This window comes from Tachyglossus aculeatus, chromosome Y4 (genome assembly GCF_015852505.1).
Source record: "Tachyglossus aculeatus isolate mTacAcu1 chromosome Y4, mTacAcu1.pri, whole genome shotgun sequence".
Taxonomy (NCBI): domain Eukaryota; kingdom Metazoa; phylum Chordata; class Mammalia; order Monotremata; family Tachyglossidae; genus Tachyglossus; species Tachyglossus aculeatus.
The window spans coordinates 2,738,516-2,866,580 of record NC_052096.1 but is presented as its reverse complement, the minus strand read 5'-3'; the positions used below and the strand labels follow the sequence as shown (position 1 = coordinate 2,866,580).

The following is a 128,065-nucleotide window of genomic DNA, read 5'->3' as shown; positions in this document are numbered from 1 at the left end:
ACGGGGCCGGCGGTTCCGGGTGGGCGGAGCCTAATGTCTGATGGGCGTGGTCTGTTGCTATGGGACGTGGTCAGCATCTCCGGGTGGGCGTGGTCTATCGTCTGAGGGGCGTGGCCAGTGTCTCCGGGTGGGCGTGGCCTAGCGCCGAAGGGGCGTGGCCTGAGGCTCCGGGAGGGCGGGGCGAGCTTTGTAACGTTGCCGCGCGCGTTCCCGCCGTTCCCATCCCTATTCCCAACGTTCCCAACGTTCCCAACGTTCCCAACGCCCTCCCCCCCCGCCTCCACCTGTCCGCCCCCTGGGATGAGAAGGAAGGGGGCCTTCCCCCACTGAGCCCCCTTTTTCCTCTCCCCCTCCCCAGCCCCCCCCCGCCCTACCCCCTTCCCCTCCCCACAGCACCTGTATAGATGTTTGTACGGATTTTATTACTCTATTTATTTTACTTGTACTTTCATTCATTCATTCAACCGTTACTTATGGAGCGCTTACCGTGTGCAGAGCACTGTACTAAGCGCTTGGGAAGTACAAGTTGGCAACATAGAGAGACGGTCCCTACCCAACAGATTTACAATTCAGTACAGATTTACTACTCTATTTATTTTGTCAATGATGGGCGTGGCTCAGTGGAAAGAGCACGGGCTTTGGAGTCAGAGGTTGTGGGTTCAAATCCCTGCCCTGCCGCTTATCAGCTGTGTGAGCCTGGGCAAGTCACTTAACTTCTCTGTGCCTCAGTTACCTCATCTGTAAAATGGGGGTTAAAACTGTGAGCCCCTTGGGGGACAACCTGATCCATTTGTATCCTCCCCAGCGCTTAGAACAGTGCTTTGCACATAGTAAGCACTTAATAAATGCCATTATTGTTGTTATTATTATTATCTAGCTTTACCTCTATTTATTCTGACGACTTGGCACCTGACCACGTGTTTCATTTTGTTGTCTGTCTCCCCCTTCTAGACTGTGAGCCCGTTGTTGGGTAGGGACCGTCTCTATATGCTGCCAACTTGTATTTCCCAAGCGCTTAGTACAGTGCTCTGCACACAGTAAAGCGCTCAATAAATACGACTGAATGAATGAATGAATGAATGAGAGGGAGTTGGGGTGGGGGCTCCTCAGCCTCGAGGGGCTCTCTGCGACCCCAACCCCATCCAACACCCCCCTCCACCACCACCAGCGGATGCTCCAGACCAGACCTCGCTCCCTGCCCCTTCCCACCAGACTTCGGTTTTTAAAAATAATAATCGCCTCTCTTTATTACTGTATCACACCTTCCGAGCGCTTAATACTGTGCTCGGCACACAGTAAACGCTCAATAAGTACGATTGGATAAATACGATTGAATGAATAAAAAACAACATTTTATTTTCTTTTTACAAACAGCCTCGGCGAAAAATAATTTTCCTCCCCCTGACACGGGAGATGAGCAAAAGCTGGGGGCCCAGCGGATCGAATCTATTTACCCGACTGCACCAAGCGCTTAGGACCGTGCTCTGCACCGAATAAGCGCTCAATAAATACTACCGATTGATCCTGTCCCGGTTCTGTCCCGCAGCCGGGCGGATCTCTCCTCCTCTTCCTCCTTCCTGGGCTTCCCTGGACCCGTCTCTTAGCAATAGGCCTCGGTTGCCCTGGCAACCGGCAAACTCCCCAAAGACCTCAAAAGCCCTCTTAGGTCCTAAGCCTTCTCATCAGGCAACTGGTCCCCTCCTCCTTCCTAAAAGCAGGGGCGGAATGGAGGTAGGCAGGGGGCGAGGGCTGGGTACTCGAGGCCCCGGAGAGGGGAGGAAGTCATCCTTCCATACAGCCAGACCCAGAGGTAGGCTTTCGGGGAGACGGGAGAAACAGAGGCCGGGAAAGAGACTCAGAGATCACCCAGATCACCCAGAGACCTGGAAATGGAGACTCTGACACCACTGGGAGGGCGAACTTCAGAATCGGAGGGCAAACACAACGGGCGGATTCGTTCAGGGCCTCGGCCAACGGGGGCACCGGGACCCACAGAAGGAAAAACAAAAACAAAAAAACCCTAGAGAGACAAGGCCCAGGGAGAGACCGAGGGAGACGGGGAAATGCACCCCCACCTCCTTGGGGACTTGCACAGATACGGGCCCACACCCAAAAGATGTTGATACACCCAAGCACGAAGACATAAAGAGACTCACGTAAGGTATGATTACAACCCCCTCATCTTCATCCACACACCGACGCTCCCCTCTCTCAAACAAAGACAAGTCATCGTCGCGCATTCACTGACATGCAAAAACAAGAAAACATGCTCAAGCGATGCAGGAAGGGAGGGGACCTGGGTTGGGGCAGTGGTGTCTGCCGTCCCCCAGATTTCCTCCTCTTTCTTCCTCACCCCTCGGCCATACCCCTCACCCACCTTCTACCCCCTCTTTTTATTTATATCAAAGTCTGTCTCCCCCTCTAGACTGTCAGTTCGTGGTGGGCAGGGCACCGGTCTACCAACTCCGTTGTACTGGACTCTCCCAAGCGCTCAGTCCAGTGGTCTGCGCCAATCAGCGCTCGATCAATACGACGGATGGACCGATCGATTGTCGGCGTGACCCCCGGTTTCATCTGCCCAGCTCAGTTCTGGTCTGGGATCCGCTGGAGTAGTCGAGCAGAGGGAAAGGAGGCCTTCCCTTTGTCCAGCTGTCATCCACGGGGCTCTCCCTCCCGGACCCTGAGCCCTTTCTGTCGCTCCCTCCCCTCCAGACGGGCCCAGATCCACCAGCCGCAGGCCCCGAAGTGAGGAGGGGGGGGGCAAGGAGGGCGGAAATGTGTCTGTTGTTACATTGTCCTCTCCCAAGTGCTTAGTACAGTGCTCTGCACACAGTAAGTGCTCAGTAGATATGACTGCATGAATGAAGGGGAGGGGAGAGAGGGAGGAGAGAGAAGAGTGCGGGGAGAGAGAGGAGAGGGAAGGGAAGAAGGTGGAGAGGGAAGAAAGGGAAAAGAAGAGAGGGAGGAGAGGGGAGAGAAGAGAGGGGAGAGAAGAGAGGGAAGAGGGAAGATAGGGAGGAGAGAAGAGGGAGGAGAGATAGGAGAGATAGGAGAGGGAAGGGAAGAGGGAGGAGGAGGAGAGGGAAGAGAAGAGGGAAGGGAAGGAAGAGGAGAGTGAAGAAAGGGAAGAGAAGAGAGGTAGGAGAGGGGAGAGAAGAGAGGGAAGAGGGGAGATAGGGAGGAGAGAAGAGAGAGGAGAGATAGGAGAGAGAGGTGCAGGAAGGGAAGAGGGAGGAGGAGGAGAGGGAAGAGAGGGAAGGGAAGGAGGAGGAGAGGGAAGAAAGGGAAGAGGAGGGAGGAGAAGGGAGAGAAGAGAGGGAAGAGAGGGAGGAGAGAAGAGAGGGAGGAGAGGGAAGGGAAGAGGGAGAAGGAGACGGAGGAGAGAAGAGAGGGAAGGGAAGGAGGAGGAGAGGGAAGAAGGGAGAGAAGAGAGGAGAGGGGAGAGGGAGGAATGGAAGAGGGCGAGGGGAGAAGGGGGAGGGAAGAGGGGAGGAGGGAGGAGATTCACCACCACCACCACCACCACCACCCCCACCCCCACCCCACCCCCCGCCGCCCTCCCGGTGTCGGGCGTCCGGGCTCACTGTCGGACCAGCCGGACGGAGCGCGAGTTGAGCAGGTCCTCGGGGTCGGGGAAGACGGAGTCCAGGCGGAAGCCGTGGCCCAGGGCGACCTGCAGCACCTCCTCCAGGAAGGCCGCCCTGCCGGTGACCTCCCTGCCGTCGGGCTGGGTCCGCAGCGGGCCCAGCCCCAGCCGCCGGTACTCGGCGGCGGGCAGGGCCTCGGGCCTGGGGGCCCACTCCAGGCGGAGGTGGGGGGCCCCGGGGGCGGCGGCCTGGTCCCCTCCTCCTCCTCCTCCTCCTCCTCCTCCTCCTCCTCCTCCTCCCCCGCCTCCCCCGAAGCGGGCCCGGAGCTCGGCCAGGCAGAGCGGGTCGGTGCAGAAGAGGTTGGCGGTGTAGACGTGCAGCAGCTCGGCGCCCAGGTCGTAGTGGTGCGGGCCGCGGCGGGCCGAGAAGTGGACCAGGCGCGGGGCGGCCTGCAGGTCGAACAGGCACAGGGCGGCCGCGCCCTCCCGGGCCCCGGGGCCGTCCAGCTCGGCCAGGGCGTCCAGCAGCGGCCCGATCCGGTAGAAGTCCGCCTCGGCCCGCAGCAGGGCCGTCTCCCCGTAGCCCCGGGGCAGGGCGAGCCGGCCCAGCCGCAGGAAGTTCAGCACGTAGCGGAAGGCCTGCCCGTCGCGGTCGATGAAGAAGCCGCCCCGGGGGGCGGGCGGGGCCGGACCCCCGCCCCGGCCCCGGAACATCAACCCCAGCATCGAGTCCGGGAACCGGGTCAGCGTCTCCAGGGTCGTGGCGTACACCGTGCCCCCCACGTTCAGGGTCACCGGGCCCCCGAACGACGGCACCCACTCCCCCTCCTCCTCCTCCTCCTCCCGGTCCCCGCCGCCCCGGGGTCCCGGTCCCGAGGCCGACGGCGGGGGAGGGGCCCCGGGGTCGGGGGGCTCCGGCATCTGGGCCGTGGCGGGGGGCGGCGAGGGGCCCGAGCTTGGAGGCGGTCGGGACAACGAGGGACGATCACACGACTTGGGGGCCGGGGGAGGCCGCTGCTCCTGGAGGGAGTCGGTTCAAGGAGGATCGACCGCACGATTTGGGGCCGGGGGAGGCGAAAAAACACCTTTTTTGGGGGGGAGAGAGGGCTGCCCTTGGAGGGAGTCGGTTCAAGGAGGACCGACCGCACGATTTGGGGCCGGGGGAGGCGAAAAAACACCTCTTTTGGGGGGAGAGAGCTGCCCTTGGAGGGAGTCGGTTCAAGGAGGATCGACCACACGATTTGGGGCGGGGGAAAACGAAAAAACACCTCTTTTGGGAGGGGGGGAGAGGGCTGCTCTTGGGGGGAGTCGGTTCAAGGAGGATCGATCAGCCGATTTGGGGCCGGGGGAGGCGAAAAGACACCTCTTTTTGCGGGGGAGAGGGCTGCCCTTGGAGGGAGTCGGTTCAAGGAGGACCGATCAGACGATTTGGGGCCGGGGGAGGCGAATAAACACCTTTTTTGGGGGGGAGAGGGCTGCTCTTGGGGGGAGTCGGTTCAAGGAGGACCGATCAGACGATCTGGGGCCCGGGGAGGCGAAAAAACACTCTTTTGAGGGGGGGAGGGCTGCTCTTGGGGGGAGTCGGTTCAAGGAGGACCGATCAGACGATGTGGGGCGGGGGGAGGCGAAAAAACACCTTTTTTCGCGGGGGGAGAGGGCTGCCCTTGGAGGGAGTCGGTTCAAGGAGGACCGACCACACGATTTGGGGCCGGGGGAGGCGAAAAAACACTTTTTTTTGGGGGGGGGGGAGAGGGCTGCTCTTGGGGGGAGTCGGTTCAAGGAGGACCGATCAGACGATTTGGGGTTGGGGGAAGCGAAAAAACACCTTTTGGGGGTGGGGAGAGGGCTGCTCTTGGGGGGAGTCGGTTCAAGGAGGACCGATCAGACGATTTGGGGTGGGGGGAAGCGAAAAAACACCTTTTGGGGGTGGGGAGAGGGCTGCTCTTGGAGGGAGTCGGTTCAAGGAGGACCGATCAGACGATTTGGGACCGGGGGAGGCGAAAAAACATCCTTTTTTGAGGGGGAGCGGGCTGTTCTTGGAGGGAGTCGGTTCAAGGAGGATTGATCAGACGATCTGGGGCCGGGGGAGGCGAAAAAACACCTTTTGGGGGGGAGCGGGGACAGCTTTGAAGCTCCGGACGTGTGGATTTCGGGGTTCTCGGCCCCCGGCCGGTCCTGCCGGTCGAAGCGGCCACTGTCCTCCGGGCTGCCGGTGACCGCTGGCGGCGGGGTCGGGAGGAGACTTTCCGGGCTCGGACCCCCTCTCTCTCTCCCTCTCTCTCCGTGTCCCCTTTGTTTGGCTTTTTTGAGGGAGTCGAAGGCAGCGACCGGTTTTCGGAAGGCTGCTCGGGGCTGCGGGGTCGGAGCCTGCGGTTTCCGAGGTTCCCCAGCCCCCCGGCCAGGTTTCGGGGGTCCTCGGGTCCTCGGGCTCTCGGGTCCTCGGAAGTCGCCGCTATCCGTCTCCGGGAAGTGTCGGCCCGCCCCGGAGCTGGACTTTTAAGAGCCCGCCCCGCCCCCCGCCCCGCCCCCTCCCCGGCGGGGGGCCGGGACCCCGGGCCCCCCACGGGGGAGGGGATGGGGAGAGGAGGGAGGAGATGGGGGGGGCGCCTGGGTCCTCTGGGGGAGGGGATGGGGAGAGGAGGGGTGCCCGGGTCCTCTGGGGGAGGGGAGGGGGAGAAGAGGGGTTCCCGGGTCCTCTGGGGGAGGGGATGGGGAGAGGAGGGGTTCCCGGGTCCCCTGGGGGAGGGGAGGGGGAGAGGAGGGGTTCCCGAGTCCCCTGGGGGAGGGGATGGGGAGAGGAGGGGTTCCCGAGTCCCCTGGGGGAGGGGGTGGGGAGAGGAGGGGTTCCCGAGTCCCCTGGGGGAGGGGATGGGGAGAGGAGGGGTTCCCGAGTCCCCTGAGGGAGGGGATGGGGAGAGGAGGGGTCCCTGGGTCCCCTTGGGGAGGGGATGAGTGGGGTGCCTGGGTCCCCTGGGGGAGAGGAGGGGCCCCTGGGTCCCCTGGGGGAGAGGATGGGGAGAAGAGGGGTTCTTGGGTCCTCTGGGGGAGGAGATGGGGGGGCGCCTGGGTCCTCTGGGGGAGGAGATGGGGGGGCGCCTGGGTCCTCTGGGGGAGGGGATGGGGAGAGGAGGGGTTCCCGAGGCCCCTGAGGGAGGGGATGGGGAGAGGAGGGGCGCCTGGGTCTCCTGGGTGAGTGGATAGGGAGGGGAGGGGTGTCTGGATCCCATGGAGGGGGAGAGGGGCGAGGGGATCGAGCGTCTGAGTCCCCGGGGAGAGGGGCAAGGTGCCTGGGTCCCTCGGGGACGGGGGTGGAGAGAAGGGGCCGGAGGCCTGGGTCCCTGAGAGGAAGGTGCGGGAGAAGACGGCCAGGTGGATGGAGTGGGGGTGAGAGGTGTGGGCCCGGACACCTGAGTCCAGGGAAGTGGGCTGGCGGTCAGGGGCCTGGGGGGGGGGGGGGGGGTCTGGCTGGTAGGTGTGGACGCCGGGCGCTGCTGTTGAGTCAGCCCACCAGCCACTCGGGACACTCCCAAATGCCAATTAGCAGGGACGCCCCGGGACCCAGGCGTCCCCCGTCCCCCCCCCCGGGAGGTTTGGGGGTGAGGGCTTCTTTGTTCTCTCAGGCAGGCCGGGGAATTCCAGCGGGGGCGGGGGGCACCCTGGGAGCCGCTGAGACAGTGGATTCCTGGGATTCCGGGAGCGGGGGCCGGGCCGGACGAGGGAGACGAGGAAAACGTGCATCCCGGGCCGGGTGTGGGCTCGGGGCACCCCAGTTCCAGCTGCCTCCCCCAGTGCCCCACCTGCCCACCGGGCGGGTTTGCACCTGGATAGACCTGCCGGGCCGCAATCCTGCCACCCGGGCTCCACCCCAGAGCCGTCCGCGTGCCCGGCCTGGCAGCCCGACAGCATCCCCAAGACCTCGGGGATCCCCTGGGCCTTGGGGACGCAGCCCTCCCATCCCCCATGTCCACTCTCTGTCACTGGCCAGGAGTCAGCGCGGCCTAGTGCGTGGAGCCGCCGGGCCTGGGAGTCGGAAGGGCCCCGGTTCTCATCCCGTCTCCGCCACTCGTCCGCTTCGCGACCTTGGGCAAGTCGCTTCGCTTCTCTGCGCCTCAACTACGTCATCTGTGAAACGGGGAGGGGACCGGGACCAACCTCGGACCTACCCCGGTGCTTAGGACAGGGCTTGACCCGTAGTAAGCGCTTCCCGAATACCATCGTCGTCATCGCTGTCCACCAGAGATTGGTTGGGAGCACCAGGGGGTTCCCCCGTCTCAGGGGAAAGTGGAGGTTGGAGGCCGGGGGGAACAGATCCTTGGGTTCGCTTCCCTTTTGAGCCTCCCTTGGGTTCTCAAACTCCCCTTTCTCCTCCCACCTCTGCCAGCCTGGAAGCAGGGTTCTTTTACGAGCCAGTATCATCATCAATCGTATTTATTGAGCGCTTACTGTGTGCAGAGCACTGTACTAAGCGCTTGGGAAGTACAAATTGGCAACATAGAGAGACAGTCCCTACCCAACATTGGGCTCCCAGTCTAAAAGGGGGAGACAGAGAACAAAACCAAACATACCGACAAAATATGGTGGCAGGAGGTCCCAAACTCCCCTCTCCCACTCAGCCCCCAACGCGTCCTCACCTGCCTTGCTTCTGGACTGGGCCTCAGTGAACCCTGATGTCACGGCCAAACAGGAATTTGGGATTCAATCACCTCGCCCCCTCCTACCTGACCTTACTCATCTCCTACTCCAGCCCACATACTTGGCTCCTCTAACGCCAACCTACTCCCTCTACCTCCATCTCATCTATCTTGCCAACTTGTACTTCCCAAGCGCTTAGTACAGTGCTCTGCACACAGTAAGCGCTCAATAATTACGATTGATGATGATGATGACGATGATGACCTTTCGCCCGTGTCCTCCCTCTAATCGTAATAATAATTGTGGCATTTGTTAAGTGCCTTCTATGTTCCAGGCACTGTACTAAGCACTGGGATAGATAATAATGATGATGATGGTATTTGTTAAGCGCTTACTATGTGCAAAGCACTGTTCTAAGCACTGGGGAGGATATAAGGTGATCAGGTTGTCCCACGTGGGGCTCACGGTCTTAATCCCCATTTTACGGATGAGGTAGCTGAGGCACAGAGAAGTGAAATGACTTGCCCCAAGTCACACAGCTGACAATTGACGGAGCCGGTATTTGAACCCATGACCTCTGACTCCCAAGCCCGGGCTCTTTCCATTGAGCCACGCCCAAGGTAATTGAGTTGGACAAGTCCCTGTCCCCACAGGGCTCACGGTCTCAAACCCCATTTTACAGATGAGGTAACTGAGGCCCAGAGCAGCAAAGCGTCTCGCCCAAGGTCCCACAGGAGACACGAGGTGGGACCGGAATTAGAATCCACGTCTTCCGACTCCCATGCCCGTGCTCTTTCCAACTAGGCCACGCTACTTCTCTGAGTATAATAAAATCATAATTATCAATGTCAGCTTCTTGTGGGCAGGGATCACATCTCCCAACCCTGTTGTACCTTCCCAAGCAATTAGTAGGGTGCCTATTACTGAATTAATTATGGCATTTATTAAGCGCTTACTATGTGCAAAGCGCTGGGGAGGTTACAAGATGATAAGGTTTTAGACTGTGAGCCCGTTGTTGGGTAGGGACTGTCTCTGTATGTTGCCGATTTGTACTTCCCAAGCGCTTAGTACAGTGCTCTGCACACAGCAAGCGCTCAATAAATACGATTGAATGAATGAATAAGGTTGTCCCAGGGGGGCTCATAGTCTTAATCCCCATTTTACAGATGAGGTAACTGAGGCAAAGGGAAGTTAAGTGACTTATCTATAATAAGCACTTAGTCATTACTATTAATTGACTGATTGGTATGGGGCCTGAGCCTCTCCGGGTCCAGAGGGAGTCCAAGTCACTGATGAGCACCAAGAGGGGTGGGAGAGACCCCCGCCCACCGACCCCTGCCAGTCTTCTCCGAGTTGGGGTGGGGTAGCGTGGAGCTGCAAGGGACACTTCAGTGCCCCAAGGGCTTTGGGATTCCCATTCCCGGCAAGTACCGGGGCGCTCCAGTCCAATCATGGCTCTGTCACCGATTCCCAGAAAAGGCGTACACGAGAAAAAGTGTGGCCTAGTGGAAATAATAGTATTATTGTGGCATTTTCCAAGCGCGTACTATGTTCCAAGCACTGTACTAAGTACTGGGGTGGATACAAGCAAATCAGGTTGGGCACAGTCCCTGTCCTCTGTAGGGCTCACGGTCTCAATCCCCATTTTCCACAAGAGGTAACAGAGGCCCAGAGAAGTGAAGTGACTTGCCCAGGGTCATATGTGGCAGGGCCGGAATTAGAACCCATGACTCAGTGAGTCCCAGGCCCGTGTGGTATCCACTACACCATGCTGCTTCTCCTAAAGAGTCCTGGCTTGGGAGTCAGAAGACCTGGGTTCTCATCCTACCTCCGCCTCTTGTCTGCTGTGTGACCTCACGCAAGTCACTTTGCCGCTCTGTGCTCAGTTACCTCATCTGTAAAATGGGGTCAGGGCTGTAAGCCTTCTGGGGGACAGGGACTGTCTTTTTTTATGGTATTTGTTAAGCGCTTACTGGGTCCAACACTGTTCTAATCACAAGGGTAGGTATAAATTAATCAGGTTGGACACGGTCCCAATCCCACATGGGGGTCACAGTCTAAGTAGCGGAAAGAACAGGGATTGAATCCCCATTTCAGTGTCGAGGAAACCGAAGCCCAAGGCTACACAGCAAACAATTGGCAGAGACGGAATTAGAATCCAGGTCTTTCTGACACCCAAGCCCATGCTTTCTCCACTAGGCCACACTGCTTCTCCATCCTGACTAGCTTGTATCTACCCGGGCACTTAGTACAGTGCCTGGCGCATAGTAAGCGCTTAAACACAAAAAAACCCCCCAAAACCAGAGCCGATGTACCAGCCAGGGGCCACTATAAAGATAATAATAATTAATAATAATAATGATGGCATTTATTAAGCGCTTACTGTGTGCAAAGCACTGTTCTAAACTCTGGGAAGGTTACAAGATGATCAGGTTGTCCCACGGGGGGCTCACAGTCTTAATCCCCATTTTGCAGAGGAGGTAACTGAGGCCCAGAGAAGTGAAGTGACTTGCCCAAAGTCCCACAGCTGACAATTGGCAGAGCAGCGATTTGAACCCATGACCTCTGACTCCAAAGCCCGGGCTCTTTCCGCTGAGCCATGCTGCTTCTCTATATTGTAATAATAATTGCTGTATATGTATGTATTGTCTATAATCTCAATAATTGTAATAATGGTACTTGTTAATCGCTTACCATGTGCCAAGCATTGCCTTAAGCACTGGGTTAGATCCAAGTTAATCAGGTTGGATGCGGTTCCCGTCCCTCTCGGGGCTCACAGTCTCAATCCCCATTTTACAGATGAGGGAACTGAGGCCCAGAGAAGTTAAATGACTGGCCTAAGGTGACACAGCAGACATGTGACAGAGCCGGGGGTCAGGACCCGGGTGTTTCTGACTCTCGGGCCTGGGCGCCACCCATTAGGCCCCGCGGCTTCTCTCTCGCAGGCCCTAAGGAGGGTGACGCATTCCCCGCTCCCCTCCTCCTCGGGGATCCACAACCACAGACGCTGCCAGAGATTTTATTCAGGGTGTGTGTTTTGAGGGGGGGCCTGTTGGAGGGCGGGGGGAGTTGGGGAGGCAGGGAAAAGAACAAACTGAGGAGGGGTTCACAGGGTTTTGAGGTCTTGGCTGCGGCGGCTCAGTTTGTCGGGATCGTCGGAGGCCATGAGGGAGAAGTCTCGGAAGATGTCCAGGTACGTCTCGTCTCCTGCCTGGCCCAGGGCCACGTCAGCTTCTCTCATCTTGGCCAGGCGCAGGCTAGGGCACGGGGGTCGGCCCTTAGACCCCCGCCCCTCCGCCCCCCCATCCCTGCACCCTCTCCCCAGTCTCCACCGTCCCCCAGGCCCCCTTCCCTCCACCCCAGAGGGGGTGGGTTCTCACAGGGTGACGATGTCAGCGTTGGCCGCCTCCATGGCGATGGTCAGGGGGTCCTTTCCGTCCGCGTCCTGGATCCCCAGCCCCGCTCCCCGCTTCAGGAACAGGCAGGCCAATCTGGGGAGGAGAGGTTATGGTTCTATTGGACTGTCCCAAGCCCTCAGTACAGTGCTCTGCACACAGTAAGCACTCGATAAGTGCCATTGAAAGAATGGGGTGAATGCCGATGAATGAAGGAATGGGGTGAGGTGGACGCTGTAGGTTGGGACCCTCAAGGACCCAGGGGTCCTAACTGCTCCTCCCTCCCTTCCTCCCACCTCCCTGCCCATGTCCCCACATCCCCCTTCAAGGCCCTACTGGGAGCTCACCTCCTCCAGGAGGCCTTCCCAGACTGAGCCCCTTCCTTCCTCTCCCCCTCGTCCCCCTGTCCATCCCCCCCATCTTACCTCCTTCCCTTCCCCACGGCACCTGTATATTTGTATATATGTTTGTACATATTTATTACTCTATTTATTTATTTATTTTACTTGTACATATCTATTCTATTTATTTTATTTTGTTAGTATGTTTGGTTTTGTTCTCTGTCTCCCCCTTTTAGACTGTGAGCCCACTGTTGGGTAGGGACTGTCTCTGTATGTTGCCAATTTGTACTTCCCAAGCGCTTAGTACAGTGCTCTGCACACAGTAAGCGCTCAGTAAATACGATTGACGACGATGATGATGATGATCCCCCTGCCAGGCTGTACCCCGTGAAGCCCCGGATGGTAGCGTGGTGGAGGGGGCCTCGCCCGGCGCTGTCCGTCTGGTTGACATTGGCTCCGTTCTGGAGAAGGAACTCACAGGCCAGCAGGGAATTCTGGAAAGACAGGAGGGATGTGTGGGGAGAGGGGACAGGGTCAGGCGGAGGGTGGGGAGAAGGTGGGTGGAGAGGGGGCCCTACCGCTTCCGTGGCCTGGATCAGGGGGGTGGCGTTGGCCTGGGCCGCGTTGACCCAGTTGACGTCGGCGCCGTGGGCCAGCGCGTCGGCCATGGTGGGGAGGGATGGGGGCGCGCCGGCCGCCTGGAACAGGAGAGCCCCGGGGTGCAGGGAGCCCAATTCCTCCTGAGTGGAGCCTGTGGGGACGCGGGGAGAGACGTGAGCCCACGGGAAAACGGGAAGTCCAGTTTTCTACAAAAACGTGAAGTCCAAGATTCCCCCCTCCTCAAGAACCTCCAGTCGTTGCCCATCTACCTCCGCATCAGACAGAAACTCCTCACCATTGGTTTTAAAGCAGCCCACCACCTTGCCCACTCCCACCTCACCTCACTGCTCTCCTACTCCAACTCAGCCTGCCCACTTTGCCAACCTTCTCACTGTACCTCCACCTCATCATCATCATCATGGCATTTGTTAAGCGCTTACTACGTGCAAAGCGCTGTTCTAAGCACTGGGGGGGGGGGTTACAATGTGATCAAGTTGTCCCACGTAGGGCTCACGGTCTTAATCTGTAACTGAGGCTCAGAGAAGTTAAGTGACTTGCCCAAGGTTACACAGCAGACTTGTGGTGGAGTCAGGATTCAAACCCAGACCTCTGACTCCAAAGCCCGGGCTCTTCCCACTGAGCCACGCTGCTTCTCTAATATCTCGCCGCCAATCTCTCGCCCGCATCCTGGCCCCATCCTGGGATGCTCTCCCTCCTCATGTCCGACTGACCAAGACTCCCCCCACCCCGGCTTCAAAGTCTTCTTGAAGGCCCATCTCCTCTAAGAGGCCTTCCCTGACTAAGCCCTCCTTTCCACTTCTTCCCCTCCCTTCTGTATTGCCCCGACTCGTTCCCTTTATTCATCCCCACTCCCAGCCCCACAGCATTTATGGCTGCATCTGTCATTTATTTATTCCTGTTCAGGTCTGTCTCCCTCACTAGACTGTCAGCTCGCTGTGGGCAAGGAATGTGTCTGTTTATTGTTTTATCATCCTCTCCCAAGCACTTTGTCCAGTGCTGTGCACACATTAAGCACTCAATAAATATGATTGACTGACAGACTTCCCCCCATTCCTAACGGTCCTATCCTCCTTCCCTAGCTCCAACTCACCGGTCCTGAGCCCCCGGCTCCCCGGGCGGGGTTGGAGGGAGGGTTTTGGGGGTGGGGGAGGTCGACCCCGGAGGGGACGGCCAAAAGTCCGCTCCCCGCCCCGGCCCGTTGCCCTCCAGCGGCCCTCAACCTCCGGCAGCTTGGTCAGAAATTTCTTCTCCACATACTTGGCACGGATCCACGCTTCTTTCTCTTGCCTGGAGAAGAAGTGAATGTGGGAGGGGGTGGAGGGAAATAAAGGCAAGCCAGGGAAAAGAGGAGAGGCGGGGTGGGGGGCATGACTCGCTCCCTTTATTCATCACCCCACTCCCAGCCCCACAGTACATACTTGTCTGTGAGCCCCATGATGGGACAAGGACCGTGTCCAACCTGATTTGCTTGGATCTGCCCTAGCGCTTAGTAATAATAATAATAATGGCATTTATTAAGCACTTACTATGTGCAAAGCACTGTTCTAAGCACTGGGGAGGTTACAAGGTGATCAGGTTGTCCCACGTGGGGCTCACAGTCTTCATCCCCGTTTTACAGCTGAGGGGATGGAGGCCCAGAGAAGTGAAGTGACTTGCCCAAAGTCACACCGGATTTGAACCCATGACCTCTGACTCCAAAGCCCGTGCTCCTTCCACTGAGTCACGCTGCATCTCTTAGTACAGTGCCTGACGCATAGTAAAAGCTTAACATACAGTGCAATTATTATTTACTATTATTATTCTTATCATTTCTCACCGGGAACAGGTGGGCCCGGGCTTTTTGACAGTCATATCTTCCACCCGAGCCTCGTAAATTCGGTTGATGGCCGCGTTACCCAGTTCGCACATCAGCTGGCAAGGGGAGAGCAGAGGCAGAGATGGAGGTAAATTGGGGAATAGAGGGGGGATTATTTTTTGGGTTTTTTTTTTAGTTTGCCCCCCCCCCCCCCCCAAGTCCTTGAGACCTGTCCAGGTCCCTATGTGGCTCCCCTCTACCTCCCTCTCTCCACGGAGTCCTGGCCTCCATGCCCTCTCAGCGACCCCTCTCCCTCCGGGCGCTCCTCTGCCCCCTGATTCCCCTCTGCCCATGCCCCGGGCACCTTCACCAGCTCCGGCTCCCAGGAATCCAGCGTCAGTGACCGCACTTTGGAGAAATGCACCCCCAGACTCCTATGGGGAGGGGAGAGGCGGGAGGGGAGATTAAGCCGGTGCGGGCAAGCACTTTGTACAGTGCTCTTCACACAGTAAGCACTCAATAAATACGATTGACTGACCTTTGTTACTATAGCACACTATCTAAACTCCCCTTCACTATCCAATATTTTCCTTCCTTTCCCTTTTTCCCTACACACTCACCCCCAAGGGACAGGAACCAGGTCTAATTCTCACCTGCGTATTCTATCCCAGTGTCTAATAAAGTGCTCTTCACACAATAAATACTTAATAAAGACTACCACTACTGCAACCTGACACCCAAGCCAGCCACTCTCTCCGTCCGTGCCCATGTAGAGAGATCCATTACGTGTCTTCCAACTCTGTTGTATCAACCTCTCCCAGGAGGAGGAACAGGAGGAGGAGGAGGACCAGGACCAGGTCCAGGAGGAGGAGGAGGGGGTGGAGGAATAGTAGTAGGAGGAAGAGGAGGAGGGGGTGGAGGAATAGTAGGAGGAGGAGGAGGAGGAGCAGGAAGAAAAAAAAAGCAGCAGGAAGAGGAGGAAGAGTAGCAGCAGGAGGAGGAGAGGATGTTGAGGAGGAACAGGGGGAGGAGGAGGAGCAGGAGAAGGAGGAAGAGGTGTGACGTGGATGCCCAAGCACTCGATGTAGTGGGCGCTGGCCCACTTGGAGGAGGAGGAGGAGGGAAAGGAGGAAGAGGAGGAGGTTTGACATGTGGATGCCAGGGCACTCGACGCAGAGGGTGATGCCCAGGCCGTTGCTGGCCCACTGGGAGCAGGAGGAGGAGGAGGGGGAGGAGGGGGAGGAGGGGGAGGCGTGACCTGTGGATGCCGGAGCACTCAATGCAGAGGGTGATGCCCAGGTTGATGCTGGCCCACTCGGGCGCGGGCTCCCGGCAGTCACAGCACTGGGCGTTCCCGTCGAGCCGCAGCACCTGGTCCATCACCTTCTGGTCCGAGCTGCCGCTCTGCCCGCCTGCTCGCCCGCAGCCCAGCGTGGCCGAACTGGCCAGGGGGGCCGATGGGCCCGACGCACCCTGGGGGCGGGCGGGAGGGGGGGGGACACGGAGGGGGACACGGGGGATGGACAGGAGGAAGGGGGGGGGGCCGATGGGGAGCGGCCCCGCAAGCCAACAGCCCCTGCTCCCGCTTCTTCCCATACCTAGCCATCCTGACTCGGCTTCTCGCCGGGGTTTCTTCTCTTCCTTTTCTTTCTTTCTCTCTCTTTTTCTTTCTACCTCTCTCTCTTTATTTTATTTCTCTCCCACTCTCCTTCTATCTCTCCATCTCTCTCCTCTCTTTCTCTTCTCATCTCACTCTTTCTCCCTTTCTTTCTCTTTCCAACTCTCTCTCTTTCCATCTTTTTCTCTTCACCTTTCTTTCTCTTTCTATCACTCTTTCTACCTCTTTTTCTTTCCATCTCTCACTTTTTCTCTCTTTCTATCTCTATATCTTTCTTTTTCTCTTTCCATCTCTTTCTCTTTCCACTTCTCTCTCCTTCCCTATCTCTTGCTTTCCCTCTTTCTATCTTTCCATCTTTCTCTGGCTTTCTCTCCATCTCTCCCTCTTTCTATCTCTTTCTCTCTTTCCATCTTTCTCTATCTTTGTTTCCATCACTCTTTCTATCTCTTTCCATCTCACTATCTCTTTCTCCTTCCATCTCTCTACCTCTCGAGACCTCTTTCCATCTCTTTCTCTAGCTTGCTTTCTCTATCTCTTTCTCCTTCTCTGTCTCTTTCCATTTCTTTCTCTCTCTCTTTTCCTTTCTCTTTTTCCTTCTCCCTTTTGCTTTATTTCTCTTCCCATCTCTTTCTCTCGATCTCTCTTTCCAACTCTTTCTCTCTCCTCTCTATTTTTCTTTTGCTTTCTCTCTATCTCTCCAACTCTCTCTCCATTTTTTCTCTCCATCTCTTTCTTTTGCTTTCCCTCACTCTCCATCTTTTTCTCTCTAGCTCTTTCTTTTGCCTTCCATCTCTCTCCATCTCCTTCTCTAATCTCTTTCCCTCTGTCTCTCTCTTCACCTAGCTCTCTCTTTCACTGTCTCTCCTCTCTTTCAACCTATCTCCCTCTGACTCCCTATGTCTCTAACTCTCTTTCTACCTCTCTACTTCTCTCTCTCTGGTTCCCGTCTACTCTCCTGCCCACCCACGGCCTCCCCTGACCTCACCGGTCCCCCTTCCCCGGGTTTCCTTCCCCTTCCCTTTCCCGTTCCCCTTCCCTTTCCTCCCCTCCCCTCCGGTGGTCATTGGCTTCAAAGCTCTCCATCACTTTGCCCCCTCCTGCCTCGCCTCTCTTCTCCAAGCCCTAATGAAAGCTCACCTCCTCCAGGAGGCCTTCCCAGACTGAGCCCCCCCCTTTTCCTCTGCTCCTTCTCCCCTCCCCATCGCCCCGATCCCCTCCCTCTGCTCTATCCCCCTCCCCACCCCACAGCACTTGTGTATATATGTATATGGTCATGGGTTCTAATCCCTGCTCAGCCACTTGTCAGTTGTGTGACTTTGGGCAAGTCACTTAACTTCTCTGGGCCTCAGTTCCCTCATCTGTAAAATGGGGATTAAGACTGCGAGCCCCACATGGGACAACCTGTTCACCTTGTAACCACCCCAGCGCTTACAACAGTGCTTTGCACATAGTAAGCACTTAGTAAATGTCATTATTATTATTATTATATACATATTTACTATTCTATTTATTTTATTAATGATGTGTATGGATCTATAATTCTGTTCATTTATACTGATGCTATTGATGCCTGTCCACTTGTTTTGTTCTATTGTGTCTCCCCCCTTCTAGACTGTGAGCCCGTTGCTGGGCAGGGATTGTCTCTACCTGTCGCCGAATTGCCCTTTCCAAGGGCATAGTCTAGTGCTCTGCACATAGTAAGCGCTCAGTAAATACGACTGAATGAATGAATGGTCAGTACCTGCTCCTGGGACTCCGGGGGCTGCTGGTTGAAGGCGGAGGCGATGCTGTTCTGCACGGCCACTACCCACAGCTGCAGAAGACGCTCTGAATCCGCCTGCAGAAGGCAGGATCTGGGCCGGGGACACGGAGGAGGAGGAGGAGGAGGAGGAGGAAGAAGAAGAAGAGGAGGGAGACGGGCAGAAAATGAGACAGAGACCCACCCGGAGGGACCGAGAGACTCAGAGAGACGCAGAGGGCAGAGATGGGAGGGGACAGAGGAGGGAGAAAAGGAGAAGGGGAAGAAAAGGGGAGAGGAGAGAAAGAGAAGGGGAAGAACAAGGGGAGAGAGAAGAGGGGAAGAGAAAGGGGAGAGGGAGGAAATGGGGAGGAGAGAGAATGGGAAGCAAAGAAGAGAGGATGGGAAGAAAAGGAGAGAACGAATGGGAAGAAAGGGGAGAGAGAAGGGGGAGAAGAAGGGAGAGGAGAGAGAAAAAAGAATGTGAAGGAAGGGGGAGACTAGAGAAAGGATGGGAAGTAAGAGGGGAGCGAGAAGCGGGGGAATGGGCAAGGGAGAGAATGGGAAGAGAAGGGGAGAGAGAAGGGAGAGAAAAGGGCAGAAGAAAAAGAAAGAAGAGGGTGAAGAAGAGAGAGAAAAAGAATGAAAAAAGAGGAGAGGAAAGACAAGTGGAAGAATAGGGGAGAGGAGAAAGAAGGGGAGGGAAAGGGGAGAGGAGGGAGAGAAAGGGAAGGGAAAGAAAAAAGGAGAGGGGGGAAAAAGAGAAGGGGAAGAGAGGGGAGAGAAGAGAAAGAGAAGGGGGAGAATAGACGACAGAGAAGTGGAAGAAAAAGTGGAGAGGAGAGAAAGCCAAGGAGAAGAAAAGGGGAGAGGAGAGAGATCGAGAAAGAGAAGGGGAAGAAGAAGGGGAGAGGGCAAAAGAGATCGGGCCCACCCTGCCCCCACCCGACCCCCGCCCGACCCCATCTTCTCACTTGTTCGGAGAGACAACTTCAAAGCAAAACCTTCTGTCGGATTCGGGGCAGGGTTTCACGGTGCACAGACGGAGATCTTCTACCACCACCGTCAAAGGGTCCTGGGGCGGAGGGGAGGGGGGCGCTCAGAGACCCCCCCCTCCAGACCCCAGCCCATCCCCGTCAGGACCCCGGATGGCCTGCGCCTCCCACCCCCGCTCCCCGGCTGGGGGGTCTCACCTTAAACCTCTTCTGATACACTAACTGGTTTCTCTGGATGCTGAACCAGCGCCTGGGGAGGGGGCAGAGGGCAAAGCGAGCTCTCCCCCACCTCAAAACCCGGACCCCTTAGGGAGCGTGGCCAATGCCAAAGAGGAAGGGGCTAATTTTTAAGGGGATACGTGAGGGAATAAGTGGGTGTACTGGGGGAGGGAAATTTTTAAAGACACGTGCCCCCTAAGGGGTAGGGGCCTAACTTAAGGGGAAGGGGCCCATCTTAAGGGGGAGGGGGCTCCTCTTCAAATTGAGGGGCACTGGAAGGGAATGGGTGGGACTCCCCCGGCCCTGACCGGCTCCAGGTCTTGAAGGCGTTGCTGGCCCGTTTGAAGAGGTGGCCTTCCATGATGGGGCCTGCAGGACCCTCTCGGAGTCCGGTGTCTGGCTCTTCCTCTCCCATGTCCTGTCGACCAGAGCGGGGGTCCGTCAATCGGTGGGATTTATTGACCGTTACTGATCGATACTGGGCGCAGAGCGCTGGACCGAGAGTTCGGGAGGGTACACTAGACTCAGACGCCATTCCTGCCCTCAAGGGGCTGACAGCCTAGCCCTATTACTAATAATAATGACGATGGCATTAATTAAGTGCTTACTATGCACCAAGCCCTGTTCTAAGCGCTGGGGAGGTTACAAGGTGATCAGGTTGTCCCACCGGGGGCTCACAGTCTTCATCCCCGTTTTCCAGATGAGGTAACTGAGGCACAGAGAAGTGAAGTGACTTGCCCAAAGTCATACAGCTGACAATTGGCGGAGCCGGGATTTGAACCCATGACCTCTGACTCCAAAGCCCGGGCTCTTTCCACTGAGCCACGCTGCCTCTCTAAGCACCTTCCTCTTGCTTGCCCTTTCTCCCATCCAGGACTCTAGCTTTTCAATCAATCAGGAGTATTTATCGAGCGCTTACTGTGTGCAGAGCACTGTACTAAGCGATTGGGAGAGTACAGCAGTCGGCAAATGTGGCCTAGGAGCAACATGACCAAGTGGATTGAGGGCAGGTCTGAGAGTCAGAAGGACCCGGGTTCCAACCCTGGCTCTGCCACTTGTCTGCTGTGTGACCCTGGGTAAGTCAAATCACTTCTCTGTACCTCAGTTTCCTCATCTGTAAAATGGGGATTAAGACAGTGAGCCCCATGTAGTACAAGGACTGTGTCCGACCCAATCACCTTATAGCTATCCCAGCACATAGTACAGTGCCTAGCACATAGTAAGGGCTTAACAAATACCAGTTATTACTATTAATATATTATAGAGAAGCATCGTGGCTCAGTGGAAAGAGCACGGGCTTTGGAGTCAGAGGTCATGGGTTCGAATCCCGACCCCGCCACATGTCTGCTGTGTGACCTTGGGCAAGTCACTTAACTTCTGTGGGCCTCAGTTCCCTCATCTGTAAAATGGGGATGAAGACTGTGAGCCTCATGTGGTACAACCCGCTTGCCTTGTATCCTCCCCAGCGCTTAGAACGGTGCTTTGCACATAGTAAGCGCTTAACAAATGCCATTATTATTATTATTATTATTATTATATGGAATAATATAAAATGTCATATATAATGATATAAATAATAATAATAATAATAATAATAATAATAATAATAATAATAATAATAATCCTTGCCTCCAAGGACCTGACAGTCAATAAGGAGACCTCCACATCCCGGTATCTTTCCTTCCTGCTCTTCCCACCCTTCCAGGTGTCTCTAATCTCCCTTCTGTTTCCTCCCACCCCCCCAACCACCACGGTCCCCCCCTCCAGGGATCCTCCGCTCCCCCGGCCTGGCTCACTTTCTGCTTCAGCAGCACATGTCTCTGCTCCAGGTCCCGCTTCTCCCGGGCGGATTCCAGCACCATCTGGTGCAGCTGTGGGGGGGAGAGGGTGAGGGTGGTGGGGTGACTGGTTTCCACTGCTGCCACAGCCATCACTGGCCTCCTCCCCCCAGTCCCCATCCTTTTTGGCTTCCCTCCCCGCCCCAGGTGTTACCCCGTCTCCTCATCCATGCTGGCCCGTTTCGGCCTTCCCTTCTCCCTTGCCCGGCTCTCCTGCCCAGCCCCCAGCCCTTCTCTCGGGTCTGGATCCCAACCCGGTCCCCAGGCCCGGCCCCTCTGCTCCATCCCCTGGCCCAGCCCCCATATTGATGCTTAGGTCCAACCCAGCCCCAAGGCCTGGCCTCCCCACTCAGGCCCCAGGCCAGCCCTCACCTGAGAAGCCAGGTCTCTTCGATATTCCTGCAACTGGCCCAGTCCTTCATGGCCCTGCTGGTAGTGGGCAGCCTGGTGTTCCAGTAAATTCAGCATCTAGCGGGCAGGGAGTTGCGGACACAGTGGATGCGGCTACCTCTCTCTTCCTGTCACTCCCTCTGTCTCTCTCGGCCTCTACCGTGCCCTACTTTCCACTCTCCTGTTCCCGCTGGTGATGGCCGCTTCCCACCCACACCCACCGGGCCCCTTCTCCCTTTTCCCCATCCCGCTCCCCCATCACTCCAAGGGTCCCGCCGCCCCCAGGGAACTTGGCCCCTTCAAACTCACAAACTCCAAGACGTCAAACTTCCTCTTGTCCTGGATCACGTTGATCTGGAATCAGAGACGTCCTCCAGTTCCACACCCACAGTGGACACTGGGAACACCGGGAGCACTAATGGGATGTGGGGGCTCCATAATCCCTCCTCCAGGCTGATGGGGCCTCACACCCTCTCCCTCTCCCCAGTTCCAGGGGCTCCGCCCTTGGGACATGCTTACAGTTTGGACCCAAGACCCCGCGCATTTGGGAGACCCTCCTAGGATGTAGCCCCAAGACCTAGCCTTTGTTTTGACCCCTCCCCTTTATGTAGACCCACCCACGATTTGGTCTCAAGCCCCCCCCCCCCCGCCCTTTCGTTTGGTCCCCTCCCATGATCTAACTTCAAAACCTCCTCCTTTATTCATTCATTCATTCATTCAATCGTATTTATTGAGTGCTTACTCCGTGCAGAGCACTGTACTACGCGCTTGGGAAGTACAAGTCGGCAACATATAGAGACGGTCCCCACCCAACATCGGGCTCACAGTCTAGAAGACATAGCCCCCTCCCACGATCTGGCAGATAATTCGGCCGATAATTGCTCTCTCCCACTTCAAAGTCTTATTGAAGGCACATCTCCTCCAAGAAGCCTTCCCTGACTAAACTCTCACCTCCTCTTCTCCCACTCCCTTCTCTGCCGCTCTTACTTGCTCCTTCATTCATCCTCCCTCCCATCCCCACAGCACATATGTATCTATCGATCTGTAATTTATCTATCTGTACATGTACATCTATCTATCCATGCTGTATAGAAGCAGCATGGCTCAGGGGAAAGAACACGGGCTTTGGAGTCAGAGGTCATGGGTTCGAATCCCGGCTCCACCACATGTCTGCTGTGTGACCTTGGGCAAGTCACTTAACTTCTCTGAGCCTCAGTTACCTCATCTGTAAAATGAGGATTAAGACTGTGAGCCCCATGTGGGACAACCTGATCACCTTGTATCCCCCCAGTGCTTAGAACTGTGCTTTGCACATAGTAAGTGCTTAACAAATGCCATCATTATGATCTATCTGTAATTTATTGATTGATTGATTTATATTAATAATAATAATAATAATGACATTTATTAAGCGCCAAGGTGATCAGGTTGTCCCACGGGGGTCTCACAGTCTTAATCCCCGTTTTACAGATGAGGGAACTGAGGCCCAGAGAAGTGAAGTGACTTGCCCAAAGTCACACAGCTGACAATTGCCAGAGCCAGGATTGGAACCCATGACCTCTGACTCCAAAGCCCGGGCTCCTTCCACTGAGCCACGCTGCTTCTCAATTAATTTTAATTAATGTCTGTCCCCTCCGAGACTGTGAGCTTGTAGGAGGCAGAAATGTGTCTGTTTGCTGTCATATTGTAGTTTCCCAAGAGCTTAGTATAGGGCTTTGCATACTTGGGCAAGTCACTTCACTTCTCTGAGCCTCAGTTACCTCATCTGTAAAATGGGGATTTAGACTGTGAGCCCCGTGTGGGACAACCTGATCTCCTTGTATCCCCCCCAGCGCTTAGAACAGTGCTTTGCACATAGTAAGCGCTTAACAAATGCCATTATTACTTGTTAATGTGTTTTGTTTTGTTGTCTGTCTCCCCCTTCTAGACTGTGAGCCCGCTGTTGGGTAGGGACCGTCTCTGTATGTTGCCAACTTGGACTTCCCAAGCGCTTAGTACAGTGCTCTGCACACAGTAAGCGCTCAATAAATATAATGATAATAACAATAATGGCATTTATTAAGCGCTTACTATGTGCAAAGCACTGTTCGAAGCACTGGGGAGGTTACAAGGCGATCAGTTTGTCCTACAGGGGGCTCACAGTCTTCATCCCCATTTTACAGATGAGGTAACTGAGGCCCAGAGAAGTTGAGTGACTTGCCCAAAGTCACACAGCTGACAACTGGCAGAGCCGGGATTTGAACCCATGACCTCTGACTCCAAAGCCCGGGCTCTTTCCACTGCGCCATGCTGCTTCTCAATAAATACGATTGATTGATTGACTGACTGACTGAATGAATGAATGAATCTGACTCCAAGCCCCGCCCCTCGGCGTAGCCCCGCCCCCTCCCGTCACGTGCGAGTCGGCACGCGCCCCCCCACTCCCCGCGCGTGCGCGTGCGCGGAGGCGGCGTTGCCATGCCGACTCCCTCTCGCGCGCTGGGGGTCGTGTGCGCAGGCGCGGGGCGGCACCTGGAGCACGTAGTCCAGCGCGCGCTGGCGGAAGGTGTGACGGGCGGAGCGCAGGGCGGCGGCGGCCTCGTCGGCCTCGTGCGGGCGACGCCGGGGCACCTCGGCGTGGTGGGTGACGGCCGTGTCCAGACCCTCGCTGGCCCGTTCGAACTCCCTGCGGGCCTCGCGGAAGCGCCGGACCTCCCTGACGCCGGGGCGGGCCGAGACACGGGGGGGCCACAGGGAGGCTCGGGGACCAAGGCCCTCGACCGGGCCCCGGCCCCCCCAACCTCGACCTCATGCCGTCCACATTCAGACCCGCCCCTTCATCCTTTCCAGGTGAGGCCCCGCCCCTCGGCCGGGCCCCGCCCCCCGTGACTTCCCGACGAAGCCACGCCCTTTGCGTGGCTCCGCCACTCATCTAAGCCCCGCCCCTTCTGACAAAGGCCACCCCATCCGTGACCCCGCCCCTCATCTAAGCCCCGCCCCTTCCGACAAGGCCACTCCTTCCGTGGTCCCGCCCCCGCTAAGCCCCGCCCCTTCTGACAAAGCCACTCCTTCCGTGGCCCCGCCCCTCAGCTAAGCCCCACCCCTTCTGTCAAAGCCACTCCTTTCCGTGACCCCGCCCCCTTCCTGGAGAAGCCACGCCCCTTCAGGGCGAAGACCCACCCCCTCCATGTTCCGCCATGTTCATTCGTTCAATCGTATGCCCTTTCATGATGAAGCCACTCCCCCCTTTGGGGGCTCTGCCCCCCCCGACTAATCCCCCCCCAACGAAGCCCCGCCCCTTCCAGATTCAGCCCTGCCCTTTCCCGATGATGCCACGCCCTTCCTTGCCCCGTCCAACCCAAGCCCCGCCCCATCTTGATGAAGCCACGCCCATCGACCAATCACTGCCCCTCAGCGAAGCCCCGCCCCTCCATGGCCCCGCCCCTTCGGGGGTCTCTGCCCCGGCTAAGCCCCGCCCCTCAGCGAAGCCCCGCCCCTTTCCAGGTTCAGTCCTGCCCTTTCCTGACAAAGCCACGCCCTCCGTGGCCCCGCCCTAGACCAAGCCCCGCCCCCTTATTGACGAAGCCCCGCCCCTTTCCGGTTCATCCCTGCCCTTTCCTGACGAAGCCACGCTGTTCCAGGGCCCCGCCCTCACCGAAGCCACGCCTCCTTGACTAAGCCATGTTCCTCGACCAATCACCACCCCTTCCAGGTTCAGCCCTGTCCTATCCTGGCGAAGCCACGCCCTCGACCAGGCCACGCCCACTTCCTGACGAAGCCCCGCCCCTCGACCAATCACGGTCCCTCAACGGAGCCCCGCCCCTACCAGGTTCAGCCCCACCCTTCCCTGATGAAACCACGCCCCCTTCCATGGCCCCGCCCCTCGGTCAAGCCACGCCCTCCGTCGAAGCCACGCCCATTAGGGCTCCGCCCCTCGACTAAGCCCCGCCCTCCGTGGCTCCACCCCTCAAACCAAGCCCCGCCCCTTCCTGGTTCACCCCTGCCCATTCATTCATTCATTCATTCATTCAGTCGTATTTATTGAGTGCTTACTGCGTGCAGAGCACTGGACTAAGCGCTTGGGAAGTCCAAGTTGGCAACATAGAGAGGCGGTCCCTACCCAACAGCGGGCTCACAGTATAGAAGGGGGAGGCAGACAACAAAACAAAACACATAAACCAAGTAAAATAAATATAATAAACATGTACAAGTAAAATAACTAGAGTAATAAATATGTACAAACATATATGCAGGTGCTGTGGGGAGGGGAAGGAGGTAAGGCGGGGGGGGGATTCATTCATTCACTCATTCAATCGTATTTATTGAGCGCTTACTGTGTGCAGTGCCCCTCCATGGCCCCGCCCCATCATCATAATAATAATGATAGTATTTGTTAAGCGCTTACTATGTGCAAAGCACTGTTCTAAGCGCTGGGGAGGTTACAAGGTGATCAGGTTGTCCCAGGGGGGGCTCACAGTTTTAATCCCCATTTTACAGATGAGGGAACTGAGGCCCGGAGAAGTGACTTGCCCAGAGTGACACGGCTGACAGGTGGCAGAGCCGGGATTCGAACGCATGATCTCTGACTCCAAAGCCCGGGCTCTTTCCACCGAGCCACGCTTCTCCGTCATGGCAAAGCTCTGCCCCTACCAGGTTCAGCCCCGGCCCTTTCCTGAAGAAGCCACGGCCCTCCTCCCATAGCCCCTGCCCTTCTCCCTCCCTTCCGGACTCACTCCTTCACCAGGTTCTGGATCTGCTGCTTGAGGGCCTGGGTTGTGTTTTCCAGGAGGTCCTGCCGGGGTGGGGGGCGAGAGTCAGAACCCCTCCCCATTGAAGCCCCTTCCCCCCTCGCTCCCTCCCGTCCCCTCACCATGTGGCTGTCAATCATCTGGCTGAGGCTGCTGGTGAATTTCTCCAGGCATTCCTGGAGGGGGGCGGGGAGCAAAGTCAGTAACAGCAATAATAACAGTCATGGCATTTGTTATTAGTAGTCACAATAATGATAATGATGGCATTTCACTCATTCAGTCGTATTTATCGAGCGTTTACTGTGTGCAGAGCACTGGACTAAGCGCTTGGGAAGTACAAGTTGGCATTTGTTAAGCACTTACTATGTGCCGTGCACTGTTCTAAGCACTGGGGCGGTTACAAGGTGATAATAATAATAATAATAACAGCATTTATTCAGCGCTTACTATGTGCAAAGCACCGTTCTAAGCGCTGGGGAGGTTGCAAGGTGATCAGGTTGTCCCACGGGGGTGCTCACAGTCTTAATCCCCATTTTACAGATGAGGGAACTGAGGCCCAGAGAAGTGAAGTGACTTGCCCAAAGTCACACAGCTGACAATTGGCGGAGCCGGGATTTGAACCCATGACCTCTGACTCCAAAACCCGCGCTCTTTCCACTGAGACTTCCCAAGCGCTTAGTACAGTGCTCTGCACACAGTAAGCGCTCAATAAATACGATTGATTGATTGAGACACGCTGCTTCTCCTGGTGATCAGGTTGTACTTCCCAACTTGTACTTCCCAAGCGCTTAGTACAGGGCTCTGCACACAGTAAGCGCTCAATAAATACGATTGACTGAGTGATTGATCAGGTTGCCCCACAGGGAAGTACAAGTTGACAACATATAAAGACGGTCCGTACCCAACAATGGGCCCGCAGTCTAGAAACGGGCTCACAGTCTGGGGCCCGGAGGGGGCGAGACCTGCCGCAGATAATAATAATGATGATGATGGCATTTGTTAAGCGCTTACTATGTGCCATGCACTGTTCTAAGCACTGGGGCAGATACAAGGTGATCAGGTTGTCCCACATGGGGCTCACAGTCTTCATCCCCATTTTACAGATGAGGTCACTGAGGCACAGAGAAGTGAAGTGACTTGTCCAAGATCACACAGCTGACAATTAGTAGTAGTAGTAGTACTAATAATAGTAATTGTGGTATTTGTTGAGCTCTTACTATGCACCATTCTAAGTGCTGGGGGAGAGACAAGGTAGTGAGGTTGGACACAGTCCCTGTCCCACATCATCATCATCATCAATCGTATTTATTGAGCGCTTATTGTGTGCAGAGCACTGTACTAAGCGCTTGGGAAGTCCAAGTTGGCAACATATAGAGACAGTCCCTACCCAGCAGTGGGCTCACAGTCTTAATCCCCATTTTACATATGCGGTAACTGAGGCGCAGAGAAGTGAAGTGACTTAACCAAGGTCACACAGCAGACACGTGGCAGAGCCGGGGATTAAAACCCACGACAGAAACTCCTCACCTCACCCCTCCTAGCTCGCCTTGCTCCTCTCCCACTACAATCCAGCCCACACACTTCGCTCCTTAATGCTGACCTTCTCGCTGTACCTCGGTCTCATCTACCTCACCGCCGACCTCTCGACCGTGTCAATCAATCAATCGTATCTATTGAGCGCTTACTGTGTGCAGAGCACTGTACTAAGCGCTTGGGAAGTCCAAGTTGGCAACATATAGAGACAGTCCCTACCCAGCAGTGGGCTCACAGTCTAAAAGGGGGGAGACAGAGAACAAAACCAAACGTACTAACAAAATAAAATAAATATAATAGATATGTACAAGTAAAATAAATAAATAAATAGAGTAATATGTACAAACGTATACATATATCTATATCTATATCTATATCTATCTATATATATATATATATATACAGGTGCTGTGTCCTGCCTCTGGCCTGGAACGCCCTCCCTCCTCATATCCGACAGATGATGATCTGCCCCCCTTCAAACCCTTATCGAAGGCGCACCTCCTCCAAGAGGCCTTCCCTGACTACGCCTTCTTCCCTCTTCCCCCACTCCCTTCTGCGTCACCCTGACTTGCTCCCTTTATTCACCGCCCCCTCCCAACCCCATAGCACTGATGTACGTCACTGCAATTTTATTTATATTAATGTCTGTCTCCCTTTCTGGACTGTAAACTCACTGTGGACAGGACGTATATTGGTACAGATTTATTACTCTATTTTACTTGTACATATTTGCTATTTTATTTTATTTTGTTAATATGTTTCGTTGTTTGTCTCCCTCGTCTAGACTGCGAGCCCGCTGTTGGGTGGGGACCGTCTGTATATGTTGCCAACTTGTACTTCCCAAGCGCTTAGTACAGTGCTCTGCACACAGTGAGTGCTCAATAAATACGATTGAATGAATGAATGTGTCTGTTCTGTTCTTGCACTGTACTATCCCAAGTCCTTAGTCCAGTGTTCTGCGTGCAGTAAGTGCTCAGTAAATACTACTGATTGACTGACTGACAGTGCTAAGCCCTGGGGTCCGACATCATCATCATCATCATCATCATCAATCGTACTTATTGAGTGCTTACTATGTGCAGAGCACTGTACTAAGCGCTTGGGAAGTACAAATTGGCAATATATAGAGACAGTCCCTACCCAACAGTGGGCTCACAGTCAAAAAGGGGGAGACAGAGAACAAAACCAAACATACTAACAAAATAAAATAAATAGAATAGATATGTACAAATAAAATAAATAAATAAATAAATAAATAGAGTAATAAATATATACATATATACAGGTGCTGTGGGGAAGGGAAGGAGGTAAGATGGGGGGGATGGAGAGGGGGACGAGGGGGAGAGGAAGGAAGGGGCTCAGTCTGGGAAGGCCTCCTGGACATGGGGCTCACAGTCTAAGTAGGAGGGCGAACAGGCATCGAATCACCATTTGACGGTTCGGGAAACTGAGGCACAAAGAAGTGAAGCGACTCGCGCAGGGTCACACAGCAGGTAAGTGGCGGAGCTGGGGTGAGAACCCAGGGTCCTTGGACTCCAGAGCCCGGGCCCTTTCCACTAGGCCACACTGCGGTCAGCCCTCCCTCCCCGTCATTGTCCCCACCGCCACTCACAGCCAGCATGGGCTCCTGCGGTCCCAGGCGTCCGAGATCCCGGAGCCCGCCCACGAAGGCCTTGCCGGCGTTGCAGTAGTGCCGGCCGCTGTCCACCAACCCCGAGCCGAGCTTGAGGAGCTGGGAACCACCGAGGGAGAGGGACGGACACGCGGATGAGTCGGAGAGGACACGCGGCGGGAAGGGGCAAGGCGGGCCTGCGGGGCTGCTGCCCTTCCCCTGCCCCTTCCCCCGGGCCCCAGCTCCCAAATCCTAGCCTGGGCCCAGACCACCGCCCTGCCCCTCTGAACCCCAGGAACCCCTCCCACCCCTAAGACCCCTCTCCCCCCCACTGCCCACCCGTGACCCTTCTGTAGCTCCACTCCCAAGGGTGTCTCCCCCATCCCCACCTTCTCCAAACGGGTCTCCAGATCAGACACTTCGCTTTCCACCACCTCGATGGAGGCCCTGATGGGAGGAAGGAGGGGCGGGGGGGTCACAAGGGTCCGAGTCTGAAGCCTGAGCGGGGAGGGGGCCGCGGGCAGAGAAAGGTTATGAAGGAGTAGCTCCCCCCAACTTGGGGGAGCCCACTGTGAGCCCACTGTTGGGTAGGGACCGTCTCTATATGTTGCCAACTTGTACTTCCTAAGTGCTTACTACAGTGCTTTGTGTACAGTAAGTGCTCAATAAATACGATTGGTGATGATGATGATGATAAGCTGTAGGAGAGAAGTGGAAGGCGACTGGGCCTGGAAGTCGGAGGACCTGGGTTCGGATCCCAGATCTGCCACTTGCCCGCTGGGAGGCCTTGGACAAGTCACTTCACTTCTCTGGACCTCTGTTTCTTCCTCTGCAAAATGGGGGTTCAATACCTCTCTTCCTCCTCTTTAGCCTGGGAGTCCCATGTAGGGCAGGGACAAGGGCCTGATGATCTTGTCTCAACCACTCAATTGTATTTATTGAGCGTGTGCAGAGGTGCTAAGCGCTTGGGAGAGGACAACACAACAACAGAACAGACCCTCTCCCCGCCCACATCGAGCATACAGTCTCGAGGACAAGCTTAAAGTCTAGAGTCGCTTCCCTGGTGCTCAGTACAGTGCTTGGCACATAGCAAGCCCTTAGCCAAATTCCTCCATTCCCATTATTATTTGGGGGAGAATAATAATAATTGTGGGATTTGTTAAGCATTTACTAAATGCCAAGCGCTGTGCTATGCGCTGGAGTTGATCAGACCCCATCTGGGGCTCACCGTCTAAACAGGAGGGACAAAAGGAATCAAATCCTGGCTTTGCAGATGAGGGAACTGAGGCCCAGAGACATGAAGTGACTTGCCCGGGGTCACACAGCAGGTAAGTGGCCGAGTCAGGATTAGAACCCAGGTCCTTCTGATTCCCAGGCCCAGGCTCTTTCCACTAGCCCACGTGCTGCAGTAACAGTAATCATGGTATTTGTTAAGTGCTTTCTGTATTCCAGGCACTGTACTGAGAGCTGGGGTGGATACAAGCAAACCAGGCTTCTAGACTGTGAGCCCACTGTTGGTAAGGGACCATCTCTATATGTTCCCAACTTGGACTTCCCAAGCATTTAGTACAGTGCTCTGCACACAGTAAGCGCTCAGTAAATACGACTGAATGAAATGAATGAATGCAACCCCTGTCTCACTTGGGGCTCGCCCCCATTTTACAGATGAGGGAATTGAGGCCCAGAGAAGTGAAGTCACTTGCCCAAAGCCACGCAGCAGACAAGCGGTGGAGCCGGGAGCCACAGAGGAGAAGGCTCTCGCACGTAGACGTGACAGGACGGGGGCGGAAGGGACTGTGAGGGAGAAGGCCCCGATGGCGAGAGGGGAGACCCGCCGGGCCCCCTCTTCCCTGCAGGTACGCGGGGATGGGGCAGACCCCCCGGGGAGGGGGTGGGGGACCCTCCTTTTAGCAGTGCCAACGTGCCGGAGTATGGGGAGAGGGGAGGGGTGGCCCTGGGCAACCGCTAGTGGGAAGAAGTCAACGACAGGGGGGATGTGGTGAGAAGCGGAAACAGACAACGGAACCAGAGAGGCAGCAGGTGAGGGGGGCTGCGGGTGGGGACGGGGGAAAGCGGAAGGGGCCGGAATAAAGAGCGGAATAAATCGTATTTATTGAGCGCTTGCTGTGTGCAGAGCACTGTACTAAGCGCTTGAGGTACAAGTCGGGAACATATAGAGACGACGGTCGCTACCCAATAACGGGCTCATCGATCGTATTTATTTTGTTAATACATTTTCTTTTGTTGTCTGTCTCCCCCTTCTAGACTGTAAGCCCGTTGGGTAGGGACCGTCTCTAGATGTTGCCGACTTGTACTTCCCAAGCGCTTAGTACAGCGCTCTGCACACAGTAAGCGCTCAATAAAGACGATTGAATGAATGAATGAAAGAGGCCGGGGGGCGGTGGGGAGGGAAGAGGCCGACTCCCCGGGGCTCCCCACTCAGTCGGCGCTCAGTCGGCAGTCGACTGACTGCCGGAGACACAAAATCGACAAGGGCGATGGAGGTCGAAGCCCAGAAAGAAAGGTCGGGGGGAGATCCCAATCGATCAGTCCATCGGACAGTGGGATTTACCAACTGCTTGCTATGTGCACAGCACTGGACTGAGCGCTCAGGAGAGGACAGTACAATTGGAATTAGCAGACACGTGCCCTGCCTGGGCTGACGGGCTAGGCGGGGAGCTGGGAGAGACGGACAGGGACGGGGCCAGACTTGAGGCTTGAGATGGTGGCGGGGGATCAGAAGGAGAGGTGATGAGGACACAGCCCCCTTCCTCCCTGCCTCCTCTCGGCTCTTCCTGTTCCCCTTTCCACCTCCCTTTGGGGAGCGAGGGGGAGCAGGGCCCCCTCGGAGTCCGGCCGCCCCCCACCTCCCCAACGGGACCCCGGCGCCTACCGGAAACGGGGCGAGTCCTTGAGACACTCCTCGAAGTCCAGCTTGACCGTCATCCCGAGCCGGAGGATGCGGGGGAGAAGGCTCTCTCACCCCGGGGAGTTGCGGAGAAGACGGCTCTGCGGAGGGGCCAGGCGGGGCGGATGGGGGGCTGCGGAGAGGGGGCCGTGGCGGAAGGGGCCTTCGCACCCCGCTTTAGGATGCGGTGGTGGCGGCAAGCCTGTCTCTCCCGCCCTACCGGGTTGGGCTGAGCTGGGAGGGGAGTTACCGGGGAGGGGGGGGCGGGGCGGGGCCTAAACCATCACAGAGCCCGCCAGCCCCACCCTGGGCCACTGTCTGTCACAGGCTCCTCCACCTGGTGCTCCCCGCCTTCTTCTTCCACAGTGCTCGCCTTCCCCTTCCTGGCTGTCCGGGTTCCCCGGCCCGTGTGCTGGGATTCCCTCCCCTCCCGTGTGCCCATGTCCCCCTTCTCGATTCCTCTTCACATGTGCCCGTGTTCTCCTTCCCTGAGTGTCTAGATCCCCTTTCCCACGTGCTCATGTTCTCCTTCCCATGTGCTCTGATTCCCCTAACCGTGTGCCTGAGTTCTCATTCCCATGTGCTCGGATTCATTTTCCCATATGTCTAGATCCCCCTTCCTGAGTGCCTGTGTTCCCCTTCCCATGTGTCTAGATACTCCTTCCCATGTGCTCAGATTTCCCTTCCCGTGTGTCCGTGTTCCCCTTTCCGTGTGTCTAGATTCCCTTTCCCACGTGCCTAGATTTCCCTTCCCGTGTTCCCCTTCCTGTGTATCTGGATTCCCCTTCCCATATGCTCAGATTCCCCTTCCCATGTGCTTGGTGCTTGGATTCCCTTTCCTGTGTGCCCTTCTTGTGTGTCTAGATTCCCCTCCTCATGGGCCCAGATTCCCCATCCTTTGTGCCAGCGTTCCCCTTCCCCCGGGGCCGGATCCCCCATCTCATGTGTCCATGTTCCCCTTCCCGGGTGCCCGTGTTTCCCTTCCCATGTGCTCGGATTCCCCGTGTGCCCCGCCTTCCCCCCACCAGTGTTCGGGCACGTTCCCGTGCTCCTCAGCTCCTCAGGCCCCAGCCCCCAGCTCTTTGGCCCCCGGCTCCCCAGCTCCCCAGGGCCTGCTTCTTGTCTCTTTATTATCTGTTTTTCTCCACTGTTCTTGGCTTTGGGGGAGAGTCCCCACCCCCATCAGTCTTCCGGGGCCACCTCTCCTCTTCCTCTTCCTCCTCCTCCTCCTCCTGGCTCCAGCACAGATGCAGTGGGATGTTTCGGGGGTGGTGGGTGAGCAGGGGTGCGGACGGATGTTGGGGGACCGGAGTCCCCATGAGCTCAGCGTGGGCGGGACCCATCGAGACGACGAAGCAGAACTCTCTCTGAGGTGGCAGCTGGGGGAGAAAATAGCCACGGATCAGATCTCTAGTCCCCTCACCCACCAGCTGGCCGGGGAAACTGAGGACTGGGAGGCCAATCCAGAGGCGGGCAGGGGGCTGGGACCCGATCTGGGACTGGGGGCTGGCTGGGGGGTGTTCATACCTGTCATTTCTTTCTTTCTATTAATGTCTGTCTCCCCTTCTAGATTGGAAGCTCGTTGTAGGCAGGGAGTGTGTCTGTTCTATTGTACTCTCCCAAATGCTTAGTTCAGTGCTCTGCGCACAGTAAGCGCTCAATAAATACCACTGACTGAGTGGACTGGCCAGGAGCTGACAGAGGCTGGTTGGGGGCCAGCTGAGAGGGGGCAGGCCTAGAGCTGACCAGACGTTGGCTGGGGGCTGGCGGTGGGCTGAGGGGCGGGGGTCGGGGGCTGAAAGCTGATCAGAGTCTGTCGGGGGGGAGTAGCTGGCTAAAGATGGGGGTCCAGAAGCGGGGGGCTAGAAGTTTTAGGGCAGCGCATCTCGATCCTAAACCCGCTGATATGCTGAGTCCCGGAAGATCCTCCCTCTCATTCCCTCTTCCAAGTTCTTCCAGCCTCTCCCACAGCCTGGGTACCCATCCCCAGGAGCACACAGAGGTGGAGAAGGGGTGTCTCTTCCAGTGGAACCGTTTTGGGGGAAGGCCTTCTCTTGGTTTCCCGAGCTGTCCTGCTTCCCTCAGCCTTCCGCTTCAGCCTCAGCCCACCCCCTAGTTCTTACCTTACTCCCGTCCATTGCCGGCCCCGCCCCTTCCTTTGGTCTAACCTCACTCCCCACCACTAGTCTCAGCTCTTTATTCCTTCTTCTCCTGCTCGACGGATCGATTGACCCAGACTTTCTGTGAGGGTGGGGGGCAGGGGGTCCAAAAGTGGGTCTCCATTCCCTTGGCCACCATCCAGCCCCACTGGCTGCTGGGAGATAATAATAATAACGATGGCATTAGTTAAGCGCTTACTACGTGCAAAGCACTGTTCTAAGCGCCGGGGAGGATACAAGGTGATCAGATTGACCCAACGGGGCTCACAGTCTTCACCCCCATTTTCCAGATGAGGTCACTGAGGCCCAGAGAAGTGAAGTGACTTGCCCAAAGTCGCACAGCTGACAAGTGGCGGAGCCGGGATTTGAACCCGTGACCTCTGACTCCCAAGCCCGTGGTCTTTTCGTGGAGATGGAGTCCCTTACGTTCCCGGAGACCTCAGTGCCTCCCTGGGTCAGGACTCTACCTCCCAGTAGCTCCCAGAAAGCCCTGGGATCATCATCATCATCATCATCATCAATCGTATTTATTGAGCGCTTACTATGTGCAGAGCACTGTCATGCTCTGCACATAGTAAGCGCTCAATAAATACGATTGATGATGACCAAAGCCATTCTGCTGCTCCAGAGGCTTCTAGGAGATGTAGTGAGCCCCCCTTCCCCTGCAATCCAGCCCTCCTCGGAGACCCCAGTTTCTGGGTTACTTACTAGGCTGCTTGGTCTGCGACGTTGCCTGGCTGCTGCCCTCCTCCTTCTCCGTCTCACCCGGGCCCCGCCATTTGAGCCCCTTCGTCTCCAGCCAGTGGAACCAGCTGGCCATGAGCCGGCTACCACTAGACTTGGGGCGGGAGGTGTGGAGGGAGGAGGAGGGGGCAGAGCCTGGGGAGGGATGCGGACAATGAACTCAGGGGATGGGACCCCCCCCCCGGGGTGGGGATGAAGGCACAATGTGAGATGTGGCAGGGGAGGGGTCCGGAGGAGAGCCCCCCAACAGCTCCCGGGAGAGGGAAGGGCTGAAAGAGGGGCTGGGACCGCCAGGGGAGAGTTAGGGGGTTGGGTTGGTGGGGAGGGGCCCGAGGGGGGACCCCCGAGGTGGTGAGGGCTCACTGGGCTGCGATGGGCCTCCCGACTTCGCCGGCACCTTCCGGGAGCTGTCCTGCCCAACCCGGTGGGCCTCCCGTCCTTTCTCTTTCTTCTTTTTGCCGCAAGTACCGGTCAAGTCTGGGGGGCTCACGATCAGGGGCCGTGGGGGTTGGAGTGGGGGAGGAGACCCCCAGAGATCCTGCCTAGCAGCTTTCCGCTCCCTCCATCCCCACCCCCTCCCACACCTCCTAGCTCCCCTCCCTTTTTTCAAAATGGTACTTGTTAAGCGCTCCCTCTGCCCCGGGCACTGTACTAAGCGCTGGGGTAGATACCAGCTCATCAGGTTGGACCCAGTCCCTGGCCCACACGGGGCTCACAGTCTTAATGCCCGTTTTGCGGAGGAAGGAACGGAGGCCCAGAGAAGTTGAAGGGACTTGCCCGGGTCACACAACGAAGAAGTAACGGAGTTGGGATCAGAACCCGGGTCCTCTCTGAAGGCCGGGCCCTTTCCACTAAGCCACAGCCCCTCCCCTCCCCTTCCCCTACCACCCTTCCCACCCACAACCTCTTACTCTCATTGGCGTCTTCATCGGAAGAGCCTTCGGGTGCCACGCTGGATCCGGACCTGAGGTACTGGCCTTTGCTATAGTAAGCTCTCCTTCGACGTTCAAAGTCCCACTCTACCCCGGGGTCGAGGGGGCGGGGGGCGGGGGGAAGACCCGGGCCCCCGATGGAATCTGAGGATCTCCAACTCCCCCCACTCAGCCCAGTCTCTCCCACTGCTTCCCACCCCTAATCCCCATTTCTCTTAAGCTGAGGGAGTCCCAAACCAGGCCCAGGCCCCGCTCCCAGCCCCCCGCGAGCCCTGGGGACTCCCCTCGTTCCTTCACATTATGCCCCCCCCAGACCTGAGGTCCCCTCATTCCTACCCATTACCCCCTCACCAGCCCTGAGGGTCTCCCCTTGTTCCTACACGTTACACCTCCTCCCCCAAATTTACACGGTTCCCTGTCTCCTGCTAAAGCCTCTACCTCCTCCTCCCTAGTGATGGGGACATCCTGTGGGTTCCCGTCCAGGGTTGACCCCCCCGCAAAGGACGACCCCCACTCTAAAGCCCCCTAATCCAATAGATGGAAGGGGGTCGGTAGGGGAGGGAGAAGCGGGAGTAGGGAGCTAGTCAAGTTGGAGATGTATGTAGATTGTAAACTCCTTGTAGGCAGGGATCTTGTCTGCTATTGTATTGTACCCTCCAAAGTGCTTAATACAGCACTCTGGCCCGCACAGTAGAGGTTGCTCAGTGAACACTACTAATGGACTGATGGAGGGATATGGGAAGAGGAGGGAGAGAGGGGAGAGAGAAGAGAGGGAAAGGGAGGAGGAGAGAGAGAAGAGAGGAGTGGAGAGGAAGGAGAAGGAGACGGGAGGGTGGAGAGGAAGAAGGGAGAGGGAGGAGGGAGGAAGGAGGAGGAGGGAAAAAGAAGGAAAGGGAGGAGGAGGGGGAAGAAGAAGGGAAAGGGAGGGCGGAGGAAGAAGAGGGAGGGAGCAGAGAGGGAGGAAGGAGGAAAGAGGAGGGAGAGGGATGCAAAAAGGGAGGAAGGAGAAGGAGGGAGAGAGAAAGAAAGATAGGGAGGGAAGAGTGAGGTGGGAGTGAGGGAGAGAGGAAGGAGAGGAAGGTGAAAGCCCTTTATCTGGGCTCTCCTTGGGCTGGACGTATCATTTTTCTACGAAAACATTCAGGCCGTTATTTCCTCACTCCTCAAGAACCTCCAGTGTTTGTCCATCCACCTCAGCATCAAATAAAATCTCCTCACCATCGGCTTTAAAGCACTCCTTTGCCTTGCCCCCTCGTCCCTCACCTGGCTACTCTCCTAATACAACCCAACCTGCACACTTGGCTCCTCTAACGCCAACGTACTCACCGAACCTCGATCTCATCTATCTTGCCACCGACCTCTCATCCACTTCCCGCCTCTGACCTGAAACATCTTCCCTCCTATCTGACAGACAATGACTCTCCCGGCCTTCAAATTCTTCTTGAAGGCATATCACCTCCTAGATGCCTTCCCTGATTAAGCCTTCCTTTCCTCTTCTCCCTCACCCTTCTGTGTCTCCCTGACTTGCTCCCTTTATTCACCCCTTTCCCAGCCCGCGGTACTTATGCCCATCTCCATCATTTATTTATTTCTATTAATGTCTGTCTCCCCTTCTAGACTGTAAGCTCATTGTGGGCAGGGAATGCGTCTACTGATGGTCATAATGGGCTCTCCCAAGGGCTTAGTCTAGTGCTCTGCACGCAGTAATCAATCAATCAGTCAATCGTATTTATTGAGCGCTTCCTGTGTGCAGAGCACTGTACTAAGCGCTTGGGAAGTACAAGTTGGCAACATATAGAGACAGTCCCTACCCAACAGTGGGCTCACAGTCTAAAAGGGGGAGACAGAGAACAGAACCAAACATAAGTAATTGCTCAATATTGAGTACTGAGTAAGCGCTCAATAAATACGACTGACTGATCTATGAGAGGCCTCTCAATAATAATTAGGGTACCTGGTCACCTTGTGACCTCCCCAGCGCTTAGAACAGTGCTTTGCACATAGTAAGCGCTTAATAAATGCCATTATTATTATTATTATTGTTACTTGTTAAGTGTTTATTATGTGCCAAGCACTGTTCTGAGCACTGGGGTAGATACAGGTTAATCAGGTCAGACAAAGTCATTCACGCTCTTATCCGCATTTTACAAATGAGGTGACTGAGGCCCAGAGAAGTGAAGTGACCAGCCCAAGGTCACCCAGCAGATATGTGGTGGAGCCAAGTTTAGAACCCAGGTCCTTCTGATTCCCAGGCCTGTGCTTTTATCCACTAAAGCCACTCTGCTTCTCAATTGCATGGTTCCCCCGGCATCCAGATGACCCCACTGACTCCAAGGAAAGCCCCAGAGATGTGTCTATCCTGACTGATTGGCTTGTGGAGTCCCATCCTAGAGTGCCCACAGCTTCCTTAGAACAGTGCTTGGCACATAAGGGTGGTATTTGTTAAGCGCTTACTATGTGCAAAGCACTGTTCTAAGCAGTGGGATGGATACAAGGTGATCAGGTTATCCCACGTGGGGCTCACAATCTTAATCCCCATTTTACAGATGAGGGAACTGAGGCACAGAGAAGTGAAGTGACTTGTAAGTGCTTAACAAATACCATCATCATCATTATTATTATCCCATTGATGCTTGGCGCTTTCAGAAGGGCTATGGACTGGTTCAGGACAGTGGGTTCACTGGAGCCTCCACTGGGAATTATTTATCCTGGGGGTCCGGCCCAGATAGGAGGCTGTGGCCGGCCAGACGCCTCCCCGCCGCCCGCCACCCCGGGGACCTACCACGCGGCTCCTCGTCTTCCTCGTCCAGCCTGGGCCTTTGGCCTTTCAGGAACTTGCCCTCATCGTAGTGGGATTTGCGCAGCTTCTCGAATTCCTTGGAAGCTGCTGAGAGGGAGGGAGGGGAGAAGGGGGGAAGCGGGCCCACCGGGGCAGCCAGCTCAGCCATGTGCTGTGCCCCGAGGGCCTGGGCATCCCAGTCCCCCTCCCCACTAGCCCTATCTCAGGCCCTCTGACCCCCCTACTCGCCCTGAGGGGCCCAAATGCTCCTTCACCTCCCAGCCCTATCTCTGTGGGACTCAAGGCCAGGCCCTCTGACCACCCCCAACCCTCTGTGAGGGGCCCGGACGCTCCTTCACCTCCACCCCTCTCTCTGCGGGACCCGGGACCGAGCCCTCTGACCCCCTCACCCCTTCCTGAGGGTCCTAGGCCAGACCCCCTGCCTCCCCCCATCCCACACTGAGGCCTCCCTTCCACGGGCCTCACAAGGCTTTGATACACTGGAGCTGTCCCTGGAGTCTGAGCTACTGTTGTCGCCGACCAGGAGGACCTTCGGGGGTAGACCTTTCACGGCTGCAAACCTGGTGGGGTGGGACAACGGGGATTTTTTTACGGCATATGTTAAGCGCTTACTATGTGCCAGGCACTGCGCTAAGCGCTGGGGTAGATAATAATAATAATGATGGCATTTATTAAGCGCTTACTATGTGCAAAGCACTGTTCTAAGCGCTGAGGAAGTTACAGGGTGATCAGGTTGTCCCACGGGGGGCTCACGGTCTTCATCCCCATTTTACAGATGGGGGAACTGAGGCCCAGAGAAGTGAAGTGACTTGCCCAAAGTCACACAGCTGACAGTTGGGGGAGCTGGGATTTGAACCCGTGACCTCTGACTCCAAAGCCCGGGCTCTTTCCACTAGATCTAAGCTTATCAGACAGGACAGAGTCCAGTCCCCACACAGGGCTCTCGGAAGCAGCTTGGCCTAGTGGATAGAGCATGAGCTTGTTGTGGGCAGGGAATGTGTCCGTTTATTATTGTATTGGACTCTCCCAAGCGCTCAGTACAGTGCTCTGCACACAGTAAGCACTCAGTAAATACCATTGACTGACTGACTGGGAGTTCTTATCCCGACTCTGCCATTTGTGTGCTGTGTCACCTTGTGCAAATCGCTTCACTTCTCTGGGCCTCAGTGACCTCATCTGTGAAATGGGGATTAAGAGTATAAGCTCCACAGGGATTGTGCCCAACCTGATTAGCTTGTATCTATCCCGGCACTTAGTACAGCGCTTGGCACATAGTAAGCACTTTAAAAATATCATTTTAAAAAAAAGAGTGTCCCTAGTCAGAATTGGAACCCAGGTCCTTCTAACTCCCAGGCCTGTGCTCCATCCACTAGGCCATGCGGATTCTCTGGAATGCTGAATAATTTGTAAGTCCCCCGGGGAAAACTGGGCTCTGCCCGCGGGAGGTTGTCGATATTTGAGGTGGGGGTGAGGTTGGAAGTGTTAGCTGTGGGGGGCTGCATCTCCCCTCCCCTGCCTCCCAGAAGCCTCATCACCTTTCAGCCAGTGACTCGGGGGTCACAGCATGGGATGTCCCCGCGCTGAGGTCCTCACTGCTGTCTTGCGACCTGAAATCGGGGAGGGGTTGGGTGTGGGGGAGCAGGTATCACCCCGCAAATCCTGACCCTCAGGCCGCCCTGTGGCCCTCGGAGCCCCCGGGGTCACAGGCTGACTGGGGCCTGAGCTCGGGGTTAAGGGAGGGGATGGACAGGGGCTCAGGGAGGAGGAGGAGGAGAAGACCCAGAGAGGAAGGAGAGGTAGCATTTTTAGCATCCCGGCCCTCAGGGGGCTGCCAGTCTAACGGGTCACTGCACTTTACTGGGGTGACCTGGGGAATGTCCATCCGGGCAGGAGATAGGGGAGTGGAGGGCCTGAGGGTCGGGAGGTGGGGAGCAGAGAGGCCGGGGGGGCCAGGGGAGGGCACCTGCAAAACGGGGTGTTGGGCTCATCAACCTCCATGAAGCCATAGTCCTTCCCCAACGGGTGGTACGTAGCCAGGATGTTCATCTCATCCCAGTGCTGAGACTTCTTCCTGGGGATGGGGAGGACCGGGAAAAAGAGGGGGAGGACCGGGACCCGGAGGGGGAGGGAGGAGCAAATGGGAGGAGCGGGAGGAGGAGGAGAGGAGGAGGGGAAAGAGGAGAAGGTGGAGAAGGAGGAGGAGGTGGGGAGGAAGAGGAGGAAGTGGTGGAGGAAGAGGAGGAAGTGGAAGAGGAGGAGAGGAAGAGGGACATGGAAGCACAGGGAGTGGAGGAGAAGGGAAAGGATGAAGAGGAGGAGGTGAGGAGAAGGAGGAGGAAGGGGAAGAGAAGGTGGAGGAGGAGGAAACGGTGAAAAAGGAGGAGGAAGGGGAGGAAGAAGAGGGGGGAGGAAGGGGAGGAAGAAGAGGGGGGAGGAAGAGGAAGAGGAGGAAATAGTGAAGGAGGAGGAGGAAGTGGAGGAGGAGGAAGAGGGACATGACAGCACAGGGGTTAGAGAAGGGAGAGGAGAAAGAAGAGGAAGAGGAGAAGGAGGTGGGGAGGAGGAGGGAGAGGCGGAGGAAAAGAGGTGGGAGGAGGAAGTGGAAGAGAAGGAGAGGAAGAGAGACATGGAAGCACGGGAGTGGAGGAGAAGGGAGAGGATGAAGAAGAGGAGGTGAGGAGGAGGAGGAGGAAGAGGAAGAGGAGGAGGTGGAGGAGGAGGAAACGGTGAAAAAGGAGGAGGAAGGGGAGGAAGAAGAGGAGGCGGGGAGGAAGAGGAAGAGAAGGAAGTGGAAGAGGAGAGGAAGAGGGACATGGAAGCACAGGGGGTGGAGGAGAAGGGAAAGGATGAAGAGGAGGAGGTGAGGAGGAGGAGGAAGGGGAAGAGGAGGAGGTGAAGGAGGAGGAAACGGTGAAAAAGGAGGAGGAAGGGGAGGAAGAAGAGGAGGTGGGGAGGAAGAGGAAGAGGAGGAAGTGTAAGAGGAGGAAATAGTGGAGGGGGAGGGGGAGGAAGAAGAGGTGAGGAGGAGGAGGAAGTGGAGGAGGAGGAAGAGGGACATGACAGCACAGGGGTTAGAGAAGGGAGAGGAGAAAGAAGAGGAAGAGGAGAAGGAGGTGGGGAGGAGGAGGGAGAGGAGGAGGAGGAAAAGAGGTGGGAGGAGGAGATGGAGGAGGAAGTAGTGGAGAAGAAGAGGAGGGACATGGTAGCACAAGGGTTGGAGGAGAAATGTTTAGACCTCAATTTCCCCAGGTGCTCCCAATTCGTAAAAATAATAGTAATAACAGCAACAACAATGATAATAATTATGGCATTTGTTAAGCACTTGCAATGTTCCCAGCACTGTGCTAAGCGTTGGAGGGAAAACCAGAATGATCGGTCTGGACATAGTCCCTGTCCCACATGGGGCTCCCAGTGTAAGGGGGAGGGAGAACATGGGGAAACTGAGGCCCAGAGCAGTGAAGCGACTTGCCCAAGGTCACCCAGCAGAGAAGCAATAGAGTCGGGATTAGAACCAGGTCAGGCAGACAGTCAGTCAGTCAGTCGTATTTATAGAGCACTTACTGTGCGCAGAGCACTATACTAAGCCCTTGGGAGAGGACAACAGAACAATATGACAGCGCATTCCCTGGCCACAACGAGATTCCAGTCTAGATGTCTTCAGGCTCCCAGACCAGAGCTCCGTCCACTAGGCCACGCACCCCATTAGCCCGCCCGGACCGTCCCCACTCCCTCCGTGGCCCTCAGTCCCCAGGGACCCCACCTCCCCCTACCCCAGGCCCCAGCCCCTACTTCTCGGAAGGCAAGATTTTCATCATCACGGTGGAACTGGGGTCCTTCAGGATCCCCCGGGGTCGTGCTTCAGCCCGCTCAGGGAGCAAGGTGGAGGCCCCTTTAGCCTTCTCCATGGGCCTCCTTTCTCAGCCTCCCTAGCCTATCCCGGGCCCCCCCCAGCATAGCCTCTCCCTCCCGCCTCCCGGGACCCTCGGGGTGGGGATGGGGAGGAGGGGGTGAGGGCGGGGGTGGGAGGGGGCGCCTGCTTCTGCCCCTGGGTCTTGCCAACTGGGGTGGGCAGAGCACTGAGGCCCGGCCGGGGTGAGGCCCGGGTGAGGCCAGGCCGGAGCTCCTCCCGGTTCTCCCTGGCTCCCTTCCCTTGGTGGTGGGAGAAGGGGTCCTGGGGGGGGGGGGGGGGAGGATTCCACACTGTGACCTCATAGGATCCCTGCCAGGGAATGTTGCGGGGAGGGGGTGGGAACTCTTAGAGGGGAAGAAGTGGGGTTGGGGGTCAAGGGTCCCTGAGCAGAGGAGTGGGGCGATGGGGAGAAGGAGGTAGAGATTATTTTACTTGTACATATCTATCCTATTTATTTTATTTTGTTAGTGTGTTTGGTTTTGTTCTCTGTCTCCCCCTTTTAGACTGTGAGCCCACTGTTGGGTAGGGACTGTCTCTATATGTTGCCAATTTGTACTTCCCAAGCGCTTAGTACAGTGCTCTGCACATAGTAAGCGCTCAATAAATACGATTGATGATGATGATGAAGGGAAGGGCTGGGGCAGGGGGAAGGGCGGTGGGCCTGAGAGGCCCCCCCCCCCCCACGAAGGGAGCTAATAATAATGACATTTATTAAGCGTTTACTATGTGCAAAGTACTGTTCTAAGCACTGGGGAGGTTACAAGATGATCAGGTTGTCCCACGGGGGACTCACAGTCAATCCCCATTTTACAGATGAGGTAACTGAGGCACAGGCAAGTTAAGTGACTTGCCCAGAGTCACACAGCTGAATTGGCAGAGCCGGGATTTGAACCCCTGACCACTGACTCCAAAGCCCGGGCTCTTTGCACTGAGCCACGCTAAGCTAGACTGTCAGCCCTTTCTAGACCTCCGCACATCCGCCAAACTAGATCTTTTCCTCCTTTCAAAGCCCTACTGAGAGCTCACCTCCTCCAGTAGGCCTTCCCACACTGAGCTTCCTCCTTCTTCTCCCCCTCCCCATCCCCCCGCCTTACCTCCTTCCCCTCCCCACAGCACCTGTATATATGTATATATGTTTGTACGTATTCATTACTCTATTTTATTTGTACGTATTTATTCTATTTCATTTTGTTAATATGCTTTGTTTTGTTGTCTGTCTCCCCCTTCTAGACTGTGACCCTGCTGTTGGGTAGGGACCATCTCTATATGTTGCCAACTTGGACTTCCCAAGCGCTTAGTACAGTGCACTGTACACAGGAAGTGCTCAATAAATACAATTGAATGAATGAATGAATTGCATATGATTGAGTGAATGAATGAATAAATGCGATTTAATGAATGAGTGGGTGAATGAATGATTAAATACGATTGAATACGATTGAATGAATGAATGAATGAGTGAATGAATGAACAAATAAATACGATTGACTATGATTGAGTGAATGAATGAATAAGTAAATACGATTTAATGAATGAATGAGTGAATGAATGAATAAATACGATTGAATGAATGAATGAGTGAGTGAGTGAATGAATGAATAAATAAATACGATTGAATATGAAGGGAATGAATGAATAAATAAATACGATTTAATGAATGAATGAGTGAGTGAATGAATGAATAAATACGATTGAATACAATTGAATGATGAATGAATGAATAAATACGATTGAATGAATGAATGAGTGAGTGAATGAATGAACAAATAAATACGATTGAATATGATTGAGTGAATGAATGAATAAATAAATACGATTTAATGAATGAGTGAATGAATGAATAAATACGATTGAATATGATTGAATGATTAATGAATGGATAAATATGATTGAATGAATGAATGAGTGAATGAATGAATGAATAAATAAATACAATTGAATATGATTGAGTGAATGAATGAATAAAAAAATACGATTGAATGAATGAATGAGTGAGTGAATGAATGAGTGAATACGGTTGAATGAATGAATTAATACGATTGAATGAATGAATAAGTACGATTGAATGAATGAATGAGTGAGTGAATGAATGAATAAATACGATTGAATGAATGAGTGAGTGAATGAATGATCACGTGGGCTGCTGCAGGCGCCGGAGCGCTCTGACAGGGGGCGCCGCTGCGCGGTAGCCGAAAAGCGCGGACGGCTGGGCGTTTGCCTTCCGTCGCAAAGCAACGACGCTCGGGGGGGGGCGAGGGCGCGTTTGCGTCCGCGCCGTAAAGCGGCGCCCCGCGGCCCGGCCGGCGGCGGCTCCCTCCGGCCGTAAAGCGCGCCGCCGCGGGGCGGGGCGGGGCCGTGCGCGCGCGCCCCCGCGCGGCGGGCGGCCGTTGCCAGGGTGCCGCCAAGCGCGGCCGTCGCGAGCGGGCCGGGGGCGCGGATGGCGGCCGGTGGGGGAGGGGGCCCGGGACCGGGGGGGGGGCCCGGGACCGGGGGGGGGCCCGGGGGCGGAGCTGCACCCCCGCACCGGGAAGCTGGTGAGCCTGTCGGCCGGGAACCGGACGGCGCAGCGCCAGCAGCCGGTGCAGGAGTTCAACCACGGGCTGGTGCTCAGCCGGGACCCGCTGCAGGACGGACGCGTCTTCACCGTCCGCATCGACCGCAAGGTGTGCGGGGCCCCGTCGGACCGCGCTCCGGCCGGGGACGCTGCTTCGGCGCTTACCGGGGGGCGGGCGGGCGGGGGAGCGGGCTTCGGTAGCAGCACCGCAGGTAATAACGGTCGTGCCACTTGTTAGGCGCTTACTAAGGTGCAGAGCACTGTCCGAAGCGCTGGGGAGGTGAGCGGGCTTGGATAGCAATACCAAAAATAAGGATCATGGCACTTATTAGGCGCTTACTAGGTGCAAAGCACTGTCCGAAGCGCTGGGGAGGTGAGCAGGTTTGGATAGCAATACTAATAATGATGATAATGGCACTTTTTAAGCGCTTACTAGGTGCAAAGCACTGTCCGAAGCGCTGGGGAGGTGAGCGGGCTTGGATAGCAATGCCAGAAAATAAGGATCATGGCACTTGTTAGGCGCTTACTAGGTGCAAAGCACTGTTCGAAGCGCTGGGGAGGTGAGCAGGTTTGGATAGCAATACCAAAAATAAGGATCATGGCACGTATTAGGCGCTTACTAGGGGCAAAGCACTGTCCGAAGCGCTGGGGAGATGAGCAGGCTTGGATAGCAATACCAAAAATAAGGATCATGGCACTTATTAAGCGCTTACTAGGGGCAAAGCACTGTCCGAAGCGCTGGGGAGGTGAGCGGGTTTGGATAGCAATACTAATAATAATGATAATGGCACTTTTTAAGTGCTTACTAGGTGCAAAGCACTGTTCGAAGCGCCGGGGAGGTGAGCAGGTTTGGATAGCAATACCAAAAAATAAGGATCATGGCACTTGTTAGGCGCTTATTAGGTGCAAAGCACTGTCCGACGCGCTGGGGAGGTGAGCGGGCTTGGATAGCAATGCCAAGAGTAATGATAATGGCACTTATTCAGCGCTTATTAGGTGCAAAGCACTGTTCGAAGCGCTGGGGAGGTGATCAGGTTTGGATAGCAATACTAATAATGCTGATAATGGCACTTTTTAAGCGCTTGCTTACTAGGTGCAAAGCACTGTTCGAAGCGCTGGGGAGGTGAGCAGGCTTGGATGGCAATGCCAAGAATAATGATAATGGCACTTATTAAGCGCTTACTAGGAGGGGGAGACAGACAACAAAAAACAGGGATAATGATAATGGCACTTATTAAGCGCTTACTGGGTGCAAAGCACTGTTCGAAGCGCTGGAGAGGTGAGCAGGCTTGGATAGCAATGCCAAGAGTAATGATAATGACACTTATTAAGCGCTTACTAGGAGGGGGAGACAGACAACAAAAAACAGGAATAATGATAATGGCACTTATTAAGCGCTTACTAGGTGCAAAGCACTGTTCGAAGCGCTGGGGAGGTGAGCAGGTTTGGATAGCAATACCAAAAATAAGGATCATAGCACTTCTTAAGCGCTTACTAGGTGCAGAGCACTGTTCGAAGCGCTGGGGAGATGAGTAAGTTTGGATAGCAATACCAAAAATAAGGATCATGGCACTTCTTAAGCGCTTACTAGGAGGGGGAGACAGATAACAAAAAACAGGAATAATGATAATGGCACTTATTAAGCGCTTACTAGGGGCAAAGCACTGTCCGAAGCGCTGGGGAGGTGATCAGGTTTGGATAGCAATACCAATAATAATGATAATGGCTCTTGTTAAGCGCTTACTAGGGGCAAAGCACTGTTCTAAGCGCTGGGGAGGTAAGCAGGCTTGGATAGCAATACCAGAAATGATGATAATGGCGCTTCTTAAGCGCTTACTAGAAGGGAGAGACAGACAACAAATAACAGGAATAATGATAATGGCACTTATTAAGCGCTTACTAGGGGCAAAGCACTGTTCGAAGCGCTGGGGAGGTGAGCAGGTTTGGATAGCAATACCAAAAATAAGGATCATGGCACTTCTTAGGCGCTTACTAGGTGCAAAGCACTGTTCGAAGCACTGGAGAGGTGATCAGGTTTGGACAGCAATACTAATAATAATGATAATGGCACTTTTTAAGCGCTTACTAGGTGCAAAGCACTGTTCGAAGCGCTGGGGAGGTGAGCGGGTTTGGATAGCAATGCCAAAAATAAGGAACATGGCACTTATTAAGCGCTTATTAGGTGCAAAGCACTGTTCGAAGCGCTGGAGAGGTGAGCAGGCTTGGATAGCAATGCCAAGAGTAATGATAATGGCACTTATTAAGCACTTACTAGGAGGGGGAGACAGACAACAAAAAACAGGAATAATGATCGTGGCACTTATTAAGCGCTTACTAGGGGCAAAGCACTGTCCGAAGCGCTGGGGAGGTGAGCAGGTTTGGATAACGATACCATAAATAAGGATCATGGCACTTTTTAAGCGCTTACTACGTACAGAACACTGTTCTGAGCGCCGGGAAGGTGAGCAGGCGTGGATAGCAATACCAAAAATAATGATAATGGCACTTCTTAAGCACTTACTAGAAGGGGAGACAGACAACTAAACAGGAATAATGATAATGGCACTTATTAAGCACTTACTAGGTGCAAAGCACTGTTCTAAGCGTGAGGGAAGTTACAAGGTGATCAGTTTTGGATAGCAATACCAATAATAATGATAATAGCACTTGTTAAGTGCTTACTAGGTGCAAAGCACTGTTCTAAGCGCTGGGGAGGTTACAAGGTGATCAGGTTTGGATACCAATACTTGTAATAATGATAATAGCACTTATTAAGCGCTTACTAGGTGCGAAGCACTGTTCTAAGCGTGGGGGAGGTTACAAGGTGATCAGGTTTGGATACCAATTCTAGTAATAATGATAATAGGACTTATTAAGCGCTTACTAGGTGCGAAGCACTGTTCTAAGCGTGGGGGAGGTTACAAGGTGATCAGGTTTGGATAGCAGTACCAATAATAATGATAATAGCACTTATTAAGCACTTACTAGGTGCAAAGCTCTGTTCTAATCGCTGATCGGGTTGCCCCCCGTGGGGCTCACAGTCTTCATCCCCATTTGACAGATGAGGGAACTGAGGCACAGAGAATAACAAGAATAATACTAATGATGGCATTTGTTGAGCGCTTACTATGTGCCAAGCACTGTTCTAAGCGCTGGGGAGGGATACAAGGTGATCGGGTTGTCCCACGGGGGGCTCACAGTCTTCATCCCCATTTGACAGATGAGGGAACTGAGGCACAGAGAATAATAATAATACTAAATGCCATTATTATTATTAGAGAAGCAGCATGGCTCAGTGGAAAGAGCCCGGGCTTGGGAGTCAGAGGTCATGGGTTCAAATCCCGGCTCTGCCGCCTGTCAGCCGTGTGACTCTGGGCAAGTCACTTAACTTCTCTGCGCCTCAGTGACCTCATCTGTAAAATGGGGTTTAAGATTGTGAGTCCCACATGGGACAACCTGATCATCTTGTATCCTCCCCAGCGCTTAGAACGGTGCTTTGCACATAGTAAGTGCTTAGCAAATACTAAAATTATATTATTATTATTAATGATGGCGTTTGTTAAGCACTTACTATGTGCGAAGCGCTGTTGTGGGGGGGGGGGGGAATACAAGCAGAGTGGCTCAATGGAAAGTGCCCGGGCTTGGGAGTCAGAGGTCATAAGTTCAAATCCCGGCTCTGCCAATTGTCAGCTGTGTGACTTTGGGCGAGTCACTTCTCCGGACCTCAGTTCCCTCATCTGGAAAATGGGGACGAAGACTTTGTATCCTTGGATCACCTTGTATCCTTCCCAGCGCTTAGAACAGTGCTTTGCACATAGTAAGCGCTTAACAAATGCCAACATTATCATTATTATCCCAAGGTGATCGGGTTGTCCGGCATGGGGCTCACAGTCGTAATCCCCATTTGACAGATGAGGGAACTGAGGGCCAGAGAAGGGAAGTGACTTGCCTAAAGTCACACAGCAGACATGTGGCAGAGCAAGGCTTGGAACCAATGACCTCTGACTCCCAAGGCCGGGCTCTTTCCACTGAGCCACGCTGCAGCGGGGGCTGCCCATGCAAAGAGTCCAGGAAATGCGATTGATCGATCGATCAATAATAATAATAATAATAATAATGGCATTTATTAAGCACTTACTATGTGCAAAGCACTGTTCTAAGCACTGGGGAGGTTATAAGGTGATCAGGTTGTCCCACGGGGGGCTCACAGTCTTACTTCCCATTTTACAGATGAGGGAACTGAGGCCCAGAGAAGTGAAGTGACTTGCCCAAAGTCACACAGCTGACAAGTGGGGAGCCGGGATTTGAACCCATGACCTCTGACTCCAAAGCCTGGGCTCTTTCCACTGAGCCATGCTGCTTCTCAACAATAATAGTGAGGTTACAAGGTGATCAGGTGGTCCCATGGGGAGGCTCACAGTCTCAATCCCCATTTTACAGATGGGGGAGCTGAGGCCCAGAGAAGTGAAGTGGCTTGCCCAAAGTCACACAGCTAATTGGCGGAGCCGGAATTTGAACCCACGACCTCCGACTCCAAAGCCCAGGCTCTTTCCACCGAGCCACGCTGCTTTTCTTCAGCGCTTACTAGATACCATGCACTGTTCTAAGCACTGGGATGGATACAAGATCATCAGGTTGGACCAGTCCCTGTCCCAGTTGGGGTTCACAGTCTAAGGAAGAGGGCGTAGGATTTGATTCCCGTTCTACAGCTGAAGAAACCGAGGCCCAGAGAAGTTAAATGACGTCCCCAATCAATCAATCAATCGTATTTATTGAGCGCCTACTGTGTGCAGAGCACTGTACTAAGCGCTTGGGAAGTACAAATTGGCAACATATAGAGATGGTCCCTACCCAACAGTGGGCTCACAGTCTAGAAGGGGGAGACAGAGAACAAAACCAAACATACTAACAAAATAAAATAAATAGAATAGATATGAACAAGTAAAATAAGTAGAGTAATAAATATGTACAAACATATATCCATATATACAGGTGCTGTGGGGAAGAGAAGGAATTAAGATGGGGGGCAAGGAGAGGGGGACGAGGGGGAGAAGAAGGAAGGGGCTCAGTCTGGGAAGGCCTCCTGGAGGAGGTGAGCCAGCGTGCTCCAGTGAAAAGAGCCCGGGCGTGGGAGTCAGAAGGTCGTGGGTTCTAATCGCGTCTCTGCCATATGTCTGCTGGGTGACCTTGGGCAAGTCGCTTCACTTCTCTGGGCCTCAGGTCCTCGTCTGTAAAATGGGGATTGAAACCGTGACCTCCCCCCTGTGGGACAGGGACTGCATCCAACCCTTATCATCTTATTAGGTGGCTCTGTGGCTCAATGGATAGCGCATTGGACTTCTAGTGACCAGAGAGCGATTCAAAGGTTGTGCGTTCGAATCCCACCAGAGTCAGTTTATTCTCTTCTACACTGTGAGCCCACTGTTGGGTAGGGACCGCCTCCATATGTCGCCAACTTGTACTTCCCAAGCACTTAGTACAGTGCTCTGCACACCGTAAGCGCTCAATAAATACGATTGAAAGAATGAATGAATCTCGCATCTACCCTGGCGCTTGAAACGGTACTCGGCATGTAGCGAGCGGGTAACAAGTACCACAGTGATTATTATTACTTTTAAGGTCACACAGCAGATCAGTGGCAGTCAATCAGTGGTATTTATTGAGTGCTTACTATATGTGGGTTTGTCAGTGGTATGCTGAGCAAGCACTTAGTACAGTGCTCTGCATCATCATCATCAATCGTATTTATTGAGCGCTTACTATGTGTAGAGCACTGTACTAAGCTCTTGGGAAGTACAAATTGGCAACATCTAGAGACAGTCCCTACCCAACAGTGGGCTCACAGTCTAAAAGGGGGAGACAGAGAACAAAACCAAACATACTAACAAAATAAAATAAATAGAATAGATATGTACAAGCAAAATAAATAAATAAATAGAGTAATAAATATGTACAAACATATATACTGATCTCCTCACCATACCTCGCTCTCGCCTGTCCCGCCATCGACCCCCGGCCCACGTCCTCCCCCGGGCCCGGAATGCCCCCAATCCCTCTGCCCATCCGCCAAGCTAGCTCTCTTCCTCCCTTCAAGGCCCTGCTGAGAGCTCACCTCCTCCAGGAGGCCTTCCCACACTGAGCCCCTTCCTTCCTCTCCCCCTCGTCCCCCTCTCCATCCCCCCATCTTACCTCCTTCCCTTCCCCACAGCACCTGTATATATGTATATATGTTTGTACATATTTTTTACTCTATTTATTTTATTTGTACATATCTATTCTATTTATTTTATTTTGTTAGTATATTTGGTTTTGTTCTCTGTCTCCCCCTTTTAGACTGTGAGCCCACTGTTGGGTAGGGACTGTCTCTATATGTTGCCAATTTGTACTTCCCGAGCGCTTAGTACAGTGCTCTGCACATAGTAAGCGCTCAATAAATACGATTGATGATGATGATGAAGCTGTGGGGAAGGGAAGGAGGTAAGATGGGGGAATAAGCGCTCAATAAATGCGATTGAGTGAATGAACGGGGGATGGACCAGGCTTAGGGTATCAGGCCCCGGCGGGTCTCTGGGGGCGAGAGATAACGGAGGGGAGATGGAGTTGAAGGGTGTGCCGGGTGGCGGAGGGTGGGGAGGAAGAGAAGCAGTGTGGCCTAGTGGCTAGAGCCCGAGCCTGGGAGACAGAAAGACCTGGGTTCTAATCCCGCTTCCGCCACTTATCTGCTCGGTGGCCTTGGACAATTCACCTAGTTTCTCTGTGCCTCAGTTCCCTCACTTGTAAAATGAGGACGAAGCTTACGAGCCCCATGTGGGACAGGGACCGGGTCCAACCTTTTCGCTTGTATCTACCCCAGAGCTTAGTACAGTGCCTGGCACATAGTGAGCGCTTAATGAATTCCAGTTGAAAAAAAGGGGAGCTCAGAGAGGTAGAGGTGGAGCTGGGGGGAATCTGGAGGGGGAGAGAGACCTTGGGGGTGAGGGGAAGATGGTGCGGAGGCCCATGTGGGGAGGGGCGAACCTCTTAGAGGTTATTTGTATATATGTTTGTACATATTTATTACTCTATTTATTTATTTTACTTGTCCATATCTATTCTATTTATTTTATTTTGTTAGTATGTTTAGTTTTGTTCTCTGTTTCCCCCTTTTAGACTGTGAGCCCACTTTTGGGTAGGTACTGTCTCTATATGTTGTCAATTTGTACTTCCCAAGCGCTTAGTCCAGTGCTCCGCACACAGAAAGCGCTCAATAAATACAATTGATTGATTGATTAGAGGACAGGGATCACAGCAACTAACTATAGAGTAGCCTCCCAGGGGCTCAGTACAGCGCTCTGGGTTCAATCAATCAATCAGTGGGGTTGCCAATCAATCAATCGTATTTATTGCGCGCTTACTGTGTGCAGAGCGCTGTACTAAGCGCTTGGGAAGTCCAAGTTGGCAACTTAGAGAGACAGTCCCTACCCAGCAGTGGGCTCACAGTCTAGAAGGGGGAGACAGACAACAAAACCAAACATACTAACAAAATAGAATAGATATGTACAAGTAAAACCATAGAGTAATAAATATGTACAAAATTGCCAGTCAGTTGTAGGTGTTGTAGGCTAAAATGAGATGATAAATGTGAAAGTACTTTGAAATAATAGAAGTGGTAAACAAATTTCCATTACTGGGGTTCAGGACATTCTTGTGCGTAAGGTTTTGTCTCAAAAATAATAGGTGCATATTTGCATATAAATGTGTATGCTCCCTGCAGATCATTCTTTTCATGTCAAAACATAGAAAACTCCAGTTCAGCCCCCGCCTTCTAGACTGTGAGCCCACTGTTGGGTAGGGACCGTCTCTGTATGTTGCCAACTTGGACTTCCCAAGCGCTTAGTACAGTGCTCTGCACACAGTCAGCGCTCAATAAAGACGATTGATTGATTGATTGACTGAGCGCTTGGGCGAGGACTGTGTAACAGACACATCCCCTGCCCACAACGAGTTTACAGTCTAGACTGTAGCGTGTGTAAGTCCGGGTCTCTAGATATAAGCTTGTTGTGGGCAGGAACGTGCTCTCTTGAGAGCTTAGTACAGTGCTCTGCACTCAGTAAGTGCTCGATAAATATGACCGATCGAGTGCGCCCGGTGTGATTGGGGGAGTCCAATACGGGAGAGTTGATAGACACATTCCCTGATAGACACGACGAGCTCACGGCCCAGAGGGGAACGTGCGGCCTTGTTAAATACCTTCGAGAAGCAGCGTGGTTTATTTCTGTTAACGTCCGTCTCCCCCTCTAGACCTTAAGCCCGTCGCGGGCAGGGAACTCGTCTGGTTCCCTCGTCCTGTCCCGAGCGCTTAGTCCGGTGCTCCGCACGCAGCGAGCGCTCGCTACGTACGACGGACCGACTGACGTCCCGTGCCCGCAGCGAGCCGCCGGGGGGGAGGCGGCGGGTGTCGGAGGGGGAGGGTGCCCGCCGCCCGCCCACCGCGCCGCCCGCCGCCCCCAGGTGAATTCGTGGAGCGGGTCCCTGGAGATCGGGGTGACGGCGCTGGACCCCGAGGTGCTGGACTTCCCGAGCAGCGCGACGGGGCTGAAGGGCGGCTCGTGGGTGGTGTCGGGCTGCTCGGTGCTGCGGGACGGCCGCTCGGTGCTGGAGGAGTACGGCCAGGACCTGGACCAGCTGGGCGAGGGCGACCGCGTCGGCGTCCAGCGCACGGCCGCCGGCGACCTGCGCCTCTGGGTCAACGGGCGCGACTGCGGGGTGGCCGCCTCGGGCCTGCCCCCGCGGGTCTGGGCCGTCGTCGACCTCTACGGCAAGTGCACGCAGGTCACCGTGGTCTCCTGCGCCGAGCCCCCCGGGACCCCGCCGGACGCCGCGACGGGGCCGGCGGAGGAGGGTGCCGCCGGCGACCAGGGTGAGGGCCGGCTGGACGGGTTGGAGCTGGGGGGAGTGGGCGTCCGGGAGTCAGCTGGACGGTCGGGGGGCGGGCAGGTGGGCGAGGATTTGGGAGAGCTGGGGTCCGGGAGCCCGCCGGACGGCCGCGGGGCGGGCGGGTGGGGATTTGAGGGAGCAGGGCTGGGGAAACGGTCCGGGGGACTATTCGGACGGTCGCGGGGTGGTTGGGTGGGGGGGTCGGGGGAGCGGGGGGTCCGGAGCCGGCTGGACCGTTGTGGGGTGGAAAGGTGGGGGTTCGGTAGAGCGGGTGTCCGGACCCAGCTGGGCAGAGACGGGACCTTGGGCCTGAACGTGGTGGTCCAGCAGCCGCGCCTGGACCACCGCTCCTCACCCGTTCCCTTCCCGCCTCGCCCCTCCAGCCTCCCTGGTGCCCCGGGGCCAGGCCAGGCCTGAGAAATTCCCCAACAGCCTGGAGGCCGAAGCAGGTGAGCGGGGCCGGGGGGCCGGGGGACGTCAACGGGGACCCCTCGCGTCCCGCGGCGGGTCGGTCCCCTCCCCGGCCCCCCGGACTCCCTTCCCCCGGCTGTCCCCCGCAGGCTTCTCCGGCATCGAGCTGTCGGAGGTGGTGAGCAACGCCATCCTGTCGGCCTACAACGGGGGGCTGCTGAGCGTGAGCTTGGGGTCCCCGGGGGCGGAGGGCCCGGCCGGGGCGCCCCCCTCCAACGCGGCGCTGCTCTTCCACGAGAAGTGCGGGACCCTCATCAAGCTGAGCAACAACAACAAGACGGCCGAGCGGCGCCGGCCCCTCGACGAGTTCAACAACGGCGTCGTCATGACCAACCGCCCGCTGCGGGACAACGAGATGTTCGAGGTGCCCCTGGGGCTCCCGGGGGAGGAGGGGGAGCCGGGTCGGCGGGCCGGGGGCCCGGACCCCGGGGGCTCGGCCCGGCCCGGTCAGCTGTTTGTGTGTGTGTGTGTGTGTATGTGTGTCTTTGGGGTCCGGCCCATCCCAGATTCGGATCGACAAGCTGGTGGACAAGTGGTCGGGCTCCATCGAGATCGGGGTCACCACCCACAACCCCGACAGCCTGGACTATCCGGCCACCATGACCAACCTGCGCTCAGGCAAGGCCTGGCAGGGGGATGGCGGGGCTGGGGTGGGGGGCCTGGGGGCCGGGCTACCGCTCCAGGGGCGAACCAGGGAAGGAGGGGGACCGCCACCCCCATTCACCCACCCCTTCCCGCCAGCAGGCACCATTATGATGAGCGGCTGTGGAATCCTCACCAACGGGAAGGGCACCCGCCGGGAATACTGTGAGTTCAGCCTGGACGAGCTGCAGGTGAGTCCGGCTCCTCGGCGCCCCTTCTCCCCTCCTCCGGGTGCCCCCCACCCCGGCCGGCGGCGCGGAGGACGGGCTGCCCGGCGCCAGGCACAGTTTGGGCACCCACCTGGGGGCCAACAGGGCCCTGTCTTTCAGCGAGCAGGCCCTGTCTACCACCTGGCGGGGAGGGGGGCCGGCCCGGAGGTCACGAGCCCCCGTCTCCTCCCCACGCCCCCTCACCCCCCCAGGAAGGGGACCACATCGGTTTGACCCGCAAGGCCAGCTCGGCCCTCCACTTCTTCATCAACGGCGTCGACCAGGGTGAGCGGCGGGGGCCGCGGGCGGCCGGAGCTGGGCCGGGGGGAGGCCTGGGCGTCGCTGACCGGTGGCTGCCTGTCTATCCGTGTGTCTGTCCGTCGGCCCTGGGCCGGGCAGGGGTGGCCACGCCCCTCACGCCTCCCGTGGTCTACGGCGTGGTGGACCTGTACGGGATGGCCGTGAAGGTCACCATCGTCCACAACCACAACCAGAGCGACCGGCTGCGGCGCAACAACGCCATCCTGCGGGCCCTGTCCCCCGAGGGGGCCCACCGGAGGACCCCCGGCCTGCCCCCCGAGCCCGACCGCCTCCTCTTCCACCCCAACTGCGGGCAGAAGGCGGCCATCACGCACGAGGGGCGCACGGCGCTCAGGCCTCAGTAGGTCCCCGCGGGGCGGCGGGGGCGGTTGAGGGGGGCGGCGGACCCCGGGGTGACGCTCCGGCCACCCCCCCACCCCCCCCCCCAGCGCCACGGACGACTTCAACCACGGCGTGGTGCTGAGCAGCCGGGCCCTCCGCGACGGAGAGCTGTTCCAAGTGCGCATCGACAAGATGGTGGACAAGTGGGCAGGCTCCATTGAGATCGGCGTGACCACCCACAACCCCGCCTACCTGCAGCTGCCCTCCACCATGACCAACCTGCGCTCCGGTGGGCCACCGGGCGGGGGGACGGCGCGGGGGGGACCCCTGCCCACCTCCCTCGGCGGGCCAGGGCTGAACCGGCGCCCGCTCCGGGTGGGGGCCGATCTAAGCGGCGGGGAGAGCGGGGAACCCCCCGCCCCGGTGTCCGGACGAGGAGGCCGAGGTCTCTGGAGGTGGAGTGACTCGCCCAAGGCCCCACAGGGAGCCGTGACTAGATCCCCAGTCCCTCTCCCGGGGTCTCACCGCGGGGCCCCACGCGGGCCGGGCCGGGGCCTCCCCGCCCGCCCCCGCTGACTCGGCCCCATCCTGTTGCCCCTTCTCCCGCCCCGCTCCAGGTACGTGGATGATGACGGGCAACGGGGTGATGCACAATGGGACGACCATCCTGGACGAGTACGGGCACAATCTGGACCGGCTCAAGGTGGGCGGTGCCGCAGAGGGTGGGCCGCTGTGGGGGGCGGACCCCGGGGTGGGGCAAGCAGGGAGTCTGGGGGAGCCCGCGTGTCTGACCCAGCCTCTGTCTCTTTCCCCTCTCCATCTCCCCGTGGCAGGTGCGGGCGGGGGGGTCGGGGGATGGAGGAGGTCAGGGGAGCCCATAAATCGTCATCATCAATCGTATTTATTGAGCGCTTACTATGTGCAGAGCACTGTACCAAGTGCTTGGGAAGTACAAATTGGCAACATTTAGAGACAGTCCCTACCCAACAGTGGGCTCACAGTCTAAAAGGGGGAGACAGAGAACAAAACCAAACATGCTAACAAAATAAAATAAATAGAATAGATATGTACAAGTAAAATAAATAAATAGAGTGATAAATATGTACAAACATATATACAGGTGCTGTGGGGAAGGGAAGGAGGTAAGAGAGGGGGACGAGGGAGAGAGGAAGGAAGGGGCTCAGTGTGGGAAGGCCTCCTGGAGGAGGTGAGCTCTCAGCAGTGCCTTGAAGGGAGGAAGAGAGCTAGCTTGGCGGAGGGGCAGAGGGAGGGCATTCCAAGCCCGGGGGATGACGTGGGCCGGGGGTCGATGGCGGGACAGGTGAGAGTGAGGTACGGTGAGGAGATTAGCGGCAGAGGAGCGGAGGGTGCGGGCTGGGCTGGAGAAGGAGAGAAGGGAGGTGAGGGAGGAGGGGGCGAGGCGATGGATGGACAGCCTTGAAGCCCAGGGTGAGGAGTTTCTGTCTGACCCAGCCGTCCCCTCTCCCCCCATTTCCCTGTGGCAGCGGTGGGCAGGGCGGGGGTGGGGGCGGTGAGACTTGGGGAGCCCCCACGGCTGCGGCAGGAGGCGGGGGGGGGGGGGGGGAGTTGTCGGGGAGCCCGCGCGCCTGACCCGGTCGCCCCCTCTTCTCCCCCGCTGCTCTGCGGTGGGGATGGCAGGCGGGGGACACGGTGGGGGTCGTGCGCCGGGAGGACGGGACGCTGCACTTCTTCGTCAACGGGGTGGCCCAGGGCCCAGCCGCCTGGAACGTACCCCCGGCCGTCTACGCCGTCGTAGACCTCTACGGCCAAGCCGCCCAGGCCACCATCGTGGACGACGCCGGTGAGGCCGGGGGGCGGAGCGAGGCGTGTGGCCACGGGGGCGTGGATGGGTGTTGGGGGTTGTGGCGACTCTCCTTTCTCTCGCCCTCCCGCCCCTGACCCTCCGCAGACCCGCCGCCTCTCCCGGATGACCTGTCGGAGGGCCCGGACCAGCCGTCCCCGAGTTCGCCGTCGTCGGGGGCCGGATCCAGCGACCTGCGCTTCCACCAGCTGCACGGCAGCAATGCCGTCATCACCAACGGGGGCCGCACGGCCCTCCGCCACAACTGCCGCAGCGAGTTCAACGACGCCATCGTCATCTCCAACCGGTCAGTCCCCGGCCCGCCGCCTCCCCTCCCCGCCTTCCCTCCTCCCCCGGCTCCCATCGCCGAGAAGCAGCGTGGCCTAGCGGGTAGAGCCCGTGCCTGGAAGTCGGGGGACCCGACTTGACCTTGAGCGGGTCCCTTCACTTCTCTGGGCCTCAGTTCCCTCACCTGCAAAAAGGGGGGATCGAGACAGAGTCCCACATGGGACCGGGATTACTCAAACGCTTAGTATGGTGCCTGGCACATAGTAAGCGCTTAACAAATACCACCGTCATTATCACGAAAAGGCAGCATAGCTTAACGGTTAGAGCCCGGACCCAAAGGTCAGAAGGACCTGGCTTCTAGTCCCGGCTCCTCCGCTCGTCTGCTGTGGGACCTTGGGCGAGACCCTCCACTTCTCGGGGCCTCAGTTCCCGTATCTGTAAAATGGGGACTAAGACCGTGAGCCCCACGTGGGACAGGGGCTGCGTCCAACCTGATCAGCTTGCCTGGTACATGGTGTCTAAAAAATACCGTAAAAGACAACCGCTGCGACCCAGGGCTCCCCTCCAACCCCCCCGCCAACCCCGGCAGGGCCCTGCGAGACGGCGAGCTGTTTGAGATCGTCATCCAGAAGATGGTGGACCGCTGGTCGGGGTCGATCGAGGCCGGTAAGTGGTCTCGGGATGGGGGCGGGGACTCACGGAGGGCTCCCCGAGACACCAGGGGGGAAGCAGGGACCGTCGCCGTCCCTCCCTCCCTTCCTCCGCCTGCTCCTCCTCCTCCTTCTCCCGCCTTAGGAGTGACGGCCATCCGACCCGAGGACCTGGAGTTCCCCAACACCATGACCGACATCGACTACGACACGTGGATGCTGAGGTGAGGGCTGGGCCTTGGGGGCTGGTGGGGGTCAGACCACGGCGGGGCCGGGCTCCCCCGCCCCCTCCTCTCTCCGGCCTGCGGGGCTTTGGGGCAACTTGGCCGGGGAGCCTCTGTGGGCTCGGGCCCAGCTGACCCGTCGGCCCCGCCGGGGAGATCCGTTGGGGGCTTCTCGGGCAGCGGGGAGGCCCCAAAGGGAACGGCCGGTCGATCAGTGGTATTTATTGAGCGCTTCCCGTGTGCGGAGCACTGGACGAAGCCCTTGGGAGAGGACAGTACGACAGAGTCGGTAGACCCGTTCCCTGAGCCGGAGGGGTGGGAGGGAGGGAGGGAGGGAAAGCCCCCCCAAAGGGCTTTTATGGCAACGGGAAGCCTGGTGATAGGAGAGGAGCAGGATGCCCTGCCTGCCTGGTGGGAGTGAAGCGATGCAGGGCTTCTATTGTGGAAGGCAGATGTTTGGGGCCGACTTGGATTTCGGGAGGGGCTCCTGGGAGAGAGGAGCTCATGCCTGGGAGGCGGGGACGGAGGTGTCTTGGGAGGTGGGGGGCGGCGGGGCCCTGACCCTAACTCCGCTCCCCTTCCCCCCTCCCAGCGGGACGGCCATCATGCAGGACGGGAACACCATGCGCAACAACTACGGCTGCGACCTAGACTCGCTGGGCACTGGCTCGCGCATCGGCATGATGCGGACGGCCAAGGGCGACCTGCACTACTTCATCAATGGGCTGGACCAGGGCGTGGCCTGCTCGGGGCTGCCCCCCGGAAAAGGTGACGACCGGCCCCCCCCCCACCCCCGCCGACCGCCCCTCCGGGGCCGCCCGGGCCTCGCTCCCGTCCCCCGGCCGACCTCTCCTCTCCTCCTCGCCCCCCGCCCCGTCCGCAGAGGTGTACGCCGTCGTCGACCTGTACGGCCAGTGTGTCCAGGTGTCCATCACCAGCGCCACCGGCCCCATGGACAACAGCCTGTCCACCAGCAACGCCACCGACAAGTCCTTCCCCCTGCAGTCCCCGGGTGAGCGGCCGGCGGGTGGGTGAGTGGGCGGGGATTCCCGCGCCCCGTGGTTCCCTCCCCGTCAGGCCCGGAGAGAGTTGAGGGGTGTATCCTTGGCCTCCCAACACGCACACTTGCCTATATACACACTCCCTTCCTGGGACACACGTATACACACAAACCCTCCTTGGGTTGAGGGAAAGACATACACACACATACCCGCCCCCGTGTAGCGCTGTAATTTCAGCCAGAAGTACCCCAGGTTCACCCAGCTGCACCCGTCACGTCCGGTAAGACACAGGCTACTCCTCGAGTCCGGGAGCGTGGCGGCAACCCCGGGGGACGCTGGTTTCAGCGGAAGCCGTGGAAGGCCGGCCTCGGTGGGCGCCACGATCCTCTGGGTGCTTTGGGTGGGAGCGGGAGATGTTCGCACCTAGCGAGGGAGCCGGGAGAGGCCCGGAAAAGCGGGAGTGGGGACAGGGAATCTTAGTCAAGAGGAGACCGTCCGCAAGGGAGGCATCCGCCTCTCCGAACGGTCAGGGAGATGGGGGCGAAGGAGGCAGGGGAGGCGCCTGGCCTCCCGGTCCTTCCTTCCCCGTGCCGCCTTCCAACAGGCCTGCCGTTCCGCCCGGCCGAGAAGCGATGTCACAAGCCTCGCCCCCCACTTCCCCTTTGTCCGCTTCCCCCTTCTCATTCAGTTCCCTGTGGGAAAAGGAAGTCACGTCCCTTCCCGGTGGGAGAGGAAAGCAGCCTGGCCTAGTGGGCAGAGCCCGGGCCTGGGGGCCAGAGCACCTGGGCTCTAATCCCAGCCCCGCTGCCCATCCGCTCTGTGACCTCGGACGAGTCCCTTGACTTCTCTGGGCCTGTTCCCTCATCGGTCAAATCAATCGTATTTATTGAGCGCTTCCTATGTGCAGAGCACTGTACTAAGCGCTTGGGAAGTACAAACTGGCAACACACAGAGACAGTCCCTACCCAACAGTGGGCTCACAGTCGAAACCCTTCAGCGGTCAAATAGGGGTGAAGACTGTAAGCCCCACGTGGGACAGGGACTGCGTCCAACCCAGTTAGCTTGGGTCCATCCCAGTGCTTAGTGGAGCGTCTGGAGCATAGTAAACACTTCCCGTATGCCCCGAACAAACCAGCGGTGTCGAGAGGTTGGCCACTCGTTTCCGGTTTGGGGACGGGGGGCGTGAAGGGGAGGGAAGAGATGCCCCCCTCTTTCCCCGTCCCCCACCCGTCGCTGACGGCCCCCGGCCGTCCCCGCAGCGGCCGGCGTGTCCCATCGTTTCCACAGCAACTGCGGGAAGAACGTGACGTTCCAGGGTGACGGGGGCCGGGCGGTGCGGGCGGCCGGCTACGCCCACGGCCTGGTCTTCAGCATGAAGGAGCTGCGGACGGACGAGGTCTTCGAGGTGGGCGCCGGAGTGGCGGGGGTCCCGGCGAAGGGAATCTCAGGGCCCGTTTTCCAGGGTGGGGTGGCGATTCCGGCCATCCGGTGGCCCCCGGGAGTTGCAGACGAGCCGGCGGCGGTCATCCCCGGGATCGAATTGATCGAGAGCCTCCCGCGGGGCAGGATGGGCTCTCTGACCTGGTCCCCGGCCCATCCCCAGGTGAAGGTGGAGGAGGTGGACGAGCGGTGGGCGGGCTCCTTCCGCCTGGGTCTGACCACCCTGCTGCCCGGGGAGGCGGGGCCCGGGGCGGGCGGCGGCGGCGGCGGGGGGAGCCCGGGGCTGCCCCCGTCGCTGCCCGAGCTCCGGGCCAAGCTGACCTGGATGGTGTCAGGCTGCGAGGTGTGGAGGAACGGCCAGCTCCAGCGCATGAACTACGGCCGCTCGCTGGACAGGCTGGGGGTGAGCCGCGGGGGACCGGGACGGGGGAGGGCCGAGAGGGGACGAAGGGAGACCGGGGGCGGGAGTCGGGGTCGCGCCGGCGACCCCCGTGTGACCCCCGCGTGCGTCCGGTCCCCCAGGTCGGGAGCCGGGTGGGGGTGTTCCGGGGGGCGGACGACACAATGCACATTCGGCTGAACGGGGAAGACATGGGCCCCGCCGCCACCGGCATCGCCAAGGTAACCGGAGCCCGGCCACGTTCCCCCCACAACGCCCCAGTCCCCGTGGGGCCCGCCGGTGTCGGCCCGGACCGAAGTCGCGGACCGAGCCCCCTCTCCCCAAAACTATCCCTACCTCCCCTCACGGGGCGGACAACCCCTTGGCCCTAACCTGCCAAGAAGCGGCACGGCCTCGTGGCAAACGCCCGGGCCCAGGAGTCGGACGGACCTGGGTTTTAGTTCCGGCTCCACCACCCGTCAGTCAGACGGCCGGTGGTTTTTAGTGAGCGATTACAGTGTGCAGAGCACTGGACTAAGCGCTCGGGAGAGAGCGGTAGAGCAACGTTAACAGCCACCTTCCCTGCCCGCGATGAGTTTCCAGCCACTTGCCCGCTGTGTGACCCGGAGCAAGTCACTTCGCTTCTCTGGGCCCCGGTTCCCTTCTCTGTAATAGTAGCTATGGTACTTGTTAATAATAATAATAATAATAATAATGTTGGCATTTGTTAAGCGCTTACTATGTGCAAAGCACTGTTCTAAGCGCTGGGGGGGGATACAAGGTGATCAGGTCGTCCCATGTGGGGTTCACAGTCTTAATACCCATTTTACAGATGAGATAACTGAGGCTCAGAGAAGTTAAGGGACTTGCCCAAGGTCGCACAGCAGACATGTAGCGGAGTCGGGATTCGAACCCGTGACCTCTGACTCCAAAGCCCGTGCTCTTTCCAATGAGCCACAAGCGCTCACCGTGTGCCAAGCGCTGCTCTAAAGCGCTGGGGTAGATACAAGTTCATCAGGTTGCACCCAGTCCCTGTCCCACGTTGGGGCTCACAGTCTGAATTCCCATTTTACAGACGAGGGAACTGAGGCCCAGAGAAGTGACTTGCCCACGGTCACCCGGCAGACACGTGGCGGAGCCAGGATTAGAACCCAGGTCCTCCTGACTCCCAAGGCCATGCCCTATGCAGTTAAGACTGTGAGCCCCATGAGGGACTTGGACTGTATCCAACCCGATGAGCTTGGATCGACCCCAGCGCTTAGTACAGTGGCCGGTACATAGTAAGCGCTTCACAGATGCCGTAAAAAAACCAAAAACCGAACCCCCACCGTGTGTCCCCGACCGGATCTCTTCCCTCCCCCTGCCGCCCCCGTGGACAGAACGTGTGGGCGGTGATGGACCTCTACGGGCGGGTGTCCGGCGTCTCCATCGTCAGCTCCTCGTTGGCGGAGGAGCCCGAAGGCACCAAGCCCCCCTCCGTCGCCTCGGAGACCGCCAGCGAGGCGGACGAGGAGGAGGACGACGACGAAGAGGAAGAAGAGGAGCCGGGCTCGCCGGTGAGGCGCCCCGACGGAGCTCCCGGGCTCCGGACCCGGGGTTGAGGGTGGCGACGGGGGGGATCGGGGAGGGGGATTTTCCTCCGGGCTTCGGTTAACGGAGCCAACTGGAGTCCCTTTTCATTCGTTCATTCGCTCAGTCGTACGTATTGAGCGCTTACTGTGTGCAGAGCACTGTATTCACAGTGCAGCTACAAACGGACACATTCCCCGCCCACAACGAACTCACAGTCTAGAAGGGGAGACAGGCATCAATATGAATAAACGTTACAAATATATATATATAGATAGATATATCTATATATCGATAGATAGATATATCTATATACCGAAATATAGATATATATCTATATAGATATAGATATATATCTATATATCGGTATATAGATATATCTATCTACCGATATATAGATATATATACCTATATCTATATAGATATAGATATATATCTATATATCGGTATATAGATATATCTATCTATCTATATATATATAGATAGATAGATAGATATATCTATATACCGATATATAGATATATAGACCTATATCTATATAGATATAGATATATATCTATATATCGGTATATAGATATATCTATTTATCTATATGTATATAGATAGATAGATATATCTATATATCGATATATAGATATATATATACCTATATCTATATAGATATAGATAAATATCTATGTATCGATATACAGATATACCTATATCTATATATGTATATATATCTACATATATATATATGTGCTGTGGGATGGGAGGGAGGATGAATGAAGGGAGCAAGTCAGGGCGACGCAGGAGGGTATGGGAGGAGAGGAGGGCCTAATCAGGGAAGGCTCCCTGGAGGAGGTGGGCCTTTAATCTGTCCCCCCTCCGTCGCACCGGCAGTGTGCCCCCGAGATTCCCAGCATCCCGCCGGCCCTGGAGTTCCTGGAGAACCACGGGAAGAACATACTTCTGTCGAACGGAAACCTGACAGCCACACGAGTAGCCAGCTACAACCAGGGCATCGTGGTCATCGGTCGGCCCCTCGGCCCCCAGCAGCTCATCCAGGTGTGCCGACGTCCTCCCTCCCCGCCCCGGCCCACCGACTTGGTCCCAAAATCCAACAACTTTCTTCTGTAATATATTTTCCGCGCTTACTGTGTGCCCGGCACTGTACTAAGCGCCGGGGTAGACGCAGGCAAGTCAGGCCGGACACAGTCCGCAACCCACGTGGGACCCCCAGCCTTAATCCCCATTTTGCAGACGAAGGAACGGAGGCCCGGAGAAGTGAAGTGACTCGCCCTGGGTCATCCAGCAGACGAGTGGCGGAGTCGGGATTAGAACCCAGGGCTTCCTGACTCCCGGGACCGGCTCTAGTCACTAGGCCACACTGCTTCTCTGGTCTGGAGAGGAAAGGGAGGCCTCCTCTGGACAGGAATTAGGGGATGGAAAGGAGGACGAATGAAGGGAGCGAGGCAGGGTGACGTAGAAGGGTGTGGGAAAAGAGGAGAGGAGGGCTTAGCCAGGGAAGGCTTCCTGAAGGAGACGGCCCTTCAGTCGGTCCTTCCCGCCATCCCACCCCCCCAGGACTTCCGGGGGCCGCTCTTCATAGGGTCCAGAAGCGGGGGCACCATCCGGGGCCACGTCCTGCTTCCCATTCCTTCCCGGGCACGAAGCGAGGTTGCCTCCCTCAGTGGCCACTTCTTCTCCAGGCCACAAATTCTTCCTTCCCGTAAGGACAAGAAGCGGGGCCCGGGGACGAGGCTTTTCCCTCACCGGCCCCCGGTCCCCATCCCGTCCTGGCTGGAAGTGAGGGCAAGCGTCGATCTCCTCACCCCGTCACCCGAGAAGTGATTTAGAAGTGGCAGGACAATTAGGCTTTTGCCTCAGGTTCAAGGAGAAGAGATCAGTTTGCCAGCCACAGGCCCTGAGTGGCTTGGAGCGGGGATAACTCAGGAATCAATCAATCGTATTTATTGAGCACTTACTGTGTGCAGAGCACTGTACTAAGCGCTTGGGAAGTACAAGTTGGCAACAGGGATGTTCGAGGATGTCAAGGGGGGCTGTTGACAGCTTTCCAACGTCCCCCAGGAAGGTTGGGGGTGTTGGGGAGGATCTGACTGGAAGTGATGCCGGGCTGGGCCGGGGAGCAACCGCTTAAGTGGCCCCCACGCCGGCCTGCCTCGGGTGGACGGAGTCAGACCGGCTGCGGCCGCTTTCCGTACGGTGACGGTTTCGGCCTTGGAGGGGCCGCAAGTTGTGCAGCGCGGTTCCCCATCCCCTGCAGGTGCGCTTGGACTCCCTCAACCGCCAGTGGACGTCCTCCTTGGCCCTGGGGGTCATCGCCTGCCCCCCCGAGCGCCTCAACTTCCCCGCGTCGGCCTGCGCCCTCAAACGGGCCTCCTGGCTCCTGCGGGGTCACGGGGTCTACCACAACGGCCTCAAGGTGCGGGGGGCGGGCGCTGAGGGGGGACAGGCCTGCCGGCTGGACCGGGGGCGGGAGGGCGGGCTGCCGCCCGGTCCTCAGCCCCGGATCCCGCCCCCGGACAGATCCGTGAGAACTTCGGGCCGAACCTGGACACGGTGCGGGAGGGGACCGTGCTGGGGCTGCGGCTGGACGGGGCCGGCGGCCTCCACCTCCACCTCAACGGGCTGGACCAGGGCCTGGCCGTCGCCGACCTGCCCCAGCCCTGCCACGTCCTGGTGGACTTGTACGGCCAGTGTGAGCAGGTGAGGGGGGCGGCGGGCGGAGGGGGCCGGGCCGCCAGGGAGGAGCCCACCCTCCGGCAGGGACGAGCCCCATTAGCCTGGGCGATGTGCGTCGGGGTCGCCCACCCCCATCGGCTCCGCGCTCGTGGCTCTGTCTGTAATTGCGTTTATTTCTATTAACGTCTGTCTCCCGCCTCGAGACTGTAATAATAATAATAATGTTGGTATTTGTTAAGCGCTTACTATGTGCAAAGCACTGTTCTAAGCACTGGGGTAGACACAAGTTGATCAGGTTGTCCCACGTGAGGCTCACAGTCTTAATCCCCATTTTACAGATAGGGTAACTGAGGCACAGGGAAGTGAAGTGACTTCACTTCTTCTAGACTGTGAGCCCACTGTTGGGTAGGGACCGTCTCTATATGTTGCCAACTTGTACTTCCCAAGCGCTCAGTCCGGTGCTGTGCACACAGTAAGCGCTCAGTAAATGCGATTGATGATGATGATGATGACTTGCCCAAAGTCACCCAGCTGACAATTGGCAGAGCCGGGGTTTGAACCCACGACCTCTGACTCCAAAGCCCGGGCTCTTTCCACTGAGCCACGCTGCTTCTCTTAGCTCCTTGTGGGCGGGGAACTTGTCTGTTGTATTGTCCTGTTGGACTCGCCTGAGCGCTTAGCACGGTGCTCTGCACACGGTAAGCGCTCAATAAGTGCGGTGGGCTGACGGAGAAGGTTCCCAAAATCCTGGGCCTGGGGGGAGAACGGCCAAGAGCCACCCCTACGTCCTCTAGCTGCCCTTCACCCCCTTGTCCCCGACCAGGTGACCATCGTGAGCCCCGAAGCGGGGGCTGCTGATGGGGAGGGGGCCGGGCCGCAGGGCGACATGGAGAAGGCCGACGTGGTGGACGGTGAGACGGGATGGGGGGTGGGGGAGGAAGGGCCGCAGACCACCCCCGCCGCCATGCCCCGGGGGTCCCTAGTCCTCCCCTTCCGTGACTCTGCCGGCCCCGCCGCTTCAGGAATCAAGGAGAGCGTGTGCTGGGCGCCTCCGGCCGACGCGAGCCCCCTGAAGAGCTGCGAGTACCACGCCTTGTGCGCCCGCTTCCAAGAGCTGCTGCTGCTGCCCGGTGAGTCCCGGGGCGGGTAGAAAGGAGTTAAATAATAATAATCAATCAAAATCAATCAGTCGTATTTATTGAGCACTTACTGTGTGCAGAGCACTGTACTAAGCGCTTGGGAAGTACAAGTTGGCAACTTAGACAGTCCCTACCCAACAGTGGGCTCACATGATGATGATTCATTCATTCATTCATTCAATCGTATTTATTGAGCGCTTACTGTGTGCAGAGCACCGGACTAAGCGCTTGGGAAGCACAAGATGGCAACATATAGTGACGGTCCCTACCCAGCAGCGGGCTCACAGTCTAGAAGGGGAAGGCAGACAACAAAACGAAACATGTTAAAATAAATAGAATAGCATCGGTGTTTATTAAGCGCTTACTATGTGCAAAGCACCGTTCTAAGCGCCGGGGAGGTTACAAGGTGATCAAGTTGTCCCACGGGGGGCTCACAGCGTTAATCCCCGTTTTCCAGATGAGGGAACTGAGGCCCAGAGAAGTGAAGTGGCTTGCCCAAAGTCACCCAGCTGACAGTCGGCGGAGCCGGGATTTGAACCCATGACTCCTGACTCCAAAGCGCGGGCTCTTTCCACTGGGCCACGCTGCTTCTCTAGTTCCAGGGGGGCGGGGGAGAGTCACCAGCCCTGACACCGTCCCCCGCGCCCCCCGCAATTGTGGCCCTTGTCTGTCCACCCACTGCAGAGGGCTACTTCGTCCCGCCCCCGAAGCGCAGCCTGTGCTACTGCGAGTCGTGCCGGCAGCTGCGGGGAGACGAGGCCCACCGGCGCCGCGGGGAGCCCCCCCGAGAGTACGCCCTGCCTTTCGGCTGGTGCCGCTTCAACCTCAGGTACCGGGACCCCCGAGAGGCGGCCGGCCGGGGGGTGGGTTCGGTGGGGGGACCTGGGCCCGGGGAGAGGACCGGCCCTCTTCCTCCCGGGACGGAAAGTGAGGTTGTCCCGGCCGAGCGGTGGGCCGTCGACCCCTTTTCATCATCATCATCATCATCAATCGTATTTATTGAGCGCTTACTGTGTGCAGAGCACTGGACTAAGCGCTTGGGAAGTCCAAGTTGGCAACATATAGAGACAGTCCCTACCCAACGGCGGGCTCACATCTAAAAGGGGGAGACAGAGAACAAAACCAAACATACTAACAAAATAAATAGAATAGATAGGTACAAGTAAAATAAATAATAGAGTAATAAATATGTACAAGCATATATCCATATATACAGGTGCTGTGGGGAAGGGAAGGAGGTAAGATGGGATGGAGAGGGGGACGAGGGGGAGAGGAAGGAAGGGGCTCAGTGTGGGAAGGCCTCCTGGAGGAGGTGAGCTCTCAGTAGGGCCTTGAAGGGAGGAAGAGAGCTAGCTTGGCGGATGGGCAGAGGGAGGGCATTCCAGGCCCGGGGGAGGACGTGGGCCGGGGGTCGATGGCGGGACAGGCGAGAACGAGGTACGGTTAGGAGCGGGGGGGTCCCACACGGAGGGTGGGACTCCCGGGGAGGAAGTTGTGGCCGTTGACACGTTGGCCCGCTGCCCGCCCCCAGGGTGAACCCGAGGCTCGAGGGAGCGACGCTGAGCAAGAAGTGGCACATGGCCTATCACGGGAGCAGCGTGGCCGCCGTGCGCAGGGTGTTGGACCGGGGAGAGCTGGCGGCAGGTGCCCAGGGAGCGGGGGCTCGGGGAGGGCTCCCAGAGGGACCGGGGAGTGGGACAGGGTTGCGGGGGCCGGCCGGGGTGGGACTCGGGGGGCCCCCGATCCCCCTGAATCTCTCACTCTCCCTCCCCTTCCAGGCAGCGTGTCCATCCTGAGCTGCCGGCCGGGCAAGGCGGAGCCGGGTGGGGGGTACGAGGAGGCTCCCCCGGGGGAGAACAGCGCACCGCCCCGGGGACCCGCCCCGCCCCGGGTCCGCCTCTCCCCGTCCCTGCGCTACGCCGGAGCCGAGCCCCACGCCGCCAAAGTGCAGTAAGTAGCCGGGGCCGGGCCGGGCCGGGCCGGCGGGGAGCTCCTGGGAGCCGGTCATTCATTCAGTCCTATTTACTGAGCGCTTCCTGGGTGCAGAGCACTGGGCCGAGTGCTTGGGAGAGGACGGTACAACAGCAGACAGGCTCATTCCCCTCCCACAAGGATTTGCCGTCTAGAGGGGGAGACAGGCAGGAGTAGAAATCAATAAAGGGTAGATAGGGAAATAAGTGCTGGGGGGCCGGCAGGGGAAATAAAGGGCATGTAGGCACAGGGCAGTGAGGAGAGCCTGGAGAGGGGCAGTGGGAGTCCAGGGGGTTAGGAGGCGGGCACCGGTGGGGTGGAGAGCCCGGGGAGGGGGCTGCTGGCCCTGTTGCTCCACAGGGGAGACTGAGGCCCAGAGAGGTTAAGCGACTGCCCCCCACGACCCAGCAGCGGAGCGGGGATCGGAAGCCTCCCCAATGCAGCCCACTGCACCCCGTCCCCTCTCCGCCAACGGCGCCCTCCGCCCCCGTCCCCCTCGTGTCTCCCCGCAGGTTCCGGGACCCCAAGTCCCTGAGGCCTCACACGGCCCAGGTGGCCTTCCAGGTGTGCGTGCGGCCCGGCTCCTACACGGCCGGCCCCCCGCCCGGCCCGGCCGAGCCCCCTCCCGACCCGCGCTTCAGCCTGGCCGAGCTGGAGTGGGTCACCAAGGAGGCCGGCGCCACACTGCTCTACGGGCTACTGGTGCGGGTGGAGTGAGCCCCGCGGCCGGGGGACGGGACGGGGGGGCCGCCCTTCCCCGCGCCCCTCCAACCGCCCGACTCCTCGGCGGCGGCTCTGCCCCCAAAACGGCCCACGAAGCACACCCCTGGAGCGGCGGCGGGGACGGACCCGGGCTTCCCCGTTCTGGGGAGACGAGGTGGGCGGCCTCCCCGGGGCTGGGGGAAGGTTTGGGGGGCAGGGTTTCTCCCCATGCACTGACTGTGGCGTCCCACCCCCTGCCTTCCCCCCCCGTCCCTCTCCCCAACGTCACTTAATTTATTTCCATTATTTCTGGCTAATGTGAATCCCGGGGTGGGGCGGGGTGGGGTCCCCCCCGGCCCCCCTCATTGAAGCTGCTCTTTGGGGAGAGGGGAGGGGGGCTCTGGGCCTCTGTACAGCCTGTTACATACGTGGGATTTGTTACCGAGTCCAATAAAGGCCCCGAGGGGGGGGTCGCCCCTCTTTCCTCCGCCCCGTGTGGCATTTCACCTCCCTCTCCGGCGGCCACCCCGCGCGGCTTCCCCCCCACCCTCCAGCCCGGCCTCTTTGCCCCCCGTCCAGATGCCAAGCCCCCTCCCTGCTCCCTGGCCTGGTAATACGGCAGCCCCCTCTCCGACCATCCCTCTTTCCCTCTCAGCCAGTCGGTCAATCGTATTTAATGAGCGCTTATTTTGTGCACAGCACCGTATTAAGCACTTGGGAGAGGACAGGGTAGCAGGCATAGTGCCTACCCACAACAAGCAAAAGTCTAGAAGGAAGAGAGTCCAGTCAGTCGGTCATATTTATTGAGCTCTTACTGTGTGCAGAACACTGAGCTAAGTGTAGCAGGCATATTGCCTACCCACAGCAAGCTTAAAGTCTAGAAGGAAGAGAGTCCAGTCAGTCGGTAATATTTAATGAGCGCTTACTTTGTGCACAGCACCGTATTAAGCACTTGGGAGAGGACAGTGTAGCAGGCATATTGCCTACCCACAACAAGCTTAAAGTCTAGAAGGAAGAGAGTCCAGTTGGTCATATTTATTGAGCTCTTACTGTGTGCAGAACACTGAGCTAAGTATAGCAGGCATATTGCCTACCCACAACAAGCTTAAAGTCTAGAAGGAAGAGAGTCCAGTCAGTCGGTCATATTTATTGAGCTCTTACTGTGTGCAGAACACTGAGCTAAGTATAGCAGGCATATTGCCTACCCACAACAAGCTTAAAGTGTAGAAGGAAGCGAGTCCAGTCAGTCGGTCATATTTATTGAGCTCTTACTGTGTGCAGAACACTGAACTAAGCACTTGGGCAGGGACAGTATGTCAATCAATCGTATTTAATGAGCGCTTACTTTGTGCACAGCACTGTATTAAGCACTTGGGAGAGGACGGTGTAGCAGGCATATTGCCTACCCACAACAAGCTTAAAGTCTAGAAGGGAGAGAGTCCAGTCAGTCATATTTATTGAGCTCTTACTGTGTGCTGAGCACTGAACTAAGCACTTGGGCAGGGACAGTATATCAATCAATCAATCGTATTTATTGAGCGCTTACTGTGTGCAGAGTACTGTACTAAGCGCTTGGGAAGTCCAAGTTGGCAACATATAGAGACGGTCCCTACCCAACAGTGGGCTCACAGTCTAGAAGACTGGTATAGTCAGGCAGGTACAGTATAGCCATATAGAAGACTTATTCCCTGCCCAATCAATCAATCAATCAATCAATCGTATTTATTGAGCACTTACTGTGTGCAGAGCACTGTACTAAGCGCTTGGGAAGTACAAGTTGGCAGCATATACAGTCCCTACCCAACAGTGGGCTCACAGTCTAAACGAGTTTACAGTCTAGAGGACGAGCTTACAGTCTAGAGGGCTAGTAGCATTTAATAACGGTGCTGCTCACGGCATTTGTGAGGCGCTCACTAGGTGTTAAGCACTAGGCTAAGCGCTGGGGTAGAGAACGGATAACAGCATCAGATGCAGTCCTTTTTTTCTCTCTTTTTGGTGTTCGTACATTTATTCATTCAATCGTATTTATTGAGCGCTTGCTGTTCAGTGCCTTGTATGTGCCAGGCCCGGCACTAAAGTGCTGGGGTAGATGCAAGTAAATCGGGTTGGACACAGTCCATGTCCCACATGGAGCTCGCATTCTTAATCGCCATTTTACAGATGAGGGAACTGAGGCCCGGAAAAAGTGATGGGACTTGCCCACGGTCACACAGCAGACAAGCGATGGAGCCGGAATTAAGAACCCAGGTCCTTCTGGCTCCTGGGCCCAGGCTCTGGCCATTAGGCCACACTGCTTCTCCACTGGGTCCCAAATGGGTCCCAGTCTAAGTGGGGAAGGAGGGTGCAGAGCGTACAGAGGTACAGTCCATGCAGGAGGAAAGGTGGATAGGGAAAATGGAAGAGATCAGTTTGGGAAGACCTTTTGGAGGAGTTTTGTGGGGGGGTTTTAAATATTTGTTGAGCGCTTACTATGTGGCACCCAGTGTTCTTGGCATGGAGGTGGATACAAGTTGATGTGAGCCAGGCACAGGGGTGGATACAAGCAAATTAAATACTGCAAATTCTAGACTGTGAGCCCACTGTTGGGTAGGGACTGTCTCCCTGTGTTGCCAACTTGGACTTCCCAAGCGCTTAGCACAGCGCTCTGCACACAGTAAGCACTCAATAAATTGAATGAATGAATGAATGAAATGGACACTGTCCCGGTCCCACCAGGGGCTTGCAGTCTAAGAAGGAGGGGAAATGGGGATTCATTCATTCATTCAAACATTTATTGAGCGCTTACTATGTGCAGAGCACTGTACTAAGCGCTTGGGAAGTACAAGTTGGCAACATATAGAGACGGTCCCTACCCAATAGTGGGCTCACAGTCTAGAATGGTTATCATTATTATGGTATTTGTTAAGTCCTTACTATGTGTCAATCAATCACTCAATCGTATTTATTGAGCGCTCGTTATGTGCAGAGCAGTGGACTAAATGCTTGGGAGAGTCCAATGTAACAGAGTTGGTAGACAGGTTCCCTGCCCCCAAGGAGCATACAGTCTAGCGGGAGAGACAGGCTGAAAGTCTAGAAGGGGGACACAGGGGATGGATTCCCATTTTGCAGTTGAGGAAACTGAGGCCCGGCGAGGTGATTCGGGCCGAAGTCCCAAGGCAGGCAAGTGGGGGAGTCAGGACCAGGAGAAGCAGTGTGTTCTAGTGGAAAGACCACGGGGCTTTGGAGTCAGAGGTCATGGGTTCAAATCCCGGCTCCGCCACTTGTCAGCTGTGTGACTTCGGGCAAGTCACTTTGCTTTTCTAGGCCTCGGTTACCTCATCTGTAAAATGAGGATGAATAATAATAATAATAATGATGGCATTTATTTATTAAGTGCTTACTATGTGCAAAGCACTGTTCTAAGCGGTGGGGAGGTTACGAGGTGATCACGTTGTCCCACGGGGGACTCAGTCTTAATCCCCATTTTACAGATGAGATAACTGAGGCCCAGAGAAGTGAAGTGACTTGCCCAAAGTCACACAGCTGACAAGTGGCGGAGCAGGGATTTGAACCCATGACCTCTGACTCCAAAGCCCGGGCTCTTTCCACTGAGCCACGCTGCTTCTCAAGAAGACTGTGAGCCCCCTGTGGGACAACCTGATCACCTTGTAACCTCCCCAGCGCTTAGAACAGTGCTTTGCACATAGTAAGCGCTTAATAAATAGCATCATTATTATTATTATTATTATTATTCCCTCCCTGCGGCGGGGGGGAGAAGAGCGGAGGTGTGCGCGTGCGCGCGGGCCTGGGCCCCACCCTGCAAGACCGGCACGTGCGCAGTAAAGCCTTATTTGCATAGCGTCTTCTGATTGGCTCTCCATAGCCGCCCACACGGGAGATTTGCATAATCCTGTTACTGTGGGGCCAATGGACAGTGAAAAAGAGGAAACAGCGCCGCCTAGTGGCCAGATCCGGGGCTTGGGAGTCCGAGGTCGTGGGTTCGAATTCCGCCTCCGCCACTTTGCCTGCTGTGGGACCTTGGGTAAGTTACTAAACTTCTCTGGGCCTCAGTTACCTCATCTGGAAAATGGGGATTAAAAGTGTGAGCCCCGCGTGGGACAACCTGATTACCCTATAGCTACCCCAGCGCTTAGAACAGTGCTTGGCACATAGTAAGTGCTTAACAAATACCATAATAATAATAATAATAATAATAATAATAATGGCATTTGCTAAGCGCCCTTACTATGTGCCAAGCACTGTTCTAAGCACTGTGGAAGTTACAAGGTGATCAGGTTGTCCCACGTGGGGCTCACAATCTTAATCCCCATTTTACAGACGAGGTAACTGAGGCCCAGAGAAGCTGACTTAATAATAATAATAATGGCATTTATTAAGGGCTTACTATGTGCAAAGCACTGTTCTAAGCGCTGGGGAGGTTACAAGGTGATCAGGTTGTCCCACGGGGGGCTCACAGTCTTAATCCCCATTTTACAGATGAGGGAACTGAGGCCCAGAGAAGTGAATAATAATAATAATAATAATGGAATTTATTAAGCGCTTACTATGTGCGGAGCACTGTTCTGAGCGCTGGGGAGGTTACAAGGTGATCAGGTTGTCCCACTGGGGGATTCACAGTCTTAATCCCCATTTTATAGATAACTGAGGCACAGAGAAGTTAAGTGACTTGCCCAAAGTCACACAGCAGGCAATTGAGAAGCAGCGTGGCTCAGTGGAAAGAGCATGGGCTTGGGAGTCAGAGATCATGGGTTCTAATCCCAGCTCCACCACGTCTGCTGTGTGACCTTGGGCAAGTCACTTAACTTCTCTGAGTTATCTCATCTGTAAAATGGGGATTAGGACTGTGAGCCCCACATGGGACAACCTGATCACCTTGTATCCCCCCAGCGCTTAGAAGAGTGCTTTGCACACAGTAAGCACTTAACAAATGCCATTATTATTATTATTATTACTATTAATTGGCAGAGGTGGGATTCAAACCCATGACCTCTGACTCCAAAGCCCGGGCTCTTTCCGCTGAGCCACTACTATTCTATTTATTTACTATTCTATTTATTTTGTTAATGATGTGCATCTAGCTTTACTTCTATTTATTCTGATGGCTTGACACCTGTCCACATGTTTTGTTTTATTGTCTGTCTCCCCCTTCTAGACTGTGAGCCCAGTGTTGGGTAGGGACTGTCTCTATATGTTGCCAACTTGGACTTCCCAAGCGCTTAGCACAGTGCTCTGCGCACTGTAAGCGCTCAATAAATACGATTGACCGTTCTCTGTCTCCCTCTTCTAGACTGTGAGCCCACTGTTGGGTAGGGACCGTCTCTATATGTTGTCAACTTGTAGTTCCCAAGCGCTTAGTACAGTGCTCCGCACAGTAAGCGCTCAATAAATACGATTGAATGGATGAATGAATGTTGGGTAGGGACCGTCTCTATATGTTGCCAACTTGTACTTCCCAAGCGCTTCGTACAGTGCTCTGCGCACAGTAAGCGCTCAATAAATACGATTGAATGGATGAATGAATGTTGGGTAGGGACCGTCTCTATATGTTGCCAACTTGTACTTCCCAAGCGCTTCGTACAGTGCTCTGCACACAGGAAGCGCTCAATAAATACGATTGAATGGATGAATGAATGTTGGGTAGGGACCGTCTCTATATGTTGCCAACTTGTACTTCCCAAGCGCTTCGTACAGTGCTCTGCACACAGTAAGCGCTCAATAAATACGATTGAATGGATGAATGAATGTTGGGTAGGGACCGTCTCTATATGTTGTCAACTTGTAGTTCCCAAGCGCTTAGTACAGTGCTCTGCACACAGTAAGCGCTCAATAAATACGATTGAATGGATGAATGAATGTTGGGTAGGGACCGTCTCTATATGTCAACTTGTAGTTCCCAAGCGCTTAGTACAGTGCTGCGCACACAGTAAGCGCTCAATAAATACGATTGAATGAATGAATGAATGTTGGGTAGGGACCGTCTCTATATGTTGTCAACTTGTAGTTCCCAAGCGCTTAGTACAGTGCTCTGCACACAGTAAGCGCTCAATAAATACGATTGAATGGATGAATGAATGTTGGGTAGGGACCGTCTCTATATGTTGTCAACTTGGACTTCCCAAGCGCTTAGTACAGTGCTCCGCACACAGTAAGCGCTCAATAAATACGATGGAATGAATGAATGAATGTTGGGTAGGGACCGTCTCTATATGTTGCCAACTTGTACTTCCCAAGCGCTTCGTACAGTGCTCTGCACACAGTAAGCGCTCAATAAATACGATTGAATGAATGAATGAATGTATGTCTGTCTCCCCTTTCTAGACTGTGAGCCCACTGTTGGGTAGGGACTGTCTCTATATGTTCCCAACTTGGACTTCCCAAGCGCTTAGCACAGTGCTCCGCGCACAGTAAGCGCTCAATAAATACGATTGACCGTTCTCTGTCTCCCCCTTCTAGACCGCGAGCCCGCCGTTGGGTAGGGACCGTCTCTATAAGTCGCCAACTTGGACTCCCCAAGCGCTTAGTACAGTGCTCCGCACATAGTAAGCGCTCAATAAACACAATGGAATGAATGAATGAATGTTGGGTAGGGACCGTCTCTATAAGTTGCCAAGTTGGACTTCCCAAGCGCTTAGTCCAGTGCTCCGCACACAGTATCTCCCCCTTTTAGACTGTGAGCCCACTGTTGGGTAGGGACCGTCTCTTTATGTTGCCAACTTGGACTTCCCAGGCGCTTAGCACAGTGCTCCGCACACAGTAAGCGCTCAATAAACTGACTGAACGGCGACGCCTCTTTTCCCCTCAGGCGCCTCGACGCCGGCGCGCGCCCTTCCCCGCGCATGCGCGTGGAGACTCCGCCCCCTAGCCCCGCGTGACGTCACCCACCCGGAAGCGGTCCGGACGCGACGCCCTCGGGGGCGGGCCGCCGTTCGGTTCCTCTCCGCCGGGGTCGTGCGTGTGCATGTGTGTGTGTGTGTGTGGATGTGTGTCCGTCTCCCAGCCAATCCGGAGGCCGGGCCCGCGCCTGCGCAGAGCGCCCCGCGGCGACGGGCGGCGGGCGCGCGCCTGCGCAGACTGCCCCGCGCCTCCGGGGGGCGCGCGCGCGCGCCTGCGCGGAACGCCCCGCGGTGACGGGCGGCGGGCGGCCCACGTGACCCGCGGCGGGGAAGGGGAGGGGAGGGCATCCCGGGCCTAGCGGGTTTGCTGGTCGCCCACCGACTGACGACGACCCCCTCCCTCCGTCCCTCCGTCCCTCCCTCCCGGTAAACTCGGTCCCCCCCCGGTGCCCGCCGCCACCATGCCCGCCCTGCTGGAGCGCCCCAAGCTCTCCAACGCCATGGCGCGGGCGCTGCACCGCCACATCATGATGGAGCGCGAACGCAAGAGGCAAGGTCGGCCATAATCATCATCATGTTGGTATTTGTTCAGCGCTTACTAGGTGCAAGGCACTGTTCGATTCATTCACGCAATCAATCATATTTATCGAGCGCTTACTATGTGCAGAGCACTGGACTAAGCGCTTGGGAAGTCCAAGTTGGCAACACATAGAGACAGTCCCTACCCAACAGTGGGCTCACAGTCTAAAAGGACTCACATTCATTCATTCAATCAATCATTCATTGATTCATTCATTCAATCATTGGGCTCACACTCATTCATTCAATCGTATTTATTGAGCGCTTACTGCGTGCAGAGTTCTAAGCGCCGGGGGGGGGACACAAGGAGATGAGGTTGTCCCATGTGGGGCTCACAGGCTTCATCCCCATTTTACAGATGAGGGAACTGAGGCACAGAGGAGTGAAGGGACTTGCCCATGGTCACACAGCAGACAGGTGGGGGAGGTGGGATTCGAATCCATGACCTCTGCCTCCCAAGCGCGCACTCTCTCCACTGAGCCACGCTGCTTCTCTAAGCATCCCCCCGTCCCCCACGGACCAACTTGTACTTCCCGAGCGCCTAGTACGGTGCTCTGCACACAGTAAGCGCTCAATAATAATAATGGCATTTATTAATCAATCAATCAATCGTATTTACTGAGAGCTTACTGTGTGCAGAGCACTGTACCAAGTGCTTGGGAAGTCCAAGTTGGCAACATCTCGAGACGGTCCCTACCCAACAGTGGGCTCACGGTCTAGAAGGGGGAGACAGTGAACAAAACCAAACATATTAACAAAGTAAAATAAATAGAATACCAATCAATCGTATTTATTGAGCACTGACTGTGTGCAGAGCACTGTACCAAGCGCTTGGGAAGTCCAAGTTGGCAACATCTAGAGACGGTCCCTACCCAACAGCGGGCTCACGGTCTAGAAGGGGGAGACAGAGAACAAAACCAAACATATTAACAAAATAAAATAAATAGAATATCAATCAATCTATCGTATCTATTGAGCGCTGACTGTGCAGAGCACTGTACGAAGCGCTTGGGAAGTACAAGGTGGCAACATATAGAGACAGTCCCTACCCAACAGTGGGCTCACAGTCTAGAAGGGGGAGACAGTGAACAAAACCAAACATATTAACAAAATAAATAGAATAGATATGTACAAGTAAAATAGAGTAATAAGTATGTACAAACGTATATACAGGTGCTGTGGGGAAGGGAAGGAGGTAAGGTGGGGGGATGGAAAGGGGAAGGAGGGGGCAAAGCACTGTTCTAAGCACCAGGGGGGCGGATACAAGGTGATCTTTTAGACTGAGCCCACTGTTGGGTAGGGACTGTCTCTATATGTTGCCAACTTGTACTTCCCAATCGCTTAGTACAGTGCTCTGCACACAGTAAGCGCTCAATAAATACGATTGATGATGATGATCAGGTTGTCCCACGTGGGGCTCGCAGTAATCATCCCCATTTTCCAGATGAGGTAACTGAGGCTCAGAGAAGCTAAGTGACTTGCCCAAGGTCACACAGCAGACGTGGCGGAGCTGGGATTCGAACCCATGACCTCTGACCCCAAACCCCGGCTCTTTCCACTGAGCCATGCCGGTTCGCTCAATAAATATGAATGAATGACCAGCAGCCGCCTGACGCGCCCTCCTCTCCGTCTGTGTGTCCCGTCCCCCCACCCCAGAGGAAGAGGAGGTGGACAAGATGATGGAGCAGAAGATGAAGGAGGAGCAGGAGCGGAGGAAGAAGAAGGAGATGGAGGAGCGGATGTCGCTGGAGGAGACCAAGGAGCAGGTGGGGCGCCCGCCCCGTCCCCTCTTCCCACTCCTCCTCCTCCTCCTCGTCCCCGTCGTCCACAACCGCCCTCCCCCCCTGCCTCCCGTCAGATCTTGAAGCTGCAGGAGAAGCTGTTGTCGCTGCAGGAGGAGAAGCACCAGTTGTTCCTGCAGCTCAAGAAGGTCCTGCACGAGGAGGAGAAACGCCGCCGTAAAGAGCAGAGGTGGGAGGGGGCGGGCCTGGGGCCGGGAACGGGGCGAGCTGGGGGGCCCGGGGGTCACCGCCTTCTCCTCTCCCCTCCCACCCCAGTGACCTGACCACGCTGACGTCCGCGGCCTACCAGCAAGGCCTGGCCGTCCACACCGGGACGCACCTGCTGAGCATGCAGGGTGAGCGAGCGGGGGGCCTGGGGTGGGGGCTTCGGGGGCCCGGACGCGGGGGCGGAGGGGCTCACGGCCCTCCTTGCGACCCCCCGCGCAGGGAGCCCCGGGGGACACAGCCGCCCCGGGACCCTCATGTCGGCCGACCGGGCGAAGCAGATGTTCGGACCGCAAGTGCTCACGGTGAGGGCCGCCGGGTCTTGAGTCGGTCCCCGGGGGTCCCAACCCGCCCCCCCCCAAACCCTTCCCGCCCCTCCCCGCGCCCCCCCTCCTCAAGCCCGGTGACTGTGTGGGTCAGGCGGCGGCGGCGGCCTTCGCCGCGGCGGCGGCCCCGGAACACGGGCAGTTCCAGGGGAGCCCCGGGGGAGCCTACGGGACGGCCCAGCCTCCGCACTACGGCCCCTCGCAGCCCAGCTACAGCCCCAGCCAGCAGCTGCGGGGTGAGTCGGGGGGCGGGAGGGGGGGGCAGGGCCGGGAGAGCCCCCGAGGACCCCCGCTCCTGACCCTCTCCACCTCCCGCCAGCCCCGGCAGCCTTCTCCACGGTCCCGTACCTGTCCCAGCCCCAGCAGCCCTTCGCGGTGCACGGGCACTTCCAACCTGCACAACCAGGTGAGGACCACCCCTGCCCCCCATCCTCTCCCCTCCGGGCCCCCATCCAGTCCTGACCCTGCCTCTGCACCCGCAGGCTTTCTGCAGCCCGGAGGGGCCCTGTCTCTCCAGAAGCAGCTGGAACACGCCAACCAGCAGTCCGGCTTCTCCGACTCGGTGAGCCCCGGGGCCGGCGGAGCGGGGGGAGATTTGGGGGGGTCGGTGAGGGGTCCCCAGGGCTGCCGTGACCCTTGCCCCCACTCCCCTCCTCGCCCCCCACGCCGACCCCGGGCTTGCAGACATCCCTGTGTCCCATGCATCCCCAGGCCCTGCACCCAGCCCCCGGCCTCCTCGCGTCGCCCCAGATCCCCGTCCAGATGCAGACAGCCACCAAGGTGAGAGAGCCTGGGCCCTTGGCCCCCTACTCAGAGCGGTCCAAGGGGACAGACCAAGCGTGCTTTCCCGGGCTGGGACGGGGCCCCGTGTGCCCTGGCAGTGACCGTCTTTCCCCATTTTTCTCCCCCTCGACTAGTCGGGCTTCCCTACCCCCAGCCAGCCCGGCCCCCGTCTGCCCTTCATCCAGCACAGCCCTGCCCAGCGCTTCTACCACAAGTGAGCCCGCTCCTCTGCCCGCCCGCCGGCCGAGCCCCTCCCCAATAAAACCAGGTTTTCCTCCCCTCTCCCGGCCTCCAGCTCTCCTCATTCACCCGCTCCCTCAGAAGGGCCCAGATCCGTTGGGCGGGGACCTGATCCTGCCCGCCCCCCCCCGAAGGAGGAGAAGCAGCCGGTGGGGAGGAGGCTCATATTAAACTTGTAGTTTTATTGAGGTTGATTTAACAAATGTGTTGGGTGGGAGGGGGAGGGGGGCAATGGGCAAGGACCGGGAGCAGAGCTGTGGGGGAGGGAGGAGGGGATCCAGCAGGCGGGCAGGCGTCCGTGCCCCTCCGTCAGCCCGGGAGGGGCCTGCTCTTGGGGGGGCCCCCTCCTGCTGCCCAGGCGTGACCCCTCGGGCGGGAAAGGCAGGACCCTGGAGGGAGGGGGGGCCTGACCGCAGCCCCCAGCCCATGACGGGACGGATGGGCGGGTGGGGACCTGTGTGGGGGTGGTGGGGGGGGCGAGACACTTAGGCCAGAATCAGAATCCTCAGGCTCCTGTTTCTAGATTTAATAATAAAAAAAAATAAACCTCAGTGGGGCGACCGCCCCCCCCCCCCCCCCACACCCATGGACCCCTGTGCCCCCAGCCTGTAGTGTGAGCTTGGGGGCCAAGGCAGGGGAGGGGCGGGGGGGGTCTGCTCGAGGCTCCGCCCCCGCCCCCACCCGGCCCTGGGGATGGGCGGGGGGGGAAGCCAGGGATGGGACAGGGGAGCCCCGACAGACCCAGAGGAAAAACCAAAATAAAACGTCAAATAAATGGAGTTGGGCGCCCAGCCGGGGAGGGGGAGCGGGGGCGGACCGGACCGGGCCTGGCCAGGCCTCCCCCGGGGCTCCAGCGTTAACACTGACTGCCGCCACCGCCACTGCCGCCGCCGCCACCGCCCTGGAACAACGGCCAGAGACCGGGGGTCAGAGCGGGTGCCCCCACCCAAAGACCCACCTCCCCACACCCCACCCACCCAAACGTACCTGGGAATCAGTTACTTGGCCATGGCCTTGATTGCAACGGCCGCCTCCTCTGTCATGGCCGAGAGCACCGTGATCTGCGGGAAGAGAGGAGCGGGGCCGGGGGTCAGGGGGAAGGTGGGGGGCCGGGCACGGGGGAAGGGGGCCGGGCGCGGGGCCTACCAGGATCTCCTCGCCGCAGTCGTACTTCTGCTCAATCTCCTTGCCCAGGTCGCCCTCGGGCAGGCGCAGGTCCTCCCGCACCTCCCCGCTGTCCTGGAGCAGCGACAGGTAGCCGTCCTGGATGCCGATCAGCTGGCCGGGGAGACGGAGACAGAGAGATGCGTGGTTGAGGGCCTTCGTGACCGGTGCGAGACGGGACACTCCCCCCAATCCCCAACCCATCCCCCCCCCCGCTTTACCTGGAAGTCATTCCGCTTGATGTTGGGGACGTCCATGTTGTGGGTGGAAGGGCAGATATCTTCGTATTTCTTCCCAGTGAAGATATCAATGCCAACAAGGTGCACCTGGAGGTTGCGGGGGGGCACAAGTGGAGCTGGAGGGTGAGGCCCACGGGGGGGGGGGGGGGGCTGAGGTATCACAGGTGCCCCCCAGGAGGGCGGTGGGATCCTGGGGCACCCGGGACTATGAGGTAACAGGCTGGCAGCCAACGATGATGACAGGGAGATGTGGGGGAGCAAAGGAGAGATTGGGGCACCATGGGGAAGACGCACACAGTCCTCGGGGGGACCTGCGGGATGGGGACTCTCAGGGGGGAGATGGGGCTTAAATGGCACGTCTGGTGGGCAGAGGACTTGCCTCACCTTCTTGGGAAGACTGAGAAGAGGGGAAGCGAGACCCCCCACCCGTCCCATCAGCCACGGGACCAAATCCCAGTCGGGGGTGGACCTTCGTAAGGAAGCAAAGCCCGGGAGTTGGGAATGGAAAAAGAGGTGCCGGTGTTTGGGGGGTTTTTGGGGGGTGCAGGGGGGAATGCCTGGCCGGACCTTGGCGTGACCGTGCTTGCCGGTCTTGGAGGTGGACATCTCGACGATCTTGCAAGGCCGCCCCTTGAGCACGACGAACCCGTTCTTGCGCAGGGCGGAGCACTGCATGGGGAAGGTGGCCGAAGCCCCCGCGTCTCCCGTCTCGAAGTCCAGGTCGTCTGCCATTCTGAGAAGCTGTGTTCCCAACTGGGGGGCGGGGGGGGGGAGGAAGAGGGAGGAACGGGTGAGCGAGGTGACCGGCGGAGGTGACCGCCACCTGGCCCCTTCCCCGTCCTCCGGGTGGGTAGGGAGCGTGTGGGGCGGTGAGAGCAGGAGGCGGGCAGGGCTGGGACACCTGGGTCCTTTCTCTCTCCCTCTCCACACCCCCCCCACCAAGCCCTGGGGCCAGGGCGGCGGGGCTATAATTAGCCAAGGCGCTCTGAGCAAGCGGGTGGGGCCCGCTGACGCAGAGGTCGAGGAAGAGGGGGAGGTGGTGGGGAGGAGCCCGGAGGTCCGGGCTGTGACCGCTGCCCCCTCAATCAATCAAATTTATTGAGCCCTCACTGTGTGCAGAGCACTGTACTAAGCGCTTGGGAAGTACAAGATGGCAACATATAGAGACAGTCCGTACCCAACAGTCTAAAAGCCCCCTCTCTCAATGCTAGGCAGGAAACCACAAGATGGGGGGTTCCCCCACTTCCAGGCCCCCCCAGGGCGAACTGCTTCGAAGGGAGGTGGGGCCCACGGGCAGCACCCCATTTTCGGTTGCCCCAGTAAGGGGGAGGGGGACCCCTCAGCCCTCCCCCCCCCCCCCCCACTTTTCCCAGAATGCACCTGGCCTCATGGGAGGCCCATGGCAACCTAGTGCATGGAGGAAGGGGTCTGAAGTCAAATCGGGGTGGGGGTAAGGGCTGGAGGAGAACTCATTAAACCGGAGATTGGGTGCTCGGTGAGGGGGTGGAGGTGGCCGGGCTCGCCGCCAGTAAGGCCGGACCCAAAAAAATAAAACCGATAAAGTAAAATAACTGGAAACCCGATCTGGCTGTGTCATGGTCGGAGGCCTGAGAATAGACTTCCTCCTCCACCCCTCCCCACCTCCAGTGCCCGGCTCGGGGGCCCCGGAAGAGATTTTAGGGTGAGCCCCTCTAGCCCGTGAGCCCACTGTTGGGGAGGGACCGTCTCTAGGTGGGGCCTACTTGGGCTTCCCAAGCGCTTAGTACAGTGCTCGGCACGCGGTAAGCCTTCTAGACGGTGAGCCCGCCGTTGGGTAGGGGCCGTCTCTAGATGTTGCCAACTTGGACTTCCCAAGCGCTTAGGACAGTGCTCTGCACACGGTAAGCGCTCACTAAACACGATTAATTGATAGGGTGTTCGGACCCTCCCGCCCCATTCATTCAGTCGTATTTATTCTAGACTTTAGGACCGTCTATGTTGCCAACTTGTCCTTCCCAAGCGCTTAGTCCCGTGCTCTGCACACAGTAAGCGCTCAATAAATACGACTGAATGAATGTGTGCGGGGCACCGTCCTGAGCGCTTAGGAAGGACAAGCGCTTAGACCAGCGGTCTGCACATGGTAAGCGCTCAATAAATACAACTGAATGAATGAATGTGTGCGGGACACCGTACTGAGCGTTTAGGAAGGACAAGCGCTTAGTCCAGTGCTCTGCACACAGTAAGCGCTCAATAGATACGATTGAATGAATGTGTGCGGGGCACCGTACTGAGCGCTTAGTCCAGTGCTCTGCACACAGCGAGCGCTCAATAAATGCGACTGAATGAATGAATGTGTGCGGGGCACCGTACTGGGCGCTTAGTCCACTGCTCTGCACACAGCCAGCGCTCAATAAATACGACTGAATGAATGAATGTGCGCGGGGCACCGTCCTGAGCGCTTAGTCCAGTGCTCTGCACACAGCAAGCGCTCAATAAATACGACTGAATGAATGAATGTGCGCGGGGCACCGTACTGGGCGCTTAGGAGGGACAAGTTGGCAACATCCAGAGACGGCCCCGACCCAATCTAGAAGATTTCTTCTCCCATTTTTAGACTGTGAGGCCACTGTTGGGTAGGGGACCCGCTCTCTATGTTGCCACCTTGGACTTCCCAAGCGCTTAGTCCAGTGCTCTGCGCACAGTAAGCGCTCAATAAATACAATTGATGATGATGTTGCCACCTTGGACTTCCCAAGCGCTTAGCCCAGTGCTCCGCGCGCAGTAAGCGCTCAATAAATACGATTGATGATGATGATGATGTTGCCACCAACTTGGACTTCCCAAGCGCTTAGCCCGGTGCTCCGCGCACAGCAAGCGCTCAATAAATACGATTGAAGATGATGATACTGCCACCAACTTGGACTTCCTAAGCGCTTAGCCCAGTGCTCCGCGCACAGCAAGCGCTCAATAAATACGATTGATGATGATGATACTGCCACCAACTTGGACTTCCTAAGCGCTTAGCCCAGTGCTCCGCGCGCAGCAAGCGCTCAATAAATACGATTGATGATGATGATGTTGCCACCTTGGACTTCCCAAGCGCTTAGCCCAGTGCCCTGCACACAGTAAGCGCTCAATAAATACGATTGATGATGATGACGTTGCCACCTTGGACTTCCCAAGCGCTTAGCCCAGTGCTCCGCGCGCAGCAAGCGCTCAATAAATACGATTGATGATGGTGATGAAAGGGTTGGCAACCGGGGGGCTACAGACTAAACTTTTTTAGTTGGGGGGGGGGGGGGATGGGGTGGCCAGATCCGATACTGCGGCCCCCTCCGGGGCCCACGTGGGTCCTCCGCGGGCCCCGCCGTGCGTCCCGACGTCCGTGCGTCCCCACGCAGCACAGGCGGGCGGCCCCCCGGCCACGCGGCCGACGCTCCGCGCGCGGCCCGCTCACGTGGCCTCGCTCCCGCCGGGTGGGGGGGGACAAACCCCCCCACACACACACACACACACACGTGGCCGCGCACACACACACGCGCGCGCGCTCCCGCGGAGCCCCTTTCTTTCCGCCCCCCCCCCCACGTGGCCTCGGCTGTCCGTAGGCCCCGTCCCCGACTAACTCCCTCGTGTCCGGCCGGCTCGCGCCAACGTCACCCGCGGGCGCGCGCACGCACGCACGCACGCTTCCCTTCCCTTCCCAGCCGGGCCCCGCCGGCCCTCTCCCCCCGCCACACACACATACACACAGACACACACACACACACACACCTCGCGCCCGCCCGCTCACCTCGTGCGCGCAACGCACTGCCTCGACCCCGTCCGCCTGCTGCCGCCGCCGCCGCCGCTCGCTGCTGCACACGAGTCCCACTGCGCAAGCGCCGACTCCCCACTGACCAACCAAGCAGCGGTCTGACAGGCGCGCAGGCGCTCTCCCTATCTCCCCCGCCCTCCACCCCCGCACTGCGCAGGCGCGCCGCCCCTCCCCGCACTCCTTCCCCCCCGCGTACCCCCCCGGCGCACAACCCGGCGGCAACGCGCAGGCGCGGCTTCCACAACCCGCTCCCCCGCCCGGGCCGCTCGCCCAATCAGGCCCTCTCTGCGCCTGCGCAGCGGGCCGCGACGCCCACCGCCCTGTCCCGAGAAGACCGCCCACTTCCGAGAGCATGCGCCGTGGCTCTCCTAGGCGCCCCACCCACCGCCGACGCCGCAAGTGCGCCTGCGCACTGGGAAGACCACGGCGCGCCGGGCCCCGTCGAAGCTAGGTTGCATGCGCGCGGGCAAACGCCCCACCCCAGATCCTCCGCGGTTCGCTTTGCGCATGCCCTGCGGGCAACCTGCGGTGTTTCCCTCCCCGCAGCACGCGCACACCCCGCCCTTACAGGCTCGGCGCCTGCGCACTCTGCCTCCTTTGCCTCCCGACCGCGCCACTCGTTCAGCGCACGCGCTTCCCTCCCTTCCTTTCCCCTTGAGCTGTCATCGCGCATGCGTAGTGCGGTTCCCTCGTCCCCACACCCTTGCCGCCCTCCCTCGACCATAGAGTTGCCCCCGGGAGGCTAGAGTGACCCTCCCCGGCCGCCATCTTGTCTATGGTTTCCCCCGCCCGCGCGGTTCCTATAGCAACCGCGGAGGCCATTCCGCCCGGGGCAGAGTATCGTGTCAATAAAGAGCTCCAAAAGTCCAAGATCGCATTTATTAGGCGCTTACTAAGTGCAAATTGCCGTTCTAAGAGCTGGGGAGGTGACAAGGTGATCAGGTTGTCCCATGGGGGGCTCACAGTCTTCATCCCCATTTTACAGATGAGGCAACTGAGGCCCAGAGAAGTGAAGTGACTTGCCCAAAGTCACACAGCTAATTGGCAGACCCGGGATTTTTTTTTTATGGCATTTATTAAGTGCCTACTACGTGCAAAGCACCGTTCTAAGCGCTGGGGAGGTGATAAGGTGATCAGGTTGTCCCCCGGGGGGCTCACAGTCTTTAATCCCCATTTTGCAGTTGAGGTAACTGAGGCCCAGAGAAGTTAAGTGACTTGCCCAAATAATAATAATAATGGAATTTATTAAGCGCTTACTATGTGCAAAGCACTGTTCTAGGCGCTGGGGAGGTTACAAGGTGATCAGGTTGCCCCAGGGGGGGCTCACAGTCTTCATCCCCATTTTACAGATGAGGCAACTGAGGCCTAGAGAAGTGAAGTGACTTGCCCAAAGTCACCCAGCTGACAATTGGCGGAGTGAGGATTTGAACTCATGACCTCTGACTCCAAAGCCCAGGCTCTTTCCACTGAGCCACGCTGCTTCCCCAAAGTCACACAACTAATTGGCAGACCCGGGATATTTTTTTAATGGCATTTATTAAGCGCTTACTATGTGCAAAGCACTGTTCTAAGCGCTGTTGAGGTGACAAGGTGATCTGGTTGTCCCTCGGGGGGCTCACAGTCTTTAATCCCCGTTTTACAGTTGAGGTAACTGAGGCCCAGAGAAGTTAAGTGACTTGCCCAAAGTCACACAGCTAATTGGCAGACCCGGGATTTTTTTTTAATGGCATTTATTAAGCGCTTACTATGCGCAAAGCACTGTTGTAAGCGCTGGTGAGGTGACAAGGTGATCAGGTTGTCCCCCGTGGGGCTCCCAGTCAATCCCCATTTTACAGATGAGGTAACTGAGGCACAGAGGATTTGAACCCATGACCTCTGACTCCAAAGCCTGGGCTCTTTCCACTGAGCTACCATACTTCGCTGTTTTGAGCCAGCAGGGCACTGGCCGTACCTCAGCCTTATCTACCTTGGCCCCTGGGGAGATGGTGATGATGGCATTTATTAAGCGCTTACTACGTGCAAAGCACTGTTCTAAGTGCTGGGGAGGTTACAAGGTGATCAGGTTGTCCCACGGGGGGCTCACAGTCTTCATCCCCATTTTACAGATGAGGTAACCGAGGCACAGAGAAGAGGAGATCAATCAATCGTATTTAATCAATCAATGGTGTTTATTAATTATAATAGTTGTGGGGTTGGTTAAGCGATAATAATGATAATGGTATTAAGCACTTACTATGTGTGAAGCACTGTTCTAAGCACTGGGGGGGAATACAAGGTGATTAGCTCGTCCCACGTGGAGCTCACAGTCTTCATCCCCATTTTACAGATGAGGGAACTGAGGCCTAGAGAAGTGAAGTGATTTGCCCAAAGTCACACAGCTGACAAGTGGCGGAGCTGGGATTAGAACCCACGACCTCTGACTCCCAAGCCCGGGCTCTTTCCACTGAGCCACGCCACTTCTCTGTGTGTGCCAGGCACCATTTTAAACACTGGGGTGGATTCAGGACAGTCAGGTTGGACACAGTCCCCTGTCCCACCCAGGGCCCCCACCCCCACTTTACAGATGAGGGAACTGAGGCCCAGAGAAGTGAAGTGATTTGCCCAATAATGATGGTGTTTGTTAAGTGCTTACTATGTGCCAAGCACTGTTCTAAGCACTGAGATAGATACAAGGTAATCGGTTGTCCCACGTGGGGCTCACAGTCTTTAATCCCCATTTTACAGATGAGGTAACTGAAGCCCAGAGAATCAATCAATCAATCGTATTTATTGAGCGCTTACTGTGTGCAGAGGACTGTACTAAGCGCTTGGGAAGTACAAATTGGCAACATCTAGAGACGGTCCCTACCCAACAGTGGGCTCACAGTCTAAAAGGGGGAGACAGAGAACAAAACCAAACATACTAACAAAATAAAATAAATAGAATAGATATGTACAAGTAAAATAAATAAATAGAGTAATAAAGATGTACAAACATCTATACATATATACAGGTGCTGTGGGGAAGGGAAGGAGGTAAGATGGGGGGGATGGAGAGGGGGGGCACGACGTGGGAGGAAGGTCGGCGGCCAGATAGGAGAGATGGAGGTAAATCAATCAATCAATCAATCAATCAATCGTATTTATTGAGCGCTTACTGTGTGCACAGCACTGTACTAAGCGCTTGGGAAGTATCAAAGTGGCAACATATAGAGACAGTCCCTACCCAACAGTGGGCTCACAGTCTAAAAGGGGGAGACAGAGAACAAAACCAAACACACTAACAAAATAAAATAGAATAGATATGTACAAGTAAGATAAATAAATAAATAGAGTAATTAAGATGTACAAACATATATCCATATATACAGGTGCTGTGGGGAAGGGAAGGAGGGAAGATGGGGGGGATGGAGGGGGGGGCACGACGTGGGAGGAAGGTCGGCAGCCAGATAGGAGAGATGGAGGTAAATCAATCAATCAATCAATCGTATTTATTGAGCGCTTACTGTGTGCAGAGCACTGGACTAAGCGCTTGGGAAATACAGGTTGGCAACATATAGAGACAGTCCCTACCCAACAGTGGGCTCACAGTCTAAAAGGTAAAGCAAGGAGCTTGGCACTGGAGAAGCGAAGCAGACGGGTTGGGTTGGGGCGCCGGCTGCCAGCTGTGTGACTTTGGGTAAGTCACTTCACTTCTCTGTGCCTCAGTTACCTCAAGCGGCGTGGCTCAGTGGAAAGAGCCCGGGCTTTGGAGTCAGAGGTCGGGGGTTCGAATCCCGGCTCCACCACAAGGCTGCTGTGTGACCTCGGGCGAGTCACTTCACTTCTCTGAGCCTCAGTTCCCTCATTAAGATTAAGACTGTGAGCCCCACGTGGGACAATTGAGAGAAGCAGCGCGACTCAGTGGAAAGAGCACAGGCTTTGGAGTCAGAGGTCATGGGTTCAAATCCTGACTCCGCCACTTGTCAGCTGTGTGACTTTGGGCAAGTCACAGCTTCTCTGGGCCTCAGTTACCTCATCTGTAAAATGGGGATTAAGACTGGGAGCCCCCCGTGGGACAACCTGATCAAACACCATCATTATTATTATTATTATTAGGATCAGTGAGGTGATGTAGGAGGGTTACGTGTCTGGGTAACATGAGCGATATCGCACATCTCGTACAATCGTATTTATTGAGTGCTTACTGTGTGCAGAGCACTGTACTAAGCGCTTGGGAAGTACAAGTTGGCAACATATCTCCTTGCCCAGTGTTCACCAAGACTGTCAGTGACCACCCCCACGGTAAGCTCTCGTAATGATGGCATTTATTAAGCGCTTACTATGTGCAAAGCACTGTTCTAAGTGCTGGGGAGGCTACAAGGTGATCAGGTTGTCCCACGGAGGGCTCACAGTCAATCCCCATTTTACAGATGAGGGAACTGAGGCACAGAGAAGTGAAGTGACTTGCCCAAAGTCACACAGCTGACAGTTGGCGGAGCCGGAATTTGAACACATGACCACTGGCTCCAAAGCCTGCCCTCTCATGCCTGGAGTTGGACACAGTCCCTGTCCCAAGCGGGGTTCACGGTCTTAATCCCCATTTTACAGATGAGGGAACTGGGGACCAGAAAAGCGAAGTGACTCGTCCAAGGTCACACAGCACACAAGCGCAGTAAGCGCTCAATAAATATGATTGGATGAATGAATGAGTGAATGAATGAATGTGGGGATTTATTCAATCGTATTTATTGAACGCTTACTGTGTGCAGAGCACTGTACTAAGTGCTTGGGAAGTTCAAGTTGGCAACATATAGAGACGGTCCCTACCCAACATTGGGCTCACAGTCTAGAATGGTTATCATTATTATGGTATCTGGTATAGTCCTTACTATGTGTCAATCAATCAATCACTCAGTCGTATTTATTGAGTGCTCGTTGTGTGCAAAGCAGTGGACTAAACGCTTGGGAGAGTCCAATGTAACAGAGTCGGTAGACAGGTTCCCTGCCCCCAAGGAGCATACAGTCTAGCGGGAGAGACAGACAGTAATAGAAATAAATAAATGATGGATAGGGGCCTAAGCCTGTGCGTTTGTGTCCAATTGCAAGTGGTAAATACGAGTTAATTAGGTCAGACCCAACCCCTGTGCCCCAAGAGGCTCATGGCTTTAATCCCCAATTTGCAGATCAATCAATCAATCAATCGTGTTTATTGAGCACTTACTGTGTGCAGAACACTGGACTAAGCGCTTGGGAAGTCCAAGTTGGCAACATAGAAAGATGGTCCCTACCCAACAGTGGGCTCACAGTCTAGAAGGGGGAGACAGACAACAAAACAAAACATATTAACCCAATAAAATAAATAGAATAGATATGTACAAGTGAAATAAGTAAATAAATAGAGTAACAAATACGTACAAACATATACACATATATACAGGTGCTGTGGGGAAGGGAAGGAGGGGAGGAGGAGGAGAGGAAGAAGATGAGGAAACTATGTATATATGCTTGTACATATTTTTTACTCTTTATTTATTTATTTATTTTATTTGTACATATCTATTCTATTTATTTTATTTTGTTAGTATGTTTGGTTTTGTTCTCTGTCTCCCCCTTTTAGACTGTGAGCCCACTGTTGGGTAGGGACTGTCTCTATATGTTGCCAATTTGTACTTCCCAAGCGCTTAGTACAGTGCTCTGCACATAGTAAGCACTCAATAAATACGATTGATGAGGATGATGAGGCCCAGAGAAGTGCAGGGACTTGCCCGAGGCCACACAGCTGACAGGTAGAACGTGTCTGCTTGTTTTCCTGTATTGTGCTCATCCAAGCTCTTCGAACCGTGCTCTGCACATAGTAAGCGCTCAATAAATACCACTGACTGACTGACAAGTGGCAGCGTTGGAATTAGAACCCAGGTCCCCCGACTCCCGAGCTCGGGCTCTACCCACTAGGGGGCGCTGCTTCTCATTGTAATTTTATAGCAGAAGTGATGATAATAATAATAATAATGGCATTTATTAAGCGCTTACTATGTGCAAAGCACTGTTCTAAGCGCTGGGGTAGATACAAGGTAATCAAGTTGTCCCATGGGGAGCCCACAGACTTAATCCCCATTTTCCAGAGGAGGTAACTGAGGCACAGAGAAGTTAAGTGACATGCCCAAAGTCACACAGCTGACAAGTGGTGGAGCCGGGATTTGAACCCATAATAATAATAACAATAATAATAATAATAATAATAATAGCATTTATTAAGCACTTACTATGTGCAAAGCACTGTTCTAAGCGCTGGGGAGGTTACAAGGTGATCAGGCTGTCCCACGGGGGGCTTTATCCCCATTTTACAGTTGAGGGAACTGAGGCCCAGAGAAGTTAAGTGACTTGCCCAAAGTCACACAGCTGACAAGTGGCGGAGCCAGGATTCGAACCCACGACCTCTGACTCCAAAGCCCGGGCTCTTTCCACTGAGCCACGCTGCTTCTCTAATGGCATAATTATGTAATAATGGCATTTATTAAGCGCTTACTATGTGCAAAGCACTGTTCTAAGCGCTGGGGAGCTTACAGGGTGATCAGGTTGTCCCACGGGGGGGCTCACAGTCTTCATCCCCATTTTCCAGATGAGGTAACTGAGGCACAGAGAAGTTAAGTGACATGCCCAAAGTCACACAGCTGACAAGTGGTGGAGCCGGAATTTGAACCCATGACCTGTGACTCCAAAGCCCGGGCTCTTTTTAGACTGTGAGCCCACTGTTGGGTAGGGACCGTCCCTATATGTTGCCAACTTGTACTTCCCAAGCGCTTAGTACAGTGCTCTGCACACAGTAAGCGCGCAATAAATACGATTGATTGATTGATTGATTTCCACTGAGCCACGGAAGTGATGGTAATGAGAGCACACCTACGGGGATTTGTCCAGCGCTTAGTACAGTGCTTAGCACGGAGTAAGTGATGAAAAATTAATTAATGAATTAATGATGGTGTTTGTTGAGCGCTTTCTATGTGCAAAGCACTGTTCTAAGCGCTGGCACTGTTCTTTATTTATTACTGACTCCAACGCAGCGTACTCCGTTTTCGGGAAGGTTCAGTAGACGTGTGAGAAAATTCCTCACCCACGGAAAGCTTGCTCCCTAATTGGGGGAGACAGATGTAAACAAATATTTTCAATCAGTAGAATCAGAATAAATAATGAATGGATTAATGAATTAAGTGCTAAGGATGACACCGGTATCAATCAATCGATCGATAGCGTTTGTTGAGCGCTACTGTGCGCTGAACACTGGACTAAGCGCTGGGGAGAGAGTTGGTAGATGCAATCTGCGTGAACTAGTGCTAAGAGCCCGGGCTTGGGAGTCAGAAGGACCTGAGTTCTAATCCCGGCTCCTCCACTTGTCTGCTGGGTGACCTTGGGCAAGTCACTTCACTTCTCTGGGCCTCAGTTGCCTCATCTGTAAAATGGGGATTAAGAGTGTGCGCCCCATGTTATACTGTCGTCTCCCAAACGTTTAGTACAGTGCTTTGCACACAGTAAGTGCTCAATAAATACGATGGGATGAATGATCGAATGAATGAATGTGGGACAGGGACTGTGTCCAACCTGATTAAGTTATATTTACCCCAGAGCTTAGAACAGTGCTTGGCACATAGTAATAATAATAATATTGGTATTTGTTAAGCGCTTACTACGTGCCAAGCACTGTTCTGAGTGCTGCGGGAGATACAAGGTGATCAGGTTGTCCCACTTGGGGTTCAGTCTGCATCCCCATTTTACAGATGAGGTCACTGAGGCACAGAGAAGTTAAGTGATTTGCCCAAGGTCACACAGCTGACAAGTGGCGGTGTTGGGAATGGAAACCACGTCCTCTGACACCCAAGCCCATGCTCTTGCCACTATTCATTTATTCATTCAGTCGTATTTATTGAGCGCTTACTATGTGCAGGGCACTGCACTAAGCGCTTGGGAAGTACATGGCCACTAGACCATGCCGCTCCTCTATATGAGTACCGAAACCAAGGTCAGTTCTAATAATCGATTAAAGGTGATCTCCAGGAGCAAAGACATCAGCCCTTCCTATATCATGGAGCCTCAGATCAATCGTATTTATTGAGCGCTTATTGTGTGCAGAGCACTGTACTAAGCGCTTGGGAAGTACAAGTTGGCAACATATAGAGACAGTCCCTACCCAACAGTGGGCTCACAGTCCACATCCTTAAGTCTAACCTCGCTCCTCCTTGCTGCAACTGCAATTCATTCCGCCCCCCCCAAACCCGCAGCACTTATTCCATATCTGTAATTTATTTCCATTCATGTCTGCCTCATTCAATCATTCATTCAATTGTATTTATGGAGCGCTTACTTGTGTGCAGATCACTCTACTAAGTGCTTGGAAGAGTACAGCACAACGATAAACAAACACATTCCCTGCCACAACGAGTTTCCAGTCTTGGGTGGCGGGGAGATGGACATTAGTACAGTGCTCTGCACATAGTAAGCGCTCAATAAATACGATTGATGATTAATATAAATAGATTGCAGATACGTACATCAGTGCCGTGGCCTGGGAGGGGGGAGAATGAAGAGACCAAGGCAGGGTGACGCAGAAGGGAGTGGGAGAAAAGGAAAGGGGGGCTTAGTCGGGGAGGGCCTCTTGGAGGAGGTGGGCCTTCAGTAAGGCTCTGAAGCGGGGGAGAGTCATTGTCCGTTGGATTGGAAGAGGGACGGCCTTCCAGGCCAGAGGTAGGACGTTGGCCAGATAGGCGAGGTCTCCCCCCTCTAGACTGTAAACTCACTGTGGATAGGGAATGCGTCTGTTATATTGTTATAAGCGTCCTTTCCCAAGCGCTTAGTCCAGTCAGTAAGAGCGCAATAAATAGGATGGGCGGACTGACGAAGGCATTGACTGTGAGCCCCACGTGGGACAACCTTATCCCCTTGTATTCCCCCCAGCACTTAGAACAGTGCTTTGCACGTAGTAAGCGCTTAACAAATGCCGACATTATTATTATTATTATCATTATTGACGGTGCCGAGGTGGGGAGAGGGACAGGACCGGCCAGACTTCGGTTCTGGAGGGGCCTTGTGCTGCAGGGCTTTCAGCAAGGGCCACCCGGCCTCGGCCCTCAGCCATCCGTTTCCAGGTGGCAGAGCCCTGGGGCCAGCTCAGGGCCAGCAAATCCAGCAGGCCTGGATCTGGGGAGACAGAAAGAGACACACATAGAGAGAGACAGAGAAAGAGAGAGAGAGAGGAAAGGGAGGGAAGGAAGAAGGGAGGGAGGGAGCTGGCATCTCCAGGAAAAGGGTCTTTTAGGGTGCAGAGCCGGAGGGAGAGGGGGGAAGAGGCAAAAGTGCTCGTGAGATAAGGGGGAGAGCCACAGCCAGCCTTGGGGAGACAGGACCAGAGAGAGGGAGGGAGAATCAGAGAGCAGACGGAGAGAATCAGAGATCACACTGAGAGAGAATCAGAAGCACACTGAGAATCAGAGAGCACCCTTAGAGAGAATCAGAGCACCCTGAGAGAGTCAGAGAGCAGAATGAGAGAGCGAATCAAAGAGCACACTGAGAGAGAGAATCAGAGGCACACTGAGAATCAGGGAGCACACTGAGAGAGAATCAGAGAGCACCCTGAGAGGGAATCAGAGAGCAGAATGAGAGAGCGAATCAAAGAGCACACTGAGAGAGAGAATCAGAGAGCACACAGAGAGAATCAGAGGCACACTGAGAATCAGGGAGCACACAGAGAGAATCAGAGAGCATCCTGAGAGAATCAGAGAGCAGAATGAGAGAGTGAATCAAAGAGCACACTGAGAGAGAGAATCTGAGGCACACTGAGAATCAGAGAGCACACTGAGAATCAGGGAGCACACTGAGAGAGAATCAGAGAGCACCCTGAGAGAATCAGAGAGCAGAATGAGAGAGCGAATCAAAGAGCACACTGAGAGAGAGAATCAGAGGCACACTGAGAATCAGAGAGCACACTGAGAGAGAGAATCAGAGGCACACTGAGAGAGAATCAGAGAGCACACAGAGAGAATCAGAGGCACACTGAGAATCAGGGAGCACACAGAGAGAATCAGAGAGCATCCTGAGAGAATCAGAGAGCAGAATGAGAGAGCGAATCAAAGAGCACACTGAGAGAGAGAATCTGAGGCACACTGAGAATCAGAGAGCACACTGAGAATCAGGGAGCACACTGAGAGAGAATCAGAGAGCACCCTGAGAGAATCAGAGAGCAGAATGAGAGAGCGAATCAAAGAGCACACTGAGAGAGAGAATCAGAGGCACACTGAGAATCAGAGAGCACACTGAGAGAGAATCAGAGGCACACTGAGAATCAGAGAGCACACAGAGAGAGAATCAGAGGCACACTGAGAATCAGAGAGCACACTGAGAGAGAATCAGAGAGCACACTGAGAAAGAATCAGAGAGCACCCTGAGAGAATCAGAGAGCACACTGAGAGAGAATCAGAGGCACACTGAGAATCGGGAGCACATTGAGAGAGAATCAGAGAGCACCCTGAGACAATCAGAGAGCAGAATGAGAGAGCGAATCGAAGAGCACACTGAGAGAGAGAATCAGAGGCAGACTGAGAGAGAATCAGAGGCACACTGAGAATCAGAGAGCACACTGAGAGAGAATCAGAGAGCACCCTGAGAGAATCAGAGAACAGAATGAGAGAGCGAATCAAAGAGCACACTGAGAGAGAGAATCAGAGGCACACTGAGAATCAGAGAGCACACTGAGAGAGAATCAGAGGCAGATTGAGAGAGAATCAGAGGCACACTGAGAATCAGAGAGCACACTGAGAGAAAATCAGAGAGCACCCTGAGAGAATCAGAGAGCAGAATGAGAGAGCGAATCAGAGCACACTGAGAGAATCAGAGGCAGACTGAGAGAGAATCAGAGGCACACTGAGAATCAGAGAGCACACTGAGAGAGAATCAGAGAGCACCCTGAGAGAATCAGAGCAGAATGAGAGAGTGAATCAAAGAGCACACTGAGAGAGAGAATCAGAGGCACACTGAGAAAGAATAAGAAAGCAGATGGAGAGGATCAGAGAGCAGGTGGAGGGAGCGAATCACTGAGCAGACCAAGAGAGAATAAGAGCAGTCTGAGATGATCAGAGAGCAGACTGTGTGAGAGAACTAGAGAAGAGCCTGAAAGAGAGAATCAGAGGCAGACTGAGAGAGAATCAGAGGCACACTGAGAATCAGAGAGCACCCTGAGAGAGAATCAGAGAGCACCCTGAGAAAATCAGAGAGCAGAATGAGAGAGCGAATCAAAGAGCACACTGAGAGAGAGAATCAGAGGCATACTGAGAGAGAATAAGAAAGCAGACGGAGAGAATCAGAGAGCAGATGGAGGGAGCGAATCACTGAGCAGACCGAGAGAGAATAAGAGCAGACTGAGAGGATCAGAGAGCAGACTGAGAAAGAATCAGAGAGCAGACAGGGTGTGAGAGAACTAGAGAAGAGCCTGAAAGAGAGAATCAGAGAGCGGGCTAAGAGAATCAGAGAGCAAACCGAAAGAGCAAATCATAAAGCGGACTGAGAGAATAACAGCACAGATTGAGAGGGAATCAGAGTGCAGGCTGAGAGAATCAGAGAGCAGACAGAGAGAGAACTAGAGAGCAGACTGAAAGAGACAAATCAGAGAGCAGACAGAAAGAGAATCAGAGAACAGACTGAGAGAATCAGAGAACAGGCCAAGACAGGAAGAATTAGAGAGCGGACTGAGAGAGAAAATCAGAGAGCAGACTGAGAGACCCAGTGAACAGATAGAGAAGAAAACAGGACATGAAAGAGAGGAAGAAGAGAGATTGTATGTGATAGAAAGGCAGTAGCAGGCGTCCTATAAGGTCAGGAGACAGCACAGGGTGGGAGACAGAACAGCAGAGCTACAGGGAGGAGTTGCGTGTAGGGTGGGATTGTGTTTATGTAGTTTGCCTTGTGTGTGTGTGCGTGTTTTCCTGTGTAAGAGGAGCCTGAAGAAGCAAAGCAGCTGAGTGGAAAGAGCCTGGGAATAGGAGGACCTGGGTTCTAATTCCGTCTCGCCACCTGTCTGCTGGGTGACCTTGGGCGAGTCAGTTTGCTTCATGTGCCTCAGTTCCCTCACCTGTCAAAGTCAGATTAAGACTATGAGCCCCATGTGGGACAGGAACCGTGTCCAACCTGATAAGCTTGGATCTACCCCAGGACTTATAATAATAATAATAATAATAATGATGGCATTTATTAAGCGCTTACTATGTGCAAAGCACAGTTCTAAGCGCTGGGGAGGTAACAAGGTAATCAGGTTGTCCCACGGGGGGCTCACAGTCTTAACCCCCATTTTACAGATGAGGTAACTGGGGCACAGAGAAGTGAAGTGACTTGCCCAAAAGTCACACAGCTGACAATTGGCGGAGCCGGGATTTGAACCCATGACCTCTGACTCCAAAGCCCGGGCTCTTTCCACTGAGCCATGCTGCTTCTCTAAGTATCGTGCTTAGTATCGTAGTACTGGGAGCCAGGCACTACTTAGTATCGTGCCTGGCTCCCATTAGAGAAGCAGCGTGGCTCAGTGGAAAGAGGCCGGGCTTGGGAGTCAGAGGTCATGGGTTCCAATCCCGGCTCCGCCACTTGTCAGCTGTGTGACTTTGGGCAAGTCGCCTAACTTCTCCGAACCTCAGTTACCTCATCTGTAAAACGGGGATTGACTGGGAGCCCCAGGTGGGACAACCCGATCACCTTGTATCCCCCCCCCAGCGCTTAGAACAGTGTTTCGCACATAGTAAGCGCTTAACAAACGCCATCAAGGGGTACCATCCCTTGAGAGCAGAAGTCATGGCCCTTTCCACATCCGTGGGGGGCCTTGCACCACGGGCAGTGCTTTGTCCACCCCTGGATGTCCCTAATCAATACGGCTGCTAAGGATACTGAGACTGATACTGAAATGGGGTGTGATCAGGAGGAGGGTGGGTGGATGAGGTGATTGTATGTGTGCATGTGTGGGTCCGTGTGGTTGTGTCCCTGCCTTGGGTGTGGATGGCCCCCGGACCAGTTTGCCTGTCTGCAACTCACTGCCCTGGGTGTGTGTGTGTGTGTGTGAGTATGTGTGTATGTGTGTCTAGGTCTGATCAGGGCATGGGGCGGGGGAAGGGGTGTGTGTGTGTGTGTGTGTGTGTGTGTGTGTGTGTATTATAATAATAATGATGGCATTTGTTAAGCGCTTACTATGTGCCAAGCGCTGTTCTAAGCACTGGGGGGGGATACAAGGTAATCAGGTTGCCCGACATGGGACACACAGTCTTAATCCCCATTTTCCAGGTGAGGGAACTGAGGCCCAGAGAAGTTAAGTGACTAGCCCAAAATCACCCAGCTGACAGTTGGCAGAGCCGGGATTAGAACCCATGACCTCTGACTCCCAAGCCCGGGCTCTGCCCTCTGAGCCATATCCATGAGTGTGTGTGTGTCTAGGTCTGACGGGGGTGGGGTGTGTGTGGGGGTGTGTGTGGGGGTGTATTCATTCATTCAAACGTATTTATTGAGCGCTTACTGTGTGCAGAGCACTGTACTAAGCGCTTGGGAAGTGTGTATGTGTCTGATCAGGGCATGGGATGAATCCCGGGGGGCCAAGGCTGCTCGCTCTCTACTCCAGGCAACCTGCACCAGTCAATCAACCAATCAGTTGATAGTATTTATTCATTTTTAATTTCTTTATTTTTTTTAATGGTATTTATTAAGCCTTGCCAGGCACTGAACTAAGCGCTGGGGTAGATCCAAGCTAATTGTGTTGGACAAAGTCCTTGCCCCACATAGGGCTTACTGTCTTAATCCCCATTTTACAGGTGAGGGAACTGAGGCACAGAGAAATGAAGTGACTTGTCCAAGGTCACATAAGCAGACAAGTGGTGGAGTTGGGATTAGAACCCACATCTTTCTGATGCCCGGGCCTGGGCTCTATCCATAGGTTCACGCTGCTTTATTGAGCGCTTACTGTGTGCAGAGCATTGTACTAAGCACTTGGGAGAGAACGACAGAGTCAGTAGACGCATACCCTGCCCACAACGATCATATGGCCTACAGCTTCCCAACTATAGACTGTGAGCCCACTGTTGGGTAGGGACTGTCTCTCTATGTTGCCAACTTGTACTTCCCAAGCGCTTAGTACAGTGCTCTGCACACGGTAAGTGCTCAATAAATACGATTGATTGATTGATTAACTATAAATACCTCCCTGAAGGGAGCTCTGACCAGTGACCTTTTCCACAACTGCAATGTGGTGGTTAATGACAAGCAGTGGATAGAGTCGGGGCCTGGGAATCAGAAAGACTTAGGTTCTAATCCTACCTTCACCGCTTGTCTGCTGTGTGACCTCGGGCAAGTCACTTCTCTGTGTGCCTCAGTTACCCTGTCTGTAAAATGGGGATTGAGACTGTGGGCCCACGTGGGACAGGGACTGTGTCCAACCCAATTAGCTCGTTTCTTCCTCAGCGCTTACTAATATGCTAATTACTTGCTAATAAATATTATTATACTAATAATTATGGTATTTGTTAAGCGCTTACTATGTGCGAGGCACCTTACTAAGTGCTGGAATAACAATAATAATTAGGGTATTTGTTAAGTGTTTACTATGTGCTGTTCTAAGTGCCGGGGTAGATACAAGATAATCGGGTGAGACACAGTCCCTGTCCCACATAGGGCTCACGGTCTTATCCCCCATTTTACAGATAAGGAAACTGAGGCCCAGAGAGTTGCAGTGACTTGCCCAATGTCATACAGCAGACAAGTGATGGAGCTGGGATGAGAACCCATGACCTTCTGAGTCCCAGACCCGGGCTCTATCCACTAGGCCATGCTGCTTCTCCAGTGCAGACTCTGCCACATAGTAAGTGCTTAACAAATATCAATGAGAAGCAGCGTGGCTCAGTGGAAAGAGCCTGGGCTTGGGAGTCAGAGGTCATGGGTTCTAATCCCGGCTCTGCCACTTGTCAGCTGGGTGACTTTGGGCAAGTCACTTCAGTTCTCTGGGCCTCAGTTCCCTCATCTGTAAAATGGGGATGAAGACTGTGAGCCCCCCCGTGGGACAACCTGATCCCCTTGTAACCTCCCCAGTGCTTAGAACAGTGCTTTGCACATAGTAAGTGCTTAATAAATGCCATTATTATTATTACTTAAGTTCTCTGGGCCTCAGTGACCTCATCTGTAAAATAGGGATGAAACTGTGAGCCCCCGCGGGACAACTTGATCCCCTTGTAAACTCCCCAGCGCTTAGAACAGGGCTTTGCACATAGGAAGTGCTTAATAAATGCCATTATTATTAATACTTAACTTTTCTGGGCCTGAGTGACCTCATCTGTAAAATGGGGATGAAGAGTGTGAGCCCCAAGTGGGACAACCTGATGACCTTGTATCTCCCCCAGCGCTAAGGAGTCTTCTAGACTGTGAGCCCACTGTTGGGTAGGGACCGTCTCTATATGTTGCCAACTTGTACTTCCCAAGCGCTTAGTACAGTGCTCTGCACACAGTAAGCACTCAATAAATATGATTGAATGAATAAGAACAGTGCTTGGCACATAGTAAGCGCTCAACAAATTCATTCATTCAATCGTATTTATTGTGTGCTTACTGTGTGCAGAGCACTGTACTAAGCGCTTGGGATGTACAAGTTGGCAACATATAGAGATGGTCCCTACCCAACAGTGGGCTCACAATCTAGAAGGGGGACACAGAGAACAAAACAAAACATATCAACAGAATAAATAGAAATGCCATCATTATTCATTCAATTGTATTTATTGAGCGCTTACTGTGTGCAGAGCACTGTACTAGGCGTGGCTTACTGGAAAGAGCCCGGGCTTTGGAGTCAGAGTTCATGGGTTCAAATCCCGGCTCTGCCAATTGTTAGCTGTGTGTCTTTCGGCAAGTCACTTCACTCCTCTGGGCCTCAGTTCCCTCATCTGTAAAATGGGGATGAAGACTGTGAGCCTCCCATGGGACAACCTGATCACCTTGTAAGCTCCCCAGCGCTTAGAACAGTGCTTGGCACATAGCAAGCGCTTAATAAATGCCATTAAAAAAAAAGTACAAGTTGGCAACGTTATTATAATTACGTGGGACGGGGACTATGTCCAGTCTAATTGCTTGTCTCTACCGCAGCGCTTAGAATGGTGCTTGGCATGTAGTAAGCGCTTACCAAGTACCATAATGATAAAGCGCTTAGTACAGTTTTTTTTTAATGGCATTTATTAAGCGCTTACTATGTGCAAAGCACTGTTCTAAGCACTGGGGAGGTTACAAGGTGATCAGGTTTCCCACAGTGGGCTCACAGTCTTAACCCCCATTTTACAGATGAGGGAACTGAGGCCCAGAGAAGTTAAGTGACTTGCCCACAGTCACTCAGCTGACAAGTGGCGGAGCCGGGATTTGAACCCATGACCTCTGACGCCCAAGCCCGGGCTCTTTCCATTGAGCCACGCTGCTTCCCATAATAATAATGGCACTTATTAAGCGCTTACTATGTGCAAAGCACTGTTCTAAGCGCTGGGGAGGTTACAAGGGGATCAGGTTGTCCCGCGGGGGGGCTCACAGTCTTCATCCCCATTTTACAGATGAGGGAACCGAGGCCCAGAGAAGTGAAGTGACTTGCCCAAAGTCACACAGCTGACACTTGGCGGAGCCGGGGTTTGAACTCATGAACAGTGCTCTGCACACAGTAAGCGCTCAATAAATACGATTGATTGATTGATAAAGAGCAAGGCCGGGGATGGGGGGGGACGAGCCCGGTGTGAACTCCGCCAACGCCCCCGACGGTAACCAGGGGCAACAACGCCCGCGACGGTAACCAGGGGCAACCACCCCCCCTCCCCCGCCCGGGCCAGGTGGCGGTTGGGCGTGGAAAAGCCCGTTGAATTTCCCGCGAGCCTGAAGCCCAGTCCGAGGCAGCCAATGGGGTGGGCGCGGAGGGGTCACGTGGGTGGGCGGGCGGAAAGGGGCGGGGCCTCGAAGCCCATATAAAGCCGTGAGGCCGAGGCGACCGCGTGCTAAAAGGAAGGGGGGGGGCGGGGAGGTAGGGGAGGGCCTCGTCTCTGATTGGCCGAGGCTTGGAGGCGGGGCTGGCGCGCGGGATACGGGCGGCTCTGATTGGCCTCGGGCAGAAAGGGGGCGGGGTCTAAAGGGGGGTGGGTCCCGAGGCGCGAGGGAAGGAGCGCGAGCTTCGGGCCGCTAAGAGCGAGGGGGGGGGCGGGGAGGAGGAGGAGGCGGTGGCGGCGGCGGCGGCGGGGGCCGGTACCGGACCTGGGAGGCGGCGGCGGCGGCGGGATGAGCGAGGCGGAGGCAGCGCCGACGGTGGTGTTGGCCCCCGTGGGGCCCCAGCCGGGCCCCGTGGTGGTGATGGTGGGACCGGTGGTTGGGGGAGACCTGCAGAAGCCGGGGCCCGGGGGGGCAGTCGTCCCCCTGTCCCCGGCGCCCCTAACCGGGGGGCCTGTCACCTCAGCAACGGCGGCCCCGGTCCCCGCCCGGAGCCAGGCGGACAAACCGGTCCTGGGTGAGGGGGGCGCGCGCGCCCGCGGCGGGGGGTCGAGGGGGCGGGGCCTGGGGGGAAGGGGCGCGGTCTGGAGGAGAGTGGGCGGGGCCTGGAGGGGGCAAGTGCGCGGCTTTGTGTCGAAGGGCGTGGTCTGGAGGTGAAGGGGCGTGGTCTGAGGGAGAGTGGGCGGGGCCTGGGTGGAGTGGGGGTGGTCTGGAGGGGTGCGCATGCGTAGCTGCTTTCGGGGGCGTGACCTGGGGAAAGGGGGCGTGGTCTGGAGGGGCGCGCATGCGCGGCTGTTTTTGAGGGGGCGTGGTCTGAAGGAGGCTGGGCGGGGCCTGGAGTGAAGGGGAGGCTTAGTGTTGAGGGGCGTGGTCTGGTGGTGAAAGGGCGTGGTCTGAGGGATAGTGGGCGGGGCCTGGGTGGGGTGGAGGTGGTCTGGAGGGGTGCGCATGCGTAGCTGTTTTCGGGGGCGTGACCTGGATGGAAGGGGGTGTGGTCTGAAGGAGAGTGGGCGTGGTCTGAGGGGGAGCGCGTGCGCGGCTGCTTCGAGGGGGCGTGGTTTGAAGGAGGGTGGGCGGGGCCTGGAGTGAAAGGGCGGGGTTCCACCGGAACTGGGGGCGAGCCCAGTGGCGGAGGCTGGGCCTCCGTGAGGAGAAGGAGGGCGAGGGGGGGGCCGGGACAGTTTCATTCAATTGTATTTATTGAGCGCTTACTGTGTGCAGGGCACTGTACTAAGCGCTTGGGAGGTACAAGTTGGCAACATTGAGAGACTGTGGCAACCCAACAGTGGGCTCACAGTCTAGTTTGGTTCCAGGCAGTGAGAGGCCCAGGCCCTGCCCATCATCATCATCATCATCAATCGTATTTATTGAGCGCTTACTATGTGCAGAGCACTGTACTAAGTGCTTGGGAAGTACAAATTGGCAACATATAGAGACAGTCCCTACCCAACAGTGGGCTCACAGTCTAAAAGGGGGAGAGTAAGTGGAGTGGGGGCGATGGCCCCTGAGGGAAAATACCCATCTCTCCCCCTTCTAGACTGTGAGCCCACTGTTGGGTAGGGACCGTCTTTACGTGTTGCCAACTTGGACTTCCCAAGCGCTTAGTACAGTGCTCTGCACACAGTAAGCGCTCATTAAATACGATTGATAATAATAATGATGATGACATTTGTTAAGCGCTCACTACGTGCAAAGCACTGCTCGAAGCACTGGGGGGATACAGAGCGATCAGGCTGTCCCGCGTGGGGCTCAGTCATCATCCCCATTTTACAGATGAGGCAACTGAGGCTCCGAGAAGTTAAGTGACTTGCCCAAGGTCACACAGCAGACATGTGGCAGAGTCGGGATTCGAACCCATGACCTCTGACTCCAAAGCCTGTGCTCTTTCCACTGAGCCACGCTGATTGATAAATGCGGCCAAGTGAGGCAGGGAGAATTACTTGAGGGAGGGGCCGGAGGCCAGGGAGGAAACGCAGGCCAGTTGGAATTCTGGGAATTCTGGTGCCCAGGGGGCCGGTGGTGGGCAGGAGTGGAGGAAGAAGGGGAAACCTAGAGTGAGTGAGACACAGTGTTTAGAGACCTCTCGTAGGGCTGTGGGAAGCACTTGGGACAGTGCTCTGCGCAAAGGAAATACCACTGATTGATTGTAGTGGGAAGACACAGGTAGGGGATGAGGTCTGGGGCCTTTGTGGTGGGCGGAGACCGGTTGGAGCCTCCAGCAATCAATCAGTGGTGTTTATTGAGCTCTTAGGGTGTGCAGAGCACTTGTACGAAACGCATGGGAGAGTAGCAGTAAAATGGGTTTGAAAATAGACACGTTTCCTGCCCAGGAGGAGCTTATAGTCTAACCTCAACTCTTCCTCCTGTCTGCCCTCGAACCCCTTCCTCCTCTTCCACGCGCTCCTGCAGCAACCCAAGTCTTAGGCACCGTCAAATGGTTCAACGTCCGCAACGGCTACGGATTCATCAACAGGTACTGGAGTGCCCCCGGGGTGTGTGTATGTGTGGCAGCGGCAGGAGGGGTCCCTCGACCCGAGGGGCCTGGTCAGTCTAGTGGGTCCCATATAACCCCTCAAAGCTCCTGGTCAGCTGTGTCTAAAGCACAGAGGCGGTTCCCACTCACTCCGCCCTCCTCACCCTCAGCTCACCTCCCGGATGCCCCGGGCTGCCGCGCCGACTCACCCATCCAAATGCCCCACCTGCCAGCTCCCTGCAGGGCGGGGCATGGAGGGAATTTTTGTCGGCCTCTGGGGCCCAGCTTGGGGAACATCCCCATTTCCTGCTGCCGCTCCTCCAGCCCCTTTCTCCCCTGCGGCCACTTCACTCCCCTTGGACCTCTTCCTCATCCCCCCTGGCGCTGTGGTGACTCCTCTGAGAAGGGAAAAGAAAGTGGTGTCCTGGAGTCGCGTGGAAGGGGGCCGGCTGTTTGTCCCCCTCCCCATGGTGCCAGAAGCACGGACACGCCAAGTCTCCAGGAGGCCCAAGCTGCCATGGTGACCCGGCAAGCGAGGGGAGACGTCCTCACCCACAACCCACCCCCCGCGGCTCAGGGAGCGGTTCAAATGATGCGTTGTGGAGGATTGAGACCCAGTCGGCAGTTTCCCAGTCTGGGCTTCCTGCCCATTGGACTCCCAGGGGGTTCCCCAACCCGACCAGTGACCTCTTTGCAGGCTGCCCTTTATACCAGGCCGCCTGGCTCTCGAACCCAGCAACTGCGATGTCCTGGGAAGGGGCACCGAGGGGGCTCCCCGCTCTGCCCCTCCCCGTTCCCGCTCCGGATCTGAGGGTCCCGGGAAGCAGGGATGCAGCCCCTGCTGGAGGATGAAGCTGTGGAGGGAGGGGAAACGGCTAAATCTAGTCTGTTTCCTTTCTCCTCTAAGTTGAACAGGCGGGGGTCTCCCTCCTCTCCCTCCCCCTCTTGATGTCCCAATGATAGGCAATGACCTGCACGGGCGTGCGCGCACGTGTGTGTGTTTGGGGGTGCGGGGGAGCGGCGTATTCTCCCATACCCAGCGGTGCGGCCACCCCAAAACCCAGCACCACTCCTCCCTTCCCCAAACCAGTTCTGTGGAGCATCCCATTGGGCCTGTCCGGCCCCCAGGAGGGAGTGGAATTTTCCAGCCAGCAGGCCTTGGGAGGGTGGGGTTGGGGACAGCTACACTCAACAGCCAGCGGCAGCTCCTTTCCAGCACCCTCCCGCTTTCTGAGGTGCCCCAAGGCGGAGGTGTGAAGCTTCCAGGCAGGTGGGTGGGCAGGCGGGGCCCTGGCAAGGAGGGAGGTGCCCGACGCGGGCCACTTTAGCACCTTTCTGGAGTCAAAGTGCCTTTGCGCCTTCCCCATCCCCTCCAGGAGCCCAGCTTGTCCGCTGTGGTGACGGCGGCAGCCTTCTCCCCTCCTTCCTGCCTCTCCCCATCTGGAGCTCGGCCCCCTCCCCCTTGGCCACTAGCCCGGCTGCGCTTGGGCCAGAGAAGCGACCCGTCCCTGGCTCCCCCAGCTCCCCGCGCTCCTCGGTTAACAGGGACATCGGGGCCCAATCCCCGTGTTCCTGCCCTCTCCACACCTGTTGAGGAATGAGCAAAGGATTGTGACTCTTGTTCCAAAACCCAGCAACCCTTGGGGAGATTAGAGGTCATCTACTAGAACCCTGGGGGGTAGGGGGAGGGAGGGAGGTAGGAGGAGGGAAAACCCCCCCCTCCCCCCCCCCCGCCCCCAGACCTCTGGGCCTTACAACCTCTCTTCTCCCCTCGCCCCCTTCCAGGAACGACACCAAGGAGGATGTCTTTGTCCACCAGGTAAGGTAGGGCCGGGGGCCTGTTTGGGGGAGGCCTCCAGAACAGAAGCCTTCGCAGGTCATTGGCATCGCTTAGAGCAGTGCATTGCTCATAGTAAACGCTTAATAAATGCCATTACTATTACTATCGGCTTCCAGCCTCCCCTCCGGCCTCCTGCGTTCCTTGGCGGAGCAGCCCCCGCCCCTGCCGTTCCCCACGTTCCCCTGGGAGAGGACCAAGAGGGCCGGCCCCCGCAGCACAGTCCCCTGTGTCCTCTGCCCCTGAGCAGAGACCCGTGGATGTTGGGTTGGGAGGAGGGTTGGGGTTCTGGATACCTAAGCTTGAGGGGAAGGCGGCTACTGGGGCCTCTCCATCGTCTCTCCTCCCCAGCCCCATCAGGGATCCAAAGATTTGAGGGGGCCAAAAGGGGGGTGCCTGGCTCCTCATAGCCCTCACCCGGCCGTGCCCTCGGCCTCTCAGAGATGCGGGGATTTTAGGGCTTCCCCTCCCCCATCAATCACGCTACCAACCTGCCTCCCCTCCGGTCTGTTTTCTGCCCCCCACCCCCGGCCCACTAGACTGCCATTAAACGGAACAACCCCCGCAAGTTTCTCCGCAGCGTAGGGGATGGGGAGACGGTGGAGTTTGATGTCGTGGAAGGAGAGAAGGTTTGGGGGTCACCGGGCCGAGCGGCAGTAGGGTGGAGGAGGCCGAAGCGGAGGGGGCTTCCGGGAGGTCACTTCATCATCCCCTCTGTCCCTCAATCCCTCACGTGGCACCCCCGGCCTAGGGGGGAGGACCGGGGGAGCTCATGCCCCTCCCGGGGAGAACCGAGGGTCAGAATGAAGTGGAGGGTGGGGGCCGCCAGCCCCAAACCTCCCTCCCGGGAGTAGGGGAGAGAGGAGGTCACAGTCCCACGGAGGACTTAGGGGTGCGGGGTTGTTGCGGGGAGGAGCAGGTGGGTAGTTGAGTGGAGTGGGGCAGCGATGACCTCACAGGTTCTCTTCTCCCGCCTGCGCCGTCCGCTCCCTCCTTTCCCTTCCTCCCCGACACAGGGTGCCGAAGCTGCCAACGTGACCGGCCCCGGCGGGGTCCCGGTGAAGGGGAGCCGCTACGCCCCAAACCGGCGCCGCTTCCGTCGCTTCATCCCGCGGCCCCGGCCGGCGGCGGCACCCCTGGCCCTGGTGGCCGACGGCTCCGTGGGCGGGGCGGAGCCCGGCAGCGAGGGGGAGCGGGCCGACCACCCCGGCCAGCGGCCCCGCCGCCGCCGCCCGCCCCCCTTCTTCTACCGCCGGCGCTTCGTGCGCGGCCCCCGGCCCCCCGACCCCCAGCAGCAAGGGGAGGTAGGTGAGGGGGCCCGGGGCGGACGGACGAAGAGGGCTGCCCGACCCCAGGGGGGCTGGGGTCCTGGACTCCTGAGCATGGGGCAGAAAAGAGGAGCCCCAGGTCCAGCCTCACTTAGAATTACACACGCCCAGGGCCCAGAGGGATCGGAGCCCAAAGACGCCACCTCCTTAGACGGGGACCAGCATCAGGGCGATGACAGGGTCGCCCTGCCCCGCTTCCGGCCCCGCTACCGCAGGTGAGCAGACCTTCCTTAGGGCCGGGCTGGGAGGGGAGTCGGGGGGCGCTGCCGGGAGGCTACCGGGGGGACGTGTAGGGGGCTCGACGCTGGCCCGGGACAGAGTTAGACTGCTCCCCTGGGCGGCCCAGAGTCTCCAGCGTCCATCTTGCAGCCCTAGAGAAGCAGCGTGGCGCAGTGGAAAGAGCCCGGGCTTTGGAGTCAAGAGTTCGTGGATTCAAATCCCGGCTCTGCCAGTTGTCAGCTGTGTGACTTTGGGCAAGTCACTCAACTTCTCTGTGCCTCAGTGACCTCATCTGTACAATGGGGATGAAGACTGTGAGCCCCCCCGTGGGACAACCTGATCGCCTTGTAACCTCCCCAGCGCTTCGAACGGTGCTTTGCACATAGTGAGCACTTAATAAATGCCATTGTTATGATTATTATTATTACTACAGGCCCTTCCGCCCCCGGCCTCCCCAACAGCCCACCACGGAGGGCGGGGACGGGGAGACCAAGCCCCTGCAGGGCCCCGCCGACAGCTCCCGGCCCGAGCCCCAGCGGCCCCGCAATCGGCCGTACTTCCAACGCCGCCGGCAGCAGCAACCGCCACCACCGCCTCCCGGGCCCCGGACACACGTCACCACCACCGCCGAGGTGAGAGGGGCCCCGGAGGGGGCGGCGGGCGTGGGCCTGCCATAGAGCCGGGGCCTGGGACTCGGAAGGTCACGGATTCCAATCCCGGCTCTGCCACTCGTCTGCCCTGTGACCCCGAGCGAGTCACTTCACTCCTCTGGGCCTCAGTTCCTTGATCTGTAAAACGGAGATTGAGACTGGGAGCCCCACAGGGGACAAGGGCCTGCGTCCAACCCGATTTGCTGGTAGCCACCCCAGCACTTAGTACAGCGCCTGGCACGTAACAAATCCCACGGCTATTATTGTCGTTCTTATGAGGAGACACCCCCGGGGTGGGCCTAGAGAGGTCCGGCCGCGGCCTGGCCCCAGCCTCCCCCGCCCCCACAGGCCGAGCTCAAAGAGCCAGCATCCCTGGGCCTCCTCCCCGTGGATGCCCCTGGTCCTCAGGAGGGGCCCCTGGAGAACCTGAAGCCCCTGCTGCCTCCGCTGGAGCCTCAGAATCAGCTGCTGGACGTGAGTCGAGGGGTCGTGGGGGGAGCGGCAGGGGGGCAGAGAGAGCCGGGCCGCCACCAGCGCCTTGTCCCTGTCAATCCTTCAGACCCCAGCCCCCCTGCCCGGCTGTGACCCCACCACCGCCCTCCTGGAGTGACACCCACCAGGGGTCACACGGAGCCGCCACCTTGGTGAGGACCTGGGGGTCCGGGGGTGGCGGGAGAAGGGGGGACGGAGCAGCGCCAGGGCCTGAAATCAACTGCCGCCCACCCCCGCACATAGGTAACATCCATCTGCTCCCCTCAACCTCCAAACCACCTGCGGCACGAAAACGGCGGCTGCCCCATCACCCACCCCGGCCCCGTCTCCCCAAGATCCAGGAGCCGAGCGACTGTTTGATTTTGTTTCTCCTCCCTGACGGTGGAGGCGGAGGGTGGGGAGAAGCTCGGTCCCCGCCCCCGGCCTACTCCAGGGGCCGCCCGCCTCCCCCCGACCTCTCCCTCCTGGCTGTTGTGCTCTTCCGCCCCTTGGTTTATTTTTTTGGGTTCTCTATCCTGGCCGCAGCAGTGTTGTGACGCGTGTCCCCCGCCACCCGGACCGCAGCAGTAAAAATAAATTGGCACAAATGCCCGCCACGGGCGTCCCGCTCTCTCCGGCTCCGTGCCTACAGCTGGGCTGCGGGAGAGGGGGAGGCACGACCCCGGTGCCCGCCGTGGGGTGGGGTTGAGGGGGAAGCAGACGGGGAAGGGGCCGACCTGGCGGAGGGAGACAGGCCCAGACCCACCCCCGGCCTCCCAATTCTGTAGCCCCAACTGCCCGTCCCACCCACCATGACGACACACGTGTTCTCACATGGTGACCTTTATATATACACATTCAGTACAACAGAGTCCGCAGGGTGTGTTTTCCCCCTTCCACCCTCAGAAACATAGAAAAATGCCCCAGGGCCCACCCCCAGCCCACCCTGGACTCAAGCACACACAGCCGACCACCCCCACCGCCCCCCGAGCCTGCCCACCGCCCAGCCCCATGGGGTCAAGGGATTGAGCCCCCAACCCACCTCCCCTCCACCCCCGACTCCTGTAACTTCCCAACAGTGAGAAATGGCAGAGAGGGAGTGGGGCTTCAGATTTGAGGGGGGTCCGAGACTTAATCTCTTTCCCCCTTCTCCTCCACTCCCCTTGGTCTGGGTGAACATCCCCAGACTTAGGGGTCCGTGTCCCCCCTTCTCCCATCACCCACCGCCCATCTTTTAGTTAGAGGGTCGGGGGCCCCGGGCAAATGATTAGGGCATGGCGTGTTGCGGGGAGGTGAGTCGGTGGGGGCAGATCGGGGCCTAAGCTTAAATTCAAAGCACAACCACAAGAGATAAATAATACCAACGGGCTCCACGCTGGGGAGGGGACACTGGCAGGAGGGGAGACCCCCCCCACCCTGGTCCAGGACCATCGGACCTCGGGCGGAGAAGGTTAAAGTGCTTCAGAGGGAGGGAGTGGGAGGGAAGGGTCGGGGAGGGGCTGCTCCCCCGTGGCCTCCGCCACCACGGCAGCGGCGGCGGCGGCTCCTCAGTCATTCTCGTCCGGGCCCAAGTACTCCAGCTCCGTGCTGGGCTTGATCTCCTGGTCCAACAGGGAGGGCGTGCGGCGGAAGCCAGACGCGATCTGGTCAAACGTCCGCCCCCGCGTCTCGGGCACCTTCACGTACGTGAAGAGGAAGAAGACCAGGAGGAGGACGGCGAACAGGAGGAAGACGTAGGGCCCACATGCGTCCTGGGGGTTGCGGGGAGGAGGAGGAAGAGGCAGCAGCCGACTCGGGGGGTGGCCCAGGAGGTAGCTGATGGGAACCAGCGTCCCCCATCTCTCCCCCAACGCTTCGCCCGGGAACTTTCACCCCCCGATCCCGAGCGCTCCCCCAATTCTGGCATCCCTCTAGATGGCAAGTTCGCTGTGGGCAGGGAACGTGTCTCATGTTGTGCGGCACTCTCCCAAGCGCTCAGTACAGTGCTCCGCACACAGGAAGCGCTCTAAGTACGATCGGCCGATTGATCGGTTTTCCTCTGTCCAGGAGAGCGGGCCCCGGGGGGTGAGGGGGCTCACCGCGATGTACTGGAAGCTCATGCCCACGATGAAGTTGCAGGTCCAGTTGGAGAAGCTGGAGATGGCCATGGCGGCGGGGCGGGGCCCCTGGCTGAACAGCTCGGCGACGATGAACCAGGGGATGGGGCCCGGACCGATCTCAAAGAAGGCCACGAAGCCAAAGATGGCCACCATGCAGGAGTAGCTCATGGCCGGTACCCGCTCCTGGGGCCGGGGCGGGAGGGATGGGCAGGGTGTGAGGGTAGGTGGGGCACCCCCTCCCGCCCACCTCCCGGGGCACCGGTTGGGGCTGTCTCCTTGCAGCGTGCCTCAGTTACCTCAGCTGTAAAGTGGGGATTGAGACGGTGAACCCTACGTGGACCGTGTCCAACTCGATCTGCTTGTATCCGCCCCAGCGAGTAGTACAGAGCCTGGCATGTAGTAAGCGCTTAACCAATACAAATAACAACAACGACAGCGCCGGCGTACAAGTCCAGGCCAGCCCACTGAGGAGCATCTTGTCCCCAGAGTTTCTGGGAGCCGTTCCAGACGTAAATTACTGTTTATATTAATGTCTGTCTGCCCCGCCTTTAGACCGTACATAAGCTCCTTGCGGGCAGGGAATGTGTCTCCCAACTGTGTTACACTGTACTCTCCCAAGTGTTTAGAGAAACAGGACGGCATAACGGATAGAGCCCAGGCCTGGGCGTCAGAAGGTCATGGGTTCTAATTCCGGCTCTACACTTGTCTGCTGAACGACCTTGGGCAAGTCACTTCACTTCTCTGTGCCTCAGTTACCTCATCTGTAAAATGGGGACTGAGACTGTGAGCCCCCCCCCACCATGGGATCTAATTCTGGCTCTATCACTCGTCTGCTGGACGACCTTGGGCAAGTCACTTCACTTCTCTGTGCCTCAGTTACCTCATCTGTAAAATGGGGACTGACACTGTGATCCCCCCGGAATGAGACAGGGACTTGATTTGTCTCTAGCCACCCCAGCGCTCAGTACAAAGCCTGGCACTTAGTAAGCGCTTAACAAATACCATCGTTATAATTATTGCTCTGGATGCTTCACTTAGGCAATACGATTGATTGATCAATTAACTGATGGATGGGCATCTTGCCTCCCATCCTTCCCTTTAGGGCCTGGAGGGCCAGAGAGCCCACTTCCCTCCTCCACCCCCAGCCATTCATTCATTCATTCATTCATTCATTCAAGGCCTCTTTCTTTCCGTTTGACGCCCTCACCAGCAGGAGCAGGGAGACGGTCATGAGGATGGCACAGCCACACATGCCAGCCAGACCCAGGAGATGGAGGGTCCGCCGGCCCGCTCGCTCCACCAGAAACACCTGGAGGCAGGGAGGAACAGTGCTTGGCACATAGTAAGCGTTTAAGAAATGCCATCATTATTCTAACCGGCGTCGGGAGACAGCATGCCCAGGATCTCTCGGGGGGCGGAGGGACTGCTGACGGCCCGGGTGCGAAAGCAGCACACCCCCGGGGGGAGGCTGGTGGTGGGGAAGGGGTCTGGTCCCCTTAGCCAGAAGGACCTGGGTTCTAATCCCAGCTCTGACACCTGATACCTTTTCTCCCTCCACCCTAGACTGTGAGCCCCAGGTGAGACGGGGATTGGGTCCAACCTGGTTAACCGGTATCTACCCCAGCGCTCAGTACAGTGCCCGGCGCATAATTAGCGCCCAACAATACCGGAATAGTTATTACCGCTACTCTCGTCCCCATCGTTCCTGAGTGGACCGGGGGCCGGGGGAATGGTTAGGATGGGGAGAATTGAGGGCGGGGGTCCCCGAGGGGCCGTTACCGAGAGGATGGTGAAGGCCGTGTTGACCGCACCGGCCCCGATGGTGGCGTAAACTGGCTGCCCCACCCCTGCCGACTCAAAGATGCTCGTTGAATAGTAGAAGACCTGGCAACAGGAGGAGGAGAAGGAGGAAGAGTGGAATGGGAAGGAGGAGGAAGGAGAGGAAGAGTGAGAGTGGAAGGACAAGGGGAGGAGGAAGAGGGGAAGGGAAAGGAGCAGGGGGAGGGAAGGAAGAGGAGGATGGGGAGGAAGAGAGGAAGATGGGGAGGGAAAGGTGGAGGAGGAGTGCGCCTTCCCGCAACCCATCTCCCAGATCCCCCTCTGCTTGTGGGTGGCCTCACCCCATCCTCCTCAGGTCTGCCCCACCCCCTTTTCCTTCTTGTCCCCTCACCTGACTCACCCCATTCCCCCACTGTCACCCACCAGCCATCCCCCTCCCTCCGGGACCCCGGGGGCTGCCTCGGCCAGTGTCTCCCCACGGCGCAGTGGGTGCGGGCGTCCCGTCCCCTAGATCCCGCCCAACTCGCGTCTCCGCCTCGGTCCTCCTGCTGGAGCTCACAGCGTTGATCCCGGACAGCTGCTGGCTGAGCTGGAGGACGATGGCGATGATCAGGGGCTGGCGGTGGATGCGGCTACGGAGCAGCTGGGGCAGGCTCAGGGGCTGCTCGCGCTCCAGCTGACGCTTCTCCTCCTTCAGCTCCGCCAGGGCCCCGGACACGTCCGCCCAGCCCGTCAGACGCTTCAGGCCTGGGGAGTCAGCCGGCGGGGGGTTGGCAGGGACGGGGAAGTTGGTGGGGGGGAGAATCCCTCGCAAACTTCTGCCCCCTCCCCCCCTTTATGGTATTTGTATCTGACTCCCCATGCCCTCTCTAATCCCCCTTCCTTCCCAGAATGTTTTTTGTTAGGGTATTCGTTAAGCGCTTCCAATGGCCAGGCGCTGTACTAAGCGCTGGGATAAATGCAAGGTAATCAGGCTGGACACAGTCCGTGGCCCACGTGGGGCCCACAGTCTTAATCCCCATTTTACAGGTGAGGGAACTGAGGCACGGAGAAATGACTTTTATTTTTTACATGGTATTTGTTAAGCCCTTCCTATGTGCCTAACGCAGTACTAAGCACCCCGGTAGATCCAAGTTAATCAGGTTGGACACAGTCCATGGCCCATATGGGGCTCACGGACTTCATCCCCGATTTACAGATGAGGGAACTGAAGCCCAAAGAAGTGAAGTGACATGCTCAAGGTCACAAAGCGGACAAGTGGTGGAGCTGGGATGAGAACCCAGGTCATTCATTCATTCAGGCCCGGGCTCTTTCCACTAGGCCACACTGCTTCTCAGGCTCCGGCGACCTGGTTGTGGCCGTGATGGGGGCTAATAGGGCAGGGTCTAGACCAGTCCCTGGGGCAGAGGGTCTGTCCCGCCCTCCCACCCAGTGCCGCTGCCCGCTGTACCCAGGGCCACACGAGCTGTGCTGGGGTGGGGGGTCGAGGGTTCAGGAGGTCAGATTGGGGGGGGATGGAGCTGAGGAGGGAGAAGGGGGACTTGGGGGGAAACAGGAGGTTGGAGACCGGAGGAGAGTTTGAATGGCCTCAGGGTAACTGGTTTTGGGGGGCAGGTGGGGGGTGGGGGATAGCGGGGCTGGGGAGGAGGGTGAGGGGGATGGCTGGCGATGGGACAGAAAGCTGAGAAGGACTTATGGGGAAGAGGAGGAGGGATGGGGGAAGACTTGGAGGGCTGCCTAGGAGAGAAGGGGAGGGCTGGAGGGGATGGATAGGGAAGAGGGCAGGGGGTGGGCAGGGTTGGGGAGGAGATGGGGGACAAATGGAGATGCGGAGGGGGAAGACGGGGGTGGGGGGGAGGACTGAAATATTGGAGAGGAGGGAAGGGGAGGCTGGGGGCTTGGGAAGGAGAGCAGAGGCGGTGGGGGGAAGGTGGGGGGAGGATGGCAGAAATGGGGGGAGGGCAGGGGGAGGCCTGAAGGGCTTGGGGAGGAGGGCATGGGGGGATGGGGAGGAGGGTAGGGGGTGGCCTGGAAGTGAGGGGGGAGGGTGGCGGGGATCAGGGGAGGGAGGGGAGGGGTGGGGGTGGTCCGGCCTTACTCTTGCGGGCGGGGCCCTCGAGGTTGCGGCTGATGTAGAGGTAGCGGGGGCTCTCGGGGCAGAAGGGCAGGAGGTGCAGCTGAAGCACAGCAGGCAGCACGGTCAAGCCCAGCAGCAGAGGCCACAAGTCCGTCGTGCCCAGCAGGGAGTCCAGGCCCAGCACCTACAAGGGGGACGTGGGGCAGCAAGGGGTTCAAGGAAATCCAGCCATCAAGCAATCGACCCATGGGATTTACTATGTGCAGGGCACCGTAATAATAATAAGAATAGCATTTGTTAAGCAGTTACTGTGTCAAGCACTGTTCCAAGCACTGGGGTAGATCCAAGCTAATATGATTGGACACACTCCCTGTCCCACATGGAGCTCATAGTCTCAACTCCCATTTTACAGCTGACGGAACTGAAGCCCAGAGAAGTGAAGTGTCTGGCCCAAGGTCACCCAGCAGACAAGTAGCAGAGTCAGTTGAGAACCCAGGCCTGGGTCCAAGCCACTAGGCCATGTTGCTTCTGTACTAAGCGCTTGAGAGAGCACAAGACAGCAGAATTAGTACATGTTTCCTGTCCATAAGGAGCTTATAGTCTAGAGGGATCTGAGGGGGAGGGCTGCGAGGTGCAGCCCACTCCTCCTCCCGGTCCGCCCCCCACTTTCCTTCTTGGCCAGTCCCTTCGGGCTGGTACCACCCCCCGAGGGGATTGGTAGGGGAGGAGGATGGTTACCTGGGCGATGAGGATGCCGATGACGATGGCTAGCTGGTTGAGCGTGCCCAGTGCCCCCCTCAGATGGGTCGGGGCGATCTCCCCCACGTACATGGGCACCAGCCCTGAGGTCAACCCTGGCGGGGGGAAGGGGCATGAGGGGTTACTGAAGGGGGAGCTGAAGGGGGGAAAGGGGCACGAGGAGTGGGGGGGGGAAGGGCTGAGAGGGGCTGAAGTGCTTAGTACAGTGCTCTGCACACAGTAAGCGCTCAATAAATACAATTGATTGAAGTGAGGCGGAGGGGTGGAGCAGTGGGGCAAAGAGGTGGTCGGGGAGAGGGGAGATGTAAAGGGAGGGGGTCCTCAGGGACCAGGACGTGGGAGCAGGGAGTTGGCGTTGGGTGGGGAGGCTGGGTGAGGATTTAGGGTGCGGAGGGGATGGCAGTGTGGGAGGTGGGGAGCCCTCAGGGTCCAGGGAAGAAACTGGGATGCGGAGGGGATGGCAGTGGGCCCTCGGGGTCCGGTGGGAGAAACCGGGGTGCGGAGGGAACGGTAGTGGGGGGCAGGGGGAGGATCTGGGGTGCGGAGGGGATGTACCTGAGTACGCCCCGATGATGAAGCGTCCAAGGATGAGCATCTCATAGGAGGCGGCGACCGGGGCCAGCCCCATGAGCCCCCCGCCCAGGACTGCCAGGGCGTTGTTCACAAGCATCGCCCGCTTCCTGCGGGGGGGACCGGGGCAGGGAGGGGAGCCGGTGAGCCTTCCCAGGGACCGCCCCCCCCGCAGCCCACCCGCGCCCCCGGCCCCGCCCCCCCTACCTGCCCAGCCACTGGGCGATGATCCCAATCAGGAAGGAAGAGATCATGCCGCCCACGGAGAAGATGGCAACGGACAATGACCACAGTGTGGTCAGCGTGGCCGGGGGGATGGAGGTGGGACCCCCCGGGCCCTGCCGCCCCAGCCATGTCTTGTTGTAGCTCTGCTCGATCACCTGGGCCAAGGGGAGGGTCAGAGGGTCAGAGGGGACCCGTGCCGAGCACCGCCCTCCGCCCCCCCCCACCCCATACTTCACCTTCTGCGGTGCATTGATCACCCCGATGTTGTAGCCAAACTGGAGGGAGCCAAGCACAGCTGAGAAGACGGCGAGGACCAGGGTCCCTGTAACCCTCTGCCGGGGGGGCTGCCCCTCCTAATAATTAATAATCATCATCATCATTATCAGAAGAAGGAAAAGGAGAGGGGGAAGGAGAAGGAAGAAGAAGGAAAAGAAGAAGAGACTTGTGGCTTTTGGTAAGCACTTACTATGTACAAGGCACTGTACTGAATTCTAGGGTTGATGTACTGTAGGTAGATTGGACACAATCCCTCTCCCACATGGGGCTCACAGCCTAAGAAGTAAGGACAGCAGGTATTTTATCCTCATTTTACAGTGGAGTAAACAGAGGCTGAGAGAAGTGACGTGACTTGCCCAGAGTCACACAGCAGCAAGTCGGGCACCTGGGAGTAGAACCCAGGTCCTCTGACTCTAAATCCGGGCTCTATCCATGCTGGGGAGAGAGAAAGGAAGAGAGGAGAGAGGGAGTGAGAAAGAGAGGGGAAGGGAGAGAGAGAAAGGAGAGGGGGAGAGAAAGGTGGGGGGAGAAAGGGAGATAGAGAAAGAACAAAAGAGGAGGAGTGGAAAAGACAGGAGAAAGAGAAAGGATGAGGGAGAGAGTGAAAGAGGGGGAAAGAGAGAGGAGAAGGGAAGAGTGAAAGGGGGGAAAAGAGAAAGCATGAGGGAGAGAGTGAAAGGGGGAAAAAGGAGAAGGGAAGAGTGAAAGGGGAAAAGAGATGGGGAGAGAGAAGGATAAAGGGAGAGAGAGAGAAAGGGAGAGAGGAGAGAGGGAGAGAAAGGAGGGGGGAGAGAAAAGTGGGGGGAGAAAGGGAGATAGAGAAAGAACAAAAGAGAAGGAGTGGAAAAGACAGGAGAAAGAGAAAGGATGAGGGAGAGAGTGAAAGAGGGGGAAAAAGAGGAGAAGGGAAGAGTGAAAGGGGAAAAGAGAAAGGATGAGGGAGAGAATGAAAGAGGGGGACAAAGAGAGGAGAAGGGAAGAGTGAAAGAGGGGAAAAGAGAAAGGATGAGGGAGAGAATGAAAGAGGGGGAAAAAGAGAGGAGAAGGGAAGAGTGAAAGGGGAAAAGAGAAAGGATGAGGGAGACAGTGAAAGGGGGAAAGAGAGAGGAGAAGGGAAGAGTAAAAGGGGAAAAGAGAGATGGGGGAGAGAGAGAGAGAGATTGAGAGAAAGTCCGGGGCATAGGGAGGAGGAGGAGGAGGAGGACCAGAGTTTCCAGGGGGCTGGAGGAGCCCGGAGGCTGGGAAGGGCTGGGGGTGGGGGGGCCCCTTAGGATGGCCGGATCCAGGGTGGGACGGGGAGGGGGAGATATGTGGGGCCGGAGCCCATGCCCGGGGCCCAGGCCGGCGGCGGCGCCGCCAAGGGTTCCTCCGAAGGGCAGGACGGCCCAGCCCGGCCCAGCCCAGCCCAGGCCCGGGAAACTCGCCCTTATTTGGAAACTAACGCGGCCCGAGGCATAAACAGCCGAACCCGCTGATGGATCCTGGGATCCCACTTCCCAACGGCTCCCCGGCCTCCTCCGACCTCTTCCCTCCCCCAAACCTCGGACCCTGCTTTCTCCATCCCCCCCCCTCCGCCCCCCAACGTACACACACACACACACACACACACACACACACACGAGTCCTAGGGCCGGGTGGGGGTCCTTCCACCCCCCTACACCGAGCAATAATAACTGCGGTATCCGCTAAGTGCCTTCCGGGGCCAAGCGCCGTACTGAACGCCGGGGTGGACACGCACCGCGCAATGTTTCTGGCGTCAGGGTGACGGGCGGAGGGGGGGGGAGGGGGGAGATGGGAGGGATGTCGGGGGCGGGACCCCCCCCGGGGGGCAGGGGAGAGTGGCCGGAGGGCTGGGAGCCCGGATGCCTGGATCCCAGGCCTTCCCGCATCTTTGACCTTGGGGCATTGATTTCCCTTTCTCTACCATCTCTGCTCGCCCGCGTGTGTGTGTGTGTGTGTGTGTGTGTGTGTGTGTGTGTGATCGATCACATGTTTTCATTCAGCTCCACGTGTGTGCCCCCCCGCCAAAAAAAAGGGATGGGAAAGCAAAGGGGGTGGGGAGGGGTCTCTCCGTTTGAGGCTCAGAGTATCTCTCCGGTCCCACTCTACTGTTAGACGGCTTCTGGAATCGGGGGAGGTAGGAAGGGGGGCTTTCATTCATTCATTCATTCACTCAATCGTATTTATTGAGCGCTTCCTGTGTGCAGAGCACCGGACTAAGCGCTTGGGAAGTCCAAGTTGGCAGCATCTAGAGACGGACCCTACCCAACAGTGGGCTCGCAGTCTAGAAGGGGGAAGGGGGCTTGTCCCTCTAGGACTTTTAGACTGTGAGCCCACTGTTGGGTAGGGACCGTCTCTAGATGTTGCCAACTTGGACTTCCCAAGCGCTTAGTCCGGTGCTCTGCACACAGTAAGCGCTCAATAAATACGATTGATTGATTGATTGATTGATTGGACGTCGGCTGCCCCCAGGTCACCGGGTGGGGGGTGGGGAAGGAATAGGGGGCGTGAGGGACAGGAGGAGGAGGAGGAGGAGGAGGAGGGGGTGGATGGGGTGGGTGGGCCCGAGAACTGGCAGCACAGATTGTCTCGGCCCGAAACCTGAGCCCGGGGCCCGCCTGCCCCTTCCCACCGGGCCCCGTTGGGGGCTGGGCGGGGGGTGACCGCTGGAACCGGGCCGGGGGCAGGAGGGGGACCAACAGGGGGGACCCCGCCACCGGGCAAACACAAGGACACCCCGGGCCCTTCCCCTCCTTTTGTTTTTTTAATGGGATGAAGCGCTTCCAACGTGCCAGACACTGTGCTAAGCGCTGGGATAATAATAATCATAACAGCGTTGGCATTTGTTAAGCGCTCACTACGTGCAAAGCACCGTTCTAAGCGCTGGGGGGGATACATTCAGTCATTCACTCGTATTTATTGAGCGCTTACTGTGTGCAGAGCACCGGACTAAGCGCTTGGGAAGTCCAAGTTGGGAACATCTAGAGATGGACCCTACCCAACAGTGGGCTCACAGTCTAGAAGGGGGAAGGGGGCTTGTCCCTCTAGGACGTCGGCTGTTGTGGGACATCAAGTTGTCCCACATGGGGCTCACAGTCTTAATCCCCATTTTACAGATGAGGGAACTGAGGCATCCCCCTCATTTTACCTCCTTCCCTTCCCCACAGCACCTGTATATATGTATATATGCTTGTACATATTTATTACTCTATTTATTTTACTTGTACATATCTATTCTATTTATTTTATTTTGTTAGTATGGTTTTGTTGTCTGTCTCCCCCTTTTAGACTGTGAGCCCACTGTTGGGTAGGGACTGTCTCTATATGTTGCCAACTTGTACTTCCCATGCGCTTAGTACAGTGCTCTGCACACAGTAAGTGCTCAATAAATACGATTGATTGATTGATTGATTGAAGTGACTTGCCCAAGGTCACACAGCAGACATGTGGCGGAGCTAGGATTCGAACCCACGACCTCTGGCTCCAAAGCCCGGGCTCTTTCCACTGAGCCCTATTGCCTCTTCAGTTTGGACGCAGGCCCTGTCCCACATGGGGCTCACAGCACTTAGGACGTAGTAAGCGCTTAACAAACGCCGTCGTTATTATTCATCCCCATTGTACAGAGGAGGTCACGGGCCACAGAAGTGAAATGACTCGGCCAAGGTCACACAGCAGGCCAGCGGCGGAGGCGGAATGAGAACGAAGGTCCTTCTGACTCCCAAGCCCGTGGACTATCCGGTGGACCACACTGCCTCCTGCCCCCGAGACCCCCGCTCTCCGCGGGGGGCTGCTTCCCGGATTTGGGATTTGGTTGTCCCTCATCTGTGGGACAACCTGATGATAATAATGATGATAGCATTTATTAAGCGCTTACTATGTGCAAAGCACTGTTCTAAGCGCTGGGGAGGTTACAAGATGATCAGTTTGTCCCACGGGGGGGCTCACAATCTTAATCCCCATTTGACAGATGAGGGAACTGAGGCCCAGAGAAGTGAAGTGACTTGCCCAAAGTCACCCAGCTAAGTGGCGGAGTCAGAATTTGAACCCACAACCTCTGACTCCAAAGCCCGGGCTCTTTCCACTGAGCCGCGCTGCTTCTCTTGATCACCTTGTAACCTCCCCAGCGCTTAGAACAGTGCTTTGCACGTAGTAAGCGCTTAACAAATGCCATCATTTGTTTTATTTATTTTTATTTGGGGGGGCTCCTCCCGCCCCCCTCCAGCCAGCTGATCTGGCTCCCATCATCATCATCATCATCAATCGGATTTATTGAGCGCTTACTGTGTGCAGAGCACCGTACTAAGCGCTTGGGAAGTCCAAGTTGGCAACATCTAGAGACAGTCCCTACCCAACAGTGGGCTCACGGTCTAAAAGGCGGAGGCAGACCCCCGGTTCTGGGGGCCCCCTCCCCTCCCCTCCCGCCACCAGCCGCGTGGTTTCCCATCCCATTTGTACTTCCCAAGCGCTTAGTACAGTGCTCTGCACATAGTAAGCGCTCAATAAATATGATTGATGATGATGGATGATCCTGGGGCGTCCCCCAAGTCCCCCCAAGTCCTCCCGCCCGGCCTAGGAAGGGTCCGGTCCTGCCAACCCGGAGCTGGACTCGGGGTCCTCCGGCTTCCCAAGCGCTTAGTACAGTGCTCTGCACACAGTAAGCGCTCAATAAATACGATTGATGATGATGATGATGACAGCCCAAGACCCCTGCGACCACCGGGCCCGGGCCGGGGCCAGCTGGGGGGAGGGGGAGGGGGTCACGCGGTCGCCCGTCGGAGTATAAATAGCCCCCATCCCGGGATGGGACCCACAGCATGGCGTCCTCCAAGGAAAATTGGGCGGGGGGGGGGGGGGGTCTCCCCGTGGCTGAGTGGAAATTCATTCATTCATTCCATCGTATTTATTGAGCGCTTACTGTGTGCAGAGCACTGGACTAATCAATCATTCATTCAATCGTATTTATTGAGCGCTTACTGTGTGCAGAGCACTGGACTAATCAATCATTCATTCAATCGTATTTATTGAGCGCTTACTGTGTGCAGAGCACTGGACTACTCAATCAATCAATCAATCGTATTTATTGAGTGCTTACTGTGTGCAGAGCACTGTACTAAGCGCTTGGGAAGTACAAGTTGGCAACATATAGAGACAGTCCCTACCCAACAGTGGGCTCACAGTCTAAGCGCTGGGAAAGTACAATTCGGCAACGGATAGGGACGGTCCCTATCAATCAATCAATCAATCGTATTTATTGAGCGCTTACTGTGTGCAGAGCGCTGGACTAAGCGCTGGGAAAGTACAATTCGGCCACGGATAGAGACGGTCCCTATCAATCAATCAATCGTATTTATTGAGCGCTTACTGTGTGCAGAGCGCTGGACTAAGCGCTGGGAAAGTACAATTCGGCAACGGATAGAGACGGTCCCTGTCAATCAATCAATCAATCAATCGTATTTATTGAGCGCTTACTGTGTGCAGAGCACTGGACTAAGCGCTTGGGAAGTCCAAGTTGGCAACATCTAGAGACGGCTCCTACCCAACAAGTCTAGGAGGGGAAAGACAGCGGGCTTGGGACTCGGAGGACGTGGGTTCTAATCCCACTTGTCTGCTGCGTGACCTTGGGCAAGCCACTTCACTTCCCCATGCCTCAGTTCCCTCATCGGTAAAATGGGGATTAAGATGGGCAAGCCACTTCACTTCTCCGTGCCTCAGTTCCCTCGTCGGTAAAATGGGGATTAAGACTGCGAGCCACTTGTCTGCTGTGTGACCTTGGGCAAGCCACTTCGTGGCTCAGTGGAAAGAGCCCGGGCTTTGGAGTCTGAGGTCATGGGTTCAAATCCCCACTCCACCACTTGTCAGCTGGGTGACTTTGGGCAAGTCACTTCACTTCTCTGGGCCTCAGTTTCCTCATCTGTAAAGTGGGGATGAAGACTGTGAGCCCCCCGTGGGACAGCCTGATTACCTTGTAACCTCCCCAGCGCTTAGAACAGTGCTTTGCACATAGTAAGCGCTTAATAAATGCCATCATTATTATTATTATTATTATTAAAACGGGGATGAAGACTGCCAGCCCCACGTGGGCCAACCTGATCACCTCGCATCTACTCTAGTGCTTAGGACAGCGTTTGGCACATAGTAAGCGCTTAACACATGCCATTACTATTATTATTATTAGTCCTCCCCATCTCCCCCGCGCAGGGACCTCCTACCTCGGTCCCGATCTGCTGGAAACCGGATGGCATCGCGGCGGGGGGGAGGAGGAAGAGGAGGAAGAGGAGGAGGAGGAGGAGGAGGAGAGGGTCGGGGGAGACTGGAAAGGTTGCGGGGAGGGGGGTGTCTTGGGGTCCTGGAGTTGGGGGGCCTCGGGGGGCTGCTGGGGGGGCGAGGATCACTGGGAGGGGGGCGTGCGAATTTGGGGGGAAGGGATGGCCGGAGAGGGAGGAGGAGGAGGAGGAGGAAGAGGAGGAGGAGGAGGAGAGGGGCCGGCAGGAAGATTTGGGCAACCCGGGATGGAGGGCGAGCCCCGGTCCCTGCGAGAGCCACTCCCCTCCCTGCCCATTGGCCCGGAGACCGTTGGCCCCCGGGAAAACCACGCCCCATCGGCCCCTAACCCGTTTCCCCCTCCCGGAACTAATAATAATAATAATAATGATGACATTTGTTAAGCGCTTACTCCGTGCAAAGCACTGCTCTAAGCGCTGGGGAGGAGACACGGTGATCAGGCTGTCAGGAGTAACTGAGGCACAGAGAAATGAAGGATGTTTGGTTTTGCTCTCCGTCTCCCCCTTTTACCCTGGGAGCCCACTGTTGGGCAGGGACTGTCTCTATATGTTGCCAACTTGAACTTCCCAAGCGCTTAGTACAGTGCTCTGCAAACAGTAAGCGCTCAATAAATACGATTGATTGATTGATTTAAGTGACTTGCCCAAAGTCACACAGCTGACAATGGGCAGAGTCGGGATTTGAACCCAGGACCTCTGATAATCTTCCTCCCTTCAAGGCCCTCTCTGAGAGCTCACCTCCTCCAGGAGGCCTTCCCAGACTGAGCCCCCTCCTTCCTCTCCCCCTCCTTCAATCAATCAATCGTATTTATTGAGCGCTTACTGTGTGCAGAGCACTGTACTAAGCGCTTGGGAAGTCCAAGTTGGCAACATATAGAGACAGTCCCTACCCAACAGTGGGCTCCCCTCTCCATCCCCCCGCCTTACCTCCTTCCCTTGCCCACAGCACCTGTATATATGTACATATGCTTGTACGTATTTATTACTCTATTCATTTATTGATTTTACTTGTACACATCTATTCTATTTATTTTATTTTGTTGATGCTTTGTTCTCTGTCTCCCCCTTCTAGACTGTGAGCCCGCTGTTGGGCAGGGACCGTCTCTCTATGTTGCCAACTTGTACTTCCCAAGCGCTTAGTCCTGTGCTCTGCACACAGTAAGCGCTCAATAAATACGATTGATTGATTGATAATAATAATAATGGCATTTATTAAGCGCTTACTACGTGCAAAGCACTGTTCTAAGCGCTGGGGAGGTTACAAGGTGATCAGGTTGTCCCACGTGGGGCTCACAGTCTTCATCCCCATTTTACAGAGGAGGTAACTGAGGCACAGAGAAGTGACTTGCCCGAAGTCACACAGATGACACCCCCCCCTCGTGGCCCATTGGCCGGGAGCCCGTTTTCCTCCGGGAAAACCACGCCCCCTAGTGGCCCATTGGTCGGGAGCCCGTTTTCCCCCCCTCCCGGGGAGCCGCGCCCCCTGGTGGCCCATTGGCCGGGAGCCCGTTTTCCTACGGGAAAACCACGCCCCCTCGTGACCCATTGGTCGGGAGCCCGTTTCCCCCCCTCCCCCCGGGGAGCCGCGCCCCCTGGTGGCCAATTGGCCGGGAGCCCGTTTTCCCCCGGAAAAACCACGCCCCCTCGTGGCCCATTGGCTGAGAGCCCGTTTTCCGCCCCGGGAAAACCACGCCCCCTCGCGGCCCATTGGTCGAGAGTCCGTTTTCCCCCTCCCGGGGAGCCGCGCCCCCTCGTGGCCCAATCAATCAATCAATCAATCAATCGTATTTATTGAGCGCTGCACCGCGCTCATTCCCCTGCATCGACTTCTCTCTCTCTCCTTCCGCTCTAAAAATCCCGCTCTCTCCTCTATACTACTAATAATAATGATGATGGCATTTATTAAGCGCTTACTATGTGCAAAGCACTGTTCTAAGCGCTGGGGGAGATACAAGGTGATCAATCAATCAATCAATTGTATTTATTGAGCGCTTACTGTGTGCAGACTGTGAGCCCACTGTTGGTAGGGACTGTCTCTATAGGTTGCCAACTTGGACTTCCCAAGCGCTTAGTACAGTGCTCTGCACAAAGTAAGTGCTCAATAAATACGATTGATTGATTGATTGATTGATTGATTGCAGAGCACTGTACTAAGCGCTTGGGAAGTCCAAGTTGGCAACCTATAGAGACAGTCCCTGTCCAACAGTGGGCTCACAGTCTAGAAGGGGGAGACAGAACACAACCAAACATATTGACAAAATAAAATAATGAGAATAGGTATGTACAAGTAAAATAAATAAATAAATAAATAAATAAGTAAATAGAGTAATAAATATGTACAAACATATATACATCAATCAATCAATCAATCAATCGTATTTATTGAGTGCTTACTGTGTGCAGAGCACCATTACTATGCGCTTGGGAAGTCCAAGTTGGCAACCTATAGAGACAGTCCCTGCCCAACAGTGGGAGACAGAGAACAAAACCAAACATATTAACAAAATAAAATAAATAGAATAGGTATGTACAAGTACAATAAATAAATAAATAAATAAATAAATAGAGTAATAAATATGTACAAACATATATACATCAATCAATCAATCAATCAATCGTATTTATTGAGCGCTTACTGTGTGCAGAGCACTGGACTCAGCGCTTGGGAAGTCCAAGTTGGCAACCTATAGAGACGGTCCCTGCCCAACAGTGGGCTCACAGTCTAGAAGGGGGAGACAGAGAACAAAACCAAACATACTAACAAAATAAAATAAATAGAATAGATAGGTACAAGCAAAATAAATAAATAAATAGAGTAATAAATATGTACAAACATATATCCATATATACAGGTGCTGTGGGGAAGGGAAGGAGGTAAGGCGGGGGGGATGGAGGGGGCTCAGTGTGGGAAGGCCTCCTGGAGGAGGTGAGCTCTCAGTAGGGATTTGAAGGGAGGAAGCTTGGCGGATGGGCAGAGGGAGGGCATTCCAGGCCAGGGGGAGGACGTGGGCCGGGGGTCGACGGCGGGACAGGCGAGAACGAGGCCTAACGGTGCCAACTTGGACTTCCCAAGCGCTTAGTCCAGTGCTCTGCACACAGTAAGCGCTCAATAAATACGATTGATTGATTAGCGGCAGAGGAGCGGAGGGTGCGGGGCCGGGACCCCGTTTTTCCCCCCCTCCCCGGGGAGCCGCGCCCCCGGCCTCTCCCTTTGGCCGGAGGCGTTTCCTGGCACGGCCACACCCACCCACCCCGCCCCCTACCATTTTCATTCATTCATTCATTCATTCAATCCTATTTATTGAGCGCTTACTGTGTGCAGAGCACCGGACTAAGCGCTTGGGAAGGACAAGTTGGCAAATCAATCAGTCAATCGTATTTATTGAGCGCTTACTGTGTGCAGAGCACTATACTAAGCGCTTGGAAAGTCCAAGTTGGCAACATCTAGAGACAGTCCCTACCCAACAGTGGGCTCACAGGCTAGAAGGATGGCATTTATTAAGCGCTTACTATGTGCAAAAGCACCGCTCTAAGCACTGGGGAGGTGACAAGGCGATCAGGTTGTCCCCCGTGGGGCTCCCAGTCAATCCCCATTTTACAGGTGACAGAACTGAGGCACAGAGGATTTGAACCCATGACCTCTGACTCCAAAGCCCGGGCTCTTTCCACTGAGCTACGCTGCTTCGTTGTTTTGAGCCAGCAGGGCACTGGCCGTACCTCAGCCTTATCTACCTTGGCCCCTGGGGAGATGATGATGATGGCATTTATTAATGATAGCATTTATTAAGCGCTTACTGTGTGCAAAGCACTGTTCTAAGCGCTGGGGGGGGGGTTACAAGGTGATCAGGTTGTCCCACGGGGGGCTCACATTCTTCATCCCCATTTTACAGATGATGGAACTGAGGCCCAGAGAAGTGAAGTGACTTGCCCAAAGTCACACAGCTGACAGTTGGCGGAGCCGGGATTCGAACCCACAACCTCTGACTCCAAAGCCTGGGCTCTTTATTTATTAAGCACTTACTATGTGCAAAGCACTGTTCTAAGCGCTGGGGAGGTTACAAGGCGATCAGGTTGTCCCACGGGGGGGCTCACAGCCTTAACCTCCATTTTCCAGATGAGGTAACTGAGGCACAGGGACTCTCCCAAAGTCACCCAGCTGACAATTGGCAGAGCGGGATTCAAACCCACGACCTCTGACTCCAAAGCCGGGGCTCTTTCCACTGAGCCACCGGGGCTGGGCCCTGTTACCATTTATAATAATAATCAATAATAAATAATAAATGGGGACAG

At 56.4% G+C, this 128,065-nt stretch overlaps 8 protein-coding genes across 12 annotated transcripts; 3 read left to right on the top strand and 5 right to left on the bottom strand.

The window, feature by feature from the left end:
- Positions 1 to 3,566: 3,566 nt before the first annotated feature.
- Positions 3,567 to 4,327, bottom strand: KCTD11 (potassium channel tetramerization domain containing 11). Of its 2 annotated transcripts, XM_038768959.1 has the most exons (2): positions 3,892 to 4,327; positions 3,567 to 3,849 (listed from the first exon to the last, which is right to left on the bottom strand). In XM_038768959.1, exons 1-2 carry the CDS (start codon positions 4,310 to 4,312, stop codon positions 3,581 to 3,583), a joined length of 690 nt encoding a protein of 229 aa, XP_038624887.1. In that variant the 5' UTR covers positions 4,313 to 4,327; the 3' UTR covers positions 3,567 to 3,580. The 2 variants fall into 2 exon arrangements, with proteins under 2 accessions (XP_038624887.1, XP_038624886.1); XM_038768958.1 differs by having other exon boundaries at positions 3,567 to 4,312.
- A 6,900-nt stretch (positions 4,328 to 11,227) lies between these two features.
- On the bottom strand, positions 11,228 to 31,986 carry ACAP1 (ArfGAP with coiled-coil, ankyrin repeat and PH domains 1). The gene is made up of 22 exons (XM_038768217.1): positions 31,934 to 31,986; positions 31,067 to 31,090; positions 29,430 to 29,487; positions 29,041 to 29,160; positions 26,018 to 26,071; positions 25,881 to 25,939; positions 23,680 to 23,863; positions 21,478 to 21,522; positions 21,151 to 21,246; positions 20,737 to 20,811; positions 19,249 to 19,358; positions 18,920 to 18,971; positions 18,701 to 18,801; positions 17,730 to 17,841; positions 15,629 to 15,843; positions 14,735 to 14,804; positions 14,392 to 14,486; positions 13,666 to 13,862; positions 12,533 to 12,705; positions 12,339 to 12,448; positions 11,599 to 11,709; positions 11,228 to 11,475 (listed from the first exon to the last, which is right to left on the bottom strand). Exons 1-22 carry the CDS (start codon positions 31,984 to 31,986, stop codon positions 11,325 to 11,327), a joined length of 2,265 nt encoding a protein of 754 aa, XP_038624145.1. The 3' UTR covers positions 11,228 to 11,324.
- Positions 31,987 to 33,059: 1,073 nt separating this feature from the next.
- Positions 33,060 to 42,578, bottom strand: LOC119947311 (putative protein phosphatase inhibitor 2-like protein 1). 2 transcript variants are annotated; one of them, XM_038768939.1, is made up of 9 exons: positions 42,373 to 42,578; positions 40,547 to 40,654; positions 40,119 to 40,190; positions 39,049 to 39,143; positions 38,566 to 38,670; positions 35,763 to 35,870; positions 35,215 to 35,328; positions 34,816 to 34,986; positions 33,060 to 33,327 (listed from the first exon to the last, which is right to left on the bottom strand). In XM_038768939.1, the coding sequence occupies exons 1-9, from the start codon at positions 42,486 to 42,488 to the stop codon at positions 33,272 to 33,274; spliced, it is 945 nt and encodes a 314-aa protein (XP_038624867.1). In that variant the 5' UTR covers positions 42,489 to 42,578; the 3' UTR covers positions 33,060 to 33,271. The 2 variants fall into 2 exon arrangements, with proteins under 2 accessions (XP_038624867.1, XP_038624869.1); XM_038768941.1 differs by having other exon boundaries at positions 38,566 to 38,667.
- A 2,038-nt stretch (positions 42,579 to 44,616) lies between these two features.
- NEURL4 (neuralized E3 ubiquitin protein ligase 4) lies at positions 44,617 to 69,902 on the top strand. Its single transcript, XM_038768216.1, has 31 exons — positions 44,617 to 44,678; positions 44,776 to 44,940; positions 44,988 to 45,156; positions 53,538 to 53,946; positions 54,347 to 54,412; positions 54,524 to 54,798; positions 54,941 to 55,052; positions 55,176 to 55,267; positions 55,498 to 55,570; positions 55,685 to 55,946; positions 56,035 to 56,216; positions 56,545 to 56,630; positions 57,587 to 57,749; positions 57,858 to 58,056; positions 58,627 to 58,703; positions 58,833 to 58,911; positions 59,504 to 59,679; positions 59,795 to 59,923; positions 61,172 to 61,317; positions 61,516 to 61,755; positions 61,875 to 61,973; positions 63,111 to 63,287; positions 64,183 to 64,347; positions 65,567 to 65,725; positions 65,830 to 66,009; positions 66,809 to 66,896; positions 67,008 to 67,115; positions 67,809 to 67,953; positions 68,656 to 68,768; positions 68,903 to 69,074; positions 69,608 to 69,902. Exons 1-31 carry the CDS (start codon positions 44,617 to 44,619, stop codon positions 69,810 to 69,812), a joined length of 4,773 nt encoding a protein of 1,590 aa, XP_038624144.1. The 3' UTR covers positions 69,813 to 69,902.
- Positions 69,903 to 76,952: 7,050 nt separating this feature from the next.
- On the top strand, positions 76,953 to 80,615 carry GPS2 (G protein pathway suppressor 2). 3 transcript variants are annotated; one of them, XM_038768274.1, is made up of 10 exons: positions 76,953 to 77,185; positions 78,866 to 78,975; positions 79,068 to 79,180; positions 79,267 to 79,346; positions 79,438 to 79,520; positions 79,636 to 79,777; positions 79,861 to 79,947; positions 80,024 to 80,103; positions 80,253 to 80,321; positions 80,459 to 80,615. In XM_038768274.1, the coding sequence occupies exons 1-10, from the start codon at positions 77,092 to 77,094 to the stop codon at positions 80,540 to 80,542; spliced, it is 942 nt and encodes a 313-aa protein (XP_038624202.1). In that variant the 5' UTR covers positions 76,953 to 77,091; the 3' UTR covers positions 80,543 to 80,615. The 3 variants fall into 3 exon arrangements, with proteins under 3 accessions (XP_038624202.1, XP_038624200.1, XP_038624203.1); XM_038768272.1 differs by having other exon boundaries at positions 79,615 to 79,777; XM_038768275.1 differs by having other exon boundaries at positions 77,117 to 77,206.
- A 111-nt stretch (positions 80,616 to 80,726) lies between these two features.
- Positions 80,727 to 85,837, bottom strand: EIF5A (eukaryotic translation initiation factor 5A). Its single transcript, XM_038768276.1, has 6 exons — positions 85,737 to 85,837; positions 82,535 to 82,720; positions 81,950 to 82,054; positions 81,711 to 81,842; positions 81,552 to 81,625; positions 80,727 to 81,465 (listed from the first exon to the last, which is right to left on the bottom strand). The coding sequence occupies exons 2-5, from the start codon at positions 82,697 to 82,699 to the stop codon at positions 81,563 to 81,565; spliced, it is 465 nt and encodes a 154-aa protein (XP_038624204.1). The 5' UTR covers positions 82,700 to 82,720; positions 85,737 to 85,837; the 3' UTR covers positions 80,727 to 81,465; positions 81,552 to 81,562.
- Positions 85,838 to 102,996: 17,159 nt separating this feature from the next.
- Positions 102,997 to 110,340, top strand: YBX2 (Y-box binding protein 2). The gene is made up of 10 exons (XM_038768784.1): positions 102,997 to 103,248; positions 105,141 to 105,204; positions 106,990 to 107,023; positions 107,581 to 107,670; positions 108,058 to 108,345; positions 108,481 to 108,584; positions 109,022 to 109,220; positions 109,587 to 109,712; positions 109,798 to 109,882; positions 109,974 to 110,340. Exons 1-9 carry the CDS (start codon positions 103,023 to 103,025, stop codon positions 109,846 to 109,848), a joined length of 1,182 nt encoding a protein of 393 aa, XP_038624712.1. The 5' UTR covers positions 102,997 to 103,022; the 3' UTR covers positions 109,849 to 109,882; positions 109,974 to 110,340.
- A 427-nt stretch (positions 110,341 to 110,767) lies between these two features.
- Positions 110,768 to 123,782, bottom strand: SLC2A4 (solute carrier family 2 member 4). Its single transcript, XM_038768585.1, has 11 exons — positions 123,704 to 123,782; positions 117,455 to 117,571; positions 117,201 to 117,373; positions 116,979 to 117,103; positions 116,403 to 116,518; positions 115,686 to 115,848; positions 114,147 to 114,334; positions 113,588 to 113,692; positions 113,016 to 113,117; positions 111,788 to 111,991; positions 110,768 to 111,460 (listed from the first exon to the last, which is right to left on the bottom strand). The coding sequence occupies exons 1-11, from the start codon at positions 123,734 to 123,736 to the stop codon at positions 111,257 to 111,259; spliced, it is 1,530 nt and encodes a 509-aa protein (XP_038624513.1). The 5' UTR covers positions 123,737 to 123,782; the 3' UTR covers positions 110,768 to 111,256.
- Between the last annotated feature and the right edge of the window lie 4,283 nt (positions 123,783 to 128,065).

Coding starts and splice junctions, on each gene's coding strand:
- YBX2 (XM_038768784.1), top strand. CDS start 103,023: ATGAGCGAGGCGGAGGCAGCGCCGACGGTGGTGTTGGCCCCCGTGGGG. Junction 108,346..108,480: donor ACCCCCAGCAGCAAGGGGAG/GTAGGTGAGGGG, acceptor ACACACGCCCAG/GGCCCAGAGGGATCGGAGCC. Junction 108,585..109,021: donor TTCCGGCCCCGCTACCGCAG/GTGAGCAGACCT, acceptor TTATTACTACAG/GCCCTTCCGCCCCCGGCCTC.
- EIF5A (XM_038768276.1), bottom strand. CDS start 82,699: ATGGCAGACGACCTGGACTTCGAGACGGGAGACGCGGGGGCTTCGGCC. Junction 81,843..81,949: donor TCAAGCGGAATGACTTCCAG/GTAAAGCGGGGG, acceptor CTCCCCGGCCAG/CTGATCGGCATCCAGGACGG. Junction 81,626..81,710: donor ACTGCGGCGAGGAGATCCTG/GTAGGCCCCGCG, acceptor CTCTTCCCGCAG/ATCACGGTGCTCTCGGCCAT.
- LOC119947311 (XM_038768939.1), bottom strand. CDS start 42,488: ATGGAGAAGGCTAAAGGGGCCTCCACCTTGCTCCCTGAGCGGGCTGAA. Junction 40,655..42,372: donor AAAATCTTGCCTTCCGAGAA/GTAGGGGCTGGG, acceptor CCCCATCCCCAG/GAAGAAGTCTCAGCACTGGG. Junction 35,329..35,762: donor CGATGAAGACGCCAATGAGA/GTAAGAGGTTGT, acceptor TGAGCCCCCCAG/ACTTGACCGGTACTTGCGGC.
- NEURL4 (XM_038768216.1), top strand. CDS start 44,617: ATGAATGATCACGTGGGCTGCTGCAGGCGCCGGAGCGCTCTGACAGGG. Junction 55,053..55,175: donor CATGACCAACCTGCGCTCAG/GCAAGGCCTGGC, acceptor CCTTCCCGCCAG/CAGGCACCATTATGATGAGC. Junction 69,075..69,607: donor CCCCACGCCGCCAAAGTGCA/GTAAGTAGCCGG, acceptor GTCTCCCCGCAG/GTTCCGGGACCCCAAGTCCC.
- SLC2A4 (XM_038768585.1), bottom strand. CDS start 123,736: ATGCCATCCGGTTTCCAGCAGATCGGGACCGAG. Junction 117,104..117,200: donor ATCGCCCAGTGGCTGGGCAG/GTAGGGGGGGCG, acceptor TCCCCCCCGCAG/GAAGCGGGCGATGCTTGTGA. Junction 116,519..116,978: donor CATCATCGGGGCGTACTCAG/GTACATCCCCTC, acceptor TCCCCCCGCCAG/GGTTGACCTCAGGGCTGGTG.
- GPS2 (XM_038768272.1), top strand. CDS start 77,092: ATGCCCGCCCTGCTGGAGCGCCCCAAGCTCTCCAACGCCATGGCGCGG. Junction 78,976..79,067: donor TGGAGGAGACCAAGGAGCAG/GTGGGGCGCCCG, acceptor GCCTCCCGTCAG/ATCTTGAAGCTGCAGGAGAA. Junction 80,104..80,252: donor AGTCCGGCTTCTCCGACTCG/GTGAGCCCCGGG, acceptor ATGCATCCCCAG/GCCCTGCACCCAGCCCCCGG.
- ACAP1 (XM_038768217.1), bottom strand. CDS start 31,986: ATGACGGTCAAGCTGGACTTCGAGGAGTGTCTCAAGGACTCGCCCCGT. Junction 18,802..18,919: donor TGTATCAGAAGAGGTTTAAG/GTGAGACCCCCC, acceptor CCTCCGCCCCAG/GACCCTTTGACGGTGGTGGT. Junction 12,706..13,665: donor GAGCCGGGGGCTCAGGACCG/GTGAGTTGGAGC, acceptor GCGTCCCCACAG/GCTCCACTCAGGAGGAATTG.
- KCTD11 (XM_038768958.1), bottom strand. CDS start 4,312: ATGCTGGGGTTGATGTTCCGGGGCCGGGGCGGGGGTCCGGCCCCGCCC.